Source organism: Botryllus schlosseri, chromosome 3, assembly GCF_051294905.1.
Source record: "Botryllus schlosseri isolate E-star chromosome 3, Bs_hap1, whole genome shotgun sequence".
Classification (NCBI taxonomy): Eukaryota; Metazoa; Chordata; class Ascidiacea; order Stolidobranchia; family Styelidae; genus Botryllus; species Botryllus schlosseri.
The window spans coordinates 35,678,888-35,823,066 of NC_137238.1; the positions used below are offsets into that span (position 1 = coordinate 35,678,888).

Below are 144,179 nucleotides of genomic sequence, written 5' to 3' on the forward strand. Positions count from 1 at the left end.
AAGGTTACTGGACGAAACACATTTCCGAAGTCATGATTACCACACAACATTCTCACCAAGTTGAATGAAATCGGTATGGTCTGAAAATACCAAAGAATCATCTATGAACTGAATAAAATGCATTATATTCTCTGTGATGGTATTTGAACTTTGACGTATTACATTTTGTTATGACGTCATTATGAGTGATACTCGATTACTCGACTAGACTCGAAGCATATTACGTTAGTCAGAATCGAATCACTCAGATTATCGGTTTTGCCCAGGCCTAGTTACAACCCCGGTTATGAACAATTCGTCATTGCATTCTTCTACTAGAGTTGGTTTTGTTTCCTCTCATTTCAGAGTGTGTATGGTAGACTATAACTTGCGGGCATTAGGATGTTATTATTCAAGTTTCCTTGGCTGCGTATAGTCAATTCAATTGGATCATATTCAGCACCGGTCTTCGAGGAGCATTCGTGTGCGTGCGGCCTGTTCTGATCACGATATTCGCGATTGTCGCCTGCGTGAAAAGAGAGCAATTCGCTCCGAATGGCGTGCCTGGTTGCAAGAATGAGACGAACCATCGACCCTGCTTTGACACGATCTTTCTAGACGCAAGCATTCTGGTAATTACCGGTCTGGTGATATATGACCGTATTTATGCTGCTACATTCCGGCATTTCGGGACAGATACTTGGACAACTAGATAATTGCAGTTCTCTAAATAGTGTTGGACTAATAAGAACGAAACGCATGTAACCTAATTTGCGAAAAAATTGTAAACTCTCATGCCGTTCAAGATAGCGTAGTGGGGAAGCGTGCGGCTTCTTGATCGGTAGGTCCTGAGTTCGATCCCCGGCGGGTCAGACCAAAGACCTGATTGGTAACACTGGTAGCCTATCCATGTTTCCCCGCTTGGCGCTCATGCATTACTGGGATACCATGGAGGGTTGGGACAATATTTAAAAAGCCCTACATGGCGTTATCTGCACTTTCCTTGTCCAGCGGCATCATGCAATAATATGCATATGCACAGATCGCGTCTATGTATATTATGAGTCGGTGCATATGCCGCAAAAACATCAAGTACAAAAATAAACGTCCTTTCCTTTCATTTTCATTTTCATTTAATTTTTTGTTTTCCCGTAAGGAGAACTGTATAGCAGGAACGAACCGAGCTCGCTCTTGCTATACAGTCATTTGCCATTCTCATACTAGTGCGAATGAACTATGTTTCGATATGAACTGAGCTTGTTTCGATGTTCAAGTCTTCGCAAATTCAATATTTCTGATACTAATCTAAGTTGGAAAAACTTTATAACTATGATTCTAATTATAATCCAATGCGGAAGAGCTAAAACATTTCTAGTTCTCAAGTCCGTCGCACAGTTGTGGAATTCAATCGATTCAATTTGTCATTTCGCAGCCGCTGGCGACCGTGGCGTTGTTCGTACACTGCGTGATGAATATGCGTCGAGAATACATGGCTGGCTTGCGCTACGCCCTGAAGATCATGGTGACGAAAAAGAGACCGGCCATGACGACACAAGCACGCACTGCCGCATCTTTGAATTTGAATGGTGAGTAAAGGGGACAGTTGCACTTGAAGGCTAAAATCAAATCACCCTCTCCAATTTGTTATATTTTTCAGACTCGAAACCTGCGGTTAAATCACTTGGAAATGATCAGGTGCGTTGCTGTATTACACATTAATATAATATACATATAGGCCTACATACACGGCCGAAACAGCACTTGGTCAGCCCCCCCTCCTACCCCCCAAAAAAACGTTGGTCTTGGGACCCCGTAGGATTGAATCGGCCAATAACATTAAAAATTGTATATATATTTTGTGATAATTCTTTTTAGCCGTAGCCAATTTTACAGATACAGCTGAGTGAGGTATTGCCTTGAAAAAATTAGGGCACGTAATTATTAATTAAATATATTCGGTAGGGCCCGCTAGTCAGATTACTTCGGTACATGTTGATATTTCATGGCCTCCCGTCTGCTATGTCAACAGATATTGAAATCGCCCAGGCGTACTAAAATATAATACGCACACGATGTCAAATTGGTACTTCTTCACTGTCAAATATTGCCTATAGACCAGTGGTTCTCAACCTTTTTTTAGTCACGCCCCCCTTTTTGATAGTGAGAAATTTCGCACCCCCCTTATCGTCATATCACAAAATCCAACCGGGATGCTAGCAACCTCTACAGATTGTTTGATGGCATGGAAGGTTGTGAGTGTTGATTAGAGAATTAAAAATATGAAATGAGGTCTATATATAGAGCAACACGCGTGAAATGGAGGCAAATCGCGCCTAGCGCGAAAATTTTTCCAGTTGACCGCTTCTTCGCGCCCCCTTCAATGCTTTCACGCTCCCAGGTTGAGAACCACTGCTATAGACAATTAGACATGTATAATAAGTATACATATATCGCGGTTTTCGGTCAACATAAGGGCAATACTTTTCGGCCAAGGTTTTCTCGCTGTCAAACTTGTTTCCCTTTCCTTAGTTAATTTGATCTACAGTTGCAATTGCCGTATCTTTTCGGACTCCCGTGTTGGCCTAAGCTTCATCTGTCTTGGTGCGTCGTGGTGTGGTATTGGCTGACGCCGAAATGCCCAATTCTCCATAAGCCATCGATCGCTAAATTTGGAAGCAGTTGCATAAATTTGTAAAAAAAAATACTCTATAATTTGTGTTCATTCACGAAATCATTTTGGGCCCACTTTGAGCTCCCCCAATTAAGAGGATTTGGGATGGAGCTTTTACGGTTCTGCATACATATTATACATAACTATAACCTACTGAGACATGGGATATACGTGACTGCACGGCAGGGTTGTAATGACTCGACTCAACTTAAATAAATTTGTGTATTGACTCGTCTGTATTCGAGACATTGCGCATGACTCGAGTCGGACGGCCAAGACTGGCACATCGTTGTAACGTCGAAGAATAGTAACCTACCTCATTATACGTATTCCACTTGAAAAATAGGACCAGAAACTCTTGACACTTTCAGTTCTAGTTGCGAAGTTTGAAAATCAATTGGTTTGTACAAGTCTGATCCGAGCAATAAAATATTGCAGGTTGAGCTGAAGAATAAGGAAGCAATGCGCCGGTCTCACTTTGATCAGGTAATGCCAAGAAGATCATCCAGTCCAGATAGTCATTTGCAGAGGCAGTCAAAGTAATCAGCCTTGATGCTCAAGTGCCAGTAGCAGTAGCGATTTCTAAGACATTCCCAAGCTACTTCAAGTAAAAGTCGAAAATAAAAGGTATGAAACTTACTGAAGTATAAGTACTGTGCAAAAGAAGATATGACCACATATTTTTAGCAGTACCTTCCGGACGGCAATTAATACTGCAAAGTGCATCTTCACTACACACATAATATAACAACTAACGTGTACGTAGGTAGAATCTTGGGGAAAATGTTCAGTTGCAGTGATACAGGGGCTATTGCATGCTGGTTTTAGGACATTTACACTCGCACTCCCTAGACCAGGGGCCGGGAACCTTGTTCGTCCGAAGAGCCATATAGGCCCTATATTTTCCATTGCAACTCCCGAAGAATAATACAAGTTAATCAACTGGTACGTCACAATTGAAAATCCGTGAAGTCCTTGTAGCACTAATTCGAGGTCCCGTATTTTCAATGTAAAAACTTGTACTAATCATGCTGTTTGCCTTATTTGAGCATGCGAAACTTGAGTTACATATTTTAATTGTATTTCAGTGAGAGCCATTTGTTATGTTTCGAAGGTTAAGACGATTAACTTTATATTTCCGAAAGTTGTAGACAACAGTGAAAGTGTGAACATACTATTCGCGCTCTTTTTGCAGATAATGCGTCTTTTGGTGTTGTGTGGTATTACTGATGGTATTGAAGTCTGGTTGATTGGTATTTTCTATCGATATTCGTGAATGACTGCATTTGAAACGTTTTTGCCCAAAATCTCGCAATTGGCGGGAAAGGAGAGGCAAGGCACAGAGGGGCCAAGTCTGATCTTTGACAACGCAACTCATCGTAAACAGCTTCGAATTTATGACAACCCAACCGTTAATAGTCGCATGTAATTGTGGCACTGATTCCGAAAATCGAAATATTGATCAACTTCTCAGTTCTCTAAGTATGAGGCATAGTAACATAACGTTACGCTTTTTTAACGGCTGTACTAAAATGATAGTTACAAAAAAGACGTGGATAGCAATGGCGTTGTTTATAAATTCAATTTGGAGATGATAATGTCATTTCCGAAGCAGTTCATTCCTCGCTGAAGATCAGAAAGACAATGTTTATTTGAGACAGGCGTCGCCATGTCTGCTCTCTGATTAATCAACATATCGTGTAATCGCAATGATTCCGATGCGCGCGATGTCGAGTAGGCTTACATCGAATTTCCGAGTGATATTGGTCGCCGGCACGATAGCAACTTGAATTTTAGGATTTTCAAGAGATTACGAGCCCTCAACCTTGGATATGCCACTGTCTGGACCTCACAAAGACATGTTCATGCTGCCACGAGAATGTTTATTCGAGGTGCTACAATTTACTGCAATATTGCTAAACTGAGTACAAAATGAATAATGTGTTAAAGAGCCATACCTCATCACCAAAAGAGCCATATATGTCTCGCGAGCCATAGGATACCGACCCCCGCCTAGACTATACATCGTTCTTAACAAAATCAATAGTTTAAAAATGAGTTAGTCTTGCCTTAAAAATCTTTATGTAGTCTGTGCTCCGTATATCAATAATCCAACTCTGAACAAAACACGTTTTTTCAATAAATGCCATGCTCACCTTCACTTATTAGTACAGTGGCTCCCAACCTTTTTGTCTTCATTCCCCACTTCAGATATATTCCGAGTCTTCATTCCCAACTACCCAAAACTGTCGTCGTATTTCCTGTAACTTTTGTCATTACGGAGCAGCAAGTTGCTTGTTTGGGAACACAAGACACACAACCACACCAGTACGCAAGACAATCGCCTATACCTGCAACATTGCGAAATAGATACCGGTAACCCTCAAAATTTAGCGAAATCGTCATTTCACGTCATACTGGTCGTGCTGGATGCGTTTGTAACGCCACGCTGATTGGTTATGCAGAGTTAAAAACTAGTTTTTGTAAAAAACAGTATAATTTTGGATACATACATACACAGAGCAGTTAAGCAGTTAACTGGTAAAGGTAATTGTGCATGCGTCTCCGTATATAATGTTTAAAAAATGCGTATATTCCCCACCCCAAACCATTGAATTCCCCACCAGTTGGGAACCACAGCACTGGGACAATTGAGGCATTTGAAACGCTCGATTGCTCATATCACAGCATACGAAACATGTAAATAACTTTGAGGTCGTGATCAATCCACAGCATTGGATCAAGGTGCAATGGTTGATATAATACTAAAAATCTGTAACGTGAATATAACTGGGGATATTTTACTTTGTGGTCGCATAAAAGTCACATGTGTTAAAGGTCAACTGCATCTTCATGACAACTTTGCGGAATCGTGTTCATAATTTTTTTTTCATAACGAAATTACCGACTTTCCGTGTTTCAACTCGATCAGAAAGTGCCCTAATTTTGATTGAAAGTTCCAATATTGGCATGTTTACAGAAAAAGCAGAATGTGCATTGTGACGTCAAGTGAGTGACACATATTATCAACACCGGTCACAGCGGCTGTTTGTGTTCTCGCAGTTTTTATTCTAGTCAGTTATGGCCGAGGTTTCCATTGTAACGGATTTGCCAAGTGTTATTGAGACTGAGTCCGAGTACTCGCATGTCGAATGTAAGTATCATTTTTGCACGTACTTACAAAATTACCGTTTAAATGCCGGATTGGTTCAGGTGTTGATGCGCTCGATCCCACGTCAGTGGAACCCCTTGCAGCTTCATATGATGGGTCATGATTCATGATCTGCCTAGCTTGCTCAGCGCAAGCCGCTCGTCGAGACTACATGAAATACAGTTGTATCATATAGTCTGTAGTGTAATAGCTCGTTTCAGTCATGTATCTTGATATCTGATATCTTGATAAGTTTGTGTTGTAAGGAGGTTCCGAGAGTTACTGACAGAATTAAAGTGTATCACAGAATTGCCAGGATTCAATTCAGTTGTGTCTGGACGTTGACGTATTGGAGATGTCCTACTATGGATATCAACAGGAATATGGCCGCAGAATAATAACATCGAGATCGATGCATGAATGGGATGAGTCTCTGATTCGGTTGCCAAATACTTTTCTCGCACTAATACACTTGTTTTCACTTTGCAGGAAGTTGAAACATACTGCCTACAGAAAATGTGTTCGCTGGGTATGGCGATTCTGTGGCAAAAACCAGCGGAAAATCCTGCCTGCATGCGTTGTTACTGCTGTCCGAACAAAATTTACGTGAAATTCTTACAAAGGATTCCAGTTCAATAACGCCACATTGTGAATGTACACTGTACAGTTGTATTCCAAATAATAAACGCATATAACTGATCGACCAAAATAACTACTGTGTCAGGCAGAAAAGCATATCGGGTTTCATGTCGGGCAATAGCTTCTTCTCTGCTAATTTTGATTATGCTGCTAGTCAGAGGAGGTGGAACGGTCTCAGCACAATCGCTCAACTCAACAGTTTGTGTGTGCTTGAACTTCTTCGACAAGCTCATTGCAGTAATCTAGAACAGGCATAACAATATGACGAAATCTTATGATGCATTCAGATCAACGGCAGTTACCAAATGTTGAATTTTCAAGTATCTTGTGGGCCGTACATTCCCCATTTTTGTACTTCGGGTATTTGACCGCGGTGCTCCTTCTTTCGACATTTTCTAAGTTTTCGAGCAATTTTCATTGAAATGCAGGATTGCCAACTGCATCCTACAAAAAATGCATAATTGATGAGGCTAGTAATTGTGCCAAAATCTGATATAGGTTGTTTTGAATAGCCAAGACACAGCAAGGTACCTACCTGGCTTTTTGACTGAAATATGGTTGTAGTGATATAACTTTGGGCAGAAATGATTGATGAGGGCATTGAATGATTCACTTCCAGCAGTGTTTCCATTCGGCGATAGATGGCGTGCGGTATGTCATTTTCCATTCGCTTGGAGTAGAGAACATCGCAAATCCTTTCATATGACAATGAATCTGAAAATGGATTGTCATAATGGTAAACAACAGAATCAAAGATGCTATTCATTGTAACTTAAATTTAGGCCTATATGTATCAATTTGTATCATGTATATATGCTGAATGGAGCAGTTTGTTTCTTTTTGATGCGGTCAAGTAGGCTATTCCATCTTTAAAGGATGTACGGTAACGGCATCTACACTACCCGTAAATCAAAATCTGGAGTATGAGCAGTTTGTGCAGTCTTGCTTGGTTCTCAGTGTGCTACCTAAACCAGACTCTTGCACGTCCGACTCTGATTGACACATTGGACAATGTTGAAAAATGCTTCACCAGCTTATTTCTGTCCACAATCACAAAGTGAGTCTTGCTATTCTCCAGACATTCCTCTGAATCTGAATGCCTGCAAATCAATATCTTGGTGGAAGACTTGGTACAAATATGATTACACTGTTCAAGTACTCACTCTGACTCGCCATCTAACTCTGTTGAGTGGTAGCTATCATCACTTGACAGGGATTGGATATCACTTTCACAGTCTTCATAATCCTCCCAGCAATAGGGTTTGGACAGCGATGAGAAGACACTTTGGGTACCGAATATCGCGTATTTGAGCAACCATACGCAACACAAGATGTACCTCCGTGCCTCATCTTCTTCATATCTTCCATATTCACAATCAAATCCACTATCAAAATCAATCCCAACACGAATAACTATATGTTTACCACACTGAGCTATACCAGGACTTTTGTTGTGTCACTCACATGACGTCATTTCATAGCTGAATGATTTCATATCCGTTTTTCAGCTTTTCGATTTATAATTTAAATTACTTGAAAACTATCATGTAAGTTCAATTTTTATTATTTTTTTTCATATTCCTAACCACATAACGTACGAAATAAGGCAAAGTCATTTTTAAGATGCAGTTGACCTTTAACTTTCCACATCAATAACACTGTTATGACGTCATGGTCAGTGATACTAGAAAACCGGACGCGATTCGAAGCCTGATACTCGATTCAGAATCGAATCTCTCTACATTGCCCATGCCTAATTAGCATCAGGCGCCCTTCTCATTGATGCCAAATTATCTCATCAACATGACCGCAGAAATCCCATACCAAACCCCGAACCAGTTCAATTTTCTTTGTAGGCGTTGATGCTCACAATAGTGGAAGGGTTTTCCTGCTTTTGTTATCTCGGACACTCTCCGTTTGACGCTTCGATAGCAAATCTTCCGGAAACGGTCTGCAAAGAAGGCTGTTACCAGGATCCGTTCCTGAATGAAACGATGAAGCCTATCCTATTCAACGTGCTTAGCAGTGAGTGCCCAACAATTTGCCTATCCAAGACATTACACTCATATCATATTGTTGAAGAATAACTTTTTATTTCCAATTTTTGCGGATAATTAAAATTTCACTGTCTACCTACGCCATAAAACTGTCAAGTGATCTAAGAAATGATGCATAACAATTTTGGTTAAATTGCAACTGATAGAACCAGTAGAAGAAATTACGACAGCTCAAAGTTTTGGATTTGAAAATTTTAAATTTGCGGTGGGTAATCTCGGCATTGTTAATGAAACACTAAAATAACTTCGCTTCTGCGGGTTTGTATTGCGAGAAATTTGGTTTGCAACGTTTATGGACACAAATTCACAATTTCAATTGGTTGGCCAGTCAAATTTCAACAAAATTTTTACGATTATTTTTATGAAGAGCTTCTTGGAGGTACAGGACTTCAATATACAATAGAACAGCATATTCATAATGAAATGAACCCGAATATTTTCGGCTGACACTCGTCAGTGGTAATCGTCAGCAACTAGTAGAGAATTGAAAAGAACACTGTATATCAACAATCGTATCACAAAATATGACGTCACCAGCATGAAATTTCGTGAATGAGAGAGCGTTCAATGTACCATCCAAAACTCTGTCAACAAAAGGAGTTCGTGTACCACCTAACAATAATACATTGAACGCTCTCTCATTCGAAATTTCATGCTGATGACGTCATATTTTGTGATATGATTGTGGATATACAACGTTCTTTCCGATTCTCTACTAGTTGCTGACGATTACCCCAGACGAGTGTCAGCCGAAAATATTCTGGTTCATTTCAATATGAATATACTATTCAATTGTATATTGAAGTTCCGTAACTCCAAGAAGCTCTTCGAATATCAATGACGAAATTCAGAAGTGAATCGGAAACAAATTTCGCGCTTGGTGCGACTGTGTACAATTCCGTATCATCCCCACTGACCACTCCCGATTTCGGCGCGTATAGTAACCTTATATCATTACATAGATTAGTCCAGAGTTTACCGAACATGGACATATTGGACATAGTTCATTGCGACTATGCGGCCGTAGACTACACAAGCAGTCGAAATGCGACCGTGAATGGCTTAAAGGTTGGCCACCCCTTGTCTTCAGTTATGACAGTATTGATATGTCGTCTATCACTTCTGGTACTTGAAAAAGAAGGCCAAAACAGTGTAAAATAAAGAAAATTACTATATTATGAATGCGAAGTATTCAATACAACTCAAACAGAGCTGCAAAAAATGAGTTGCGCAGGATTGGGCTGAAAACTGAACCGTGAAAACAATATCTTGGACTCGGACTCGAGTCACAACCCTGACAACAATCTCGAACTACCATCATATTTCATGTCCATTAAATCCAACCGAACATAAATTGTGTGTGTTCCTAGTAAGAGACCGCATAAATCTGTCACGAGCGATAACAATGCGGTGAAATGTAGTGCCAACGAGTCAGCAGTATGTTGTATTAACGCATTCATGTATGTTTCTGCAGTATTTGCAATGATCTTGACGATGCTTGGGAGTGTTGATGGGCTCTACTACTTGACCATGAACTGGCGTCAGACCTTCGAAGACAAGCTTACCGCGACCAACCAGGGGATTGACGCAGACCAGAGAATTGTGTAGCAAGGCTTCAAACATGACTATTGTGATATATAGACTTCAGACTATACCGAGAAATTTGATTGATGAATGGACAGATGAATTAATTAATTAATCATTTCAATGATTTCTTTATTGCTGCCGTGTTTTTACGATATGCACACTGGATAATGCAAATGCACACTCTGCATAATGTACAATGTACACTAGGGTTATGACTAGGAAAACAATTTCAAAATTTTGTGTGTCCTGTAGTCACAAATGATGAATTTTTGTGTCCTGATTTCAAAATTCACAAAAGTTAAGACTGTTTCAAAAGTTAAGACTGTTTCAACTTCAAACAAATACCTCCCGCACAAAATTTTCCAGTTTTCACTGTATGAAGGACAGGCTCTCTTTTGTAGATACAGACTTTATAATTTAGATATCGACTGATTTGATTTTAACTGGCACAATTCCAATTGCAAAGATTTAAATAGTATTTGGGAGATTAAATTTGTAGCAAAGAAATCTTTGAATTTTTTAAATTTTTTTATATTTGAACCAGTGTCGAAAATTGAACTTAGTTTGTTCGGGACATTTTTTTCGATTTGAACAAAATGATTATAATTTTATTAATTTATACCAAAATGTTCATCAATTCCTGCTACAGGCAAATATTTTTTTTTAGTCATAACCCTAATGTACACACTGCAAAAACGTGAATGAATGTGTGTTTCGACTGCAGATGTGAACCATGTGCGTCGCTCTCGGTAAGGGTAGAGAGTATCGCACGGGCGGGAAACTTTTCCAGTCTGCGAGTCTCATATAGGAAAATGAAGAACTTGGCGGGCCGGATTCCTGAATCGACATATTAATCGCATATTTGTCCACCCGCACAAGGAATAAATTGTATTAAATGTAAACTTCAAGTTTAGACGTAGAGACCAAAATCAGTATTCAATGAATTTAGTAACGTAATGTAGGCTACTTCAATAGCTGTTGAAGTCAATGTCACATCTGTAGCCGATCAACGTTGACATTAATAATTTTTTTTATGAACTCTGGCTTCATGTCAGACATAGCTACCCTTTGTAAAGACTGCGCGAACATCAGTTAAAATGGAACGCAGCTTTGGTTTGTTTATGTTCATGGTAGAAAATGTTTGCTCGCAAACGTATCGACCCGAACAGAACGAAGAACTAAGCAATAGCCAACAATCACTATTATTTGTGTCCGTTCCGCCTTTAATAGTTACACCAGTGTTTCTCAACCTTTTTGACTTAGCGGCACCCTTTGAAACTGAAAAATAGTTCGCGGCACACTTGGTTCTCAACTTTTTTGGCTTACGGCACCTGATAACTACCAGAATCCTTAGCGGCAATTTTCTCTCTCATTTTTCACGAGTTTGCGCGCACTCACCAACTCAATTCTCGCCCTTCGACAAGAGTGCATGACGACTAAAAAATAAAAAAATAAATTTAGAAAAGATCATCACTTCGGCTTTTTTGTGTCAGCAGTCAGAACTGCGCAATTGCGCACGCGTGCAGCTTAAAGGGAACAGTGCCTAGCAGCAACCACAGTCGTACAGACTCTGCCGAAGTACTTCTACCTTTTCGGAGCACTCAATTAGGATTTTCGCAGCTTCAAAGAAGAAATTACGGTATCTTCTATATCTGCGGACATGTTATAAACATTGTTTTAAACAAGGGTCTATTTAAAAAAATAGAGTTTTTTAAGTTGTGAAATTATGCCATATTTGTGTAAATACTTTCCAAAAAACATGTTATAAGAGCCTATGGACAATTACTACCCGATAAAGCCGACGTATATCGATATGGAATGGTCGGAACCCGCAAAATAGTCGGCTCAACAGCAATTGTACAAAAGTCCTATATTTACCCTGTATTTTAAATTGTCAAGGTCAATACACCATGACGTCACACTTGAACTTTCGGGACGTCATGGTTAAAAAAAAACATGTTTTGAACAAGGCCTTGTTTTTAACCATGTTTGTTTTATATTGATTTTTGTTTTAAATGCAAGTCTACTCTGCGCCCACATAACTAGCCCGCTGCGATCTCGTTGAAACTTTGGTCTGCGCTTATGTATCATATTTCATTAGATTTGTTTGACAATAAACTCTGCCCACTACCGCATTGTCCGTGCAATTAGAACGATGCCACACGCATTTCCACGCATATCGCATAGCACGCGTGAGGATAGCAATCCCTCAGTAGCTCTACTGGCAAGTGCAGCCCACCCGCAGTTGTTCAACTACAGTTCCAACAAACCGCGATAATAACCGCAGTGGCGGGAAATTTGTTAACTGATGTAATTAGATCGACTTTTCTTCTCAATTCTCAAATTAGTCGCCGGTAACATAACGTTGCGCTCCGAGCCTACATTTTAACTAGGGATGGTGTGAACGTGAGGTTCACGTTCGCGTTCTGTGTGTGAACCTCAGAAATTTAGAGGTTCACGTTCACAAACGAACCTTGGTAGGTTCTGCACTGTGAACCTTTTTCATAGATTACCATTTGCCACGTCACTATAACATCTTTGGTTGAAATTCTTTGCATTTCCACTTCGCACCACTCTATGCATGGCGCTGGCAGCATAAAAAATCAACACCCAACGGACATGCACCTTGCCAATCTCAAAAATTTTACTTGCTTTGTTACAAAAGTTTGCTCGGAATATCTAGCTTTCCGTTTGTGAATATTTAGTGGCTCTCTGCTGTGAGCTTGACCCTCATCCATACAGCATAACACACTACATGTAGGTAGTCAGCAAATGATGCTTATTCAACCAATCAATGAAATTGATATCGCTGTAAAAAATCTAGCCTGCCAATCTTGATTTCATATGTTTATTGTATCATAAAAACCAGTTACTGCTATGTAACTTGTTAATGGGGTAATATCGGTAGCAAGTATAGAAGCCCATTTCACACTCTGCTCAATATCAACGTAGCAATACTCAGACGCCGAATACATTATCATTCTGGCCTAGACCGTCAAGGCGTAAGCTTATATTCCCTTGCAAGTCGTTGTCGAAATTGTTGGCAAAACGACAGAAGATATTGATATTATGGGATTATGATATCATTTTATTGCACCAGTTGATAAATTTGACGACGTTTAAAACGTCAATATATACTTCAGCATTGTGGCATTATTCGGCACGAGTCGTCGCTGGGTATCGTGTGCATTAATATAGGCCATCTCTCCACTGAAATGTAGGATCGGAATTTGCAATATGACGTCACGTGACGTCATGAGGTTCACGTTCGTGTTCACACAGAACCTTCGAAAAAGGTTCGCGTTCACACGAACCTGAACCTTTCAGAGGTTCACACCATCCCTAATTTTAACAGCAGTGCCGACACGCTGCGTAACAATCGCAATGTGGATATCTATTCTTTGTAATTCGAGTTTGTAAACGTGAACATCACTTCCAACGGAATTCATTTCTCGGTGGTGATTAGGAAGACGATGGGGATTGGAAAAGTGCATTGTGCTACAGGCGCCGCCAGATCTCCTCTGCGTTCAATCAACGCAATGTGCAAAACTCAATTCAACCTTCGTGGCAGGCTATATGTCGGGTAAAGCGAATTCGCGGGGAATATTGATGGCAGCCATGACAGCAATTTTGATTTGTCAGATGTACTGTGCAAACTTCTCATCGAGCCCGTTTTTGATTATTGATCGTTCGCTATAGAATATAATTATTTAGCTCATCATTTAAAAAATTTCGAATGAATCTCTCCCGACCCACCGGTTGAGAACCACTGAGTTACACTAATCAGGCAGATTTCACTTTGAATCTTTGATCTATTTCCCGGCTCGTGGCAAGGCGTGAGACACGGAAAGACCGCTTGTTTGCGGAACATAACATGCTTGTCACGTGAATGAAATCCGAAACACAAAATCACAGAATTAGTCACTATAATTTTGACGTACCAAGCAAGTAGTGGGGGATTGAGGCAGACTGTGACCGCTGGCACATGACAGGGTTGTAATGACTCGAGTCATGACTCGACTCGAGTCAGACTCGAGTCACGATTTTATGATGACTCGACTTGACTCGAGTCATTTTCTCAAAATACGGAAATGACTCGACTTGACTCGAGTCAATCTGTGTATTGACTCGACTTGGACTCGAGTCATTGCGCATGACTCGAATCAAGTCATATGACTCGAGACTCAGACGGCCAAGACCGACATTTCATTGTAATTTCGAAGAATAGTAAAGTAACCACAATGTTGGAATTTCGTCTATTGGTACTGGAACTTGAAAATGCGACCAGAAACTGCTAAAAATGAGGAAAATCAGTATATTATGAATGCGAACCATTTGATATCACCAAACAGAGTTATAGGAACAGAAAGCTGTTCAGTCAACACAATGACTTGGACTCGACTCGAGTCATAATACCATGACTCGGACTCGACCCTCTGCTCGCTGACTTGGACTCGGACTTGACTCGGTGGTGAACTGAAAATGACTCGACTTGACTCGAGTCAAAACTATAAAAGTGAGATTGACTTGTGACTCGGAGCCTTGTGACTTGGTTACAACCCTGGCACATGATTAAGTAAGACCGTAAACTGTCTGCGGGACGTCTTTGTTTCAACACTGTTTGAAACAGGGTCGGGCAACTCCTCCAGTCGGCGGGCCGGATGTAGGAAAATTAGGAACTTGGCGGGCCGAATAGCTGAAACGATATAATATTCGCCAATTTATCCACACATAGAAGTAATAAACCGCATGTAATGAATGTATTGTAACGACAGCAATGTCATTTCAAAGCCATGTCTCCCGATAATGACAAAGACAATGCCGATTTGAGAACACCATTGCCACAGGCACCCCCATGTCTGCTGTGTGTGCTCACTGCGCAGCGTGCGAGAGTGGTGATTACGCGAAGAAGCGAGAAGACTGCATCATTGACATTTATGCACTGTAAAAAATAAAGGTGGGTTTTTAGCCAAAATCGAGGTGGAAACCATAATTACCACTTGTACGAGAGGTGGGTACATGCGATACACCTCTGTAGAAGGTATATTAGCATAATCCCTCTTTTTCACGAGAGGTGGGTACATGCCATACACCTCCGAAGAAGGTATAATAATCTTCCCACCTCCAACAATACATCTTCCACCTCCCAAAACCCTCCTATAGAGTGGAGATTTTGTTGCCTCCTCACACCCAAACTCCATGGAGCGGTAACGGTGGACGCTCAAATTTATAAGCCGTGGAATGCATATTTTCAGTTTCCACCTCCATATGAAGATCGTTTTCGATACCAAGCTATCGTTGTTGTTGTGACAGTATATGTCTTCATCATCATTGGTTTATTAGAAATGAGCTATGAGTTCAATACACCACAAAAATGCGATACAATGAAAAGACAGCCGCATAAAGTTTATTCCAAAGTTCTGATATTGTTATGTGGGGTATCGACATAATATTATACTAAATTATGCAATGCTTCAGTTATTTGCGCGGCGATTCCGTGAAGTCAGCTGAGTTTCCGCGGGTACCACATTCTCAAGCGAAACCCCGTTCAACCATCGAGTTTCATAAACACCGATGAGCTTATGGTTCGACTTTCATCTTACTATCCTATTCAGTAAATTTCTAGTCTGTACTCAATAATGATAGTTATAATATTTATTTGGTGTACTAAGTAGTAAGTCGAACAGAAAAAGCGAATAGATTAATATCTCATGCTGACTGATCAGCCATGTCGGTTACGCTTTAATTAATCAGCGGCCGAATCTCGAAGCAGACAGATCGAAGAGAGCGCGTCGGCGTCGCATGTCTTCTCCTCTTGAAGTTCATTGTGAAACGAGTTCTTATGACTTGTACTTATTCTTACTACACAGACAATAGTTGTACGTTTTTTAATATGAACCGTTTCATCCTGTTAAGGAATGCGGTATGAACGCATTCTGTTCTTGCTAGCATAAACCCGTATATATAGTTGCTCAACTGTTCCTGTCGTTGTCGGCTGTCTGACGACCGGCCGCCATATTGGAGAATGGAGATTACATTGCGCCACGTGAAGAAATGGAAGGTGAGACGGTAATGGACTAATAAATGAATTTTGAATGCTTCAAACTTGCCTTTTCAAATTTACATGCTTAAGTCACAGTCAGCTTTGTTCAGTTCAGTGTTTGAAAATTTTAGAAGTAACTGCAATTTATGGTCATTTTCTAATATGAAACCATGCTATATAGTATATCCAGTAGGGAATTGGTGTATACGCAGCACACTTAGGCGACTGGCAGGCTGACTATCACTAGCTGGGGCTGGGCACAATGATTCGAGTACTCGAACCTGAATCGAGTATTAATTCTTATGATTCGAGTCGAGTAGGAAAATACGATATTTTCGAGTACCAGTACTGATATTACGCTTCTCTCCACTGAAAGTTACTTTATACCCGAAAATTATAGTTTTGATACTAATTTTCACAGTTGAAGCCTTGAAACCTTGATTGGCGGTATCGTAGCATACGAAACCTATAGTTTTCAATACATTATCCATTGTAGAATAATATTTATTAGCAAACCTATTTTATGCAGACAAAAAGATTTCCTCTATAACCTACAAATTTCTCATTAGTGCGTGTTCCGTGCGTGTAATTGTTTATTTACAAATTTTGCTGCTACTATAGTACCGTATGTCCGTATACTTCATAGTTTGTTATTGTTGCCATTGGTACAATGCGAATTTCATGGTTTGTGATTTTGATTGTTGCGTCATACTTTGCCTTTTTGTTTTTGCTTTTAAATCTGTTTAAATCCCTTTAGTGTGCCGATAACTCTTGAAAAGAGGCACCCGAAAAGTCTTCGAGTTAATAAATATTATTCTACAATAGATATTGTATTGAAAGCTATAGGTATTCAAGTTCTGTACCACGAACCAGCTATTTATGAAACCTACAGTACAAAAGCTACCAAGGTTACTGTCATGATCATCCAACAGCATTGTCACCAAGTGGGATGAAATCGGTGAAGTCGAAAAAATACCAAAGCATCTTTTATGTGATGGATAAAAGGCATTCAATTCTTGGTGGTGGCATAAACGGTACATATTTCATATATATCTTAAATTCTGTTATGACGTCATAATGAGTGATACTTGATTACTTGACTCGGCTCGAAGCATATTACGTGATTCAGAATTGAATCACTCAGGTACTCGATTTTGCCCAGCCCTACACCCCTACTTGGCATGAAAAGTTCGACCGGCTCACCAAGGCAAAGTAAAGCCTATAAATTCAAATCTGCTCATTTTTGCTACTTCACCTGTTGAAAAAATGATTGAGGTTCGGTTTCACAAATTTAATCTCCTCATGAAATTTTTATTCTGTTTCACTGCATATTTCAAATTTCGGCTGCTTTGCAGAAAACGGTTTCGTCTTCTGTCCCTGAAGACGAGATGAGCATGATTTCGCATGAACGCGGAATTGGTTGAAAATATGATTGATAGGATGAAGCGCAGAAGCTGACATCACTGTCCCGAAAACAAAATGATGGATTGTGATTGGTATGTTTTTCTCTTTCTGCTATTATATCTATTACCTTTGTTGTAATAAAGCTGTTGATTTTTCCATAAGCAGTGAACTCTTCAAATATTTGTATTGAGTAGGTTATTTCCATCTATTAATTGCCTCTCATGATATAGGCCTATATAGCGTTCTTCAGCCATGTTGCAATTGCACGGCATCAATTTTCGCACTGCTTTTAATCTATACTAATACGTCATTACAAAGCGACGCGTTGACGCACTCTACTTTGTTGTCTTGTAATGAGTTAATGTTGACCTGTATGTATTCAGTAATCAACTTAGACTTATAATATATTTTGTTTTGCAGCATCTCAATATCTAGACCGGATTGTTTCTATACCTACAATTTTTCATAAAGGATAAGGCAGCTTCTTCCAGGTTGAACAGGTACGGATTTTTATCAATATTATAAGTACCTGTGGCTGTTTGCTTAAAATTTGGGATGGGAAAAACTATTCCACTACTGGCACAAATCGACCTTCAACTGTAGTTGAGTCGTGGAGATTCGGAGACAATTTTAAATACTGAAAATTACGTTTTATAATATCAATTATTGAATTATAGTATCAATACATATCTCTCAATGTGGTGTATTGAACCTTTTTTAGTGAGGTGCAAACCTAAAACCGGTGTTACAAGCCCATGCTCCCTTTTCAGCTCGGTCCCACAACCCGCAGTTCTAACTTTGGGTCCGTGAAGCACATCTTTATGGTGTTTGCAGACCTCTAAATTTTTAACCTGAATGATAATATAATTTGTGATTTTCTTAGCTCGGGTAAAGCATCACTTCGGATATTTCTAGATTAGTACAGTGTAGAAGTAGTGATTTCAAATCCATGTCAAAGCTACTTCAAGTGGAAGTAGGAAATGAAGGTCTGCAAAGTACTCGAGTAGTTTGAAAAAGTAAATATCAGCAGTTATCCGAGGTTGCTACTTCAAACATGCCAAGACGTACCGTCGCGACTTGCAAAAATGGACTATTGACAAGAGGTGGATGGCCGTTGCACTATTATTGAGCATGATTTGAACTAAAACTTGAGGGTGTCTGGACGGATGCCTTGATGTTTAAAAAAAAGGGGTCCGCGCCGACAAAAAATTGAGAGCCACTCTACTAAAGGTTACTGTTCACATTAGCTGCTGACTCAAAATGGTCATCACTTCCACCTGGCCAAGTCCGCATATACATTGGCCTATTTGCTATTTGATATCATATGTTTACTGAAAATAGGATCCGCAGTGCCCTGCTGCCGGTATATTTCATAAGCTGATTACTGAAAGAACATCAATGTGTGTGTTGTGTGTGTGTGCGTAGGGTATGTTTGACCTGATGCTTCTTTCACATAATAATACATTTCTTTAAGACACCCACATCCGCGTGTCCTACAATTTGCTACGATACAATGAAGAAAGAGTGGACCGTCTGGTTTGATGTTGAAAAGGTGAAGAATATCGAGAGCTTCCATGAGGCATTTGCAGCGATGCTAGAAATTCATTGGATCTTGGAAATGCAGTTTCTGACTGTCATGTCAGTTTTTCTGGCGCGTTTGCCAGGTGTAAAAGACATCAGTACTGCAGCTTATGCCAAACTGGATCACATTCGTGACTAATTTGCAAATAAAGTCATTGGAATGAAGGTGATTTAGTGCTTAAAGTGTGGTTATATGCTGTACCTCGAGGATATCCGGTAAGGATGAAGTGGAGTCCGGATAGGACAAGGTGGAAAGTTGCCCACCTCATGATGAGGTGGGAAAATAACCACCAGGTGAAATAAGGTACAAAATTTCCCTCCTCTTTTTAAGGTTTTTTTTGAAACACCTTAAAAGGTGGGCCCAGTTTTTAGAGTGTGGTTCTATACCAGTACCGATAAAACCATTACCGAGAATATGCATTACCGAGAACGGCAAATGCCAAGAATCTAACTTACTGAGAAGGCGTTGTCGAGTTATTTATATCTGAGAATCGACACCGAATGTGGCAAAGCCGTCATGCACAATTGCACATGCACACGACCTGTATATATGCATAACATGCCTACATTGCATACATTGCATTCTGGGTAATGTACATTCTCGGTGGTGTCCATTATCGGTAATGGTGTTCTCGGTATTGACCGGCGGGCCACATTATCCACTGCAATGGGAAACTGCCCGCGGGCCGTATGTTGCCCGCCCCTGGTTTAAAACATGTTTTATACAAAGTGTCTTAAAACACCGTTTGTTTTAAACGCAACCCTACATATGTCAGTCGTATTCATCGCTAGTCGTTTTGTTACCCCTTAGTTTTTTCCATTCAGTGTGCATGGCCTCTTATTTACATCGCCTATATAGGTCGAGGTCGGTGTATGATTTCAAAGACTACTCCAAGTCGTTTCGACACTTGCCTATCTTTTCATTATATCGCAAGTCTTGTGCTGCTTTGATATGATAAAATGAATAAAAAACTGATACCGAAACTGATACTGCATCTAATCGGAGATGACTACTTTCAAAATCGCTAGATGAATATGTTAATACCAAATTCAGTATCAGTTCTATTTTTAAATTCATTTCAAAACAACACAAGACGGTGATACAGTGAAAGGAAGGTGCCGAAACGACTCGGAGTAGTCTTTGAAATCAGACACCCCCTGTACCTAGGCGATGTAAAGACGCATGTGTAGCCGTCCCCTCGCTTATCTAACACTGTAGCAGAAGAGGATGACTATTCCGTTCAGGTTTTTCCCTGGATACACAGACTGCACCGATTGGAGTGGATATATTATATATTCACCAAAACGCACAGGGCACATGCCCATACAATACACGCGTCACGCTCTCCACAACTCAACTCAGAAGCCATTATTTCCCTTGCTGCATGCCTGAGTGGTCTTGCCGCTCGGAGGTTATAGGTCAGGCGGTCACACATGCACTCTGAAAGAAAAATAAAAGAAGATAATACAAAAGGATAAGCGACAAAACAGAACGTATAATGGGCATTTTATTCCTTGTGGTCGCATGAACGGTACACAACTGAAGTTCCCATATCTGGAATACTGTTGTAATGAGTGACACTCGAATACGCGAATCGACTCGAAGCCTGATACTCGATTCAGAATCGAATCACTCAGCTTCTCGAATATGTTTTTTTGTTTGTTATTCATGGTGTTTGTCAACTACAATGGTCATTTACACTAGGCCGATGATAATGCTTATTTTGGATTCCGTAACTGCCGACGTCTAGCACGGCCCACTTCTAGGCTTTTGTAAGACACCGCTTATGCGTATGAAATGGCGATGAGGAGCCTAGATGAACCTCCTACACCAGGGGAGGGCAACTTTTCCAGTCGGCGGGCCGGATATAGGAAAATTAGGTACTCGGCGGGACGGATTGCTGATTCGATACATTATTCGCCCATTTATCCACATATACAAGGAATAAATCGTATTTAATGAATGTATTTTAACGACAGCAATGTCACTTCAAAGCCATTTCTCGCCGATAATGGCGAAGAAAATGTGGATTTGAGAACAACATTTTCATACAGGCGCCGCCATGTCTGCTTCTCACTGGTCAATCAACACAAGGTGCAATCCCTAATTTAAGATTTCAAGGCGTTCGATAAGCCCGGTAACCCTAATTTACCAAGATATCAATTCATTAGGGTTGAGTAGGTGACGAGATAGCGTTGTTGTTCAGCTGTGTGGCCTTATTAATCTCGATATTGAATTCATGCGGCCCGCGTCCTCTACGAAATTTGAAAAGTGGCCTGCGACCCCTTTTGAGTTGGCGACTGCTGGCATAAGCAGTGCCTTACAAAAGCCTAGAAGTGTGCCGTGCCACAAGTCGGCGGTTACGGTACCAAAAATATGAAATATCAGCCTGGTATAAATGACCATTGTAGTCGACAAAAATCATGATTACCACATACGACATTAGGATTGAGTGCATCGTAAATGCCGATGATGCAAGTCTTCTCGCTTCGACGAACTTATGCGTAAGCTCCACTCTCGCTACGCTGCGCATACACGTATATAAAAACATACAGTCACTAAAATTTGACGTAGTAAGCAAATAGTGGGAATCTCGGCCGACTGGGGCCGCGGGCCACATTATCATGCAAGACGGAAAACTGTCCGCGGGCCGGACAAAATCCCTTTGCGGGCCGGATCCGGCCCGCGGGCCGTATGTTGCCCACCCCTGTCCTACACTTAGGTAGGAATTCTAGAGTCGACCTCGGTCGGACTCGAACACACAGCAAGTTGGTGTTGTAGCTGTGGATTATTCCACTACGCTATCTCGCCACAAGCCCTAATATATAGACCACGAAGATTCGAATTGAGAAGCGATTTCAAAATCACTGTGTATCGCCTACCGTCTTATTATTTGACATGTCTTTGTCACAAAATTGCATATCGATCTGTATGCACTTGCCGGGATACATCGAATCGATTCCTCGGTATGCGCCAAATTACATCCAACGCCCCGAAATTGAACCGGCGATTGATTAGTATTGCAGGCGCAGCATAATTACGCTCGTAAGGCGTTCATTTGAGGTTGCACTCGAGTTGTGAGATATAGCAGGCATCATAGGAGCCGGACGCTAATTATCCGTAGGTTTTCGAGTTCGATGCTGTCACAAAGGGAATAATGTGTAATGAGCGACTCATACGCGCCTGCTTGATAGTGTCATAGTTTCGTCACCATCACAGGAGACTAGATCAAGTAATTGATGATATAAAACTTTATCGTCACCAGTTACTCGGCCCCTTGTATGTGGTGACAAAATTACGCTCCTTTCATGCAGGGTTACCCAGCTTAGAAAAAAGGAGGAAAGATTTTTGTCAATTTTACTGAGCATCCATTTATTAGTGTTATCAAGGACGTGCTTATATTGCCTATGATATACATGGATCAGACAAATTTCCTCGACTTCATGAACTTACTTATATTTGATGTATATAATGCTGGTATATACGCTCCATTTACGCACACATACTGTAACATCTCGAAGAAAAACAATGAAGCAGTTTCAATTAGACTACCAGCGAGATACGATTGTAGCAATATCTCGCACGCATATCAAATGGCAAAATCGTCCCCTTTATGTACAAATGAATTCAAATCTCAGCGGGAGGTCCAGATCGCGTCCCAATCCCTGGGTGTGCAGTGCACCCTGATTCTTGCTCATTGACGGCACATCGTTAAACTATGGATAACTAACCTACTGATTGATGCGCAACACGTGACTGGTGGTCGAGTACCCAGATGCAGTTTGAGATTGCTGGTCCGTTCGTAAACAGATATTCAATGCCAGCGGCCGGATAGCTTTATGTCTTGGTTAAATTCGGCCACTGGAACACCACGTCTGGGTATGCTCGCACTGTGTCCCGCCACTCGGGCATGATATTTAGGATATGTTCCGATTGTGTTTCCGCTCATATATCATGTATTTGGTATTTCCTAACGAGTCGTCTGACTCGAAGATCATGTCTGGGGTGTGTGTCCTACTATGTTCCCGCACGGACAGTATATCTGGGGTAGATGCAGACTGTGCTCCACTTCTGAGACATGTTCGGGCTTTGTTGCCACTCGAACTTCATGTCTTGGGTACGTTCGCACTGACTTTGGCCTCTATTAGTAAATTGTAGGTCTACTTCTCCAATCAGATATGGTGCCGTCCAGTGTTGGGATCAAGTCACTACATTCGAGTCACGAGTCATTAGGAGTCATTGCACATTTTGACTCGAGTCAAGTCAAGTCACTCAATTTTAGGAGGTGACTCGAGTCAATTCGAGTCAAATCAAGTCAAGTCAAGTCACGAGTCAAGTCACAATTCAGTCAAGTTTCCCTTTCGAAGTATGTGGCATGATTACGTCATTGCATTTTGGTAGCTGTATGAAAAACAGATTGAGTGGTCGTTGATTCCGACCGATGAAGGCATATAGAGTTAAATATGTGTGTGGAACAGTATCCCGCCGGCCATCCGACAGTCGACGAGCATGTCCACATTCAAGTCGAAATACAAGCAATTACTACTAAATAAATACAGTCCATCCTCAAGATTACCGGACCACGACTGACCTATCGATCTCGCTTCCCATGACATGCCGCCCTATTTCTTGTCGCATTCTTCTTCTATACTATCTTCTTTACTTTCATTCAGTGTGCATGCCTCCTCTTTACATCGCCTAGGCCAAGGTGGGTGTCCGATTCCATAGACTACTCCTTGTCGCTTCGACATCTTCCTGTCTTTTCATTGTATCGCATTTTTGTGGTGTATTGAACTGATAAAATTGCTAATAAACCAATGATGATGATGATGAAGAAGGCGCTATATCGCTTACATGTACGTAGAACTGTTAAGCTACGTAAGTAGTTGCATATCCTCAGTTTAGTTTATAGTTACTAGCCAGAATAGAGAATAGAGAAACGAATTGATAAGATTCAATATATTACGAATTTACAAATTGATATGATACAATTCGAGCCTGCGCCAATGGTTGAGGACCGTTCAATTTCAATAAAACAAGAGGTTTTGTTAAGGTAGAAGAGCAGGGAACAGAAATTGCTATTTTATTACTTTCCTACTAGTTTACGACAACGCAAGCTGTAAGCTTCGATCACTGCGTTTGCGGTAATTTATTTGTGAGAGAACAATGAAGGCCCAGTGAAACGCACAGCCATGGAATGATTGGTCATTGGCACTCTCACGGGTTACACCAGCGTTTCGCGAACAATCCGAACATATGCAAAATACAGTGATTCTTATCGACACCGATTAATTGATGACTTGAAATTGACTCGTGAATTTTGCTCCGAGTCACGAGCCAATCCACATTTCTGATACGCGCAGTCAAGTCAAGTCATTTTAGCAAAGTGGCTCGAGTCAAGTCAAGTCATACGAAAAAGGGGACTCGAGTCTGACTCGAGTCATCCCGACACTGGTGCTGTCTCATTACAGAGTGTGTTGTATACTGTATAGTGTATAAGGTACTATTACTTACGGGCATGAGGATGTTATCTTTCAAGGTCCCATGGCTGCTCACTGAATACAGCTGGGTGGCTTTCAAAACTCTTCGAGGCGCTGCGGTGCTAGTGCGACCACTTCTGCTCACAATATTCGGCTACGTCGCCGTGGTGAAGCGGGGCCAGTTCGCGGTGAAAGGCGCTAGCTGCAACAACCGGACGATACACCGACCTTGCTTCGACCCGGCCGCTCAAGACGCTGTCATTCTGGTAATTGCGAATACTATCGGACAAAATCGGGTACCTGAGCAATTCGATTCGTAATCGAGTATCAAGACTCCAGTTACTCTCATTACGACCTCATAGAGTCATAACAGTATTAAAAACGTGAAGTTAAAATCTGTAGCCTACCTTTTATGCGACCACAAAGAATGTAATGCCAGTTGCACATCACATTGAAGATATAATTTGGTATTTTTTTCAACCATGCCTATTTCATTAACATTTATGACGATGCTGTGGGTTAGGGTTGTAACAAGGGTTGCATTTAAAATTAAAATCAAATTGAAACAGACATGTTTATAACAAGACCCTTGTTTAAAACATGTTTTTATTTTATTTTTTTAAACCATGACATCACGAATATTCGAGTATGACGTCATAGTCAATTGACATTGATAATTGATAATACAGTGTAAATATACCTTCTTTGACGAAATATCTACGTACTGTAGCTTCTTTAACGACTGTTTTGAGGGTTCCAACCCTCCCATATCGTATACGTCGGCTAAATCGGGTGGTAATCGTCCGTAGCCTACACAATGTTTTTTGGAAAGTATTTAAACAATAATGGCATAATTATACAACTCACCAAAATGTTGTTGTTTTGTAAAAGGCCTTTGTTTAAAACACTATTTAACACATGTTTTAAACAAGAGTTTGAAAAACTCATTTGTTTTAGACGCAGCCCTAGTTGTAACCAAGTCATAAGGTCCGAGTCACAAGTCAATCTCACTTTTATAGTCTTGTCTGGAGTTTTCAATTCACCGCCAAATTAAGTCCGAGTCCAGGTCATCTAGTACAGGGCCAAGTCCGAGTCATGGTGTTTTGACTCGAGTCCTAATTCAACTCGATATGTTCACTGTTAAGTGTTCAGTTCAGTTCAAATCGGCTCAACCCACTTTTTCAACTCTGCTCGAGTGAAAAAGATGACTCGTATTCATAGTATAGTAATTGTCCTAAGTATTAACAGTTTCTGATCCTATATATTCCAGGCATCAGTACTGATAGACGAACTACCAATAATGACGTGACTTTACTATTCTTCAAAGTTACAATGAAAAATCTGTCTTGGCCGTCCTAGTCTCGAGTCCAGGGCCGTAACAGCACTTCGTCAGGCCCCCCCCAAAACTTTGGTCTTGGGCCCCCATTGTGTTATAGACCGAACGTCTGGGGGGCTTCGCCCCCCAGACCCCCCTCTGGCGATACACTGTTTACCACTATTCATCATTTTCATTGGGAGTTTCTTTAGTGAATCAGCTTTAGTTACCTAAGCGCGCGAAGCGCGCAAAATTTCTAGTATTCATGATTTCATCGGTCAGTATGATCGGGAATTGCATACATTGTTATCAATTTTTATCTTCTCTCTGCTCACGTAATCAGATTTGCCGGTAGAGCTGAGTGAGGTGTGTTTGAAAAGGTAGGACCACTCAATAATAATTAAACATCTTCGGGCGTATACCCGTTGGCAGGAACAAAACAGCACCTCGTCAGGCCCCCAAAAACGTGGGTCTTGGGCTCCCATAGGGTGATAAAACGCCCCCCCCATCACGTTGTTCGCGTTTGTCACGAAAATACCCGTACTGTATTGTGAGCCAGCGCGATGCACGAAAATTTTCGATAATTTATGATAAAATCGGTCAATCAGATCGGCGACTGCATATATAATATGCTATCAATATATTGTCCTCTCTACTCACGTAATCAGATTTGCCGGTAGAGCTGAGTGAGGTGTGTTTGAAATTGTAGGACCACTCAATAATAATTAAACATCTTCGGGCGTATACCCGTTGGCAGTAACGAAACAGCACCTCGTCAGGCCCCCAAGCACGTGGGTCTTGGGCTCCCATAGGGTGATAAAACGACCCCCCATCACGTTGTTCACGTTTGTCACGAAATTACCCGTACTGTATTGAGAGCCAGCGCCAAGCGCGAAAATTTTCGATAATTTATGATAAAATCGGTAAATCAGATCGGCGACTGCATATATAATATGCTATCAATTTATTGTCTTCTCTACTCACGTAATTAGATTTACCGGTAGAGCTGAGTGAAGTGTCTTGAAAACGGGAGGGCCCGTAAATAATGATTAAACATCTTCGGGCGGGCGGAACCGTTGATATGACTTCGTTACATGATGTTATTTCGTGACTTCCAGTCTGCTATATCAGAAAATATAGAACCGCCCAAACGTAGGCTTCTAAACTAAGAGAAGCACACGATTTCAAATTGGTATTTCTTCACTGGCATAAAATTTTTCCCAGCGGGATGGTATTTGTCTTGTGAGGTTCAGATTGCAAAGACAGGAACATTCGGCGCCAGTCATTTAGGCGCCTATGGACAATTAAACCTATATGTATTTTGTATATATAGCGAAGTCTTTGATCTGCATAAGGGTATAGACCTGAAGCTTTTCTCGCTGCCAATAGTTCTGGCACACTTCTTGGAGTCGCATGTTATATGGCCTAAAACTTGTTTGTATGTCTTGGTCGGTCGTGGCGCGGTAATGGCCCAATACCCAGTAAGAAAGATAAATGGCTACGTGAATTCGCGCCCAGCGCGAAAAAATTTTGAAAAAATTGCATAAATTTTCAAAAAATACTCTATGATTTATGCTAATTCACGAAATAATTTTGGGCCCCCCATCGAGCTCGGGCCCCCCCAATTGGGGGGTTTGGGGGGCGGCAGTTACGGTGCTGCTCGAGTCATATAACTTGGTTCGATTGATGCGCAACGACTCAAGCGCAAGTCGAGTCAATTTGAAAGTAAGACTCGAGTCAAGTCGATTCACCAAAAAATCGCGACTCGAGTCAGACTCGGGGTATTACAACCCTGCCTCCTGATGACCTCGTGGTAGCGAAATTCAATCCGGACGATTTGTTATTTGTAGCCATTACTTGCCGCGGTTGTGTTCTTATATTGGGGGATGAAGACTAATCGCCAATACCAGCGAAGCTTCCAGTACGTTCTGAAGTTGGTGGTATCAGAAGCAAGCCAGCGACGGGACGTGACGAAACAAGCACGCCCGGCCCCCTCCAATTTGAATAGTGAGATAAAGTGACGATCGTGTATGAAACAGACCTGTACAAACTACTGAATTTTCAAAATGCGCGACTACTAGAATTAGAACTGGAACTACTCACTCTTCAAAACTAGCAACAGAACCAGAACAAAGACGAGTCACTTCCCGAAATTAGCAACTAGAAATAGAGCTGCTCACTTTTTAGAATTCGCAACTAGAGTTGAAACTAGAACTGCTCAATTTTCAAATTTCCCAACTGAAACTAGAACTTACTCTCACTCTGGAAAACTCGCGACTAGAACTAGTCAGTGTTCAAATTTCGAAAACAGAACTATAGCTCTAGAACTACACAATTTTCCAATTTCACAACTAGAACTAGAACTATACTGGCTATTCAAAATTCGCAACTAGAACTACTTACTTTACACGTTGGCAAGTTAGAGCTACAACTACTCAATTTTCAAATTTCATATTTAAAATACAATTATTCACTTTTGAAATTTCGCGTCTATAACTACAACTACTCGTCGTTTTCAAAACGTGCAACTATCACTAAAACTAGCGCTACTCACATTTCCAAATTCGCATCTAGAACTAGAACTACTCCCTATTCAAAATTCGCAACTAGAACTAATTATACTCGCTAGCTTCAAAATCCCCATTTAGAGCTACTCACCGTTATAAATTGTCAACAAGAAATAGAACTACTCAATTTTCAAATTTTACCCCTAAAACTAGAACTGCTGACATTTCAAAACTCGCAACTAGAAGTACTCGCTCTTCAAATTTCGCCGCTACAGCTAGAACTACACTCGTCCTTTTTCAAAACTCGCAACTAGAACTATAACTAGATCTACTCGGTTTTCAAAATTCTAGACTAGAACTAGAACTCTACTCACGTGTTAAACTCGCAACTGGAACTACTTACTTTTGAAGATTCACAACGAGGATAAATGCCCTTTAAAAATCCGAAGCAAACTAAAACACAAAACTAATATGTGGTAATACGAATTCCTGAATTTCAAATGAGCTACGAAATATTTGAGATCCAATCAAAATTTTAAGAGAACGGGGTTTCGAGTTAGAATTAGGGGACACTCGACCTTCAAAATCCACCCTGGCTACGTCACTGTTAGTGACGACTTTTGAAATGGACAACTAGAACTTGAAAACTAGAACTGCTCAAAAACAACAGTAGTTAGATCACCGTCAACTAATTAGATGGTTAGTTTGTACAAGTCTGGTTCTAAGTCCAAGTCTAATTGCATTCCCAAACCCTCATTATCTTTTCAGAAGCGAAAAAGGCGGAGAAACCGAACGTTAAAGACAAGGTATGAACTTTTCATGCTGTCATTTATTTCATGTGAACGTTCAAATCCTGTATGGACACTAGTCGGCGTCGCTACTTGACTAGAAGTAAAAGAGACGACTTAAATTTCTCAATCCCGAGCTGCAGTGACGTTCCCAAGACATCCCTCAACCAAATTTTGGCCACTGGAAAATTTGTAGCTTTTCAAAAGTATGGCAGAATAAGAATTATAGCTACGCACAACGCACCATTTTTCAAATTAGATTAAAATTGAAATTGATGAATCCAAAAATACTTGGAAATTGAAATAAATTCCTAATTAAAAAGAGATGCAACAAAAATCAAGTTCGCTACGCATCAATTCAGATTTCATTCATTCATTCATTCATTCATTCATTCATTCATTCATTCATTCATTCATTCATTCATTCATTCATTCATTCATTCATTCATTCATTCATTCATTCATTCATTCATTCATTCATTCATTCATTCATTCAGTCCGAGAATGGCAAATGTCTGTACAGCAAGCCTGGCTCGTTTCGGACTATACAGTTCCCTTGTAGCATTTGCAGGAAATCCAGTATTGAGATCGGAATTAAAATTAGAGAATAGAAACATTTCGCAAATTAGATTCGAATAATTAGATTAATGACATTTCTCTCTAATTAGTATAGTCAAACAAATACAATAATCTAGTTGTCCAATTGTGGTCAAATGAAATGAAAGCAGAGAATGGCGATTGGAAAAGTACTCCAGTAATTGGTAACAAAATGTAGATTTGTTCGAGGCTTATAGCATACTTCTAATAGTCGATCCTCGCCTTTATTACCGCAAAATGACTAACTTCAATACACATTGGTGCAACGTTCGAAAATAAATTTAGTTGTCATGATATGGGGGCTATTTCACCCATTTGGTATGACTTCGTTACTTCCTGACTGTCGTCCTATACCTGATAGACAGTAAGTACTTGTGCCTGATAACACAAGTTGGTAAGATGTGTTGAGTACTCCTAAAGAGTACATGTATTTTGCCCATACTCTGGTATCGAAGAATCCCAATGGTTATTTTTTCGATTGATTTTATTTGCTTTTATCAGCGTAAGGCAATATTAGAGGCCAAGCTGAAGCAGGACCGTCTAGCAACATTGCAGCGAAATTATATGGATCAGGTAATATCTCCGAGAGCATAACTGAGCAATTAATCGACGATATAGCTACTTTCAAAATGGCAGTATGAAGCTTTGCGACTTACGCAAAATTATTAATCACACTAGAAATAGGCGCAATTTTGGCAAATAAATGCAGCAACCGTGGCACAGAAGCTAATTTTCCTAGTTGGTATTGCAATTTCACACGTAAAAGCGATGTAGAAACCCTAAATCTACTTTATATACCAGAAGTTTCCAACCTATATAGGCCATAAGCCTTTTTCGGGGGAAAAAGAATATATTTCAAGAAGGGTTGTAATGGATCGACTCGAGTCACACTAATGCCCACAAAGGGTCTCTTGTCCCTAGGAAGAAAAATGTTTTAGAGTGAGAAGATTGAGTATATTATGAATCTGAGGACTTCGATATCACCCAAGAATTTTACAGAAGTCGTTGAACCTAACGAGAACTCCATAGTGAACACTGAACGCTATGAGTTGGACTCAACCCGCTGCTCTCTGACTTGGACCACGACTTGACTCCGATGAGAATTGAAAATAACCCGAGTCTATAAAAGTCAAATTAACTCAGTTACAATCTTTCTTTTCAAGAACTTGTGATCTGCAAGTCTACTTCACTACAGCAAAAGTAATAAAGATTGAAATTTAAACCGTAAGAAAAGGTTACAACTCGATTGAGGTCCAAGGAAAATAGTTTGACCACAAATTGAGCAATACGAAGCAAAGCGTACGATACGCTTGATGAGTGTGTCATGCCATAACATACCGTTATTTCGGCAGACAAATCAGCGACCAGGGTATTCAATATGACGCGCGGCTGGCTTATTCCTCCACCCAACATTGTCAGAGCAAAAACAAGCTCAACAATGACACCAACTAAATACGTGACGTCTAGTTAATGTACTATCATGTTTATTTTATGTAATAGTTATATCATTTCTTTTTTATAACTACGGGATAGTATATATAAATCAGTTCTCTAAGTAAAATGACATTGCTTGAAAGATAAAAAAATGAGGGACAATTGATTTCTCAAAATCCTCAAACGGGTGAACAGTTGGCAACCCCTGCTATATACAACGAGCTTTGACTAAAAAACTGTCCAAGGGGAACCCGGGTTGTAACCAAGTCACAAAGTGTCGAGTTACAAATGAATCTTACTTATATAGTTTTAACTCGAGTCAAGTCGAGTCATTTTCAATTCTGAAGCGAGAAAAGTCCGAGCACACGTCATTGTGTTTACTGTTCAGTTTCTAGTTTAAGTCATGTTCAATCAACTTTTTACAACTCTGTTTGGGATATATCGAATGCCTCGCATTGATAATATAGTAATTTCCGTCACTATTACCAGTTTCTGGCCCTAATTCTCAATTACCAGTACCAATAGACGAAATATTAATGATTTAGTCACGTTACTATTCTTTCGAGTTGCAATGAAAGTGCAAGTCGAGTCGAGCCATTTTACTATTTTATGAAAATGACTCAAGTCAAGTTGAGTCACCAAAAAATCATAGTCACTTCAATATGCAGCAGTGCACGTAAGATAATTTACTTGAGTACTCCGAGAAATTAGAAGTCACTTGTTACTGACCGCAGAAATTCAATGATACGCTGCAACCCATTCAGTTTGCATTGTAGGTGAAAGCTGGCACGTTCGTGGAATTGTTGTCCTTCTATTACAATGTCCGATGCTATGCTGCCTTACGAGCCAAGGCGCACCTTCCCGGTGTGGTCTGCAGAGACGCCTGTTACGAGGATCCATTTCTGAATGAGGCGAAGCTCCCCCTGTTCAAAGTACTTTACAGTAAGTCCCCAACAATTTGCGTACATTCATAGCGAAAAGAGTTTGTATTCACACCGTAAATGTGGCTCACGATAATAGTACCTACCGCATAATTCAGAAAAGGGGTGTCAACCGATATTTCACAAGATATGTCAATGAATGAACAACATTCCCTTAATTGTGTGTTTCATTCTGAAGATAATTTGAGCAGATTAGCATTATCAATCAGCGATTTTCTTTCTCTGCATACATTCAGTCGCTAGTTTAGTTCTTCTGGTTACTTCAAGGAAGAGACGGTTGTGATGGATTCATGACTTTGTAACACCTTGGCCTAGGCGATGTAAAGAGGAGACATGCACACTGAATGGAAAGTAAAAGAAGATAGTATAGAAAAAAGCAAGCGACAAAAAAGGGGTGCCATGTCACGGGAGGCGATATCGATAGGTCATTTAGTGGTCAGGTAATCTTGGAGGTGGACTAGTATTTATTTAGTAAAAATTGCTTGTATTTCGACGTTAATGTGGACATCCCCGTCGACTGTCGAATGGCCATCGAGATACTATTCCATACGTCAGGTCCGGCATATTTGATAAAGCATAAGAACTTAATAAGAACTTAATTTAACCGACACAAGTTGTCACATTTTTCTTTGCACTGTTAATGCGATATGTATGCTGTTCACTAGTTGCCGAAGCCGAGGCCTGACTTTTCATTAGCATAGCGGTATCTCATGCTCTGCTTTAAATCGAGGACAATGTTTCGTTTAGAATATACTCATACTACCATCAATAGTGTTCTATGTTCAAACTTTTTGATATAAGGTTCTGAAATTGTCCATTAGTCCAAGCATGGTATTTTCCGAAGCGAATACGTAATACGAATAGTGAAGGTGCGACGGCCAACATGTAGTGCAGAGCAAACGCCTTCTCTTATAGTTGTCGCTAATATGTATTTTTCATACTCACTTCCGACATTGGATGCGTATCTACCTACATTTTTCGTAGTCTGTGTGGGACAAGTGTCATACAGAAACAAATCGACAATTGCAGCAGTTGACATTTTAGGATCTTCGACTCTGATTCTTGTGGAATCAGACTTAAACTGAAAATATGTAGACTAGGGATGGTGCGAACATGAGGTTCACGTTCGCGTTCCTTGTGTGAACCTCATAAACTTAGAGGTTTGCGTTCACAAATGAACCTTGGTACTTGGTAGGTTCTGCTCTGTGAACCTTTTCATGTCATTATAACATCTTAGGTTGGAATTCTTTGCATTTCAACTTCGGATCAATCTCTGCATGGCGCTGGCAGCATAAAAAAAATTCAACGCTAAACGGGCACGCCCCTGGCCCATTTCAAAATTTTTACTTGCTTTGTTACAAAGGATTGCTCGAAATATTCAGATTTCCGTTTGTGAATAGTTAGCGATTCCCTGATGTGAGCTTGGCCTGCAATCACGCGACATCAGGAACGTAATACACTACCTGCAGGTAGTCAGCGGATCGTGCTAATTCAACCAATCAATGAAATAATGAACATAAAGAATGCATCGGTGTTAAATGTAAAAATGCAGCAGGTGTACGGGATGCATCTTGATTTTGCTACTGCATAACTTGATAATGAGGTAATATCGTTAACAAGTATAGAAACCCATTTACACTATGATCAATATCAATGCAGCAATAGTCATACGTCGAATACATTGTCCGGTCTAGCCTACACCGTAAAGGCGTAAGCTTATAATCCCTTCCAAGTGCTCGTCGAAATTGCGACTAAAGGTATTGACCTGGTGGCATTATTATAGCATTTGATTGTTCCAGTTGATAAATCTGGTGATGCTTAAAAAGTCAGCATGTACTTCGGCATTGTGGCATAATGTGGCCTGAATCTCCGTATATCGTGTACATTTAATACATTAATTTACTGGAATGTAGGGTTGGAGTTGGCAATATTACGTCACGTGACGTCATAGGTTCGTGTTCATGTTCAATGTTCACGTCACACAGAACCTTTCAAAAAGGTTCGCGTTCACACCAACCAGAGCCTGTCATCTGTTCACACCATCCCAAATAAACCCTTATCGTGATGCTTATGTCCTGTCCTAAAACTTTACAAAGGTTAAGTGCGTTATGAGTTGTAGCCTACGGCTCGTGACCAATGCTCCCTCTAAGCTGTCCACTTGCGCAAATGCGCAGTTCTGACACGGTCTCTGCGCACGGAAAATCGAAGTTGCACACACAAAATCCGAAGTGATGACCCTTTTTTAGTCGTTACGCACTATTTGCCAAGGGTCTGTACAGTGAGTTAGCGAGTGTGCGCAGACTCGTCAAAAATTATAGGGAACATTGCTCGTGAGTCGTTGCCGCAACTATTCGGTGTTGAATTATTGCACCACACTGGTTAAATTGGGACACGACAAAGCAAGCTATACGCAAAACCACAGTAAAAATTTTCAAACTATAGAAAAAAAACTTCAGTCTTCTTTTCGGTAATAAATTGAATATGGTAACTTATGGCGACACAAGAAAAATGAAGGCGACGACACGTGGGGTCGCGACCCATATAGGTTGCCGATCACTGGTGTAGGCATTGTTATAAATCCTACGTGCATGTGTGCCTACGTTCCTTTGTACTCCATTTGTAATTATTCTAGTTTGTCGAGAATAATTTGGATTTAAATGCATTGATTGATCTAAACCGCGGTGTTATTTTGAGGTTGGTTCTGTTTTCGTGTAGCACATTCAGGGTGTGAACACACACTCTTAGTGAATAGGACCTCAATTGACAATTGACCTCTACAATCAGTCAATCAGTGCGCCAAAAGTCGAGTGTCCGGTTTGCTACATTCATGAAGCTATTCGCGAGAAGATGCACAGACTAAACTCGATGCCTGATATATACTCCATTCAGAATAGAATCACTCATATACTTCATATTGAACAGCATAAGGCATGGCGATGAGCTGTAATGCCGACCAATAACAGTCTACAGCGGATTACCGCATTCATTTATTTCTGCAGTGTACGCACTGGTCTTAACAACAGTCGGGATGCTTGAGATCATTTGCAACTACATGGTGGCATGGCATCAGTACCGCAGCATCACCAAAGCCAAGCGTACTGCCACCAGCCAGAAGATTGAAGCATACAATAACATTGTATAGCAAGGCATCAACATGTCGACTTGAGACTATACTGTGACATTTACTGGATGGATGGATTCGCTAATTATTGTATTGATTTATTGATTGCTGTTGTATTATTACTGCTTACATACTTGCACAGTGGACGTTACACACACTGTAAAGACGTGAATAAATAACTGTTGTGACTTGGTGTGAACCTTTCGCTACTCCCTTGGTATGCATCGTGTAGTGCGGTGTGAGGCAGTGGTTCTCAACCGCTGGTCGGTGGCAAGTTTTCTGCCGGTCCTTCAAATGTATTATAATTTTGTATCTCCAATCCATAATGCAAGAAGTTGGAACACTGTCCATAATTAGAGAAATAAAACATCAAATTTTAAAGTGATTTAGAAGTTTGGAACGTATTTCGCTGCGTGATGTCGTAATAGAGAATACGTGGTCTACTATGGCAGTACGTCGCAATGGTGCAAGTTATTTTACGCAATAGCTCAAAGTATCCCACAGCTCTTTCTGGAAAGTTATATGTGAAAGCGACTGAGAGTTTAAACGAACTTCAATGAATTAGGTCGGTGTAATTAGGCGACACTAGGTAGTATAAAAGAGGCTGTACCAAACAGCGGACTCGCATTTATTTCAAATGATACCGAACAATCTATATCAAATTAATGGCATTTACCATAACTTCACGAGCTTCGCCTTGTAGAAGCTTTAATACAATCACGGATAAATGTCGAATATAAAAGGCAGTGGAAAATGATGTTTCCAATATATTACATTTCGGTTGAATTTATTTACCTTAATTAAATTCAAGGGTAATATTGATTTCACACCATTCACCAGTCCGTAACATTTGTTTTAAAGTTTTATCGGCTAACCTCTGGTGTAAAGTATTATGTGTACTGCTGAACTTAGTAATTTAAATTCAATATCATAGATGGAGTGTCTCCCGATATGGGTGACTTGACCCCTCAACTCTTACTTGTCGTCGCAGCGCTGAACACAATTAGGTCGACGTTCGTACCTTAAGGTCAATACGAAAATAAAAACGAAGTAATGCGTCCGATAAGGGACTTGAACCCTTGGCCGATGGACAACGCTCCACGCAAACAACGCTCTACAAACTGAGCGTGTGAATTAGAACGAACTGGGTTTGACTACATAGGTGTTGCAGGGTAATGATAAATAAAACCAAATGTTATGCGCCCAATAAGCGACTTGGACCGGTGACCGTTGGATTAAAAGCCCAACGGCCAACTGACTTAGCTATGAGTGGGCGTGAATCCATTCGCACCGGGTGTGATTCCATGTAGGTGTGGCAGCGTAATTGGAAATAAAACCAAATATCTCACGCCCGACAAGGGACTTGAACCCGTGACCGTTGGATTAAAGGTCCAACGCTCTACTGACTGTCTTAACCGGGCTACGACCTGCAACACGAGATTGTGGTTACTCTCTTCTGAATATTGCCATTACACGCTTTGTTTATCGTCGAAGTCAACGAAATTCGATCCTACACAACACATGTATTATTACTGATATTACAGTGAAATAAGCATACGTGGTCAAAATAGTCAACCTTGCTACTCAAGCGGATGAGAAAAAGAAAGGTTTGAAGTAGCCTAGTCAAGAACTTCTTTCAAAAAGTAGATTTCGTCAACAGATCGCATACTTTTTGCAGTTAATCCGACCAGGCTATTTCCGAATTATGAATATGTATCTTCGCGACAAACGTAAAATGACTGACGGCACTGAGTAAATAGATAGAATCTTCGGAAATATCTTAAGTTACCATGATAAAGGGGTTGTTCCACGTGGATTTTACGACAATTACCTCGTGAAATCCGTGCAAACAGATCACAGAAACAGGGTTGTATCAAAGTCACGAGGTTCGGAGCTGAAAGTCCCTTTGACTTTTTTGGTCTACAATAGCCTACACCACCAAGGTAACTCCAAGTTCAAGTTATGGAGCAACAGGTGGAGTCAGACTCATAGTGTTAAGACTTGAGTCTGAGTTCGAGTCATAGTGTTAAGACTCGAGTCCTAGTAAAGATCATTGCGGTCAATGTTCAGTATCGAGTTCAAGTCAGGTTCAAGTTACTTTTGTGAAACTCATGGGGGGGGGGGGGATATTGAAGACCTCGGATTCATGATATCCTGTTTTTTTAGTCTGAACGTGTTTACTCAAACAGTATGAAAGTAGAAAAATCCTAGATTTACTTTCTACCATGTGAAATATTAAATGGTAAATACTGTGGTTTTGGACTTTTTTAGGGGTACAAGTGGGCTATCATTTTTTCTAGAGCCAATCAGGCAAAACTAATGATATTCGTAATCAGCAACCTTGAAACCCTCAGAAACGACTCCTAGGTCTAGGTGTTCTGTCAAAAAATCATTTTCTCCAACAGTGTTTTCAGACCTGAAATTAATCAGTCACATGGAATCTGTCGAGTGAACGTAATTATGCCAACGGTACCCATCCCAGATATGATTCGAGCGCCCTCGAAGATGCGATGTAACATGCAATCCATTTGCGTCAGGTTTCCAAGCCGCAATCGCTAGTCGAATTTCCTCGAAATCGTTTCCACGCCGTACGCCAGATGGAATCCACCACCCCGAAATTGATCCAGCGATCGATTACATTGAAGACGTAGCAGAATTTCACTCATACGGCATTCATTTGATGTTGCAGTCTAGGTGCAGCATATAGGAAGCCTGCGTAATACTGCATTTATGCTGTGCAGCATCTGTCAGAAAGTATGCGATGTTGTCTTCGATACTCAGCACCAAGCTATAGTTATAGGTTAACATTTGTTTATTGCTAGATACTGGCCGCTGTGGGCACTCTTCCGTAAACTTCCGTGCTTCTATAAAATTCTAGATGCGGCGCGTAACACTCCATGTCGAGTTGTGTGCATAACATGCAATAATAAGCCACTCAAGCACATCTATATCAAGTTCAGTTCTATATCAAGTGTGAGTCCATCGTCATAAGCACGAGAATGGCGAGTGTTTGTGCAGCAAGCTTGGCTCGTTTCACACTGTACAGTTCCCCTCCAAGAATTTCAGGAAAACCAGAAATTAGGTTATAATTAAAATGAAATCACAGAAACATTTCACAAATCAGATTAGAATCAGAATTAGAGCAAAGAAAGTTGTGACTAGAACCCGCAACCCATCGGTGTTGCAGCTATTGATTATACCACTACGTCTTGTTCGAGATAGAAAGATTGAGATCGGCGTTAGCCCCACGTTTATTAACGGAATTATTTCGGGACATGTTTTCATTACGTTTAGTCCTACTTTTGTTTGTGATATTCATGGTGTTTCTCTATAGATTACTGACCAGTCGATAGTTTATCGACTGCATATTCCTTATTCCGTAACTGCCGACTTGTAGCACGGCCCGCTTCTAGGCTCAAAGTCTGAATATCGGTGTTGTTCCGATCAATCGCTTGACGAAAGTAACCGTTGTCGTGTTCATCGTGTTGCGGTGCTGCCACTGTTGAAACAATGCCGATTCTCAGACTTTGAGGGCTGTTTCGAAATGGCCCCATTTCGCTGACTAGTTTATAATTTGTATTGCCAAGATCAGTGCGACATTGGCTTTCGATTAAGGCCAATTATAATAAATTTAAACGCCTGGTTCGCTCTCTACAGCCCTACCAATTGTGCTACTTTTAGATTGCTCAAAGAGACTTCTTGCCCAAGCGTAACCACCGGGAGTTGCGTATCTATCCGTAGGTTAGTAATCAGTAGTAACAGTCTGCGATCCGTCAACTAGATTTACGTTTCGCAACTATTTACTTGAGCACTTTCATTCCATACTGTACCACTTGAAGTAATTTCGCCATGTTTGGGTAATCGTTACTAGTACTTGCAATTGAATAGAACTTTGTAACGCTAGGGAAATCTATACTTCCTGAAATTGCTTACCTACGTAAGCCTTGTTTCCATACCTTCAGCTCCACTTCTACTTGAACTCGGTATTGGGACCTTTGAGTCACAAGTCATCTCGAGTCAATACACATTGTTGATCGAGTCTAGTCAAGTTAATCGATATTCGAAGGTGATTAGAGTCAAGTCAAGTCCCTCGGTTTTCGGATGTGACTCGAGTCAAGTCAAGCCACGAATCAAGTCGCAATTCAAGTCAAGTTTCATTTTCGGAGTACGAGGCATGATTTCGTCATTGCATTTTACTAGCTGTCTGAAACACAGATTGAGTAGTCATTTATTTTGAATCGAGGAACGAATATAGAGGTAAATAAAGCCTACATGCAAAAAGTCATTGTATCTAGGGTTGGATTTAAAACAAAAATCAATTTAAAACAAACATGTTTCAAATAAGGCCGTATTCATTGTTTTATTTTTCAAGCCATGCGTCACGAATGTTCAATTTTGACGTCATAGTGGATTGACATTGACAATTGTAAATATAGGGTAAATACAGCTCCTTTGACGAAATATATAATATATACGTGCTATAGCTGTTGAACCAACTATTTTGAGGATGCCAACCATCCCATATCGTATACATTGACTATATCGGATGGTAATTGTCCGTAGGCTCATACAACATGTTTTTGGAAGGTATTTGCACAATTATGGCAAAATTATAAAACTTGAAAAAAAAACATTGTTTTAAAGGCCTTTTCTTAAAACACTGTTTCACACCAGTTTTAAACAAAGTGTTTTAAGCAACCATTTGCTCTAAATGCAACCTTAGTTGCATCGCTCACACATACGTAAAACATACGTAATTAATTTCAATGATTCGAGTCGAAAAGCAAATGACGATTTTTTCGAGTACTGAAATTATACGCTCCTCGCCACTGAAAGTTAATTTATCAAGGAGAATTATAGTTGATTGTTCTGACCAGGTGTGACTTTTGATTTGAAGTCAAAAGAGAATATCATCAGCTCGACAACCAAACACGGGCAGTAACCACGCTCTGATAGTACTGGTAACCTTAGCCTCTGAAGGCCTACCCTTTTTAGCTGTACAATTAAGATTCTTCATAATAGGGTATAAGATTCGGATTTTTCGTATTCTGGATGGCATTATTCGGATTCGCATGGCATTTTGGTTGGAATTGTTCGGATTCGGACGGTCAGTTCTTCAAATACTCTTGCTGTCGGACGGATTCGGATTCCTTAAAAACAACATTCTCTCATCACTAGTCGAAATCGAAGAAAGAAGCACTGTACCGCTTTTGAGAGTGAGAGCAGCAAAATTAAATCTTCAAAATATTTATTCATCGTATGATAAAAGAGGATAGTGTTAAGTGTTGTGATCATCAACCTCACATGAACGTTATGTATGACGGTTTGCTTTGTTTGGAATATATACTGTTAAACCTAATAACTATGGGTGCAGTACTAAATGCAATGTGAGCTATGATCTCCACCACTATCTCAGCTGATTTAATAGTCACACAAAGCATCATAACAAAACCCAATACAATCAACTTCCTGGTATTGCCAATAGCAGAGGTGAATTCAGGATGTGTACATCGGGCTCGAACCAGATGATGTGACCCCGTGCCCGATGGTTGTCACAACAACCTTCGTTTGATCCCGAATATAGCACATACAGTTAATATATCTTTAATTAGTGGAGTGGTCCTCGGGCGCGATTCAAGCACTAAACATTTCAGAGTAAAGTCCAAACTCGAGAATACCGACCGGGCTTCGACCTTACTAACTGCTTTACTACAGTTTTTAAAACACGGAGGGCGGCAAACCCTGGCAGTTTTTGAAAAGGGGCGTTGCGGGAAAAATGGTCAAGAACATCTTCTCTAATTATTCCAATTAGACAACTAGAATTATTCAACAGTAATCTATACATCCTAAAGCCGATATTTATTCAAGTTATCCAACAACAAGTTGAAAGGTTATGTTCTGGCGTTGCGCATTGTATCTTGCACTTTTCAATCATACACAGTGCTGTCTTATTTCATAGAAGGTAGCCTACAGCTTGTGAGGTAATAATGTTATCAATTAAGCTACCTTGGCTGCGCAATGAACTCGATTGGATCGTGTTCAAAACCGTTCTTCGGGGAGCTTTCGTAATCGTGCGGTACGTTCTGGTCCTGATATTCGCGTTCTACGCGATGGCAAAAGAGGATCAATTAGCTGTGAAAGGCGTGCCCGGTTGCAAGAATGAGACGAGCCATCGACCCTGCAGCGATGCGGCCTATTCCAACGCGGTCATTATGGTAATTACGAGTACGGCCCGGTCGATTTTGGCACTGCTGGGGAAAATTGATCTATTTCTTATTGCTTACAGTAGCAATGACACAGTAAAAATGTGCGACCCATCAACCAAGTTTACTTTTCGCAATTACTTACTTGAGCACTTTCCTTCTATAATCTATACTATACCACCTGGGGTATATAGTTTCGACGCGTTTCGGAAATGGCTATTTGTGCTAGCAAATAAGTAGAACTTTGTAGGTTAGGCAAAATCTACTTTATGAAACTGCTTACATGCGTAGGCCTACTTTCCAAACCTTCTTTTCCACTTCCACGTGAACTTGTCTTAACGTGCCATTGAAATCGCTGTATCTGCTTGCAAATGAGTGGAAATCCACGGCGTTACTTCTACGTCCAACCTTTGAGGCGCTTCCTAGGTTTACTGCCTCTGTGCCCAAATAGAAATTGCCGAGACCTCTCAAAGCCGTTTGAATTCGAGACTGAAAAGCTCTACAGTTCTACGGGTATTTCGATGTACCTTGGACGAATAGTATGCTAACACATTATTGGTAATCCGTTTATCAGTACTGATGATTGTGAAATAGGACCAGAAACTGTTTAAACTGAGGAAAATTAATATGTTATGAATGTGAGACATTCAATATCACCCAGATACTGTTTTTATAAAGGGAGCTGAAAAGGATTGAACTCGAAAATGAACAGTGAACACAATGGCTCGAACTCGGACTCGATTCATGACACTGTGACTCGAACCCGTACTTGACTCGGCGGTGATAGTTCAATCGCCACGATTTAGACGGCACAGTAGTGCAATCTATTAAAGTTGATTTGAAATTTCACAGCCAGCCCTGATCACGGCGCTGTTCGTCTATTGCGTGTACAAGCTTCATTGCGAATACGCGGCGGGCTTGAAGATGAGAGGGGAGTTGTGGACGGGACGGGAAGTGACGAAACAATATCGTCCTACCGCTTCTTCTAATGTGAATGGTGAGGAAAAAGTGACCATCGTGCATGAACTGAGGTGGTCAGTGACGAAGTATACTTTTTCAGAGTTTAGGTTTAGTTCTAGTTTTCAGTTTTAGTTGCTTATTTTGGAAGGGGAGTAGGCCTAATTCTAGTTGAAGTTGCGTACTTTGAAATGTGAGTAGTTCTAACTGTAATACTCATTCTAGTTACATACTTTTAAAAGTGAGTAGAATTAGATTGCCGGCATTTCATTTTATTTATTCTAATTTGATAACTAGATTTATTTATATTAAGTCTGGTTGAAACTACGTTTTGAGTAACTTTTGGACCTTTCAATTCCTATTTCCAATGGAAGTAGTTATGACATTCCTTGAAAATAGCTAGTGCTATTTTTAATTGACTAAAATTTGGCGGGATTGCTTCCAATGAATCTACTTTTCTTTCAATAACAGCGGTAATTACTCTGAACATCTCTGCAGACAAGTTTGCTATCCAAAATCTATTTGCATTCACTACTGAGTTCTCTTTTTAGACCCGAAAGCTGCGGCTACGGCAAATGTAGACGATCAGGTGTGAACTTTTATTGCCGTGACTTATATATTATGCAAACGGTCACCACGGAACGCTGTGTGCAGACAGTTAATACAGATATTGCGCGCTGCCTTTATTCGTAACAGCAACGAACAGCTCGGTTATGATTTATGTCAGCAGCCGCTGATTTTTAATGCTACAATGTGGAAATCGTAATGTTTCATTTTACGAGTACAAAATTTCCAATCTTAGTCCTTCGGCCTACTCCTTGCCAAGTAGCAACGTTCAAACTGCGTTTAAATAACAGTAATCAAATATCAATACAAATGTTTATATTTGAAACTATAGGCAGACTGGTGATTAGTATGATGGTGTGATGAAGCTGTGTCTGGAGTGTATATACAGTTGGCTCTGACAATCACACTATACTACATGTTCAACAAATATTTATTTAATATACGGATATAATTCGTTACGCAATAACGAGCAAAGCCAATGCTTGTGATGTAATAATGAGCAGTTACGTTTGAATATCAGACGTTTCTGCTATCAATAATAATGATATCGCACTATTACTGGTTTACAAATGTTTAGTTTCTGTCATAGTCATTTTACAGAAAAAGTAATCTTTTTTCACAAAGAAATCGGATAGATATGTCAAATAATCGACTACGTTTACGACTACATCAGATTTTTTTCGAATGTAATCGATTGCGATCAGGATTACTTGAAAAATCTGTAATCGTCTTAATCGATTACGATTACTAATCAAGATCATCCCGTGTCTGGCTTTGTGTAGAGTTGGACAATTATTATATCTTCGCAGTTTTTTCTCAAGTTCGATCAGACTTACTTAATTCATAAAAACTTCGAAATTGAATTGAATTCACAATTCCAAAATCACGGTAACTGAATATATATTCCAAGGCAGCACCTTAGGGTTGCTCAAAGGACTTTTTGTGGGTTCTCAGGGATTCACTGATTAAATGGTAGTATAACTACAAATACGCTGCACACCAAATTTGGCTCGTTTCCAACTGGTAGGTGTGAACGCAGAGTAGTGTGAAAATTTTGAATTATCATACAAAAATGGATTGTTCTATTAAATTTCACTGCGAACCCCATGGAATTGTCAACTTGTCTAAAATAACGATGATTAACTGCTTTTATTTACTTCTAACCTGTAGAAGCGAAGTTATTGCCGTTGTAAATTTGGGATTCGAAAAAATAGCCTGGACGGTGGGTAATCCAGAATTATGAATGAAAAACTCAAATAACTTCGTTCCTACGGGTGGAAATTGTGTTAAATTACTTTTGTGTCGTTTTCGTGGACAACTCCACAATTTCATATCGTACATTTATTGCTGCATCCATGTGCAAGCAACCAGAGAAGACGGAATAGAAAAGGCAGTCAAGCACGAGTGATATGGTGATGCTAAGTAGGGTATGACATGACGTCATGGCTTCCTACTTCACATGGAAGCACCATCATAGTATATAGAGCAGGGCCGGCCAACCCGTGGCCCGCGGGCCACATGTGGCCCGCGAGAAGGTTTTGAGTGGCCCGCGAGGTAATTTCCGAAATTTATAATGTTATCAAAAATGGATTGCACAGATTGTGAACTTGTGAGGCCAACCAAAAATTTGATTAGTCTGGCCGCAACACTTGAGATGAGGTGACTAAAAATATCAGTTCCGACGCATTGGCAGATTCATGAGCCAGTCACATATTGGTAGGTCTTCGTAGACTACAGTAAAGCAGAATAATTTGCGATAGATTTATCAAAAGTAAAAATTTTCTACACGCTTCGCGCAACATGTTGTCACTCGATTTCTTGCTTTTAATATTATTGCCCCTTTGTGAAAATGAAAGAACGCCTAATGCATCAGATTGAATCTAACTATATTCGCGATTACGAGACAGAGTGTCGTTCAACATATGCGACTTTGCGTTTGCACTCGCACAAAGACCGTCGACTATGAAACCTAGGCACAAAATGATTGACGCATGTTGGTCGAAACTTTCGATATAGATATATGTCCAGACGCCAATAGCCCAGTCCTTGCAAACTGAGCCCAGAGATATATAGCAGGCCCGCAATATAGTTTGGTGACAATATTATTGACCCGTGAACTTCAAAACATTTTCGCGCTTAGCGCGGCTAGTGGCCCGCGCAACAGTTCGTCAATCGAATGTGGCCCTTTGGCTGAAAAGGTTGGCCAGCCCTGATATAGAGTAATCCACGTAACATGGTTGACAGTAAAATAAGAATTTTTTCGAATTTTATTTTTTAAATAATAATGTGTCAATCGTGAAGATGCGTCTTACGATTTTGAAATTAGTCACCTCAGATTAACCGCTAAAAGTATTTTAGAAATACTTTGTTGAATACTTCTCATATACGTTGCAGTTTCTACAACCACTGGAGGTGTCTTCGAAACTACGACTTGTAATCTAATAGAAATAAGCGACGTTACTCCGACTTCTACTGGAGTATAAATGCTGAATACGTTGACTAACTCTTGCAAATGTCCTCCTTTTTGTCAGCTTGTCATCCTTTTTAGCCTCAAATACCAAAGTAGAACACGAATTACGCAAAATGCTGGCCGAATTGACTAGAGACGGGTATTTTTGGATTCCAGTTGAAAAAACGACCATTATTTTTAGTCGACTCGTGTAATATAAGTTATAAACGGGTATTGCGGGAGTAAAAGTGACCTCCGTTCTTAGTCAACCTAACGAAAGTATCTGATAAATTTCAAAATCACCCGTTTCTCGTCTGTTTGAGTCACTTCTGCAGCCTGTGAAATGTGTCCTTTTACGGATATCGAAATATGCTAACTCTACCTTAATTCGCTGTTATCAGAACGAGGAAATGTCGATGATCAAGCTGACCAAGAAAGGTGAAGAACCTATTCAGCGACTTTACATGGAGCAGGTATTATCAGATATTGTCACTGGGGTTGTTGAAAAATAACTAGATTCGATTTAGAATTACAGAATTCGCAGTAAACAACTTTGAAATTGAATTCAATTTCGAATCAGATGGAAATGCAACGCGAGTCAAATTCAGTTCATATCTAATCATTGTTCATTCTTATAAAAACGAGAATGGCCATCGGCCAATTATGTACACCGTCTCGCACTAAACAGTTCTCCTGTAGGATTCTCAAGAAACCAGAAATTCACGGATTACCGGCATTTAACTCTGATTAGACATATTAAACAACTAGAATTATATAGTAGCAGTGTTGGGATGACTCGAGTCATGACTTGACTCGAGTCAGACTTGAGTCACTTTTTCGTATGACTTGACTAGACTCGAGTCACTTTGCTAAAATGACTTGACTTGACTTGACTCGGCATATCAGAAATGTGGATTGACTCGTGACACGGAGCAAAAATTCACGAGTCAATTTCAAGTCATCAAGTAATCAGTGTCGATAAAAATCACTGTATCTTGCATATGTTCGTATTGTTCGCGCAACGCTAGTGTAACCCGTGAGAGCTACCGATCATTCAATGATCGTGCGTTTTACTGAGCCTCCAATGTTCTCTCACAAATATATTGATCGCAAACGAAGTGATCGAAGCTTACAGCCTACGCTGTCGTAAACTATAGTATAGTAAGGTAATTTAATAGCAAAATGTCTATTTCTGCTCTGCGTTCTTAACTTGACCAAACCTCTTGTTTTGTTGAAATTGAATTCGAAATACATAGTCCTCAACCATTGGCGCAGGGTCGTATTGTATCATATCAATATGCAAAAGGGTAATGTATTGCATCTTATCAATTCGTTTCTCTATTTTGGCTGGTAACTATAAACTGAGGCTGTGCATGTGTGCAATTACTTACGTAGTTTATTAGTCCTACTTGTATCTGAGCGATACAGCGCCTTACTTGGGTGTATATTTAACTCTATATTCGTTCATCGGTTCAAAATCAATGACCACTCAATCTGTATTTCAGACAGCTAGCAAAATACAATGACGTAATCACGCCTCATACCTCGAAAAGGCAATTTGACTTGAATTGTGACTTGACTCGTGACTAGACTTGACTTGACTCGACTTGACTCGAGTCACCTCCAAGAATCCACTGACTTGACTTGACTCGAGACACCTTCGAAAATCGATTGACTTGACTTGACTCGAGCCAAAATGTGCAATGACTCGAAATGACTCGTGACTCGAAAGTAGTGACTTGATCCCAACACTGTATATTAGTCCAATTATGGCTCACACCATTCATTTTGCAAGGTTTATGTCAGTTTAATACTAATTTCATCGCTTCAAAACACCACCAGATCGCGATAAAATGAAATGACAGGAAGGGGTGAAGAGGCTCGGCTCATCTCGCAGTTGTGCTGCAGGATTTTCACGAAAACCAGAAACTGGATTCGAATTAATATTAGAGCATAAAGAAGCATATCACATTTTAGATAAGAATTTTATTACGAGCATATTTCACTCAGTTGGTCCAAGAACACCAGGGTTGTAACGGAGTCACAACGTTCCGACTCACAAGTCAATTTTACTTTTATAGTTATGACTCGAGTCAAGTCGAGTCATTTTCAATCAACTACCGAGTTAAGTCCGAGCAAATGTACCGCGGGAATTTGATGAGAAGCCGGTTGGTTGCGTGACCATTGCAGTTTTCGTTTTAGGTGGTGATCCTCACAATAGTGGAAGAAATCGCTTGCTACTGTTATATACGTTGCCGTGATTATTCTGGCTTGAAGGCTGATAATCTTCCCGAAGTGGTTTGCAATGTCGGCTGTTACCAGGATCCATTTCTGACTGAAACAAAGCCTATGCTGTTCCACGCACTTTTAGGTGAGAGTTATACATATTGAGAATTGCATATCTGATGAAGGCACGCGCATTCCACATACTGTAAACCGAAAAAAAAAACTTTTCATGATTGACCTGTCAAATTCGCGAGCCGAGACTCATATGTTGGATATGCTATTTCTCGCGGAGAGATTTACGCGCGTATATTTCAACATAAAGGCAGGTTCAACATCGTACCAGAATGAGTGCAGAGGGGGTCGAATTAGTGAGCATTTGCTACTCAAGAAGAAACAAATGGTCAAAATTGTACTGAAAGTATTGCATGATTTTAGCAGTTAATAGCAAATGGCGACTGTGCTAAATTGCGGGATGTATCTTTGCGACTAGATGAACAAAAAACTAATGACATTACGAATTGAAAACATCTTCGAAAAAACAGTTCTTCGCAGAATAATTATGCAGAAAAACTGTGTCCTAGTGGAATTGGAAGTATTTCCAAAACAAAACCACCTTAGTGAGTATTGCAAGTAGTCATAACCTACTTGAGTATTTCGAAACATTAGTAATAGTAGGTTACTGACCACTGCTGGCAATATCTACAGCTATTACAAAACTTTTGCGCCAAATACAAATTTCATGATTGATTTATGGTAATTTTTTGTTGAATAATTGATCTCGAAATAATTACTCTATCACGACAAACCTTTTCAGCAGAAATTAAGTAATTTTGACCAAACACAAAAAGGCGTAAAATATCATCATACCTTATGATAAGTTATTGATCTACCAGGCCGTTTATATTTACCGCGCCTTGCTTGTATACAGTGGAGATGAGTAGGTGTCATTATCGAATTGGAAACCAGAAATTTTCGTTTGTGGTCCAGCCCCAATTACCAATCAATCCAAGTCGAGAGAATCAAAACCACTATAATTAGTTTTCAAGAATCATTTGAAATTCTATCTTTTTATAATCTGATACGGGTTTATGAAAATCTCGAACTGGAATTCTCTTTCATGTCCATAATCCAGTACAGCCAACTGCACGTAAATGGTGAACAGCGACCGTATAAACGTGTCATAGGCAATGTTCCTACCAATTTTTCACGAGTCTGCGCGCGCTCACCAACTCACTGCGCAGTCCCTTGGACAACAGTGCGTAACGACTAAAAAAAGGTCATCAATTCGGTTTTTTTTTGCGCAGCTTAGATTTTTGTGTGCAGAGACCGTGTCAGCACTGCGCAATTGCGCACGTGCGCAGCTTAGAGGTTTCATTGATCACAGGCGATATCAGTGATGATCTGTAATACTGATGATTTAGCAGTATGTAGGAATAATGCATTGTTCTTGTATATCGTTGCAGTGTACGGAGTGATTTTATCGATGATCGGGATTCTTGAGATGTCCCTCTACGCCAGGGCCGGCCAACCCGTGGCCCGCGGGCCACATGTGGCCCGCGAGAAGGTTTTGAGTGGCCCGCGAGGTAATTTCCGAAATTTATAATGTTATCAAAAATGGATTGCACAGATTGTGAACTTGTGAGGCCAACCAAAAATTTGATTAGTCTGGCCGCAACACTTGAGATGAGGTGACTAAAAATATCAGTTCCGACGCATTGGCAGATTCATGAGCCAGTCACATATTGGTAGGTCTTCGTAGACTACAGTAAAGCAGAATAATTTGCGATAGATTTATCAAAAGTAAAAATTTTCTACACGCTTCGCGCAACATGTTGTCACTCGATTTCTTGCTTTTAATATTATTGCCCCTTTGTGAAAATGAAAGAACGCCTAATGCATCAGATTGAATCTAACTATATTCGCGATTACGAGACAGAGTGTCGTTCAACATATGCGACTTTGCGTTTGCACTCGCACAAAGACCGTCGACTATGAAACCTAGGCACAAAATGATTGACGCATGTTGGTCGAAACTTTCGATATAGATATATGTCCAGACGCCAATAGCCCAGTCCTTGCAAACTGAGCCCAGAGATATATAGCAGGCCCGCAATATAGTTTGGTGACAATATTATTGACCCGTGAACTTCAAAACATTTTCGCGCTTAGCGCGGCTAGTGGCCCGCGCAACAGTTCGTCAATCGAATGTGGCCCTTTGGCTGAAAAGGTTGGCCAGCCCTGCTCTACGCCATCATGAGATGGTGTGATGAGTCATGCAGCCGCATCAAAGCCAATATGCCTACTGCCACCAACCAGAAGATTGACGCAGCCCAGAGAATTGTGTAGCAAGGCCTCAATTATAAAAAGTTTGATATATGAACTTCAGACTATATTGAGAGATTTAATGGATGGATGAATTAATTGATTGCTTGCTGCTTCCTTTTACTGCATGTAACTTAAACTACACAATGAGCCACGTAGTTGTGAAGAAGTGAATAAATCTCTGTTGTGAGTGAGTGTGATCCTTTTCCAGTTGTCTCGGTAAGGGTAGAAAGTACAGTGTGTACCTATGAAACAAATACAAATATCACGAATAAAATGCTTGGATGAAAAGTCGAATGCTGTACCGACTGAGCTAACCGTGCTATGCTGAACGCAATTAGATTGGAGCCGTCTGTCCAGTTTTGATTATCTGGGTGCATCCAGCAGCATGATTATGAAATAAAGCTGACTGTTATGCGCCCGTCAGGTCCAACGCACTACCGACTGAGCTAACCTGACTGCGCTGAAAGCCGTGAGATCGTTGTTATAGTTGCGTAGGACCAGTAAATCTGAATATGAAATAAAACCGAAAATTATATGCCTTCACGGTCTCGAACCCTTGCCGGTTCATATCAGTGACCAGCACTCTTATGACGGAAAAAACGTCCATCGCGACATCGTCATCATGGACACTATGACAAGACGTTCGTATTAGTGCAGTATAGGGTAATTATGAATAACAAACACGAAGATTATACGCTCGATAAGGGACTAGAACCCTTGACCGTTGCATTAAAAATCAAATGCTCTACTCACATGTTTAATAGGATCACTATGATCGAAAATTATGCCCCCCGTACGGGACTTGAGCCTTTTACCTCTGGATAAAGAGCTGTGAGGCGCTCAGCGTGTCCGATAACCTGCGATGGCATATACAGCGAGTCCGTGGTCTACGGATCGCGGATTACAATATACTTAACTGGAAGTATAGCTGAGACGAACGTGCTGCGACTGCGAGTGAGTTCTCGAATACGAGTTCAACAGACGACATTTGCCTTTAATTAGGAATTCTGTTGCAGGGGTCATGGCAACCTGCGGCCGTAGAAGGAAATTTGTGCGGTCGTCGATACGTAATTCGATTAGTATGTGTTGGCGGGCAAATTGACAGTGTTGGGATGACTCGAGTCATGACTTGACTCGAGTCAGACTCGAGTCACCTTTTTCGTATGACTTGACTTGACTCGAGTCACTTTGCTAAAATGACTTGACTTGACTTGACTCGGCGTATCAAAAATGTGGATTGACTCGTGACTCGGAGCAAAATTCACGAGTCAATTTCAAGTCATCAAGTAATCGGTGTCGATAAAATTCACTGTATATTGCATATGCTCGGATTGTTCGCAAAACGCTGATGTGACTTGTGAGAGCGAATAATCATTCAATGATCGTGCGTTTACTGACCCTCCATTGTTCTCTCACAAATAAATTGACCGCAAACGAAGTGATCGAAGCTTACAGCTTACGTTGTCGTAATCTAGTATAGTGAAGTAATTTAATAGCAAAATGTCTATTTCTGTTCTGTGTTCTTACCTTAACCAAACCTCTTGTTTTATCGAATTTGAATTCGAATATAGTTTATATACTCCTCAACCATTAGCGCAGGCACAAATTGTATCATATTAATATGTAAATGGATAATGTATTGCATGTTATCGATTCGTTTCTCTATTCTCTATTCTCTAATTTGACTGGTAACTATAAACTGAGTTTTACGTATATGCGAGTGATACAGCGCCTTCTTCCGTATATATATTCAACTCTGTATTCGTTCCTCGGTTCAGAATCAATGACTACTCAATCTGTACTTCAGACAGCTAGTTAAATGTAATGACGTGGTCATGCCTCATACTTCGAAAAGGCAACTTGACTTGAATTGTGACTTGACTCGTGACTTGACTTGACTTGACTCGACTTGACTCGAGTCACCTCCAAATATCGAGTGACTTGACTTGACTCGAGTCACCTTCGAGAATCGGTTGACTTGACTTGACTCGAGTCAAAATGTGCAATGACTCGAAATGACTCGTGACTCGAAGGTAGTGACTTGATCCCAACACTGCAAATTGAATCTAGGAATTGATTCCAGAATTTTTGAGAGATTTCAATTGTTATTTAAATTTTCTTCGCGCAATGCACGATTCAACGCGACTTCACTTTTCGATTTTGCGCCCTTTGCAATCTGATCCCCACAGTACAGATGTGAAAAGCTGAGGAGAATGATGCGAAATTATAGAAATACCAACTTGGAAACATGTGCTCCTCAAAAACGAAATTTGTTTCTGGTACGTTTGATCGATTCCGATATCTTTCTAATACAACGACAATCTTGACGGGCGGCTAAGAAATAACAGCATGCAACAAAGTAACTAACGGCAATTGATCCACCTGAATATGCATCATCATTGCCCAAACTTTCCGAAACATTCCATCCATCAACTCTACCGGAAAATATTATTGAATGCGCTGAGAAAGGATAAATATTTGACAGCAATATGTGAAACTACTGATATTAATGACGAAATTCATTAGCGAACATAACGGATCCCAGTAACGATTTATAACATGATCAGTTACCCCTCGCAATTTCGCGGCGTACAATTATGATATATTATTATTAATATTACAACACACAACAGTGGTGCTTATAGCCGGATTAAGGCTTTGTGCTCCACGACAGCACATTTATCACACAGTTCAATGCATTTCTTCATGTTCAATTGCTCTTGGCACTCCATCAGCAGTCTCTGCATCTTCAAGGATTTCATCGGTTCTTTTGTCGTCGACTTATAGCTCGACCCACTGTCGTTTCTGCACTGTAAAAAATCTGGTAGATTTACTGGGAAATCTCTGTAAATTTTACCACAAATTACCGGTCGCAGCCAATTACTGTGCGTAGCTTGTCATTTTACATTTTAATATGTAATATTACCTTAATATAGCTGTAAAGTAAGTTACCAGAATTTCTTCGCATAATTACTGACAGTTACTCGTTACTGCAGTTTACCGGGCTATTGGCAAAATTGATTAGCTTCAAAATCGCTGCAGCCAATGTATACGTAAAACTGAATGTTACTGATATATCATTCTAGAGGTGACTTGACCTGATTGAACCTCGTTTGCGAGACTGGGGTCTGTCATACCGAAACTGTTGGCCCTAGTATCAATTTAAGCTTAGTAGGGTACAAGAAATAACTGACAATCGTAGCTAATGTGGTACACCGTAGCCATATTATATTATAAGGCAATGGCTGTACGGCCAGTCTCGCTGGTTACATTCGTTGTCACGGATAAGGCTGATAAGTTAGAAAATTAGTTCAGGATGTATAATATTGCTCGGGGAAACTAGAAATATCAGCACCGCATGCTCAGCTGACCATTTGTTAGTGGCGGACAAGGCGAGTTGTAATCGGTTACATTAGGTGACTGCTTTTTCTGAGATTCGAAGTAAACAACCAACGCACAACTGTGCCATCACAAGCAGCGTCTGGTTACGTAAGTACAGTAAGTAGTGAACAACACATGGAATATATATCAATTTATACGAAATTAGATGAAAAAAGGGACTATATGCTATGATAAATGTTTCTGTATAGAAAAAAAGACCCAGATCAAACATTATAACGTGGCCAGTAAATATTATTGGTGTCATGTGTCAGCGGATGAATACCATTTATTTCGAAATCGTTCGAGGGTCGTCTGGCCAGTGGCCATTAGTGAGATTTGAGCAAAGGGTGGGGCGAAGCTTGTTGTGCTTAAAGAAAGTGGACACGATCGTTGAAGATTCCTAGGAATGCTGAATGGAATACGCATCTTAAAAGGTAATACAGTACTACATAGTATTTGTTACCGTGAATATCTGACTCTGCGCACCAGCCCTCGATGACTTAGATTTCATGATTGATATATTTCATTCGCCGCATTCTCTGTTCTATTTTGGGATATTTGTCGACTTATATACATAGTGACCACATACTCCGCTGCGGAGGAGTTGAAACTGTTGGCTTGGTAATGTCATTTTGGGGCCATAGCATAGATATGTTTTCATCCACTGCTGGATTTGTTTGCCACACATGCCACCTTAAATTAGGAACCTTTTGCTTCAATACAGAGATAAAGTCATGAATCTCTGCTATGTCATGTAAAAGGCGGAGCCGTCATCACACAATGTGCCAGTACCGGTACTTCAAAACATGTTATATTTTTGTTAGCCTATTTGTCTTAGTCTTTATAATGTCATGTCCACTGTCCAGGTTAGGAACTTTGCTTTATATAGCGACTTACGCATGAATTATTTTTAGTGGAACTGCAAGATACTACTTACACAGAAGGAATGAGAACGAGAAAAAGAAACAATTGGAAGTTTGGCCGGTGGTGGAATTAATTCACGTTTTCTTGAGACCACTCGTGTTACTGCATGTCTCCTAAAGAAGAATTAGACCTCCAGCAGCAATATTTTTCCATCGATAACCACTTCATCGTGATATCATGAATGAATATACAGTTTGTTCCAATGTCGTTTTGGGGATGTGAAGAAAATGTTGCGATATTTTTGCATCGGGTTGCTTTGCGATAGGTATGGATGTACGTGAATTTACAAGCTGGTATGTAATCCTGATTTACAGGGACAGCATATAGGTAGGTAGGTGCGAGGCTCACTGAAAATGTACATGGATAGTTTAAGATGAATATTTGGCGTCCAGTTAGTTCATTACGACTATGCCCTGAAATGCGGCCGCAGGCTACATAAGTCATCGAAATGTAAAATGAATAGCAAAAAGCTTGGCCACCCGTGTGTTACATATCGCACGAGCGTCAAAATTAAGCGACGTAATCGTTTACTTTCATATTATTCATTTATCTGACGTGAATCCGATAAATTATTTTAAAATTTAGGGCAAATCGATTGCATAAATTATAAAATATGAGGGGGATGCATTGATCAACACCAATAAAGTTACGAGAAGACTTTAACAAATGACAATTCCTCACGTTTTCTGCAATCTTTTTCGCATCAGACAATATTAATAATTATTTATTCCCCTATAGTAAATCGAAATTTTTTCCAGGTCTAAAGTAAAACAGATTCTCGCGAATACGAATAATTGCTATTACATTTGATCGAGTCCTATTGAGGGATATAAAAATTGGTAAAGCATCATACAATCACACATCAATGAGTGGTCTTCCAGATTTTCGACGGCCATATGTATCAAAGAAAGCTACAGAAAGACATTTTAATAAATTTAAAACAACAAAGCCAAATCACTATAAGCAAGCCAGAATGTCCATGCAAAATTAGCGTTAGCGTTATGACGTCACACCCATTTTCAATTCATATATTGGACCCAAAGACATTTACATTCTTGGCAACACCAGGGATATATAACTGATTGTATATCCCTGGGCTACACAGAATATGCAATAATTCATGAATTGACCCATACAATTCGGCAAGCTGTCATATTCGCTTCTGCCATTGGTTCATTTTTGGGACTTGAAAACCGTTCTCAAGCTAGAATCTTCACTCTGCCAGTGATAGAAATGAGCGGCATCAAGGCAGTTTACTTATGGAGTTTGTTCTTCTTCTACATGAGCAAGTGTAGGCGGATAATATTTAATATCACTTGAAATATATAATCTATGAAGCACATCAAAATAACATCTTTATTCAAATGTATTTTTCATGAAAACACTAGATTAGCACAATTTTGAGAAAAAATCCACTAGAACACTAGGTCAAGTCGAAATACATTAGATCCAGTGTAAAACACTAGGAGTGGCACCACTGGCTATGACCAGCATGAGATATATTGTAAACGTCCATGTTTTATGCTCAAAACTGATCGATTTTACATATTTTTGAAAAAATAATTGCTAGAAAATCGGTAAATATTTTTCAGAAGTGGCTAGATTTGTCGCTAGTCGCTATAGTCGCTAGATCGATATGTTTTGTCGGTAAATCGAATGAAAAATCGCTAAATTGGCAACACTGATTACTAACACATGGATAGATGCGCAGCACTTGACTCGCGGTTGAATGCGCAGAGAGGCGTACTGCTTTGCCGGTTAAAAGCAGCACAATTCGTAGTCCTATAGCTGGCAATCCGAGCGTTCAAATCTATTAGGTCTTGTCTTAATCGAAAGCTAGTGTCGCACTGATTTCGGAAATACAAATTTAAATCTCACCAGGGCAATGTAACCACTCCAAAATAGCGGCCAATGGCCGATTGCTCTGAACAATGAGAGTGCCGCAGCACAATGACCAATTGCGTCGAGATATTGTTCAGAACTATGCCAATTTCCAGACTTTGGCGACTATGTTGGAGTGGTTCCAGTACCCTGGTAATATTTTATTTGTATTGTCGGAATCAGTGCGACACTAGCTTTCGCTCAAGACCAGACATATTAAATTTGAAAGCCCGGATTGCCAGCTATAGGACTACCAAATATGCTGCTTTGAGCCTGCTCAGCAGTTAGCCTCTTTCCGCATTCAACCGTGAGTCATGTTTTGTGCATCTATCTATAAACTGAAAACGCCATAAATGACTCGGAATCAGTAATGCAGACGTTTGAGAGGGTCAATTGGGAGCAGGACTGGAAAAAATCCTTTTTTAGTCAACACCACAGCCACCTTAACAGACGGGTAATTCGGAAATCGAGTCGGAATGATGTCGCTAGCTTTTAGCAGTTGGTCTGAGCTAGCTACTTTCGGATGTGCAGGAATGAGGGACGATACTATACAAATCGCAAGAATCTTCGTGAATATATTAAGCTACCGTGATACAGAGGGTATTTCATGCGGTTCTTACTACAATTTTACCCATCAAATGCGTTCAAACAAATCACAGAACAAGGGTCGTGGCCAAGTCACAAGGCTTCAAGTCATTTTCAATTCAACACCGAGTCCAATTCAAAAAGCAACGGTTCCAGTCCAAGACATAGTGTTAAGACTCGAGTCCGAGTCCAAGTCATAGTAGGCCTATTTACTGCTTAGTATCGCGTTCAAGTCAATTCCAACTCACTTCTGTGAAACTCTTGGGTGATGTCGAAGGCCTCGGATTTATAATATACTCATATTTTTACTCTCAATATGTTTCCTAAAACAGGTATCAGACAGTTTTACGGCCTATTTCTCAATTATCGGACCTGAAATACGAGACTGGAATGTCTCGAGTGAATCGAATTATGTCACAAAACGGTACTGTCGCAGATGTGAGCCGGGAAACATCGAAGATGCGATTTGACAAAGAATCAATCTGCACCAGGTTTCAAAATCGCGATCACTGGTGGAACTGCCTTGAAATCGATTCTTCGCCATACGCCAGATGGAATTCACAGCCCCGAAATTGATCGAGCGATCGATTACATTGAAAGCGCAGCGAAATTTCGCTCGTACGGTATTAATTTGAGTTTGTGCTCGAGGTGTAACATAGAGAAAGCCTGCATAAAAATGGACTTTTGATCTACGGAATCAGAAACTATACGATAGAGTCCATACGTTACTCAGCGCCAAGCTATAGTTATACGTTGGCATTCGTTTGAAGTGAGATACTGCCAAATTCTCCTTAGAATTTTGCGTTTCTACATAATTCACAAATAATGGAATGTGTCGCGGAATATAGAGATTAACATCGAAAAAGAACTGTGACAACCGGCACTAGGTGGAAGTGGATGCCAGTTAACAGACCGCAATGTGTCTTATCGCATTGTGCTTTGTGTCTTGATCAGATGAAGGTATAATCTGACGATTTGCGATTATTGTTGATTCTAGATGCGGTGCGGAACACTTCGTGCATATATACGTGTATAAAATGCGATAATAGTGGGGTTACCATATTGTGGGATCCGTAAAGAAGGGGATTTTATACAAATTACAAAAGTTACATTACCGGACTAGAAAACTGTCGATTCCCGAATTTTTACGTGAAACTATGCTGTGTTGACTAAAAGCAGAAACACTTCCTGGCCTACTCTCGAAAAAGCCACCCAATCACACGATCAGCTGATTAGACGTTATTTATGGCATTTTTGCAGTTTCTTACATTTTCGTTATGACGTTTCGAGATACTAATTAGCTTTGTAATTATTGTTCGAATCTTCACAGCAAGCCTCCATTAACTGAATACAGACTATTTCTCCTCTTCTGTTTTAAAAGTTCTATTTGACTGTTCATTTACTTTTTTCTATCCTCGCAATTATAACTCAACGACGTTTTCTTGGCCAAACTCTGTAGTTCTTGCTATAGTCTTTACAATACAAATGAGAAGAGCCGTATTCTTCGTTGGTAGCCCGGAAATGATCGTGACCTACGCTTCGGGGACTAATTATCAAGTTCATTGCTGAACACAATGATGTGTATAATTGATTGAAGTCCAATGGTCACTGCCATGACCAATTACCATTTACCATACACCATTGTTGCGTGAGTAACGTTTATTTGAGCTCGAATCGAGAGTTGCGAAGTTCTGACGCCGTAGTTACGTAAACCATAAGGAAGGAAACAAGCACATATTGTTAATACGTGATAGAATGCACCAATTGATAATCAGTTTAAACCTCAAAATCAGAATGGCAATTATTAAAGAGTCGCAATCAAAGGCTCAGAGAGCCGTAGTTTGCCCACCGTTGGTCTAATTAGACAACCAGGATTATCTAATTAATAGAAGTCTAATTATCTATAAGCTGGTAATTTTCTATTCTTCCAAATCTGCTCAGAGGCTGAAGGGTTGAGTGGGATCCGGCGTTGCGCATTGTATATTGTAGTTCACAATCATACAGTATGCTGTTTCATTTCATAGTGTGAACGCGGTATCCTATATAGCTTGCAGTGATAAGTATGGTATCGATTAGGCTACCTTGGCCGCGCAATGAACTCCATTGGATCGTGTTCAAGACTTATCTTCGAGGAGCTATCGTGATCTTGCGGTTGGTTCTCATCGTGATATACATGCACTTCGCGTTTGGATGGCGGAATGAATTAGCTGTGAAAGGCGTGCCTGGTTGCAAGAACGAGACGAACCATACACCCTGCCACGACACCGCAGCATTTTCCGACACAGTCAATTTGCTGGTAATTACGAGGAGGGCCATTACTTTTACTTACCATATTTCCTCTTCTAAGGGGATTTGTCCTCTTTTTTGACATTTGAAAGTGTCCTCGGAAGACGCCCAAATGTCCTCTTTTTTGAGCATTATTACAATCCTGTGCTTTAGACTCGTTTCACTCCTGATTGAACAGTTTCTATAAAAATAAGTCTATACGTTTTTGTACAAATTCTGTTTCCACCACACAGTATGGAATTCAATCATGTCGATTTGTTATGTTACAGTCATTCATGACCTTTGTTATGACTCTGTACTACATGTGCAAAATTGATCACGTATACAACGCGTGCATGATGAAGAACGGGGAGGGGAGGCCAGGACGGGAAGTAACGAAACAATTGCTCCATACTACTGCTTCTAGTTTGAATGGTGAGGTAAATGCGCCCATCGTACGAAGGTGATCTGTAACGAAGTATACTTTTTAATGGTATTCAATTAAGTTTTGACCGTACTAAACTTGCACCACTTATTCAAGTTATTCTGTTTCTAGAATACTTTCAATCTACTCGCACGGTTTTTTCAGGCGAAACTACTTGATTTTGCACGTCGGATTTCAGTAGTAGAAAGTACTTCCGTGATAAGTTCTAAAGGCATTTTTGAGTGGAAAGTATTTGACCCCTTGAACAAATCCACTTTTGAGACTACCGAAATGGGCACTTTTCAGATCTCTCACTTCCTATTTCCAATTGGAGTAGTTTGGGCATGCCTTGAAAATAGCTACTTATATTTTTAATCGAGTAGAATTTGGCTAATTAGACTTCCAACTCTACTTCTGCTTGAGAAACAATTAAAGCTCAGTACTTTGAACACCTCTACAGTTCAGTTTTACAGCCAAAATCTAATTGCACTACCAATTACATTATTATTTCAGACACGAAAACTGAGGCCAAGCCGAAGAAAAACGCTCAGGTGTGAACTTTCATTGCTGTGATTTATATTATGCAAATGGTAACCACCGAATGCTGCGTGCGCAGTCGATCAACTATAAAAAAAATCAACTTTTCAAATTACATTCGAATGTGAGTTAAATTTCCGCAGTTTGTTTCAAATTACATTGGGATTACAATTACTGAATTCGGAAAAACTTACAAATTGGAAGGAAAAGCAACCAAAATAAAGTTCAGTTCATATTCATATTAGAGCTCATTCTCCTAAGCATGAAAATGGCAAAGTCTGTACACCAGGCTTGGATCGATTCGCACTATACAGTTCTCTTGTATCCGGGGTCGTAACTGCCGCACTCCAAACTCCCTAATTGGGGGCCCTACCTCAAAAGGCCCAAAATTTAACTCGCAAATTAACATTTTGTGTAAAATGTAGGCCTACTACAAATTCAAAATTTTCTTGGCGCCATTCTCGATTTATCCTGCGTAAATGTCCGTCCACTTTTTGATATGGGTACCCTCATCATCTATTTAAAATACGACATTTCAGCGCCGTTCATCACCGCTCCACGACACACCAAGACGTGCGACATGCGACTTCGTGAAGTGTGTTACCAAATAAAATTTAGGAAGAAATTGACTGCCGCGAACCGAAGACCTCAATATATATATATTACCAATTGTCCATTGGCGCGGAATAGTACTGCGTAACCAAATCCTTCAGCTCTGCCGAGCAAGATAGTGTGATGATAATGCGTCCGGCTACTTGATCGGTAGGTCGTGGGTTCGATTCCCGGCCGGGTCAGACCAAAGACTCGATAACTGGTATCCGCCGCTATTCTGCTAGGCTCTCGGCATACACGGTTAGCATGGAGGAGAAAAAAGCGGGGGTGCTGACTAGATGACCTTACGGTCGTATCGCATCTCCGTCGTCAAAAGCATCTCGATAATGCAGACGAAACCGAATACCACCCTTCTCTCGCTCTCTGCCAGTAAATCTTGTCACGTGGACTGAGAGAGGATGAAAAATTATTATCATTATATGCAATTACCAATATTATAGTCAATATTTCATCATGAGTATGAAAATCTTTCACGCTAGGCGCGACTACATACACTGTTACACACTCCTATAATAGTAAAACGTGCCTAACTGATAGTGGTCAAAAGGCCCGTCGTTGTGTACATTATGATAGTCCGCTCCCCCACTCGCGTCGCGAAACACAATGATCTAAAATCCCCGCATCCACTATGTGATTGGGGTTCAGTTTCACTATTGTGGGAATAATATAATCATTCTGCGCCAGCTTCCAACAATGCTTTGGTAACTGGAGTAGTACAGAGAAGTAGAGAGAAGAAATGTTTTTTAATGTGCAAGCTGTACAGCGTACAATGTACATTGTAAGTTTTGTACCTACTGAAATTGCGATGTCAGAACATTCAATCCAATGACACATTAAATTCGTGTGACTCTTACATTACGTACAATGATTTCAATGCCGGGCATTTTAAACCGACTCCCTAGATTAATGTGCTGCGCTAAATCCTAAATCCATTACGATTCGTTGTGGTGATGCCGTATAATTCCACAGGAAGTTGATGATTTATAATGAATTGCAATGATGACTATTTTACATTACAATATCACGTACGACCTGCCGAAGTACCGTAAATCTATATCAATTTCACTTCAGTCCGAGGTTAATGTACATGACGCACCCTTTCCCACGGCATACGACATTGGACCCTACCGGAATACTTGGTTACTTCAGCATTACCTTCTAGTGATTATATAGGTCAAATTATTTTCTTTGCTGCTAGCCGTAGGTTGTATTAGCGGGAAGCCGCCGTTCCTAACTACACCATTTTCAATCCATTCATTTACACCCCATACTAATGGTGGGAATCTTATAAATACAATAATTTTCCACCCATGTGTTACACCATACTTTAAAGTGGAAATCTGGTAGCTACACCAGGCACCCCACGCATTTACAAACAACATTATTCTGGAAATCTGGTAAATACACCTATTTTACCCATATAGTCCTACTTGAACGCATCAAGTTGACCATCTCTGCAGGGTTGGAATGACTCGAGTCATTTTCTCAAAATACGGAACTGACTCGACTAGACTTGAGTCAATCTGTGTAATGACTCGACTTGGACTCGAGTCATTGCGCATGACTCGAACCAAGTCATATGATCGAGAATCAGACGGCAAAGACCGACAGACATTGAAATTTCGAAGAATAGTAAAGTAACCACCATATTGGGATTTCGTCTATTGGTACTGGTACTTCAAAAGGCGACCAGAAACTGCTCAATGTGACGTATATTAGTATATCATAAATGCGAAGCATTCGATATCACCAAACAGAGTTATGAAAGTGAGTTTAATTGACCTTAACTGGAAACTGAGCAGTCAACAAAATGACTTGGACTCGGACTCGAGTCATAACACCATGACTCGGACACGAACCTCTGGTCGATGACTTGGACTCGGACTTGAGTCGGTGGTGAATTGAAAATGACTCGACTTGACTCGAATCAAAACTTCGAAAGTGAGATTGACTTGTGATTCGGAGCCTTGTGACTTGGTTACAGCCCTACATCTCTGCTCGCATCCCGATACACAACAATGCGAAATGCGCTGTCTGCATGTTTTACCGATTGCTATACTTCGCTTTAATCAGAATAATGACATATGGAAGATCAAGCGGACCAGGAAAGGTGAAGAAGCGCTGCGGTGGGTTTACATTGATCAGGTAATACCAAAGGTTAATTGGCGATGCATTTCTTTGAAACCTAGTCGTAGGCAACTAGAACACTTGTGCTAACTAGGTGCCGGGTGCATCTTCTTATCGAGGCCAAAATCGTTGTTTACCGAATGTATAGCGTTGCAGGTGGTGATCCTCACAATAGTGGAAGTATTCATCGGCTTCTGTTATCTACGTTGCCGTTATCATCCTGGCTTGAAGGCAAACAATCTTCCTGAAGTGGTTTGCAAAGTCGGCTGTTACCAGGATCCCTTTCTGACTGAACCAAAGCCTATGCTGTTCAACGGACTTATCAGTGAGTGTTCTACAGTTTGAGAATTACTTATCTGATGAAGGCACTCGCATTGGGGGTAGGGGGGGGGGGCGTTTATCACATACTGTGAACCCAAAGGATCTACCGTGAATGACCTCTCAAATTCGTGAGCCGAAACTCACATATTCGAAATGCAATATTCGTCAAATAATTTACGAGCGCTTATTTCAACATTATGCATTGACACATAGATCATAGGGCGGGCAACTTCTCCATTCGGCGGGACGGATATATGAAAATTGAGTACATGGTGGGTCAGATTGCTGAATCGATACATTATTCGCCCATGGAATAAATAGTATTTATTGAATGTATTTTATCGACAGCAATGTCACTTCGAAGCCATTTCTCGCCGATAATGACGAAGGCAATGTGGATTTGAGAACAGCACTGTTATACAGGCGCCGCCATGTTTGTTTGTTTGTGGTATTCGTGGTGTTTGTCGACTACTATGGTCATTTACACCGATGGCCGATATTGTTCATTATTTTCCGTAACTGCCGACTTATAGCACGGCCCACCTCTAGGCTTTTTTAAAACACCGCTTACGCAGATGAGGTGGCGAGGAGGAGCCTAGGTAAACCTCCAACACTTAGGTATCGGAATTCTGAAGTCGACCTTGGTCGGACTCGAACCCGCACCCATTGGTGTTGAGCCGTCATGTCTGCTTCTCTCTGATCAATTAACACACGGTGCAATCCTTAATTAGAATTTCAAGGCGTTCGATAAGCCCGGTACCCCAAATTTACCATGATATCAATTCATTAGGGTGGATCACATCGTAAATGCCAATAATGCAAGTCTTCTCGCTTCGACGATCTGACGTGTGAACTCTACTCTCGCACGCTGCGCACACACGTATTAATCACATATAGTCAGTAAAATTTGACATTTAATTAAGTAGTGGGGAATCTCGGCAGACTGGAGCCGCTGGCCATATTATCGTGTAACCTGGGAAACTGTCCGCGGGCAGTATGTTGCACGTCCCTGACACAGATGGTCGATAGTCAGCGTTGCTACTCGAGTAGAAACGAATGGTCACGAGGTGGTGCCGACGGTTTGCATGCTTTTATCATAGTCAGAGGTGGCTAATGAGCGCAATTGCAGGATGTATCTTCGAGACTAACGGAAAATAACTAAAGTTGATGACACTACAATCGTAGCTAAAGAGTGTTTATTAACACCAAGGGCCGATAACATAACCAACTCAGAATTAAATCGCGGTCATAAATCCATGTGTGCCTATACTTGCATACCTTCCTATGTATAATTTGGATTAAACTGTTGTACTCGATTCAAACCTCGGTATAAGTCTGGCGTCGATTCTGGTTTCGTACGCCCTGGGTATATGTTCACACCCGTATATCAAGTGCGATGCACGGATGTGAATACACACTCTTTTCGCTAAGACTATTAGTACTCCAGTGGCTCCCAACCGGTGGGGAACACCCACAGGCGGAAAATTTCGGTATTTCTGGTTGGGAATAGACTCACTTTTGAAAAGAATCTTTACAACAATATTATCCTTTATTAAATGTCGTTTCGAAATGCCGATCTTATCTCCAATATTTCTTAGATCATTTGCAATTCAGTGATTCAAATTATCAGTGCCTCCAATTAGCGAGAATCGCCTGGATAGCGACACGCGATCTCCAGCAAATTTTATTATTCATTTGTAGGCTACACCATCATCGGTCACGAAACGTAGTGATAGCAATATTCTGGTTCGTTGTAATAACAGCTCATATTGCTGGACATGTATTCAAGGGAGATCGTGGCCTCGCTAATTGATAGCACATCCGAACTCGTTACAAATGAAATTACATATTTATTTATTTCAGTAGCGTGCGAAAGTGAAGTTTACGGCGGCTTATATATATATATATATATCACGCATATATATATATATATATATCACGCATGAGCTCGTCAACATCAGAAAGTTTATCTGACCTATGTATTATTCGGCATTTACGTAGGTAAATTGATTTTCAAATCCCTCTAATTTTCTGTTGGCTGCGAGCCCGGGTAGATACTTATATTTACGTAGGTGCGTTCATGGTTACCAGTTCACTGCTGATTTAATTTTATTGTGTTCTGATCAATTCCGGGGATCTTAACAATCACCAATGGCACGTATTTACTAAGCAAAGTCTTGCGAAATTTTATTGGAGGTAGCATTTTTAAAGAGTGGATATAGAGTTTTAGGTGGGAAATGAAGGATCAGAATATTCGGAAGTGGGGAATTAAGATAAAAAGGTTGCGAACCACTGTAGTACTCCATTACCGACCTGGATAGACATTGCATTATAAAATAAATTGCCGCAAAAACAGCTCTGATGACTGATTTAGGCTAATGTTGAGTTGACGAATCCAATTTTGAGCTCAGAATAATTGCTATATCACGTCAAATCTTTTTGTCATAGAAATTTGATAAAAATGACCCAAACACAACGGTGTAGCCTAAATATTGCATAGATACTACCTTCCAATATAATATGTGCGGTGTATCTGTCATTGACCCGCTTGGTGATTTACATTCACTCAGATTGCGTGCGGGGAAGATGAGTGCGTGTCCTATTATCAAATTAGAACCTGAAATTTTCGTTTGCAGTCCAGCCCAGTTAATTCAAGTCGGCAGAATGAAAACCGCTAAGATTGGTTCGCAAAAATTAGTTGAAATTCGACATTTTAGAATCAAATCCAAGTTTTTAAAATTCTCGAACTGGAATATTTTTTTCATGTCCATAATTCCGTAGGCCTACATCGAACTGAACATAAATGGCGGAGAATGAATGGTATATAGTGTGGGTTCCAAATAAACAAGCATATATAAACAAGTCACAAGCGACAGCAGTGGTGATCTGTAATACTGAAGATATAGCAGTATATAGAATTAACGCATTCTTGTATATTTTTACAGTTTACGGAATTATCTTAGCCATCACCGGGTTTCTTGAGATATTCCTCAATCTCATCATTAGCATCAGTCCTGAATCCGCACCAAAGCCAATAAAGATTACCGCCACAAACCGGAAGATTGAAGCAGCCCAGAGAATTGTGTAGCAAAGGCATCAAATATGAAAAGTGTGATATACAGACGTCAGACTTTACTGAAAGATGTGATGGAAGGACGAATTTATTGATTTCTTGTTGTTTCATTTTACTGTGTGTAAACTGTACATTGAACAACGCACCCCCTAAACGTGATTATATATCTGTTGTGATTGCGAGTGATCCTTTTCCAGCCCCCTCGGCGAGGTTACAAAGTAGGCCTACTGTGATGTAAGTTTGTAGCTGTGAAATATATCCCAATATTATGAATAAAGTGTTTGGATTTATAGACAAAGTCCTGTAAAGACTGAGCTAACGGTGCTATGCTGAACGCACATAAATTGGGGTGGTTTGTCTAGCTAGGTAGGAGGGATGGTGTGAACGTGAGGTTCACGTTCATGTTTTGTGTGTGAACCTCAAAAATATAGTGGTTCACGTTCACAAACGAACCTTGGTAGGTTCTGCACTGTGAACCTTTTTCATAAAATACATTTTCACGTCATATTAATATTTTTGGTTGGAATTCTTCGCATTTCACCTCCGGGCCACTCTATGCATGGCACTGGCAGCGTAAAAAAATCAACACTAAACGAGTATGCACGGTGCCAATCTCAATAACTTTGCTCGCTTTGTTACAAAAGTTTGCTCGTAATAATCAGCTTTCCGTTGGTGAATATTTAGTGACTCTCTACTGTGAGCTCGACCCCGCAATCACATAACTTCATGAACGAAATACACTACATGTAGGTAGTCAACGATGATGCTTATTACACCAATCAATGAAATTGATATGAAATTCCATCCTTCACTAATGTAAAAAATCTAGCAGTCGTATGGGATCCATCTTGATTTGATATGTATATTGTACCGTAAAACCCAATCCGTGTGATTGTGGTGTAGGCTACTGACCTACTGTATAACTTGTTTACGGCGTGATATCGGTACCAAATATGAAAATCCGTTTTACACTCTGCTCAATATCAATGTAGCTATATGGTTCCAAATAAGCGACCGTATATAAATGTGTCACAAACAATAGCAGCGATGATCTGTAATACTGACGATTTAGCAGAATATAGGATTAACGCTTTCTTGTATATTTCTACAGTTTACGGAATGATCTTAGCGATCACCGGGTTTGTTGAGATATTCCTCAACCTCAACAATGGCATCAGTCCTGCACCCGCACCAAAGCCATCAAAGCTTACCGCCACCAACCGGAAGATTGACGCAGCCCAGAGAATGGTGTAGCAAAGCCATCAAACATGAAATGTGTGATATACGGACGTCAGACTTTACTCAAAGATTTGATGGATGGGTGAATAAATTAATTGATTGCTTGCTGTCTCCTTTTTACTGTATATAAACTTTACGATGAACAACGCACCGATTGTAAAGACGTGAATAAATCTCTGTTGCAAGTGAGTGTTATCCTTTTCCAGCTCCCTCGGTAATGGTTGAAAGTAGGCTACGGTGGCGTAGGTATGTAGCTATGAAATATATCCCAATATTATGATTGAAGTGCTTGAATTAAACGTCAAGTGCTGTACCGACCGAGCTAGCAGTGCCCTGCTGAACGCACTTAAATTGGGGCCATTTGTCCAGTGCCGTTTATCTTGGTGTATCTATTTATCTAGGGGTAAAGAGTTTAAGTCCCGCGCGTCACGTAATTGTCGATGGTATTTCATAATGACCTCACTACACCCAATCAAAGAACCTCTATCTCATCCCGTTCAGCGCGGCCAGTTAGCTTAGCCGGTAGGGCGTTGGACATATGTTCTAACGGTCAAAGGTTCAAGTCCCTTGGTGGGCGTGTGATCTTCGGCTGTTATTTATTATTATCCTACTGCATCAACAAGAACCGCTCTCTCACCGCGGTCAGGACTCCCTCGTCTTCTTTCCAGGCATAAAAGTGCGGGTCTCTGAATCCAATAAAGGGCGAGAGACCATAAAGGCATACATGGCATATATTTTTCGGTTATATTTCATAATCACATTACTAGGCATATCAAACTACACCAACAATTCCTCTGTGCTCAGTGCAACCAGGTTAGCTTAGTTAGACGGTAGAGCGTTGTACTTAACGGACACGTAACATTCAGTTTTATTTCAAAATTACGCTGTTCCCACAGGCTACACCAGCGTTTCGCAAACCATCCGAACATAAGCAACAGCGATTTTTTTTTTGGCATCGATCACTTTATTGACTTTAAATTGACTCGAAAATTTTGCTCCTAGTCACGAGTCAATCTACATTTCTGATACGCCGAGTCACGTCAAGTCAAGACATTTTTGTAAAGTGACTCGAATCTAAGGCTGGGCACAATGATTCGAGGACTCGAATCTGAATCGAGTATTAATTGTGATGATTCGAGTCGAGTAGTAAATTTCCATTTTTTCGAGAACTGAAATTATACGCTTCTTCCCACTGAAAGTTAATTTATCATTGGAAATTATAGTTCCTACGGTAATTTTCACTGTTGAAGTCTTGAAACGTTGATTGACGGTATCGTGGCATTTGATTTAAACTTCAAAATTTTCTTCGCGCTCGGCGCGATCTATACTTTCAGTGGTTTTTTAATAGTTGATTGCCCGCCTCTTGATAAATAAAAATAGGCCCGAATAAAAATACGCATGATATACAGAATTGAATCTATGACTGTGTCCGTGTTTGCTACGAGCGGTTGCAGGACTATTGGGCATCACCTTTTCGGCGCCCAAAACTAATACCAAAGCAGATATGTTTCAGCCAACACAAAGGGTGATCCCAGAAAGATCGCTGGCGTTCGAACCTTGGTCAAAGATCGCGCGGGATGGCCCAGTTAATGAAGTCTGGGTCCTACGGTACAAATGCAGGGAGCAGAGGTAATAAATTTTGTGCCCCATGAATAAATGTAAATTGGGAATCGTGCGCATCCCACCAAAGACCAAATTTCCCTTTCAATTAGTTGTGGTACGTGTGAACGATCTTCTGAGTGGCGACAACTTTTTCGGGAGGTTAAGAAAAAACAGCATGCTTCAACCAAGTAAGAGGCCCGCCCGACGCTCACCCTCCAGAAACTCATGAATAGTTTTACCGTATGGTATGGTATGGACATAATAGCTTAAGATGAATAGTTGCGTGCCTATACTAAATCTTAGAAGTCCCCACAACAGAACCCTAATTGGGGGAGTGATCTCGAATGGGGGCCCAAAATTGTTTCGTTGGAATAATTAAACATGAATGTTTTTTCGCGGTTGGCGCGATTTTATGTCGCGCTGCGTTCATGACTTGATTTAATATGAGAGTAGTTATATAGATCGCTCGTGATTTGCCTGGGGCTCTTATGGGTGCACCCGACCGGTGCCGCGAAACTCGTCCTGAACCGGTGACCCTTTCAGACCCCCCTTCCACCCGACCGGTGCCTTATGAGTATAGGGATCTCTCGACCGGTGCCGCGAAAACTCGTCTTGAACCGGTGACCCTTTTCGGTATAGGGATCACTCGACCGGTGCCTCGAAACTCGTCTTGAACCGGTGACCCTTTTCGGTATATGCATCTCTCGACCGGTGTTGAATATGTATCAAGTAAATAGTCATGTGAATGAATCTTTGTTAATGTGTATATCGTGAAAACTCGTGGTCGTGACTCGCCTTTTTTGCTATAGGCGGTGGCGGCGATTCGCCTGTCGTGTATTCTTACGGGTTCTGTGGTGATTCACCATGTGTTCTTATGGGCGCGGTCGTGATTCGTACTTTCAGGTATCTCTCGCGTGGTGTTGAATATGTACGAGTCGCCAACAATAACCGCACAAACGGAAACGTGGCTTGTTGTGAGGATTTACGCAGTGCGTGCGACAGACGGCGATTCGAATATCAACAATAGTCGCGTTCGCAAACTAACACTTCAAAAAGATGTGAAATATTTGTAAAATCCTACGATCGCTCACAAGATACCACTTCCGGCAAATCGATCTATCGCTCAATACACAACCGAAGTTGAATTGTAATTGAATGCGTAAATTTATCACCTCGACATCAAAATTCGAAAACAACAACTTGACGCTTTATGTTCTCACTCTAATTTCATGATAAGTGTAATAAGTGCCGAATAACAGATACATCACCGGCGAGACTTGAATACCAACAAATTGTCACTTATTTCTATTCTAGCCGTAATCCTTTGTGAAGTTAACGCTTATTCAAAAAGGTGTGAAATAGTTTGCAAAACCCCGCGATCACTGACAAGATAATGTCTCGGACATACCCATCTTTCACGACTTGGTGTCATAGCCATACCGATCGCTCACGCGGTGAAATTTTAGTAATCAGTTTGTCACAGAACTAGATTTCACTGGTAAGATTTAATAAATACCGACTATCAGAACCATCAGTGTGGGTAACTTGAATAGCAACAAATTGTCACTTATTTCCGACGAGAAATTCACTAAACCGCAGTACATTGTGTGATTTTGAAAAACAGATGTTTGCGCTTGCGTTTTGATATGTGCGACCCACTAACTACATCCGTTTTGCGAACACGGCTTGTTGTGAGGATTACGCGCGCGCCCTATATTTCGAATGACCTGCGCGCTGAAGTGCGAAATAGTTTGCTAAATCTAGTAATCAGTCGCAAGGTGTTACTTTAGTAATTAGTTTACCATAGAACCGGCGTAGCCGGTGATTCGAATACCGACAAATTTTCACTTATTTCTGACCCAACCCTAATCCTCTGTGAAGTTGACGCTTATTCAAAAAGGTGTGAAATAATTGTAAAATCCTAATCCGAAACCGATTATTTTGACTTTGGCGTAGTGTGCATTGAAATAGGATTGACAAACATGACTAGCAACTTCCCCACAGTCCCGTTTCGATATTATACACACATTGATTTGAAACAAGTAATGTAACATTACAACTCTATTCCCGATCCAGCTTTCCGTTTGTCAAAGAGACATTTTAACATCTTACCATACTCAAAAGAATTATTCACAACATTAACAAGTGTTTAAAATCTAGTTTTCACTTACTTGGCTCTATCAGTACAACTCGCAAACTTGAATTAATTCATCTGGTTGTATTCATAGGACCGATAATTTTTATCCAACTGTAAAGGTCGTTATACTATTCTGTAAGACAGAGTATTTACTAATCGGTGCATATACGATTTGACTTGGGCATATTATATTTTGAGTATACGAGATTTGAGTGTCAGAACAATAACTGAGAATTAAATTATCACAATTGAATCCATATACGACAGCGTGAATTAAATTATCACAATTGAATCCATATACGACAGCGTAAAAGATATTGGAATGTCAGCATCTCTTTACGGTTATAGTTACAACCACATTACCTAATTTACCCGACCAACTCGCCATGATCATTCCCGAAATCAACACAAACATGACTACTGACTTGAGTCAACCACAAAACAGCATCAAGTTTTAAATCCACTTGTAGCTTACGGCTTATTTGAATGCGGGTTATGTTTTGTTGTAATTGAGTGTACGGAAATAGTATTACGTCTCGACATCTCACCATCTTACCATACTCAAAGAGTCAACCACGAAAACATTGTCAAGTAAATCCGTTTGTAACTTACCCAACCAACTCAAACAGTATCAGTATGAAAAACAGCCAAACATACACGAATCCATACAATCACTAAAACCTAAAATCCATAACAAGCTTGGTTGTATTCATATCCCTACACATCTTTTTTTATTCAGCTTGAAAAGTCGTTACTATTCTGTAAGATAGAGGAATTACTACGTGGTATATTCTGCAAGACAAACTAATTACTACTCGGTATATTTTGTAAGACAAAAGTAATTACTTCTCAGTGTCGGCGACTTGAGATTAACATAATATGTTTGAGTATACGAGATTTGAAAGTCCGACCAACGTAGTTGAGAATTCATTTCTTACAATCGAACAATGGTGTTATATTCAAAGTTATCATGCTGTGAACATAAGATTGACACATTGATTTGACATATGAGATTTGTAATAGTTGATTATTACTTTATTATTAAATTATTTGCGTTAATTAGACCCGGCGTTATGGTAAATGTTATGACAGCAACAAACTTTTCAGTACCAATGTTATTAACACATTAAGCTGTAAAACTATGTATGTCTGAAATGTTCTTGATAGGAAAATTACTCCACCTTGGTAAAAATCACTCTGCGTATTGCGGATATCAGAAAATATTTCCAGTACCCAAGACTAAAGATGAAACGACAATTTCGTTTGCTGATTAACAACCGGTACAATACTTTATCATCATAATCCGCGGTGAGAATTGAAACACTTTCGCGCATTACCCGGTGTCAAGATGTCACACTAGGTGAATTGACATACCGCCGCTTGAATAATGCCTAATCCGTTCGCACCATTTCACATACTTTGATCATTACAAAAGTAAATTGTGATATGTTTGTTAGATGCATTCAATTCAACTAGAAGTGTCTGGTACACAACAATCGTAATATCGAAAAAGTACTTGCTACACTGTAATTCACTTAACGTGTTTTGCATTGTTGTCCATTTGTAGTATTGATTGTTTTTGAACCCCCAAATAATAATTCCCCGACATGAAACCAAACCACTGAAAGTCGTTACCATCACAACGAAACAATTTGTACGATGTTTGCCAAATGTATCCTATAGTTAGGTTTACTAGAATTATTTGTCTAACACATACACCGACAATACAATCGAAAATTTTTCCGTTGTCATTCGCTAGAGTAAATGTCATCACAATACTCTGTCACTAAAAGACGTTACTTGTATGTGATTGAATCCCTAACAATTATCTCACTAAACCGAACTCCAAAGAAATTTTACTCACTCGACGGATATGAAACAGCGTCGCTTAATAGGTCTATATCGTTTTTTCTAAAGGTAAATCATATCCATGCAATAGAAAACAATTTTCACTAGCTTGGTAATGAAACCGAAGTCTTCATTCGATATTTTGTTTGTGTCAAATACTTTGTAATAAACACATTTGAGTGGTTGAGCTTTACATCATCAAGCTGTCATCTGTAAATCGAGATCACATCCGACTTGTAACTGTATCGTTTACCTAACCGAGTTGTATGCACATTGCACAGTTTCATATTTTTATCATTTAGTGATTGCTGAACATACCAAACGATACACATTCACTTCCGAAATACTGCGTTGATCTCAATTCCCTTTGTCGTGATAACCGAAGTACATTTGTTTCGAATTCGTAACAGCCGACTTTTCTATGACACGATAAATTTTGACAAGTTATGCTTAGAAGATTGGTTGCATATCGCGAAAAATAACATACTGCTCATATTGATACTGTTAATCGGTATTTTCACGCGAGTCGATTTTCAAATGAGTAAAATTTATTACATGAGTTTCTCCGCTTAATGTAAATGAAAACTCAGTCGTCTTTTAACATCACAAAGACATTGATAAAAAGTAAGCAATCAAACACAACACTTTGTACGACACTAATTATTGTTCCACACATCTCATTTCATACTAAGTGTATACGAAAGATATTCATGTTACACGAAAATATTCGCTCATGCTACAAACCTGTACAATGATTGGTGGTGTAAGTCCAGCACAATTGTGGTATCCATACGAGTTTAGTTAACACAATTTACGACACCGAGGTCGCCTCATCTTTCGTAAGACAACAAACCAAGGCTTCAGGATATGTCCATGTCATAACAATAAATCAGCTACTCCAACAACAGAGTACATATGTTTTCTAGCACGGTGCTTACATCTTACACACAAATCAACCTACTTTGCTAACGAAAAGTGCTGAGTCATCACATGGTTGTCCTCACAACAATACAACTAAAACATACTATCATACAAAATGGCCGTTATAGTTTGCACACCAACGATACATCGTACAAGTAGCAAGTCTCGAGAATCCAGTTATTCAAAAAACGTGAAAGTGTTTCTACGCCAAGTCGGTATGTTGACGAAAGCATATATTGTAATATCATGATCGATTTACATTCGTTGGTCACAAAATGTCACTACTCTAAATAATTATTTTTCACTCAAAGCCTACTTGTCACCATTCGTTTCATCAAGCACGAGTTCACGAAACCTGCTACGACATGAATTGTTATTTTTATGTTGTGTAAATAGGTAATAATTAATTTTAGTAACACTATATCAACATCATCGAGTTGTGCGAATAGATTTACATGTGGTCTTGTGGTTTTAGTCGAAGTATACAGCACGGTCTAATGTAGAGTCATCTCTACTGTACAGCAACTCGGTAATCGAAATGCATTAAAATGTAAACAACGATCTTGTTTCGTCGCACCAAAAATATGTTTACTATCGCGATACTCTACACAGGCCGTGTAAATCCTTTTCACACTCGTAATAGTATACCAACAGCTACCGGCGACAACGTTTAACAATACCAACAACACTAAACATACGATACCTACCCAAGTAAAATTACCATTTTCACCTAGAGGTCGGTCGTTACCCGAGTAGAAATACCATTATCCTTTGGAGATTTGTCGTTTACCCAGTGTAACAAACCCCTTTTCCTTTGGTAATCTATTTTTTCTCTGGGTAACAATCCTTTTTCACTTGGAAATATATTTTTTCTCTGGTTAACAAACCTTTTTTCACTTGGAAATATATTTTTTCTCTGGGTAACAATCCTTTTTCACTTGGAAATATATTTTTTCTCTGGTTAACAAACCTTTTTCACTTGGAAATATATTTTTTCTCTGGTTAACAAACCTTTTTTCACTTGGAAATGTATTTTTTCTCTGGTTAACAAACCTTTTTCACTTGGAAATATATTTTTTCCCCGGGTAACAAACCTTTTTCCCTGAGCAACAAACCATTTTCACTTGGTGGTCCGTCGTTTACCCGAGTAAAAATATCATTTTCTTTTGGAGATCCGGCGTTTACCCAGTGTAACAATACATTTTCACTTGGAAAAATACTTTTACCTAGAGTAACTAATCATTTTCTCCTGCGTAACAAACCCTTTTCGTCTGGAAACTATCATTTACCTGAGTACCAATACCGTTTTCACTTGGAAATCTATCTTTTCCCCGGGTAACAATACCATTTTCGTTTTGAAAACTGACAACCACACCGGTCAATTTGATATTTTTTGTATATTGTTACAACAGACAGCGACAAAATATACACCAACAACGACTCCGATACATTTGTCTAATCAAATCTTCACTTGCTCTGATGCATCCCATCAAAATCATTGGTTACTCACATACAATAACAATGTGCTGTTGTACATCGACATGTATGTTTTCGGAATTGGTGAATAAAGGGGTTTCCGATATGTCCGTGATGTCCGGTTTCGTGCTTTGGATTTTCCAGAGTCAAAATGTCTGAATAAAACACCTCCTCGACTTTGGTAACTGGTTGATACACGGATAATGGTGTTTGGAAAACGGATGAATTTATGTTCCCCATCGCGCTAACAACTCCGGGTTTCCTCAGGCCTGTTTACTATATTGTGTCTTTACTGATCAATACATGTCGCTCTAGTCAGCTGAAGCCGGATCACTAATATGAAAAAGTGTGTGGAGGCCGGATCCGGATATTCACTCATGACCCAACGACCGATATTCAAGTAAACATGTTACAGACCGTGTTTTGTCTCCATGAAAAATACCTATGCATACACCATCACATCAAGTACGTCACGATTGTTCACAAGTATTTGCGTAAACGAGGTGTATGTACAATGTGTCGATGCACAAACATCATGGGACACAAATTCACGTTCTCAAGTCTTATCATGCGACGACTCTGTACATTCAATGTGGGCATAGATGACTTGGAGACAAGCAAGCAGCCATATTTGGACGTAACATGGTCTTAGTATGAACCAGCCTCCACCCAACTTACGAAAAATGAATCTCACACGAGTACAACCCTTTCACGGATTCACACCTTGATTTTACAAGATTGTTCGGATTCTTAGGTAGACTTGCATCGTGATCCAGACCTCGACATAATCGGGTTGCGTAACTCACTCAATCCCTGCGTATTGTTAGTCATAACCTGCGAACTTTTTCGCTGAGACCGCAGTGTTTCACTCGGTTTAATGTATTTGGCGATCACCGTCGTTATCAATCTTTCCCGCGATGAGTATGTCGGATATCGCTACTCCCACATAACGACTACAGATAAACATCGTGAGCAGTGAATCCGGATTGAAATCGTAAACAGGGACTCTGTGTGTGTGAATCTCGAGTTCGATTACGATTTTGATAATGCAATCCAGGGTGTGTCTCTGCGAGTTGAAGGCAGATTTCGTGTTAATCACACCACAAGAGGGTGCTATCTCATAACTCTACAGGTCAACATAAACCGGGACTGGAAACTTTTGGTCTATTTGATCCAGCTACCTGTTGAAACGGTGTACCCACCAGTGATGAGCGGAGAGTGCTTTTCGAGACTCCGAATCCCTCCGACAGCTTTAGTGTCTGAGGAAAACTCCCTCCGACTCCGAATAGCTCAATCCCAGACTCCGAGATACTCCGCTGAATCTCGTCAAGTATCCGAAACAGTGGCAAAGCATGGTACACTTGATAATGTGTTTTACTAAATAAATGTGATAATATGGTCGGACTCATAGTATTGTCTACTTTACAGCCCCTAATTGCGGTGCAGATGGCTGATTTTTATGCACTTGGCAATTATTTTTGCATGTTACCCGTCATATTACAACTTTACAAGGTGTCAAGTGTCTATGTTTTGGTTTGTAATCATAATCAATAGTGTATTCTTGTCAGAGCTATCCAGAGATGTCGGATACAAAAGTTACAATACTCCGAAATTCTCCGAAAAATATCTGTAGTAAACTCCGACTCCGTTCCGACTGTCACAAAATCGGCAAAACTCCGCTCCGAATCCACTCCGACTCCGCTCCGATGCTCATCACTGGTACCCACACAGAGCATTGAGAAAACGTCGCTACCTGACCGTATCCACGAGTATGGATGGAGTACGCGTAACCGTTCATAGATTCCTCTGGCCCCACACCGTGGTTTTACGACACAGACAAGATGCAGCGGTGGAAATATTGAAAATGAAAAACGATACCTTGGTGACATTTGATTTGGATTTTACACCTGATGAACCATACACTCGATTGGTACATTGGGATGACAACTCTATCGTCAAGGTCGAGGGAAAAGAAATGTACAGATTTGTTGGTGTTGTGGATATTCAGCGAAAATCGGGGTATATGGTTGTGTATGGTTCGCATATTTGACTGAGAATATATCGGTGTGCTTAATGCACTGTCCATTGTATCATACCGTGTGTCATCTATGCCCACATTGAATGTACAGAGTCGTCGCATGATAAGACTTGAGAACGTGAATTTGTGTCCCATGATGTTTGTGCATCGACACATTGTACATACACCTCGTTTACGCAAATACTTGTGAACAATCGTGACGTACTTGATGTGATGGTGTATGCATAGGTATTTTTCATGGAGACAAAACACGGTCTGTAACATGTTTACTTGAATATCGGTCGTTGGGTCATGAGTGAATATCCGGATCCGGCCCCCACACACTTTTTCATATTAGTGATCCGGCTTCAGCTGACTAGAGCGACATGTATTGATCAGTAACGACACAATATAGTAAACAGGCCTGAGGAAACCCGGAGTTGTTAGCGCGATGGGGAACATAAATTCATCCGTTTTCCAAACACCATTATCCGTGTATCAACCAGTTACCAAAGTCGAGGAGGTGTTTTATTCAGACATTTTGACTCTGGAAAATCCAAAGCACGAAACCGGACATCACGGACATATCGGAAACCCCTTTATTCACCAATTCCGAAAACATACATGTCGATGTACAACAGCACATTGTTATTGTATGTGAGTAACCAATGATTTTGATGGGATGCATCAGAGCAAGTGAAGATTTGATTAGACAAATGTATCGGAGTCGTTGTTGGTGTATATTTTGTCGCTGTCTGTTGTAACAATATACAAAAAATATCAAATTGACCGGTGTGGTTGTCAGTTTTCAAAACGAAAATGGTATTGTTACCCGGGGAAAAGATAGATTTCCAAGTGAAAACGGTATTGGTACTCAGGTAAATGATAGTTTCCAGACGAAAAGGGTTTGTTACGCAGGAGAAAATGATTAGTTACTCTAGGTAAAAGTATTTTTCCAAGTGAAAATGTATTGTTACACTGGGTAAACGCCGGATCTCCAAAAGAAAATGATATTTTTACTCGGGTAAACGACGGACCACCAAGTGAAAATGGTTTGTTGCTCAGGGAAAAAGGTTTGTTACCCGGGGAAAAAATATATTTCCAAGTGAAAAAGGTTTGTTAACCAGAGAAAAAATACATTTCCAAGTGAAAAAAGGTTTGTTAACCAGAGAAAAAATATATTTCCAAGTGAAAAAGGTTTGTTAACCAGAGAAAAAATATATTTCCAAGTGAAAAAGGATTGTTACCCAGAGAAAAAATATATTTCCAAGTGAAAAAAGGTTTGTTAACCAGAGAAAAAATATATTTCCAAGTGAAAAAGGATTGTTATCCAGAGAAAAAATAGATTACCAAAGGAAAAGGGGTTTGTTACACTGGGTAAACGACAAATCTCCAAAGGATAATGGTATTTCTACTCGGGTAACGACCGACCTCTAGGTGAAAATGGTAATTTTACTTGGGTAGGTATCGTATGTTTAGTGTTGTTGGTATTGTTAAACGTTGTCGCCGGTAGCTGTTGGTATACTATTACGAGTGTGAAAAGGATTTACACGGCCTGTGTAGAGTATCGCGATAGTAAACATATTTTTGGTGCGACGAAACAAGATCGTTGTTTACATTTTAATGCATTTCGATTACCGAGTTGCTGTACAGTAGAGATGACTCTACATTAGACCGTGCTGTATACTTCGACTAAAACCACAAGACCACATGTAAATCTATTCGCACAACTCGATGATGTTGATATAGTGTTACTAAAATTAATTATTACCTATTTACACAACATAAAAATAACAATTCATGTCGTAGCAGGTTTCGTGAACTCGTGCTTGATGAAACGAATGGTGACAAGTAGGCTTTGAGTGAAAAATAATTATTTAGAGTAGTGACATTTTGTGACCAACGAATGTAAATCGATCATGATATTACAATATATGCTTTCGTCAACATACCGACTTGGCGTAGAAACACTTTCACGTTTTTTGAATAACTGGATTCTCGAGACTTGCTACTTGTACGATGTATCGTTGGTGTGCAAACTATAACGGCCATTTTGTATGATAGTATGTTTTAGTTGTATTGTTGTGAGGACAACCATGTGATGACTCAGCACTTTTCGTTAGCAAAGTAGGTTGATTTGTGTGTAAGATGTAAGCACCGTGCTAGAAAACATATGTACTCTGTTGTTGGAGTAGCTGATTTATTGTTATGACATGGACATATCCTGAAGCCTTGGTTTGTTGTCTTACGAAAGATGAGGCGACCTCGGTGTCGTAAATTGTGTTAACTAAACTCGTATGGATACCACAATTGTGCTGGACTTACACCACCAATCATTGTACAGGTTTGTAGCATGAGCGAATATTTTCGTGTAACATGAATATCTTTCGTATACACTTAGTATGAAATGAGATGTGTGGAACAATAATTAGTGTCGTACAAAGTGTTGTGTTTGATTGCTTACTTTTTATCAATGTCTTTGTGATGTTAAAAGACGACTGAGTTTTCATTTACATTAAGCGGAGAAACTCATGTAATAAATTTTACTCATTTGAAAATCGACTCGCGTGAAAATACCGATTAACAGTATCAATATGAGCAGTATGTTATTTTTCGCGATATGCAACCAATCTTCTAAGCATAACTTGTCAAAATTTATCGTGTCATAGAAAAGTCGGCTGTTACGAATTCGAAACAAATGTACTTCGGTTATCACGACAAAGGGAATTGAGATCAACGCAGTATTTCGGAAGTGAATGTGTATCGTTTGGTATGTTCAGCAATCACTAAATGATAAAAATATGAAACTGTGCAATGTGCATACAACTCGGTTAGGTAAACGATACAGTTACAAGTCGGATGTGATCTCGATTTACAGATGACAGCTTGATGATGTAAAGCTCAACCACTCAAATGTGTTTATTACAAAGTATTTGACACAAACAAAATATCGAATGAAGACTTCGGTTTCATTACCAAGCTAGTGAAAATTGTTTTCTATTGCATGGATATGATTTACCTTTAGAAAAAACGATATAGACCTATTAAGCGACGCTGTTTCATATCCGTCGAGTGAGTAAAATTTCTTTGGAGTTCGGTTTAGTGAGATAATTGTTAGGGATTCAATCACATACAAGTAACGTCTTTTAGTGACAGAGTATTGTGATGACATTTACTCTAGCGAATGACAACGGAAAAATTTTCGATTGTATTGTCGGTGTATGTGTTAGACAAATAATTCTAGTAAACCTAACTATAGGATACATTTGGCAAACATCGTACAAATTGTTTCGTTGTGATGGTAACGACTTTCAGTGGTTTGGTTTCATGTCGGGGAATTATTATTTGGGGGTTCAAAAACAATCAATACTACAAATGGACAACAATGCAAAACACGTTAAGTGAATTACAGTGTAGCAAGTACTTTTTCGATATTACGATTGTTGTGTACCAGACACTTCTAGTTGAATTGAATGCATCTAACAAACATATCACAATTTACTTTTGTAATGATCAAAGTATGTGAAATGGTGCGAACGGATTAGGCATTATTCAAGCGGCGGTATGTCAATTCACCTAGTGTGACATCTTGACACCGGGTAATGCGCGAAAGTGTTTCAATTCTCACCGCGGATTATGATGATAAAGTATTGTACCGGTTGTTAATCAGCAAACGAAATTGTCGTTTCATCTTTAGTCTTGGGTACTGGAAATATTTTCTGATATCCGCAATACGCAGAGTGATTTTTACCAAGGTGGAGTAATTTTCCTATCAAGAACATTTCAGACATACATAGTTTTACAGCTTAATGTGTTAATAACATTGGTACTGAAAAGTTTGTTGCTGTCATAACATTTACCATAACGCCGGGTCTAATTAACGCAAATAATTTAATAATAAAGTAATAATCAACTATTACAAATCTCATATGTCAAATCAATGTGTCAATCTTATGTTCACAGCATGATAACTTTGAATATAACACCATTGTTCGATTGTAAGAAATGAATTCTCAACTACGTTGGTCGGACTTTCAAATCTCGTATACTCAAACATATTATGTTAATCTCAAGTCGCCGACACTGAGAAGTAATTACTTTTGTCTTACAAAATATACCGAGTAGTAATTAGTTTGTCTTGCAGAATATACCACGTAGTAATTCCTCTATCTTACAGAATAGTAACGACTTTTCAAGCTGAATAAAAAAAGATGTGTAGGGATATGAATACAACCAAGCTTGTTATGGATTTTAGGTTTTAGTGATTGTATGGATTCGTGTATGTTTGGCTGTTTTTCATACTGATACTGTTTGAGTTGGTTGGGTAAGTTACAAACGGATTTACTTGACAATGTTTTCGTGGTTGACTCTTTGAGTATGGTAAGATGGTGAGATGTCGAGACGTAATACTATTTCCGTACACTCAATTACAACAAAACATAACCCGCATTCAAATAAGCCGTAAGCTACAAGTGGATTTAAAACTTGATGCTGTTTTGTGGTTGACTCAAGTCAGTAGTCATGTTTGTGTTGATTTCGGGAATGATCATGGCGAGTTGGTCGGGTAAATTAGGTAATGTGGTTGTAACTATAACCGTAAAGAGATGCTGACATTCCAATATCTTTTACGCTGTCGTATATGGATTCAATTGTGATAATTTAATTCACGCTGTCGTATATGGATTCAATTGTGATAATTTAATTCTCAGTTATTGTTCTGACACTCAAATCTCGTATACTCAAAATATAATATGCCCAAGTCAAATCGTATATGCACCGATTAGTAAATACTCTGTCTTACAGAATAGTATAACGACCTTTACAGTTGGATAAAAATTATCGGTCCTATGAATACAACCAGATGAATTAATTCAAGTTTGCGAGTTGTACTGATAGAGCCAAGTAAGTGAAAACTAGATTTTAAACACTTGTTAATGTTGTGAATAATTCTTTTGAGTATGGTAAGATGTTAAAATGTCTCTTTGACAAACGGAAAGCTGGATCGGGAATAGAGTTGTAATGTTACATTACTTGTTTCAAATCAATGTGTGTATAATATCGAAACGGGACTGTGGGGAAGTTGCTAGTCATGTTTGTCAATCCTATTTCAATGCACACTACGCCAAAGTCAAAATAATCGGTTTCGGATTAGGATTTTACAATTATTTCACACCTTTTTGAATAAGCGTCAACTTCACAGAGGATTAGGGTTGGGTCAGAAATAAGTGAAAATTTGTCGGTATTCGAATCACCGGCTACGCCGGTTCTATGGTAAACTAATTACTAAAGTAACACCTTGCGACTGATTACTAGATTTAGCAAACTATTTCGCACTTCAGCGCGCAGGTCATTCGAAATATAGGGCGCGCGCGTAATCCTCACAACAAGCCGTGTTCGCAAAACGGATGTAGTTAGTGGGTCGCACATATCAAAACGCAAGCGCAAACATCTGTTTTTCAAAATCACACAATGTACTGCGGTTTAGTGAATTTCTCGTCGGAAATAAGTGACAATTTGTTGCTATTCAAGTTACCCACACTGATGGTTCTGATAGTCGGTATTTATTAAATCTTACCAGTGAAATCTAGTTCTGTGACAAACTGATTACTAAAATTTCACCGCGTGAGCGATCGGTATGGCTATGACACCAAGTCGTGAAAGATGGGTATGTCCGAGACATTATCTTGTCAGTGATCGCGGGGTTTTGCAAACTATTTCACACCTTTTTGAATAAGCGTTAACTTCACAAAGGATTACGGCTAGAATAGAAATAAGTGACAATTTGTTGGTATTCAAGTCTCGCCGGTGATGTATCTGTTATTCGGCACTTATTACACTTATCATGAAATTAGAGTGAGAACATAAAGCGTCAAGTTGTTGTTTTCGAATTTTGATGTCGAGGTGATAAATTTACGCATTCAATTACAATTCAACTTCGGTTGTGTATTGAGCGATAGATCGATTTGCCGGAAGTGGTATCTTGTGAGCGATCGTAGGATTTTACAAATATTTCACATCTTTTTGAAGTGTTAGTTTGCGAACGCGACTATTGTTGATATTCGAATCGCCGTCTGTCGCACGCACTGCGTAAATCCTCACAACAAGCCACGTTTCCGTTTGTGCGGTTATTGTTGGCGACTCGTACATATTCAACACCACGCGAGAGATACCTGAAAGTACGAATCACGACCGCGCCCATAAGAACACATGGTGAATCACCACAGAACCCGTAAGAATACACGACAGGCGAATCGCCGCCACCGCCTATAGCAAAAAAGGCGAGTCACGACCACGAGTTTTCACGATATACACATTAACAAAGATTCATTCACATGACTATTTACTTGATACATATTCAACACCGGTCGAGAGATGCATATACCGAAAAGGGTCACCGGTTCAAGACGAGTTTCGAGGCACCGGTCGAGTGATCCCTATACCGAAAAGGGTCACCGGTTCAAGACGAGTTTTCGCGGCACCGGTCGAGAGATCCCTATACTCATAAGGCACCGGTCGGGTGGAAGGGGGTCTGAAAGGGTCACCGGTTCAGGACGAGTTTCGCGGCACCGGTCGGGTGCACCCATAAGAGCCCCAGGCAAATCACGAGCGATCTATATAACTACTTATGAGCACCCCATCTCTTACAAAAGAAATTGATCAAGTTTAATATATAGAAATAGGCATTCCGGCGCCGTTGATATAGTTATGACCAATTTTCAGTAGTTTATTTACGCGCCTAGATAGTCGGTACCGAATAGTCCTGTCTTGTCAAACTAAGAAAATGCAGCAAGCCTAGATGAAATGTCACATTGGAATCGTGCGAGTCTCACGAAAGAGGTATCTCTTTTTATTTAGTCTGGTGCATTTGTGCGATTCCAATATCTTGCACCCATATAACAGCCCTGAGGTCTCGAAATAACAATATGCAACGGATTAATTATTACCACCTACACCCCACGAATAAGTATAATTAATAAATTGTATATCATTACCGTGCCCGAAACTCTCGAAGATACCATCTCCCTTACCTCTTCCGGTCAATCTGATCTCGTGGGAAATTGTATGCTATGCAATTACTAATATTATTTAGAAAAAATAGTCTTGAATTAGTAAATTTATTCGCGCTTCGCACCTTAAGAGATACACCCTGTACCTATGACACTGAAGTCGGACTTTCGAATAGCCGCGACATGGGAGGTCTAAGGGACGAAGCCCTCACAAAATTCGGTTGATTGCTCTATATGGGGTGCACAAGGCAATTGCGAGAAACAATACTATTGACCAAATTCATCCATTTACTTTGGAAATTTTCTCGCTTCGCGCGGATCTGCTGGATCCCTAGATTTCCATAACGTTATGCATGTGGGTGAAAGATCACCCTAAAAGTTATGTTAATCACCCATTAAGGGCCCAAGACCCTCGTTTTTCTATTTACTATATTTTTTCAGATTTTTGAAAGGGGGTATTTTACCTCATTAAATGTTGCCCCCCACCCAGAAAAAAAGAGTATTTTTCCTGTCAACACCCTTGCACGATATTTGAATTGAACCCATACAGGAATAGTGACTTCATTTAGTTACTTGGGAATATCGCGGAATCATACAATCAACATAACTGTCATAATGGAAACATCTGATAATGCGCGTGTAATGGTTTCAGCGAGCCGCACGATTTTTTTAGTTTCCAACTGTGTGTAAAAGAAAATTAGAGTGAAATTTGAGCGGAACTAAGTCTGAAGAGATTCTTGGAGTTACACAACTTCAATGTACATTTGAGTAATATATTTATAATGAAATAAACCCAAATATTTGCAGCTGGAGTAATCGTCAGTAACTAGTAAAGATTTGAAAATAACATGATATTGCTGGCATTGTATATCATTGTTGACCATTAGCATTGACGAGTGTCAGCCGAGAATATTTTGATGTGTATTCTTCTCCTTAGAATCTTCTGCGAAATTTCATCTCCGTGTAGCGCAGGAGTCTGATAGTGCCATCATACCACAACATTGCCTGCCAGTCTGTTTTGTCGACGTTTCCATTCAGATGGCTGCGTACGCAGTTGAGATACCACCAGGCTGCCCGTTCGGAAATCGCGCAATTACCGTTCCAAGCATCGTGATCGGCGTCTTTCGTTGTGAATTGCTGATTGTTGTGAAATGCGAGACCATCGTAGGTTGCATTCCCGGAGAATCCGGAAATGGTCAGTCTGTAGAAATCGGAACCGGGTCCGATTCGAAAATTGCTGCATAATGAAAATATTAGCCAATGTTGAACAAAGTCAATTGTGAAGAAAATTGGGTTTCAGAACAAAATTGGAATATGATGTGGATTTTGATTTGTACAGATGGAAAAGTCAAGAAACCGGATTTTTAGAGCCTATGACCGGATTTCACGACATCGCTCTGATAAAACACCGTTAGACGGTTGGTAGTAATATACTTTGAACCTAAATACCGAGTTCCCGCTCTGCTACTCTGGTTCAGAATCATTCATGCGTGGCAAATATTGAAATCGCGTAATCGAGCAAGCTAGAGGTGTCAAATGGAAGCTGAAAAAAGCATAATGCTTTTGATTTAGCGTCAAACGGAATAGTATTTAAATATTGATAAATATATGTCTGAGCTCATGATGAAATAGCACCATACATATTTCTATGGGACGTATCATAAGTTTACTCTAACAAAGACTATCTGCATTTCTTTGCCCAATACGATTTATACGTACCTGTACTTAGCAACCAAATAAATTCCATCTTTCGTTATCATGCTGATTTTCAACTCCATGTTATCATCCTTTGTCATTTGATGTACTGCTTCCAAGCCTGAATTTAAATAGATTGTAAGTTTTCGGAACTTATCATGGGATTCCGCTTCATTTAAATTTAAATTTACATCGGTACGTCGCTAAATTATGAGTTGAGACCTAAACATTGTCGCAAAGGGTATAATTTTGGGTCACGACGATACCAGATCTATCTTTTAATATGGATGTAAAATTTGTTGAATTTCTCGCACCAAAAAAAGCTATTCGCGCTTGGCGCGATTATTTGTGGTTATTTTTCTATCATATACGAGGTCCCTGTGTTGGGTACATAGCCAAAAAGTGAGACATGTTAAATTGTCGTTACCACAATATGATTTGATCATTGAAATGTGCCGACATTTGTAATGCACGAACTGGTTTCAATTCATGATGAGATTTGTATGACATTGGCTTCTCTGAAAAACACCGTCGGAGACGGTTAGGATGCTTCAGTGTAAGGTGTGCAATAGGGGTATGATTTGAAAAAAGTTGCATGTAGCAGGAATTAATGAACATTATTGGATAAATTGGAAAAATTATATTTATTTTATTCAAATCGTAAAAGATGTCCCGCACCAACTAACTTCAATTTTCAACATTGGTCCAACTGTAAAAAAATACAATCCAAAAGTTATTCTTTGCTACATATTCAATCTTCAAATATTTGTACTTTTGCATTTCTGGTTAAGTTCTTCCATCATTTTGACTTCCCATTCTGCGATGTTAGTGCCAGGGACAGCTGCAACGGAGTTACCGGAATTTCAATGGATTTTAAAGCACTTTATCGCTGCAGGACATTCGAGCTCAAATATAGCATCCAATAATCTTTGGTGTATTCCATCTTCAGACCTCTGGTTAGAAAGTCAGACTTCCTGACACGCATTTGCGATGAATGATCATGATATCCCCAGAGTCACTCTCCATTCAGGGATTAGGAAGTACGCAGCCATGGCCCTTGAGCTCCATCTCGCATTGCGTAGAAGCAGGGGCTGTTCGTCATATATAGGGTTAGTATACGTCCTGTTTTAAGAGGATTTGTCCTCTTTTTGACTTTTATAGCAGTGGCCTCGGAGGACGCCCTTTTGTCCTCTTTTTTTGAGATTTTGTCTTCTTTTTTAAGAATTTTGGTCATATTCATAGAAATTCGACTGAGATGCCGTAAATCAGCACCTAAGTGACGCTCCGGCGGGGATTTCGGGAGCTGAGCGGAAAGTTGACCATTTTTTTAGGCAACCACCCGACAACGTGAAGGAAGAAACAGTACTTTGGGCACCGAGCAGGAAAGTCGACTTTTTTTTAGTCAACCGACCACAAAGTGGGGGAAATTTGTCATTTTTTGAGAATTCACCTCCGGTTTTGCAAGTCTGAAAATTCTGAAAAAGTGTCCTCTTTTCAAATTTCCAAAATATGGTGACCCTAGTCCTATAGGGCTACTGGGGCATTGCCACACCTAAAATCTGTTTCATAACAATGATTTATATATATTCCGAAATCACTGCGAAAATCGCATTCTTCTTTTATATCGCTTGTAAAGGCCTATATATAGCGAAGTCTCTGGGAAAATTGATTTATCTTCCATGTTTTCGCTTTGTAAATGCCTAGCCGGGGCATGCCAGCCGGGGCATACCAGCGCTCATAACTGGCTTTCTCTGTTGGTTCTCTCAAAGCCGTTCACAATAAAGAATTACTCTTTCTATTCATAATATTACCGAGGAAACGGGGCAACTTTGCGGGTTGCCCCCCCCCCTCAGAGTGATATAATAAAGGTATCTATATCTGAACTCTGTTTCCGTCCTAGGCGTTGAGTCGACCGTTGCTGCCAGTGTTTCGCATCACTAAAATTCTTGAAACTTGGTATGTTATGTCGCGATGGGGGTATTAAACACTGCTCCAGGTTTCAGGGTTGCTGCTCAAGGATTAGGTTAGTAATTTCGTTGCCGAAGTTGAGTGTGTGCTGATCCGTCATGAATCGCAAACAGATTTTACCCCAAAGCCGGTATAAGTCTCCATTGATTTTGACGATGTTCCATACCGAGATCGGTCATGAGATTTGACACGGTGTGCCCTAATTTCATTATCGAACGCTGTGCCTGTACTGATTTTGATGGTGTTCCATACTTTAGTCCAGGGGTGGCCAATGTGCGGCAGTAGAAGGAAATTATCCGGCCGTCGACACTTGAGTCGTTTGGGATGTGTTGGCGGTCGTCAATACGCAAATTGAATTTACGAATTGACTCCCTAATTATTGAGATATAATCGCATAATCTCTCTATCTCTGCCTCCCTCCCTTTCCCTCTTTCTCTCTTTGCGAATCACCATCTTAACGCTGATGGAAACCAGAACAAAATCCATTACATCGCAATGAGAAGAATAACTGCTTTTTCCACGACGTATACAGACGACGTGCTCTACAGTATGTGATATTGAACCAGCCCAATGACGCATAACGGTATAAGGATTTAATTGCCGATAGCTCGATACATATTCGTTTTAATGAGGGGTCGAAATCAATGTCACAAAAATATAGTCCGTGTTTTAATACTGTACGCCATGATGGGTGTCTAGGCGCAATTTAATAAAAGAGCAGGCAACAAAAGTTATATACACAGCGGTCATACCTAACCAAAAATCTCCCTGCAAATCGCCAAATCCCTTCGTGTAATCATTCCAACCTCTGTAGAAATCAACGTCCAAATTCATTCTTCTCTGGAAAACCTTTTTCGGAAACAATAATAAATCATACTAGCCTACAAATCTCGTGCATTCAACGTACGGTCCAGTTTCCACCTTCGTCAGCTACGTCACAGAATACGTCCCTGAATCCAACTGCGGGAATAAACATTCTGAATACACCACCAGAGTCATTACGTGATGATGCTGATTCCAATTTAGAGTCTTCACAACTCCCAGCGTTGAGCATTTGAAGAGCTAAAAGTCGCAACATGGTTTCATATATGTCATGCTTCATAAACGATGGGAAACTCACCTTCCTTGAATTTTCTATCTATGCTTTGCTCGATCAGAGTCATGTTAACGACGCCTTGGGGGCCGGCAGGCCCAACAGGCCCATCTTTACCACGTGGTCCAACGTCACCAGGTCTACCTACCGGTCCCCGTGGCCCACGGACACCACGAGCTCCGCGTGGGCAAGCCTCACACAACCTAATGCTTCCCGTTGTTGCCAAATCCGCGTTCTCACACCATTGCTGGCACTGGTTGCAGACAATTTCTTTAAAAGGCGAGGGTCGAACGTCTGTGGCCAACGACGATGTATTGAAGCCAAATAGAAGCAGCAGTAAATGAAACAGCAATTCCATCTGTTAGAAACGACGTAAATTGATCTGGCAGCGTATATTCATTCCATGACCAGGACCGCAGCCGAACCCCCTTCCCCCAATTGGGGGGTGAGCGCGAAGAGGGACCGATGCCATTTCGTGAATTAACATAAATCATAGAGTTTTATTTATAGAAATTTATGCAACTTTTTCAATTTTTTATCTCGCTACGCGCGATTTCATGTTGTCAAATATCTTGATTATTGGCAACGCTCCCCCCCCCCAACAAAAAATATGCATGATTTATAGAAATGGGAACTTCGGCGTCGGCCATTACCGCGCCACGGGACACCAAGACATATGAAGTTATAAGTCATGTAACATGAGACTCCGAGAAGTGTGCCAGAACGATCAGCAGCGAGAAGCCCTGGGCCGAAATGAACTGCCCTTGTGCTGACCGAAAACTTGGATATATATACATATATGTTTAATTGTCCATAGGCGCCTAAATGGCTGGCGCCTAATGTGCCTGTCCTGGCAATCTGAGCCCCAACAAGACAAATGGCATCTCGAGGGAACATTATTTGTCAGTAAAGAAATACCAATTTGAAATCGCCAACGTCTTTTAGTTTAGTACGTTTGGGCGATTTCAATATCTTGTGACATAGCAGATTGGAGGTCACGAAATAGCATCATGTAACGAAGACAATATACCAACGGGTACGCCCGAAGATGCCTAATTAATATTTTGGGGTCCTACTTTTTTAAACACACCTCACTTGATCAGCTTTGTCGGTAAGTCTGATTGCGTGAGCATAGAGATGACAAAAATTGACAGCAATATATATGCAATTCTCGATCATATTGACTTATTCAATCATGAATTATAGAAATCTTTCGCGCCTCGCACGAATAGGCGATACCAGCTCACTCATTAAACGGACACCAAATGTAGATGATAAGTAGCGGCAGAATGCGTATAGCGTGAGGGGATCTGGGGGGCGAAGCTCCCCATAAGTTCGATTTATCACCCTATGGAGGGTCCAAGATCAACGTTAGAAAAGAAATTGCGGGGAAATTTGGTTAATGGTCTAGAATCAGTCAGGCGTTACACGATTTAGACGACAGATTGCTCAAAACCATATTAATATATTTTGACAAATAGGATCTTAAATGAAACTTTGCTTCAAGGAGAATTCGTTCATAGCTGTTTGATTTTGGTTTTGAGACTGTAAAGTGATAAAATTGTAGTTTCAAGAGCACACTTCATATGTACATGGAAATGCAGTAGTAGTAGGGCGTGTTCGGACATCGAGTCTGGGGTGTGCGCGGACATCATGTCTCGACTGTGTTCGGAATGTATTTCCATTCGGACATCGTGTCTACGGCATGTTCGGACATCATGTCTGGGGTGTGTTATGTGTTGACACTCGGACATCGTGTCTAGGGCGTATTCGGACATCATGTCTGGGTGTGTAAGGACTGTGTTGCCAGTCAGACATCGTGTCTGGGACGTGCTCGGACATCATGTCTGGGGTGTGTTAGGACTGTGTTGCCACTAGGACTTCGAGTATATGTTTGTGCTGCGCCAGACATGTCTCAGACCTGATGTCTGCGCACTATTTTTATCCAGACATGCTCCGGAGCTGATACCCTCGCACCAAATGCCCCCAGGTATGGTCCGGACCTGGGATCTGCGCGCTGAAGGGACAGAGACATGCTTCAGACGTGATACATGCGTCCTAAACGACGCATGATCTATATAGGCTATGACCTCCATGTCTGCGGCTTTTGCTGATATCTGCGATAGCTGGTTATATCCACACTACACAGTAGTGATAGCTGAGTATGTATATACGACCGTGTGGTCACTTTGTCTGCACCAATGTTCCCTCTAAGCTGCGCACGTGCGCAAATGCGCAGTGCTGACACGGTCTATGCGCACAGAAAATCTAAGTTGCGCACGAAAAATCTGAAGTGATGACCAGGGCTGTGGAGTCGGAGTCGGAGTCGGTGGAGTCGGAGTCGGAGTCTGGATAATTTTCGCTTGATGGAGTCGGAGTCGGAGTCGTGAAAACTATAATAGCTGGAGTCGGAGTCGGAGTCGGAGTCGTGGGGAATATACTGACTGGAGTCGGAGTCGTAGTTTGTGAGAATGCGCCTGACTTCGACTCCGACTCCAACTTCTCTATCATGAAAACATTTGCTTTCAAAGAATTTTCAATATTATTTTTATGTACCACCAATAACTGTCATTAATAACCATACAGATCAGGTGCGGCCAGCCCGTGGCACGCAGGCTAAATTTGGCACACGAAAAGGTTAGGTGTGGCCTGCGCGGTAATTCTCGAAATTATTAATGACATCAGGTAAAATTGCAAGGCCAGCCAAAGTTTGATTAGCATGACCGCGAAATTTGATGATGACTAAAACAACAGTTCTGACGCATTGACGTATCCAGGGGCCAGCCACATTTATCCCAGATCTTCGTATATGACCATAAAGTAGAATATTTCATAGCAGATTTATTTGACTTGAAATATTTCTCGGTACTTCGCATGATTCATTGTCACTAGATTTCTTGCATTCAGTATTTGAGCCCCCTTCTGAAAATTTTAAATACATATTATTCACAGAATTGAGTCGCAATTAGGAGATAACTTGACGTCCAACATGCGGCTTCGCTTCGCTTGCTTTGCGGTTGGTTGACTAAAAAAAGGTCAACGTGTCGGCTCATCTCCCGAAATAGCCACCGGAGCGTTACTTCAGTGCTGATTTACTGTACCTCAGTCGAATTTTGCCCTATATTTTACCAAAATTCTCAAAAAAGAGGACATTTGGGCGTCCTTCGAGGACACTTTCAAAAAGTCAAAAAAGAGGACAAATCTTCTTGAAAGAGGACGTAGGTTAGCCCAACTTAAATACTTTTGACATGCCTTAGAAATCGCTACTTGAATTGGACTTAAGTAGAAATTAACTGCGTCACTTCTACTTCTGCATTGACCATCTCTGTTCACCATACTGAAGAAAATGAGAGTTTGTTTGGTTGCTTTGGGGTATTGATGGTGTTTGTCGACTACTATGGTCATTTACACCAGGCCGATATTCTTCTTATTTCTCCGTAACTGCCGACTTATAGCACGGCCCACCTCTAGGCTTTTGTAAGACGCCGCTGACGCGGATGAGGTGGCGAGGAGGAGCCTAGTGAGAGATTTGAGAAGCTATTTTTACCACAGCTAGCACGCTGTTCATTGCAAAATGCACACTGAATGCATAGAATGGACTTTTTATGTGTGAGGCCGGAAGAAGCTATATAGGAGTGCGATCGCAGGTATTTACGTTATGTCATTTGAACACTAAGTACCTTACATGCAGCGGTATCGCGATGGCATTTTGGCCCATACGAATAGCTACCATTTCGCCTATTTTCCAAAAACCTTCAAACCGAGTGAAAACTTTTTAATCTCCTGGGAATTTGGTGTCGATGACACAGATATGTATTTGTTATTATAAATTTAAAATTTGGATAGAAATGATATGGATATAATACTGGCATTTTCCCATTCAGACAACAATGCTTGGCGGGCCGTATGACAAAATCATGTCAAATCATGCAAGAGGATCGACTAAGGTGGGCACTGCGCGATGTAAGCACTGAGCCGTCTAAGAAACAGAGATACGTTTGCTATTAGATTATACTACTGATAGCGCATCAACGTAAGCTGTCATCAGTTATTTGTGATGTAACAAGGGGGGGCAGTGAAAGGTACAATCAGTGAATGACTGGTTGCTCTCACAAGTCACACAAGCGTATCGCGAATAATCCGAACATAAAATAGATACAGAGATTTAATCGACACCGTTTACTTGATGACTTGTAATTGACTCGTAAATTTTGCTCCGAGTCACGAGTCAATCCACATTTCTGAAGCGCCGAGTCAAGTCAAGTCATACGAAAAAGTTGATTCAAGTCATCGCAACACTGGTACTTGCATTGAACATAATTAGCAATAATATACGCTCGCATGTTCATTCACGAAATTGAGCGACCGATGCATCGCTAGCATAATGTGGCGTTGTGGTGTTTTCGAAAGGATGAAACTATTAACAATAAACCAAATTGGACTGCATGGATGTGCAGTATTTCGCATGACATTGCTCTACTCTCTGTGACTCCAAATTTGGAAAGCCCTGCGTTTTACAACCCTGGCTCAATCAGCACTCAATGCTTCCGAATGACCGATTCTACCTCGCTGATAAAGCAATTTACGACAAGTTTGGTTGTCATCATGCCTTTATATAAGCAGTCTTCTTTTTTCCTCGCTCTATGATGTATATTTGCAGGAACGCAGCAAATGACTCTCGCCGAAATTGACGGAACATGTGACGAAATATGAAGACTGCTATTTTTTTAATACGTTTATAGCAAATACAATTTCAACTTAAGATATACTTCTTTCAAGACTATATTCATAAAAGGATCCAGATAATAATTTTATTACTTGGAAGACTGTTCTACGTCTCTTATCATTAGATAACGGCGCTATCGAAATCATATTTAACAGCAGAGGTGGTCTGCTATTTTTCGAAGTACTCAAGTAGTTCTCTTCTACTTGCAATACTTACTCATGTAAGTATAATTTTCCACTACCTCTAGATATACTTCATACTTTTATTAGATTTACCTACTTCATTTTCGCTATTTGTGGTTTGTCGAGTAGAAGTTTTATATTCTTCCAATGAGAGACAGGCAGAGAAAGAATGAGACGGAGAAATTCAGGGGCTGTTTTCGCAGAGAACCAACAAGAATTTGATTTTTACAAAACTTGAGTAATGTCCACAATTTCCGCCGTGATAAATAAGTTTTCACGAAAGTCGCTCCTGTTTTGCGGATGTAAAATTCAATGGTAATAATAATTTCACGATCTACCAAATTTTTAGTTAATGTGCTAATAACACACGGCGTGCAGTTTTCGATATAACTTCTCCGTATTGCACTCCTTCCCTATACGGGCCTTATAAAACGGGGTAGATTATTTACATCCCTTCATGCGGTCGAATTTGTGTGCTGTGCAAAATTGATACCTCATGGGACGAAGCATCGAAAACTCAGCTCTCTAGACCTTCCGCAGAGCTAAGTTTCCAACTTGCGACAGTACATAAGAGCGTATTTATGACTCCCTTTGACAACTACATACTTGCGTAAGTTGATTTAAAGCTATACACTTCTACTTGGAGTAGTTTTGGTTGCTTTTAAAAGCACTACTTCTACCGCACTCGAGAGGATTTTTTGTCGCTACTTCTACTTCTACTTGAATAGCTCTGCTTACTACTCGGACTACTTCTGATAAACAGAAAGTCAGATGAAAACCTATTTGGCAAAGTATGATGTAACCATGCAATTTTTAAAAAAAGCAGATGAAGACAGCTGTACCAATAAGTTAACTATGCGATAGTTATTAATTTCTGCCCACCGCTGGACTGGATGACTTCCAATTCCTCCACCAGACTTTGCAGATGCTAGTGGGTCGATGTCTATAGCATTTCACCATACCAGAAATTCGCTAGACAACAGTCGGTGGTTTGCTACTTCGAAACGTAACGTAACTTTTTAGCCGAATAACAAAGATAACGAGTGAAAACCAAAATTAACCAAGACACAGAGACGTTAAACGAACATATAGCAGCATATACTAATGAACAAAAAATTCAAGATCGTATAAATGAATCACTTCTGTTGACATAAATCCGGATTCAATACAGTTACATACGCCAACACAGATTAATGAACTGCAGACTAGCCCTTATCAATCATAATGAACATGGCGTCATTACAATCACTGGCGAAAACTGGATTATTCGTAAGATGCTTGCCAATTGAAGAATTAAATGCTGTGACCTGGTTATAGGAAAAGTACATCTTTATATGCGTGAAATCAACATCAATCATGACACCCTTACGGCGAAATAACAAGAAACCGTACTCTGTTATCGTGACTGGAATGCCGACTTTGCGTGCGAAGAGTAAAGATGCGACTATCTCGCCGTCATGAATATAATATGTCGCGACTATCTCGCCGTCATGAAGATATTTTGTTACGACTATCACGCCGTCATGAAGATATTACGTTTCGACTGCAATGCCGATTTCGCGTGTGAGCAACAAAGAGCGCTGTTGAAAAATATTCGATCAATACCACGGAACATATTTTTGCGCGTATGACACTTGAAAATCAACTCTTCGAAATGCAGCTCTGGCTTAAGAGGACAATTCGTCCATACCACTTCATGGATGCAATCGACATAATGGTGACGAAATGCATAAAGCCGCGCTCTTGAATCCCAGTGCGTGACTATCTGAATTCATTATCGTGACAGATAGCTATACGCTCACAGGCGCACCAAAAGCCTTTTAGCAACCTTCAGAATACGGACTGTGTTCTCCTGCGTTTACCGTACCTGTGTAAGTACACACGTGCGTACAATATCTATAAACGTGGATGTATTTTCATCACAGTATGATCATTTATGAGTACAAATATTACTGCGACAGTCGGTACGTGGGACGCGCAGTGTTGGGATCAAGTCACTACCTTCGAGTCACGAGTCATTTCGAGTCATTGCACATTTTGACTCGAGTCAAGTCAAGTCAATCGATTTTCGAAGGTGACTCGAGTCAAGTCAAGTCACTCGATTTTTGGAGGTGACTCGAGTCAAGTCGAGTCAAGTCAAGTCAAGTCACGAGTCAAGTCACAATTCAAGTCAAGTTGCCTTTTCGAAGTATGAGGCATGATTACGTCATTGCATTTTGCTAGCTGTCTGAAATACATATTAAGTGGTCATTGATTCTCAACCGCTAAACGAATATAGAGTTTAATATACACGCAGGAAGGCGCTGTATCACTCACAAGTATGTAGAACTGATAAACTGCGTAAGTAATTACATAGCCTCAGTTGATAGTTACCAGCCAAAACAGAGAATAGAGAATTGATTGAGAACGAATTGATAAGACGCAATACATTACCCATGATACAATTTGAGCCTGCACCAATGGTTGGGGACTATATAAACATATTCGAATTCAATTTCAATAAAACAAGAGGTTTGGTTAAGGTGAGAATAGAAAAATACATTTTGCCATTCAATTACTTGTACTACTAGTTTACGACAACGTAAGCCATAAGCTTCGATTCCTTCGTTTGCGGTCAATTTATTTGTAAGAGAACAATTGAGGCTCAGTAAAACGCACGATCATTGAATGTGGTCGCAGTCTCATGGGTTACACCAGCGTTTCGCGAAAATCCAAACATATTACAGATACAGATTTTTATCGGCACCGATTACTTGATGACTTGAAATTGACTCTTGAATTTAGCTCCGAGTCACGAGTCAATCCACATTTCTGATACGCCGAGTCAAGTCAAGTCAAGTCATTTTAGCAAAGTGACTCGAGTCAAGTCAAGTCATACGAAAAAGGTGACTCGAGTCATCCCAACACTAGGGACGCGCATCGCAACGTTTGTTGGAACGCATCAAGCAGTACGTTCCCAGGGTGATGAGATCAACATCACAGCCGCTCGATTTGGAAAACTTGGCGCGGCAATGTAAAAGGTGTGAAAACGGCATATCATAACCAAGTGACGGCGCGCAATTCGTCAATTGGTCGACATTTGATTAATAACCCGGTTTGCGACCAAAACTATTCCAGCGATGTGTTTTCCGTTCTATTCAAGGGCAAATCGACATTCCGCTTGCGAAAATACTAATTAAAATTTTATCAGGACGATGGAACTTGTGTCCACACCATTGAAGGACACTATAGTGTGAAAACTGTATCATTGCTAAAGCCTCACGGGGACCTGGACGTGCAACTGATAAATCGCTACTCAAAAGATTTGTTGTTCTAAACATAGAAGATATGAGGAAACTAGAAATTGCCAAGTTGATGGGTTCCAACCCATTGTGCTGTATTCAAGTTGAGGAATTACTGATTAGAGGCGCCGGCGGGGCCTACAATATTCGTATCGTAGGCCTCAGATGCGTGCTTTCTCGTTTGCTATCATCTGTAGGCTACTAATTTTTATCTGCTTTATACACTCGTATTCCCGCGATGTCACTTGTCGGTGTTTGATTCGTTGACAACACTGCGCATTGTGCAGTGCATGGAGTTGAATTACGTTGTCAAATAGTGATGCAACACGAGGTTTTCTGTGGCGTGAATTCTGAATTTATTCGAATAGTTTGAACGGGAACCTTCTATTTTCCAATACAATAAACTTCATTGCTGGACGGACTCGAGCTCAACCACATCGCGGATCGAATTTCAAACCATTAGGTTTGTATTTCTGTTGATGAGGTCGCGGTATGCGGCCATATTGCTCTTGCTGCAATAACACATGGATAATTATAATCGAACCATTTCACCATCGAATTTGACTGGCTGATAGGGGCCTACGCTACGTATGCTCTGGACTGATAATAAACAGTGTGTCGTTGGTATTAAAATGAAACCCTACGCGCATAGCCATGGAGTTCCCCACTTAAAACTCGAAATACCGTCCAATTGATAATTTGTATCATCGGTGCTACGTACTGCAAATTAGCGAGAATCATTTGTGTGCAATATTGGGTCATTGACATCTGATATGAGCTATCGTCGCTGGTTAGGTTTAGCGCGTCCGCATGCACGCCTGCACGCTATAATCGCTGGCATGAAATATCACGTGCGCCAGGCTATGCCTGATATCGTTACCACCTGAACTATCGAGTCTACAGCAGGACTGGCGCATGTGATAACATTGCTGGCCTAAACTATATCGTCTGCTAAAGGCATCATATGATTTGCCTGCTACCTCTACTTATTTGATTGTTATGTTATACTGGCTTAAGACTGACAGCGTCAAATTGAATAACCCTGAATCTGCGCAATTAGCCACGAAAAGACGCGGACGAACGTAATTGATTAGCGCTAACACTAAAACATCAGAAGATTCATGTACCTAACCGTAATAAATGATGCTAACTTGGTAAATTTGAAGAAATTTCAAACCCCTCCCTTGTTTCATCTGGTCACCCTATGAAGGCCTATCACCAAGTAATGGTAAGTTTATCGCATATGATCAATCCAGCTTTCTTAAATTCAAATAATTTTTTAGCTGCTCCATGTTCTTCATCAACTCCAACATCTGCACACCAGTGTTGGGATGACTCGAGTCGGACTCGAGTCAACTTTTTCGTATGACTTGACTTGACCCGAGGCACTTTGGAAAAATGACTTGACTTGACTTGACTCGGAGCTTTAAAAATGTGCATTGACTCGTGACTCGAAGCAAAATTTACGAGTCAATTTCAAGTCATTAAGTAAGCGGTGTCGAATAAATCACTGTATCTTGTGTATGTTCGGATTATTCGAGATACGTCGGTGTCACTTGCGAGAACAACCAGTCATTCACTGATTGTACGTTACAAGGTTCCTCAATTGTTAGATCACAAATACATTGACCGCAAAGTAGAAAATTAATCTAAATAGCAATGTGTCTCTGTTTCGTAGACGGCTCAATGCTTACGTTGCCCAGTGCTCACATTCACCAATTCTCTTGTATGATTTAAATCGAAGGAATAAATTGTGTGCGTTTATATTCTCACGGATGTGTAGATGGGTAGTGTAAGCTATTGTACCATATCAATTTGTTTCAACTTCTCGAAGCTTCGTATTATAGGTCCTATATTGATAAGAACTGACTGTAGTATGTAGATGTACAGTTACTCATATACTTTACTAGCAGTTCTACGTGTGCGTGAGGGATAGGCTACACCGTCTTTTTGCATGTATATTTATCTAGATATTCGATATTTGATTAAGATAAATGATTAATTCATCTGTCTTTCACTCAGCTAGCAAAATGTAATGACTTTGAATCATCACTCATACTTCGAAAATTCAATTTGACTTGAATTGTGACTTGACTCATGACTTGACTTGACTTGACTCGAATTGACTCGAGTCACTTCTAAACAACCAGTGACTTGGCTTGACTCGAGTCACCTTTGAAAATCGATTGACTTGACTTGACTCGAGTCAAAATCTGCAATGACTCGAGATGACTCGTGACTCGAAGGTAGTGACTTGATCCCAACACTGCTGCACACAGCGACCACTCTATTTCTTTGATGCGTAAAGACATCAAGTTGCAGATGAACAACATGATGGATCTCAGCTCCAAGCAGATGAGCCAGATGATGGATCTAATTAAAGGTCACATCATCAACGACTCAAAAAAGAAACACAGTACAACAACCCCAATCTTGCTTGAAGATCTTATTGAAAACCCCTGTCAAACCGTATCTCAGCTGGAACTACTGGAAAAGAACTTGACTGACGGCGATTGCAAGAAATCTGAACTGGTATGATTTTATCGATTAGAGCAGAGGTCTCAAACTCAAATGTGCTCGCGGGCCAGTTTTTCAGTTTTGACGACGTCGCGGGCCGCATCATTTATAGGGGTATTCTATGTCTTTCCATGTAGGCCTTATTTGGCGGAAATGAATTGTCCTATTGAAAGTGAGCCGATCCAGCAGACTGACACACATCGTCAAAATGTGATTTACTCTTGTATCAATTTAGGCCTGACACGAAAATAATCATCACATTTATAACTATTTGAATAGAATTGTTGTTCTACTCAACTCAACGAATAAACATAATATATAATAATTATAAGATATAGACACCATATGGACGGACAACGTATGATGCCATCATAAAAGCTATCGGGTTATAATTTTGCAGCTACTATGAATATTTTGAATTTAACAGATTGATAATAGAGACTGATCCGATATCCAAACATTTTTAGGTTGAGCATTGTAATTCCAATCCAAGATTCGGATATACTTCTGATAAGTGGGCTATTAATCTCATGGCCAAATATCTTCAATAATAGGAGCAGAAAAAATATAAATATAATATAAATATATTGATGAATGTGTCCTAGTGATTGAAATGTCGGAACGCCGAACGGCCCATTGTTGTTACATCGTTGGAGCATACCACTACGGTACTATCGGTACTTTTGAGTGGCCCTAATAACATGTTTTAGCGACCAAAGATGTAACTAACAGATTGCCAATGGTTGCCAAAACTGCTTTGCCTAGTTAGCGAAATACCAAGCTGCGACCTTCTGATCCATTACTATCCCCCTTGTACGCGACTAGTTTGTTGCGTCCATGGTTCTAACAAATTCACGGTATTCCGAGTCCACTCGAGTCATTTTCATTTTGTCATCGAGTTAGCCCGAGTCTGAGTAATTCTACAAAGGGTCGCGTACAAGTCCAACTCACAAATTTCAGTTACGAATAGTCTAAGGGTCAGGTTTTGTCATCATATGAATTGGAAATGTGGCGAAATAGTGAATCTTCCACTGCAGCAACGTTTGCAATTGATGTGATACTGAAGTTTGATGAATAGTTTCAGGCTTTCGGGGCAATTTAATAGAGAATATTCACTTTATAACCTGAAACGATATATGTGACACTTATATAAAAATCTAAAGTGTCGTCGCGGGCCGCACAAAATGCTCTGGCGGGCCGCGTGTTTGAGACCTCTGGATTAGAGCAAACTTAGCCGGACTAACTTCTCGTCAAGATCAACGTTCCATCAAGTTATTTGATGTCTATGCAGTGTCGGTGCCGATAAGTGTATGCTGATTAGCGATTGTGATTAAAGAGTGATTTCGCGAAACTGAATGACATCGAATGTCCACAAACATGTGCGACGCGCGTGTACATTCGGGATTGATTTCCGCTATTACTTGAACTAACCATAGGAAGATGTGCGTGAAGGTTTGAGTTGTAAAAGAGGACAGGTTTGAAGCACCTGAAATCGGCGTCATTATAGCATATATTCCATAGAAACTCGGACATTTTTACTTGCGCAAATCTTCGCCGAGGCTACGTAAGATGCGTTGATAAGCGCGCACGGTATTTAGTTGTTCGACGCGTTGATATGCGATGGTATTTATTTGTTCACGACAGATCAGGGAGTCGCTAATTAACAGCACTTCCGGACTCGTCGTCAAGCTTATCGTGCGCGTATAATCGTCAACACGAGGAGATCGTATAATCGTCATTTACGCATGTACTTGACCATAATGAATTGATGCTATATTAGTGAATTCGAAAAATATTGAAACCCCGCCCTATTATTTCAAAACCGCCTACTTATTTTTCGACTAATCCAGTTATTTTCCATTCTGGCACACACCAGTAGTTATATAGATCGGTCGTGATGTGGCAGGGGCTCTTATGGCGGGGGTCGTGAGCGGCTGGAAACCCGGGGGTGGTGAGCGGCTCTTATTTCTTATGGCGGAGGTGGTGAGCGGCTATTGCGTCTTATGGCGGGGGTGGTGAGCGGCTCTTATTTCTTATGGCGGGGGTCGTGAGCGGCTGGAAAACCGGGGGTGGTGAGCGGCTCTTATTTCTTATGGCGGGGGTGGTGAGCGGCTATTGTGTCTTGTGGTCGCACTGGCGAGCGGCTCTTATTTCTTATGGGCGCGGCGGCGAGCGGCTATTGCGTCTTATGGCGGGGCGGCATGCGGCTATTCTGTCTTGTGGGTGCGGTCGTGATTCGCCCTTTCGGGTATAGGCATCTCTCGCATATCGTATTGAAAACTCGGGGTCGTGACTCGCCTTTTTTGCTATAGGGGGTGGCGGTGATTCGCCTGTCGTGTATTCTTACGGGATCTGTGGTGACTCGCCATGTATTCTTATGGGTGCGGTCGCATGCGGCTATTGCGTCTTATGGCGGGGGTGACGAGCGGCTCTTATTTCTTACGGTGGGGGTCGCATGCGGCTATTGCGTCTTATGGGTGCGGTCGTGATTCGTACTTTCGGTATAGACTGCGGGCGGCATGTCGTACTTTCAGCAAAAAAGGTGTGAAATAGTTTGCTAAGTCTAGGAATCACTTGCAAGGTAATATTTTGGTATTTAGTTTGCCACAGAGCCGGCGTAGACGGTGATTCGAATATCAACAATAACAACGGTCACAAATTAACACTTCAAATAGCTGTGAAATAGTTTGCAAAACCCCGCGATCGCTGACAAGATAATGTCTCGGTCATAACCATCTTTCACGACTTGGTGTCATAACCATACCGATCACTCACGCGGTGAAATTTTCGTAATCAGTTTGACACAGAACTTGATTTCGCTGGTAAGATTTAACAAGTAACGAATAACAGACCGCCAGTGTCGGTAACTTAAATAGCGACAAATTGTCACTTATTTCCGCTCTAACCCTAATCCTCTGTGAAGTGAGCGCTTATTCAAAAGGGTGTGATATAATTTTAAAATCCGACGACCACTCACCGGATAATGCTTCAGACATAGCAATCCCTCATGCCCGCTCACAAGGTAATATTTCGGTAATTAGTTTGTCCCAGAACCGTCGCAGACGGTGATTCGAAAACCAACAATTTGTCATTTGCCCGCGATCGCTATATGTTTCACGCCTCCGGAATAGTGGCTGACTTTAGTTGCGTGATAAGATCCATGAAAATATTCAATCAATGTGTTAGTTTATCAACTTGAAATGAAACTCACTACACAAATCAAGTTGATTCGTATCTGAATGTTTTAAATCGGTACAACTCTAATCCTTTGACAAATCCCTTTAACGCGTTTTTGTTGAATCGAACGTAACCTGAATATTACTGACGCCAACATTCAGCCGCATCGGATTATTCGCACATTCCGCGCCGCTGTTTCACACCTATAGAATCAATACCAACTAGCTCAATGAGAATCAAGAATCACAAGTATGCACATACAATAATTATATTCAATACTGAGAAATCAAACACTTAACAAAAACACGCAACTAATCATTTGCCAACTCTAGCATTACCAAAAAATTCAGGTATTGTTGATTGAAAATCGTTGAGTCATTATTATCAAAAATGTTATAGTACCGCATCGGAATCCATTCGCAGGATGTACTAAAGTTAAATCCAGATAATCCAAAATGAAATATAAGGACTTTGACATTGTCTGAATTGAAATAGATTGACAAACATGACTACCAACTTTCACCCAGTCACATTTCGAGATTATACGCACATTGATTTGAAACAAGTAATGAAACATTACAACTCTATTCGCGACCTGTCTTTACGTTTATCAAAGAGAGTTTCAGAAATACTATCACTATGACATCTCAACATTTTAACATCTTGCCATACACAAAAGAGTAAAATACAAAAATCTTGTCAAGTCAATCCGTTTGTAACTTACCCAACCAACTCAACAGTATCCTTATGAAAAGTAGACAAGACTACGCGAGTAATCACTACAATCCGAAATCCATAGCAAGTTCGGTTGTATTCATAGTCCGCCAACTCGTATTTTTTTATTCAACTGTAAAAGTCGTTACTATTCTGTAACCTGAAGTAATTACTACTCGGTGCGCGCAACTTGAGATTAACATATGTTTTGAGTATACGAGATTTCAAAGTCCGAGCAACGTAGTTAAGAATTCACTTCTTACACGATCAAACGCCGGTGTTACATTGAAAGTTATCGTGCTGTAAACATAAGGATTGACACATTGATTTGACATACGAGATTTTGTAATAGTCGATCGCGACTTGATTATTAAATTATGACGTAATTAGACCGGGGTTGTGTTAAAAGTTAAGATATCAACAAACTTTTCAGAAACATTGTTATTAACATATTGATTTGCAAAACTAGATTAGCGCGCCTGAAATGTTCTTGATTTGAAAGATATTCCGTGTTGGTACAAATCCCTCTGCGTATTACGGATATCAGAAAATATTTTTAGAAATGTAATTGTTTCCAGTAACCAAGACTAAAGATCAAACAACAATTCCGTTATTCAAACATTGAACACCCGATGCAAAATGCTTTATTGGTCGAATTCGTGACGGCTAATTGAAACGACTACGTATAGAGTCAGTAGTATATCACAATTTCATGTCGTTACTATTGAATCCAGCAATTGATACAATTTGTTGTCGGAGTTGTGACAGGAATTGAAACATATGCACTTTACAGAGTGTTAAAATATCAGTTTTGGATATCGAGCGTCGTTCGAAGCGTGCGACCAATACTCAATTACATCCACACTCTCTATCGTAGGTGCTAAATGTAAAAACATTGTGAAGTCTACAGATTTACACTTCAAGGCTTTGATCAGCACAGAAGCGATCTGGAATATCTTCACTTGGGTAATATACAAAATTCATAGCGGTATTAAAATCGAAATATGCCCTACACTGAAATCTACAAAAATCTGTTTGTATTGTCGTTCATAGTAGTGATACCAATTTGAACCACCTAAAATAATTGTCATCATCTAACCAGACTACTGAAAGTCGTTGTCATCACGAAAACAATTTGCATGACGTTTGCTAAATGTGTCCTATAGTTAGGCGTACTAGAATTATTTGTAAAACACACACACGATCAGGGAAATTGAAAATCTTCCTATTGTCATTCGTCAAAGTAAATATCATCACAATACTCAGTCACTAAAAGAGCTTACTTGTATGTGATTGAATCACCGACAATTAACTCGATAAATCAAACCCCTAAGAAATTTCACTCACTCATTAGATATGAAACAGTGTCGCCTAATCGGCGTGGGTCGCTTTTCATAACTACAAATCGTACCTGACCATCGCTGATAATTAACTCGGTAAATCAAAACCCTAAGAAATTTCACTCACTCGCTGGATATTAAACAGTGTCACCTAATCGGTGTAGATCGTTTTTCTAAATGTAAATCATATAGGTCCAACAGAAAAAATGTTCACCCACTCGGAAATGAAACCAATGTGTTGGTCTCCATTCGATATTTTGTTTGGGTCAAATACTTTGCAATGAACACATTTGAGTGGTTGAGCTTTACATCATCAAGCTGTCGTTTGTAAATCAAGATTTCGGTAAACTTGTAAATGTATCGTTTAACTAACCGACATTTAGTGATTGGTGAACATACCAAACGATACACATCCACCTCGAAATACTCCGTTGATCGTAATTTCCATCATCGTAATAATCGAAGTACATTTGTGTCGAATTCGTAACAACCGACTTTTCTATGGCATGATAGATTTTTGACAAGTTATACTTAGAAGGTTGGTACATATCGCAAAAAATAATATACCATTCATATTGATACTGTTACTCCGTTGATCGATATTTTCAAACGAGCCGATTTTCAAACGAGTAAAATTTATTACTTGAGTTGTTCCGCTTACTATATTTAAATGTTAACTCATCCATCTTTCAAAACCACAACGAACAACGATAAAAAGTATGCAATCAAACACAACATGTTTTACTTTAGTAGGACACTAATTATTATCTCATTTCATACTAAGTGTATAAGAAAGATATTCATGACACACGAAAATATTCGATATTCCCATGCTACGAACCTGTACAATGATTGGTGGCGCTTCCAAACTGTTTCGATGTAACAAGAACTTTATTGTCTGAATGGTTGTTCATGTATCTTAATAATCAAATAGTTCAACACAGAACTAGTACGAACAGAAACATCAGAGTTGTTTACACAAAAGTTTGTATGCGTGCAGTATGCGAATACCATGTGTAAGTCGAGCACAATTGCGGTATCCATCCAAGTTTAGTTGACACAAATTCATTACAACGGAGCCGTGTAAACTTTCGTGAAAGAAAAGCATACTCACTTCCAGAGGGTTATGTCAATGCCATAGCAGTAAATCAGCTACTCCAACAACAAAGTACACATTTTTTCTAGTCACGGTCCTTACATCTTTCACATAGATCAATCTACTTTGCTACCGAAAAGCGCCGAGTCATCGCATGATTGCCCTCACAACAAAACAGCTAGAAGATATTATCATACAAAAATATTCCTAACCCTTTGCGCACCAGTGACAAATCATACAACAAACATTTTTTGTGAGTCGAATTGTTGTTCAGTGTCAAGTCTACCTGTTGAAACGTACATTAAAACAACACAGTCACAATTCAATTAAAACCACGAATCTATTTTCATTTCCTCACAAACTGCCACATACAGAAAAATAAATTTTATTTTCCCAAAACATACTTGTAACCAATCGCTTTCATTAAACACACAACACCATAATAGTATTTACTTTCTACAACATAGACATTCCGATGTAGTCAAGAAATATTTTTATTAATCAAAATCATCGACTTCTGTTTACGGTGTTAGTGTGTGCATGTCATACATGTGGGGTCCGTATTAAAATGCAAACGACACGACTGAATGTAAGGAGATAGAAGTCTATCGCATAGATTTACATGTGGTCTTCGCTACGGTTTCAAAAAACGAATCATCTCTTTGCATTGATCGAGACCGAGCAAGTTAGTTAATGGCCATGATTGTGTTTGTCATATGCGAATAATAGGGTTACTGTCAAATCTACATACAACAACCTTCTGACACTCATAATAGCAATTTCATTCTCTCCCTTCGTAATTGTATACTCACGACAAGTATATTGTACAACTCGACAGCTACGTTTAACAAGACCAACGACACTGAGCCCACGACGTTTACCTATGTAAAATTACCACTTTCACTTGACAGTTCATCGTTTACCTGACTAAACATATCATTTTCCTTTGGACATCTGACGTTTACCCAGAGTAAGAAACCATTTTCACTTGGAAATATATTTTTTCCCCGGGTAACAAACCTTTTTCACTTGGAAATATATTTTTTCCCTGAGCAACAAACCATTTTCACTTGGCGGGTCGTCGTTTACCTGAGTAAAAATATCATTTTCCTTTGGAGATCTGGCGTTTACCCAGTGTAACAATACATTTTCTCTTGGTCATCTAGCTTTTCCTAGAGTAACAAAACCATTTTCTCCTGGGTAACAAACCTTTTTCGTCTGGAAACTATAATTTACCTGAGTACCAATACCGTTTTCACTTGGAAATCTATCTTCTCCCTGGGTAGCAATATCATTTTCGTTTTGAAAACTGACAACCACACCGGACAATTTGATATTTTTGTATATTGTTACAACGGGCAGTGACAAAATATATACCAACAACGACTCCGATACATTTGTCTAATCAAATATTCACTTGCTCTGATGCATCCCATCAAAATCATTGGTTACTCACATACAATAACAGTGAGCTGTTGTACATCGACATGTATGTTTTCGGAATTGGCGAATAAAGGGGTTTCTGATATGTCCGTGATGTCCGGGTTCGTGCTTTGGATTTTCCAGAGTCAAAATGTCTGTATAAAACACCTCCTCGACTTTGGTAACTGGTTGATACACGGATAATGGTGTTCGGAAAACGGATGAATTTATGTTCCCCATCGCGCTAACAACTCCGGGTTACTTGTGAGTTTCCTCAGGTCTGTTTACTATATTGTGTCTTTACTGCTCAATACATGTCGCTCCAGTCAGCTGAAACCGGATCACTAATATGAGAAAGTGTGTGGGGGCCTGATCCGGATATTCACTCATGAACCAACGACCAACATTCAAGTAAACATGTTACAGACCGTGTTTTGTCTCCATGAAAAATACCAATGCATACACCATCACATACAAGTAACGTCACGATTGTTCACATGTATTCGCGTAAACGAGGTGTACATACAATGTGTCGGTGTACAAACATCATGGAAAACAAATTCATGTTCTCAAGTATCATCATGCGACGACTCTGTACATTCAATATGGGCATAGATGACACATGACACGATACAATGGACAGTGCATTATACATACCGATATATTCTCAGTCAAATATGCGAACCTATGTCTGTTATTCGTTACTTGTTAAATCTTACCAGCGAAATCAAGTTCTGTGTCAAACTGATTACGAAAATTTCACCACGTGAGTGATCGGTATGGTTATGACACCAAGTCGTGAAAGATGGTTATGACCGAGACATTATCTTGTCAGCGATCGCGGGGTTTTGCAAACTATTTCACAGCTATTTGAAGTGTTAATTTGTGACCGTTGTTATTGTTGATATTCAAATCACCGTCTACGCCGGCTCTGTGGCAAACTAAATACCAAAATATTACCTTGCAAGTGATTCCTAGACTTAGCAAACTATTTCACACCTTTTTTGCTGAAAGTACGACATGCCGCCCGCAGTCTATACCGAAAGTACGAATCACGACCGCACCCATAAGACGCAATAGCCGCATGCGACCCCCACCGTAAGAAATAAGAGCCGCTCGTCACCCCCGCCATAAGACGCAATAGCCGCATGCGACCGCACCCATAAGAATACATGGCGAGTCACCACAGATCCCGTAAGAATACACGACAGGCGAATCACCGCCCCCCCCTATAGCAAAAAAGGCGAGTCACGACCCCGAGTTTTCAATACGATATGCGAGAGATGCCTATACCCGAAAGGGCGAATCACGACCGCACCCACAAGACAGAATAGCCGCATGCCGCCCCGCCATAAGACGCAATAGCCGCTCGCCGCCGCGCCCATAAGAAATAAGAGCCGCTCGCCAGTGCGACCACAAGACACAATAGCCGCTCACCACCCCCGCCATAAGAAATAAGAGCCGCTCACCACCCCCGGTTTTCCAGCCGCTCACGACCCCCGCCATAAGAAATAAGAGCCGCTCACCACCCCCGCCATAAGACGCAATAGCCGCTCACCACCTCCGCCATAAGAAATAAGAGCCGCTCACCACCCCCGGTTTTCCAGCCGCTCACGACCCCCGCCATAAGAAATAAGAGCCGCTCACCACCCCCGCCATAAGACACAATAGCCGCTCACCACCCCCGCCATAAGAAATAAGAGCCGCTCACCACCCCCGGTTTTCCAGCCGCTCACGACCCCCGCCATAAGAGCCCCTGCCACATCACGACCGATCTATATAACTACTCACACCACTATCATAAGGCAGCGCCATTTGTATTTTGTACTACAGGTATCTGCTTTGAATGGACTTCGGGGTGAACAACTGGCCTCAACGGTCAGAAATATCATGACAAGCATAGCTGCAAAGGATGTACGGCAATTGTTCAGCATAAATGGTCAAAGAAGCAAAAATGGACAAAAAAGAAGTTTTCAAAATTTTACTCTTTACAAGACTATTAAACGTAAGTTGTTACTAATATTACAATCGCGATTACAAAACCCTCGATAACGATGTCTTCGAGATCATTTTTACAGAGTTAGAGTATTTTGATTTCCCTTCTTGTGAAAGATCATGGCAGCTAAATTGCAAATCGTTGCTGACCACACAGCCTTATAAGTTAGGCTTACCATACGTCCTCTTTTAAGAGGATTTGCCCTCTTTTTTGACTTTTTCGAAAGTGTCCTCGGAGGACGCCCTTTTGTCCTCTTTTCTGAGATTTTGTCCTCTTTTTTAAGATTTAGAGCAGATTTATAGCAAATTGCGTGTGATATGCCACATATTAGCACAGACGTGAAGCTCCGACGGGTGAAAAACGGTGATTTTAGCTCTAAGCGAAAAGATGACCTTTTTTTTTTTTTTTTTTTTCAGTCATCCACCTGGCAATGTGGGGAGAAAAACGGTATTTTGAGTTCTGAGCGGAAGAGATGACCTTTTTTTTTTTTTTTTTTTTTTTCTTTTTTAGTCAACCGATCACAAAGTGGGAAAAATTAACCGATTTTTGAGAATTTCACTCCGGATCTGCAAGTTGCAAATTTCTGAAAAAGTGTCCTCTTTTTTGATTTCCAAAATATGGTAAGCCTATTATAAGTCCTCGTTTGAAGTCATCTTTTACTGATATTGCCGACATGGCGAAATCACAATAAGTGCGTTGATTGCGCAACTCCGTGTTGAGTCTGGAATGTTTTGAAATGCCAATTTTGACACTATGTGATGATCACATTCGAGAGAGATTGTTACCGCTGGCGGAGATTCCGATTTGCCGCATTGTTGTGAAATGCCGACCCTGATCTACTGATCTCCCTGATCTATTCTTTTTGAAGGAGCATGTAAAGTGGCTCATCCTACGGCCGAGATTCCAACAATTACAAGTAAAGTGGGACGATTTCTAACTGTCATTGGAGCTTGCAGGGTAATTTTGTTAATGAATCTGACGTCTGTGCGACAGCTGCGTTCTTCATCATATTATTTGACAGTAAGTGAATCGTTATTGCTACCTCCAGGGCCGCTACCATTCATCTTCAGAACACTATACCAGTGGTTCCCAAAATTTGACGTAATGTAATTTTTTTTAAATTTATAGTAATTATTTAATTTTGTCAATATTGTCGGTCTAGCTTGCATAAATTTTTGATCCTCTCGTTACACTTGCTCAGCTTTAGCGGTGGAACCAATGTCCCCAAAACTTTTGTGCCAATAATCCATCACTCATTTCAAACATCTTTCCATTCACATTTCTACACGGGAAGCATGTTTATCCTCAACTGGTCGCATTTGCACTGCGTGGGGGGCTCATATTGCTATTGTCTGACCCATGTTCCCTCTAAGCTGCACACGTGCGCAATTGCGCAGTGCTAAATTGGTGTCTGCGCACAGAAAAAATCTGAAATGATGTCATTTTTTTAGTCGTTACGCACTGCTGTCTAAGGGACCGCGCAGTGAGTTGGTGAGTGTGTGCAGACTCGTCAAAATTAGAGGGAACATTGGGCCGGCTGTTGCGGTGGCGAACAAGATGCATGGCAAATATGGCTCAATTCCAACGTGTAGAAGTCAAATTATTGAGATACAAAATTAGGGATTTGAAACTTCGCTGGTATATATGTTAGGTACATTGTACAGCTAGCTATAGTATCACGTTCACCAACGAAATGTTTGAAGCTGGCCCAGAACGACACCGATGAGTTATACGATCTTCCAGGGCCGTAACTGTCACACTCCAAACACCCAATTAGGGGGAGCTCGACTGGACCCAAAACTACTTTGTTGGTCGTTTGTTGAAGTAGATGTAATCAAATTGAAAATTTTTGTCGTGCTTTGCGCGATTTCTTGTCCCTGTAGGTCTGCATTTAAATATGATTAGTAAGGTAAAAGGTGCTTATGTTAGAGAAATATGCAAATCGGCGGTGGCGATTACCACACATTGAAAAGGACTACGACTCTACTCTGTGCTAAGAGGTGAGCCTCAGAACATTTTCAAACCCGACAATGGGCCACGGCCAAAAGATGGCTGAGAACCCTGGCTTAGCTTCTATATGTTGGAATTGAGCCAAATTTGACGCGCAGAGTTTAATCGATAATTTGGTCGAAGTAGATGGTAAAGTTTGACTTGGCTGTCACACACCACCAAGTTCGTCGTGATTTACAAAAGACGGTTCGGAATCCTTGGATGCTGAATGTGACTTGACATGACTATCCCACGCAGGGCTTTGAAACCGGAGCCGTGCAATTTTACCGGAGCCGGAGCTCTACATAAAATTTAGCTGGAGCCGGAGCTGGAGCCAGTTATCTGAGGGGTAGCTCCGGCTCTGACGTATTTCATAAGATGCAATTATATATGCAACAACCATATCTGCTTAGTTCACATAATTCAACAGCATCAGGCCTTCGCGAAATTAAGAATCTTTTCCTCTTTGGCGCTACCTTTTCCGACAAACCATGTTCCTTGGAATTTAACAGCAGAGCTGTCATATGTTCAATTTTCATACATGAGTGCCGAACCTCGGTATGCTAAATATGCCTGTGAATATTGTGGGTATTCGGCATACCCGCAATTTCTTCATTAGCACAACCTTGTTGGCGAATTGTACGGTTCGAAAATAGTGATCACAATGTATTACGCGAAATTGAAGAGAGGATAAAAACGTGATTTCGCTGCACATGTCGATATGACGAGTACGAGCCGAAAAATTCCATCTCATCGTTTCTATGAATCGGATGAGCAAATACTCGCTCTTTCGTGATAGTTCTTTAAACGGGCCGCCAAATTGGACAGTGTTATTGTGTGTGCAATTATATGCATGCGAATTGGAATTCATTACTGCGCATGATCGTCATTCACTCCAGTGAGGATTTTCGAGCGTAAATAGGGGATGGCAGAAGAGTAGCCCAAAACGCCGTTACACTCAGCAAACATTTGTCGCGGTGCGAGCTACTCAATGCGATGTCAGGACCCCAAGGTATTTTATGTTGGAAACAAATTACTGATTTGATACGCGATTTCCAATTTGTAATCATCTGTTTCGTAAATTAATTCTTGATGTCTGCTTGATACACTAGTATTCCCGGATTATCGCGCACTGTGACTTGTAAATGTGCAATGTGCATTGTGCATACCGCATAGTTTCATCCGTTATGGGCATGGCGCAATGTGTATGGCACGTTGATTAATTCGATTCGTTTAAACGGGAAAATAATATATTCCGATAAACTTGATCGACACCGGATGGACTTCGAACGAGTGCACCAATACCGAACGTCAAACCATTGGCCATTTGGTACAAATCGAATTTCTATTGATCAGGCGTGATATCCGCCCATATTGCTCTTACTACAGTTACAGTTGAAAAATAATCGCGCATTTAAAGATTGAATTGAGCTGTATGGCTTAATGTTAACGAGTACAGTGCCAGTGTTAAAACGCCGCATCAGAATTTTAATGCTGTACGCAGAACTGGCATGGAGTAGAGTGCGTTCTAGTGCAACTATGATGTTATAGATATAGACAATAGTAGTTATATAGATCGCTCGTGACGGGCTATGGGCTCTTATGGGCGGGGTGGTGACTCGTATTAAAAACCGGGGGTGGTGACTCGTACTTTCAGACCCCCCTCTCGGCCGTGATTCGTAATGGGTTCTTACGGGTGCGGCCGTGATTCGTACTTTCGGGTATAGGCGGCGGCGGTGACTCGTATTGAAAACTCGGGGTCGTGACTCGTACTTTCAGGTATAGGCTGCGGCGGTGAATCGTAATGAGAACTCGTGGTCGTGATTCGCACTTTCAGGCATCTCTCGCACGGCGTTGAATATGTATCAAGTAAATAGTCATGTGAATGAACCTTTGTTAATGTGTATATCGTAAATTATTATATATGATGTAGTTTAGTCGTGACAAATAACCGATCTAAGTCTTTCCTCGCTATTGATTGCTAGCTGAATAATACTTCAGATCGGATTATTCGCACCTTCCGTACCGCTGTTTCGCACCTACAGAATAGTCTGCTGTTCACAGTCGCAACAAGACTCACAAGTATACACATTATACATTCGTTGAATTTATTACTCTGAAATCAAACTCTTCACAAAAGCACGCACAATCGTATCATTCACTTTTTTATCATCCCCAAAATTATTCAAGTATTCCTTGGCTGAAAATCCTTGTGCTCTTTTTATCAAGAATGCAATAGCATGATCTCCACACACATCCGAAGTTTTACTCTGTAGCTGGGTGTATTCGTATGATCGGTCGTTTTTATTCGATTGTAAAGGTCGTTACTATTCTGAAGACAAAGTATTTACTAATCGGTACGTATACGATTTGACTTGGACATATTATATTTTGAGTATACGAGATTTGAATGTCCGAACAATAACTGAGAATTAATTTATCACAATTAAATCCGTATATTACAGCGTAAAAGATATTGGGGTGTCAGCAACTCTGTACGGTCGTAGTTACAACCACATTAACTAATCTACCCAGGCAACTCGTCATGATCATTCCTGAAATCAACACAAACACGACCACTGACTTGAGTTAACCGCGAAACAGCATCAAGTTTTAAATCCGCTTGCAGCTGACGGATTATTCGAATGCATCGATGGAGAATATTATTGAACTTGTCGGTATTGTTACTTCAACAAATTACACCGACTGCGAAAGTTAATATCGAATGATAAGACTTGATCACATATTTGTTGATCACAGACATGACAAAAAAACATTACCGAGATTTTATAAACTAGTCATATTACTCTACACATCTATCAATATCAAAATGCGAGTCATCCAATTTTTCTACTAAAGTAACATTGCACTTTCGGATTCGGATTCGGTATAGTCATACAAATTGTATTAAATCCAACATCAAAACAAAAGGAATTTTTTTTTAGTTTATTGAAATCAAATCATTCGTCTTCGACTTGTGCTTTTCTAGATTGCGCGCAACAATTCGTTACGAATGAGCTGTAACCAAAGTTTACAATTCTTTGTGTCCACAGATATAGAAGATGAAAATAGCTAACACCAATCACGAATCGACGTTTCAGAGTATTTCACGGATGTAATAAACTTGTTAGTGTCGCCTATCTAAAAGTATGCATGCGTTCGATTTCCATACCGACTGTTGCGATGTTTAGGATTCGCTTACAATGACCAAGAGTGAGGATTTAACATCAATGTCGTTACTGGAGGTATTCACAACAGAGAATCGAAACATTACACAGTGTGAAAATATATCTTTGATATCAAAGCACTATCCCAAGTACACGATTAATACTCAACTCCGTTCACACTTTCTATAGAACGTGCTAAATGTAAAATATCACGAGGTTGCACTCTAAGACTTTGATCATTACAAAAGTAAATTGAATATGTTTGCTCGACGCATTCAATTCAACTAGAAATGTCTAGTGCACAACAATCGTAATATTAAGGAAGTACTTGCTACACTGTAATTCACTAAACGTGTTTTGCATTGTTGTTCATTTGTAGCATTGATTGAAATTGTTTTTTGAACCCTCAAATAATAATTCCCGACATGAAACCAAACCGCTGAAAGTCGTTACCAACACAAAGAAACACTTTGTACGATGTTTGCCAAATGTACCCTATGGTTAGGTGTACTAGAATTATTTGTGTAACACATACACCGACAATGTAATCGAAAATTTTTCCGTTGTCATTCGCTAAAGTAAATGTCATCACAATACTCTGTCACTAAAGATCTTACTTGTATCTGATTGAATCACCGATAATTAACTCGCTAAATCAAACCATAAGGAAATTTCACTCACTCATCAGATATGAAACAGCGTCGCTTAATCGGTGTAAATCGTTTTTCTAAATGCAAATCATACCTGACCAACAGAAAAACAATTTTCACTCACCTTGTAATGAAACCAAGTGTAGTGGACCTTCGTTCAATATTTTGTTTGTGTCAAATACTTTGCGATAAACACACTGGAGTGGTCGAGCTTTACATCAGCAGACTGTAATCTGTAAATCAAGCTTACATCCGACTTGTAACTGTATCGTTTACCTAACCGAGTTGTATGCACAGTTTGATATTTTTTGTTATTTGGTAATTGCTGAATATACTACTTCGAAATACTCCCTTGAACGTAATTTCCATCATCGTAATAATCGAAGTACATTTGTGTCGAATTCGTAACAGCCGACTATGACATGATAAATTTTTGACAAGTTATGCTTGGAAGATTGGTTGTATATCACGAAAAATAATTACCGCTCATATTCATACGGTTATCCATTGTTCGGTATTTTCAAACGAGTAAAATTTATTACTTGAGTTACTCCGCTTAATGCAAATGTAAACACAACCGTCTTTCAACATCGCAAAGACATCGATACAAAGTATACAATCAAACGCAACAAGTTTTACTTTTGTAGGTTGTGTATGGTTATCCTGCATAACTCATTTCTTACCAAAGCCATATGAAATATATTCATGTTACACGAAAATATTCACTCATGCTACAAACCTGTACAATGATTGGTGGTGCTTTCAAACTGTTTCGATACCTCAAGAACTTTATTGTCTGAATGGTTGTTCATGTATCATAATAATCAAGTAATTCAACACAGAACTAGTATTAACAGAAACACCAAAGTTGTTTACACAAAAGTTTGTATGTGTACAGTATACGAATACCATGTGTAAGTCCAGCACAATTGTGGACGAGTTTAGTTAACACAATTTACGACACCGAGGTCGCGTCATCTTTCGTAAGACAACAAACCAAGGCTTCAGGATATGTCCATGTCATAGCAATGAATCAGCTACTCCAACAACAGAGTGCATATGTTTTCTAGTTACGGTGCTTACATCTTACACACAAATCAATCTACTTTGCTAACGAAAAGTGGTGAGTCATCATATGGTTATCCTCACTAGTAAAACATACTATCATACAAAATGGTCGTTATAGTTTGCACACCAACGGTACATCGTACAAGTAACAAGTCTCGAGAATCCAGTTATTCAAAAAACGTGAAAGTATTTCTACACCAAGTCGTTATGTTGACGAAAGCGTATATTGTAATATCATGATCGATTTGCATTCGTTGGTCACAAACTGTCACTACTCTAAATAATTCTTTTTCACTCAAACACAAAAGCATACTTGTCGCCAATCGTTTTCATCAAGTACGAGTTCAAGAAACTTACTACGACATGAATTTTTATTTTTATGTTGTGTAAATAGGTAATAATTAATTCAAGTAACACTATATCAACATCATCGAGTTGTGCTAATAGATTTACATGCGGTCTTGTGGTTTTCATCGGGACATACAGCACGAACTAACTGTAGACTCCTCTCTGTTGTACAGCTACTCGGTAATCGAAATGCATTAACATGTAAACAACGATCTTGTTTCGTCACACCAAAATATGTTCACTGTCGCGATACTCCGCACAAGACGTACATAGCCTTTGCACACTCGTAATAGTATACCAACGTCAAGCGATAACGTTTAACAAGACCAACGACACTGAACCCACGACGTTTACCTGTGTAAAATTATCATTTTCACTTGGAGGTCAACCGTTACCTGACTAAAATACCATTATCCTTTGGAGATCTGACGTTTACCCAGAGTAAGAAACCATTTTCACTTGTAAATATATTTTTTCCTTGGCTAACAAACCTTTTTTCACTTGGAAATATATTTTTTCCTTGGCCAACAAACCTTTTTTCACTTGGAAATATATTTTTTCTCTGGTTAACAAACCTTTTTCACTTGGGAATATATTTTTTCTCTGGGTAACAAACCTTTTTCACTTGGAAATATATTTTTCCCTGGGTAACAAACCTTTTTTCCCTGAGCAACAAACCATTCTCACTTGGTGGTCGACCGTTACCTGACTAAAATACCATTTTCCTTTGGAGATCCGGCGTTTACCCAGTGTAACAATACATTTTCACTTGGAAAAATACTTTTACCTAGAGTAACTAATCATTTTCTCCTGGGTAACAATCCCTTTTCGTCTGGAAACTATCATTTAACTGAGTACCAATACCGTTTTCACTTGGAAATACATTTTTTCCCTGGGTAACAATACCATTTTCGTTTTGAAAACTGACAACCACACCGGTCAATTTGATATTTTTGTATATTGTTACAACAAACAGTGACGGAAATATACACAGACAACCGGTTTCAGTGTATACCCCATCGGTCGTATCACATCAATATCATCGGTTAACCACATACAATATGCTCTTGTACACCGAAATGCATGTTTTGGAAAATTGGACAATAGGCCTCGATAGTTCTGTGATGTCCGGGTTCGTGCTTTGGATTTTCCAGAGTCAAAATGTCTGAATAAAACACCTCCTCGACGACGGTTGGTATGTGGATAACGGTGTTCGGAAAACGGTTGGATTTATGTCACCCATCACGATAACAACTCCAGGTCGAGTTTTCCTCCCGCATGTTTACTATATTGTGTCTTTATTGGTCAATGTATGTCTCGACATTCAGTTTGAAATCGGAAATGATAAAGTATGTAACCGGATCCGGATATCAACTCTGAATCGATAAACCAATGAACAAAGTAAACATGTCACACCCTGTGTTTCCACGAAAAAATACCATCCAGACATACATCGCGCTTGTTTGCCCACACCAGTATACGCGCAAATGGAGGTGTGTGACATTGCATGCAATGTGTTGGTATACAAACATCGATCCACAGACATTATCATAGCTGGTAGTTTTGATGTAGATCGAATGTCACCCGATAACAATACCAATAAGCCACATTGCAATGACTCTGAGTCAATCTGAAGCATGACATACAGACACACAAACATGGAACCGTAACATGGGTTATTCGCACGGCGGTGAAAGTGAACTGTACAGTACATACCAATATTATGATCACAGTCAAATATGCAAACCGTGTACAATCATATAACCAGGTTTTTGTCGGATATGTACAAATCCAATAAATCGATACATTTCTTTTCCCTGGACATCAATAATACAATCACCATTCAAATGCATCACTCGAATGTGAGGTTCGTCCGGTGTAAAATCCATATCAAATAACACCAAAGTGTGCCTTCCGTGTTTTATCATTTCCACCGACGCTTCTTGTCTGTGTCGTAACACTATGGTGCTGGGACTTGAAAAACGACGGATTGTGAGACGGATTGACATGATCTTCGATATGACCAACAGAATCGACGTCAATAGCCTTGTGACGATGTCGTTTCAAAATGTTACCGATATGACGAGCGCAACCTCGATCTCTTGCGGTGATGACCGTTTCGAAATGTGGCTGGACGAATGGGACCCTCAAGATGGCGTGTTTTATGATTGTGTGTGAAATCACGAGGTAGTGTTCTATTTGTGGTGTACGATTGCAGTCTTCACAGAAACACACCTTATTGGATCACAGTATCAGTCCGAGATTTGCAGAATCACTGTTCGCGATATTTATCTGGAGTCGTTATGTGGGAGTAGCGACATCCATGCATCGTGATTTAGCGAAAGACTGATCGCAATCATTTCGAGCACCGTACTTCGATAGTTCACATTGGTCAAACGCTGTAGCCTCAGCAGAAACCTTCGGTCTCGACAACACGCTGGATATTGACCGATGTATCCAATTGATCTGGGTGGTCTGTCTGGAGATAGGGTCATGACTATCTTGTAATGTTACAACGCGATAAAACCATCGACTAAACCAGTGAACGGTGTCGAAATATCGATGTAATAGCGCGAACTCAGAGTCATTGCAATGTGGCTTATTGGTATTGTTATCGGGTGACATTCGATCTACATCAAAACTACCAGCTATGATAATGTCTGTGGATCGATGTTTGTATACCAACACATTGCATGCAATGTCACACACCTCCATTTGCGCGTATACTGGTGTGGGCAAACAAGCGCGATGTATGTCTGGATGGTATTTTTTCGTGGAAACACAGGGTGTGACATGTTTACTTTGTTCATTGGTTTATCGATTCAGAGTTGATATCCGGATCCGGTTACATACTTTATCATTTCCGATTTCAAACTGAATGTCGAGACATACATTGACCAATAAAGACACAATATAGTAAACATGCGGGAGGAAAACTCGACCTGGAGTTGTTATCGTGATGGGTGACATAAATCCAACCGTTTTCCGAACACCGTTATCCACATACCAACCGTCGTCGAGGAGGTGTTTTATTCAGACATTTTGACTCTGGAAAATCCAAAGCACGAACCCGGACATCACAGAACTATCGAGGCCTATTGTCCAATTTTCCAAAACATGCATTTCGGTGTACAAGAGCATATTGTATGTGGTTAACCGATGATATTGATGTGATACGACCGATGGGGTATACTCTGAAACCGGTTGTCTGTGTATATTTCCGTCACTGTTTGTTGTAACAATATACAAAAATATCAAATTGACCGGTGTGGTTGTCAGTTTTCAAAACGAAAATGGTATTGTTACCCAGGGAAAAAATGTATTTCCAAGTGAAAACGGTATTGGTACTCAGTTAAATGATAGTTTCCAGACGAAAAGGGATTGTTACCCAGGAGAAAATGATTAGTTACTCTAGGTAAAAGTATTTTTCCAAGTGAAAATGTATTGTTACACTGGGTAAACGCCGGATCTCCAAAGGAAAATGGTATTTTAGTCAGGTAACGGTCGACCACCAAGTGAGAATGGTTTGTTGCTCAGGGAAAAAAGGTTTGTTACCCAGGGAAAAATATATTTCCAAGTGAAAAAGGTTTGTTACCCAGAGAAAAAATATATTCCCAAGTGAAAAAGGTTTGTTAACCAGAGAAAAAATATATTTCCAAGTGAAAAAAGGTTTGTTGGCCAAGGAAAAAATATATTTCCAAGTGAAAAAAGGTTTGTTAGCCAAGGAAAAAATATATTTACAAGTGAAAATGGTTTCTTACTCTGGGTAAACGTCAGATCTCCAAAGGATAATGGTATTTTAGTCAGGTAACGGTTGACCTCCAAGTGAAAATGATAATTTTACACAGGTAAACGTCGTGGGTTCAGTGTCGTTGGTCTTGTTAAACGTTATCGCTTGACGTTGGTATACTATTACGAGTGTGCAAAGGCTATGTACGTCTTGTGCGGAGTATCGCGACAGTGAACATATTTTTGGTGTGACGAAACAAGATCGTTGTTTACATGTTAATGCATTTCGATTACCGAGTAGCTGTACAACAGGGAGGAGTCTACAGTTAGTTCGTGCTGTATGTCCCGATGAAAACCACAAGACCGCATGTAAATCTATTAGCACAACTCGATGATGCTGATATAGTGTTACTTGAATTAATTATTACCTATTTACACAACATAAAAATAAAAATTCATGTCGTAGTAAGTTTCTTGAACTCGTACTTGATGAAAACGATTGGCGACAAGTATGCTTTTGTGTTTGAGTGAAAAAGAATTATTTAGAGTAGTGACAGTTTGTGACCAACGAATGCAAATCGATCATGATATTACAATATACGCTTTCGTCAACATAACGACTTGGTGTAGAAATACTTTCACGTTTTTTGAATAACTGGATTCTCGAGACTTGTTACTTGTACGATGTACCGTTGGTGTGCAAACTATAACGACCATTTTGTATGATAGTATGTTTTACTAGTGAGGATAACCATATGATGACTCACCACTTTTCGTTAGCAAAGTAGATTGATTTGTGTGTAAGATGTAAGCACCGTAACTAGAAAACATATGCACTCTGTTGTTGGAGTAGCTGATTCATTGCTATGACATGGACATATCCTGAAGCCTTGGTTTGTTGTCTTACGAAAGATGACGCGACCTCGGTGTCGTAAATTGTGTTAACTAAACTCGTCCACAATTGTGCTGGACTTACACATGGTATTCGTATACTGTACACATACAAACTTTTGTGTAAACAACTTTGGTGTTTCTGTTAATACTAGTTCTGTGTTGAATTACTTGATTATTATGATACATGGACAACCATTCAGACAATAAAGTTCTTGAGGTATCGAAACAGTTTGAAAGCACCACCAATCATTGTACAGGTTTGTAGCATGAGTGAATATTTTCGTGTAACATGAATATATTTCATATGGCTTTGGTAAGAAATGAGTTATGCAGGATAACCATACACAACCTACAAAAGTAAAACTTGTTGCGTTTGATTGTATACTTTGTATCGATGTCTTTGCGATGTTGAAAGACGGTTGTGTTTACATTTGCATTAAGCGGAGTAACTCAAGTAATAAATTTTACTCGTTTGAAAATACCGAACAATGGATAACCGTATGAATATGAGCGGTAATTATTTTTCGTGATATACAACCAATCTTCCAAGCATAACTTGTCAAAAATTTATCATGTCATAGTCGGCTGTTACGAATTCGACACAAATGTACTTCGATTATTACGATGATGGAAATTACGTTCAAGGGAGTATTTCGAAGTAGTATATTCAGCAATTACCAAATAACAAAAAATATCAAACTGTGCATACAACTCGGTTAGGTAAACGATACAGTTACAAGTCGGATGTAAGCTTGATTTACAGATTACAGTCTGCTGATGTAAAGCTCGACCACTCCAGTGTGTTTATCGCAAAGTATTTGACACAAACAAAATATTGAACGAAGGTCCACTACACTTGGTTTCATTACAAGGTGAGTGAAAATTGTTTTTCTGTTGGTCAGGTATGATTTGCATTTAGAAAAACGATTTACACCGATTAAGCGACGCTGTTTCATATCTGATGAGTGAGTGAAATTTCCTTATGGTTTGATTTAGCGAGTTAATTATCGGTGATTCAATCAGATACAAGTAAGATCTTTAGTGACAGAGTATTGTGATGACATTTACTTTAGCGAATGACAACGGAAAAATTTTCGATTACATTGTCGGTGTATGTGTTACACAAATAATTCTAGTACACCTAACCATAGGGTACATTTGGCAAACATCGTACAAAGTGTTTCTTTGTGTTGGTAACGACTTTCAGCGGTTTGGTTTCATGTCGGGAATTATTATTTGAGGGTTCAAAAAACAATTTCAATCAATGCTACAAATGAACAACAATGCAAAACACGTTTAGTGAATTACAGTGTAGCAAGTACTTCCTTAATATTACGATTGTTGTGCACTAGACATTTCTAGTTGAATTGAATGCGTCGAGCAAACATATTCAATTTACTTTTGTAATGATCAAAGTCTTAGAGTGCAACCTCGTGATATTTTACATTTAGCACGTTCTATAGAAAGTGTGAACGGAGTTGAGTATTAATCGTGTACTTGGGATAGTGCTTTGATATCAAAGATATATTTTCACACTGTGTAATGTTTCGATTCTCTGTTGTGAATACCTCCAGTAACGACATTGATGTTAAATCCTCACTCTTGGTCATTGTAAGCGAATCCTAAACATCGCAACAGTCGGTATGGAAATCGAACGCATGCATACTTTTAGATAGGCGACACTAACAAGTTTATTACATCCGTGAAATACTCTGAAACGTCGATTCGTGATTGGTGTTAGCTATTTTCATCTTCTATATCTGTGGACACAAAGAATTGTAAACTTTGGTTACAGCTCATCCGTAACGAATTGTTGCGCGCAATCTAGAAAAGCACAAGTCGAAGACGAATGATTTGATTTCAATAAACTAAAAAAAAATTCCTTTTGTTTTGATGTTGGATTTAATACAATTTGTATGACTATACCGAATCCGAATCCGAAAGTGCAATGTTACTTTAGTAGAAAAATTGGATGACTCGCATTTTGATATTGATAGATGTGTAGAGTAATATGACTAGTTTATAAAATCTCGGTAATGTTTTTTTGTCATGTCTGTGATCAACAAATATGTGATCAAGTCTTATCATTCGATATTAACTTTCGCAGTCGGTGTAATTTGTTGAAGTAACAATACCGACAAGTTCAATAATATTCTCCATCGATGCATTCGAATAATCCGTCAGCTGCAAGCGGATTTAAAACTTGATGCTGTTTCGCGGTTAACTCAAGTCAGTGGTCGTGTTTGTGTTGATTTCAGGAATGATCATGACGAGTTGCCTGGGTAGATTAGTTAATGTGGTTGTAACTACGACCGTACAGAGTTGCTGACACCCCAATATATTTTACGCTGTAATATACGGATTTAATTGTGATAAATTAATTCTCAGTTATTGTTCGGACATTCAAATCTCGTATACTCAAAATATAATATGTCCAAGTCAAATCGTATACGTACCGATTAGTAAATACTTTGTCTTCAGAATAGTAACGACCTTTACAATCGAATAAAAACGACCGATCATACGAATACACCCAGGATGAATTAAAATTTGTGAGTTGTAGTGATATAATCAAGTAAGTGAAAACTAGATTTTTAACAATTGTTAATGTTGTGAAGAATTCTTTTGAGTATGGTAAGATGTTAAAATATCTCTTTGACAAACGGAAAGCGGGATCGCGAATAGAGTTGCAATGTTTCATTACTTGTTTCAAATCAATGTGCATATAATATCGAAATGGGACTGCGGGGAAGTTGGTAATCATGTTTGTCAATCTATTTCAATTCAGACTATGTCAAAGTCCAAATATTTCATTTTGGATTATTTGGATTCACCTTTAGTACATCCGCGAATGGATTTAAAGTTGGTAAATTACCAAAATGATTGAATATTATCGGGTTAGAGATAGTTGGTATTGATTCTATAACTGTTAAAACAGCGGCGTGGAATGTGTGAATAATTCAATGTGACTGAAAGTCGGTGTCAGCAATATTCAGGTTACGGTCGAATCAAAAGATCACGCTAAAAAGATTTCTCAAATTAATTAGAATTGTACCGAATTAACACATTCAGACACGAATCAACTTGAGCTGTGTAGTAAGTTTCATTTCAGTCAATTGATACATTGCTTGAATATTCGCATGATTCTTATCATACAACTAAAGTCAACCACGTTCCAAAGTGTCAAAAACATATAGCGACCATACCAGAAAGTGTCAAATTGTTGGTTTACGAATCACCGTCTACGACGACTCTGTGACAAACTAATTACGGAAATATTACCTTGTGAGCGGGTATGAGGGATCGCTTTGTCTGAAGCATTACCCTGTGAGTGTCGTAGGATTTTAAAATTATTTCACACCTATTTGAATAAGCGTTCACTTCACAAAGGATTAGGGTTAGAGCGGAAATAAGTGACAATTTGTCGCTATTCAAGTTACCGACACTGACGGTCTAATATTCGTTACTTATTAAATCTTACGAGTAAAATCAAGTTCTGTGACAAACTGCTTACGAAAATTTCAACGCTTGAGCGATCGATGCCTGTAGCGCCAAGTCGCAAAAGATGGCTATGACCGAGACATTATGTTGTCAGCGATTGCGGGGTTTTGCAAACTATTTCACACCTATTTGGAGTGTTAGCATGTTGTTGGTATTGGGATCACCGTCTACGCCGGCTCTGTCTGAGATTAATGATATTCTCTATAACCACCCTGACACACAAAGTCTATATCTATAGGGACTTATCCGATAGACCAGTTACCAAATAAACCATAATTAGCGGAAAATTCGCTATCACCATTAATTACGACGAGTCGAGTTTGCCTGGGTCTCACTGGGTGTACAGAGATGACGATACTCATTTTCATGATTCACTAGGTTTCGGACCACTAAAACCTCAGATAATCGAATTCCTGGAGCCGGATGAATTTTCCGTGACTGGGAAACAGCTACAGAGTAAAACTTCGGATGTGTGTGGAGATCATGCTATTGCATTCTTGATAAAAAGAGCACAAGGATTTTCAGCCAAGGAATACTTGAATAATTTTGGGGATGATAAAAAAGTGAATGATACGATTGTGCGTGCTTTTGTGAAGAGTTTGATTTCAGAGTAATAAATTCAACGAATGTATAATGTGTATACTTGTGAGTCTTGTTGCGACTGTGAACAGCAGACTATTCTGTAGGTGCGAAACAGCGGTACGGAAGGTGCGAATAATCCGATCTGAAGTATTATTCAGCTAGCAATCAATAGCGAGGAAAGACTTAGATCGGTTATTTGTCACGACTAAACTACATCATATATAATAATTTACGATATACACATTAACAAAGGTTCATTCACATGACTATTTACTTGATACATATTCAACGCCGTGCGAGAGATGCCTGAAAGTGCGAATCACGACCACGAGTTCTCATTACGATTCACCGCCGCAGCCTATACCTGAAAGTACGAGTCACGACCCCGAGTTTTCAATACGAGTCACCGCCGCCGCCTATACCCGAAAGTACGAATCACGGCCGCACCCGTAAGAACCCATTACGAATCACGGCCGAGAGGGGGGTCTGAAAGTACGAGTCACCACCCCCGGTTTTTAATACGAGTCACCACCCCGCCCATAAGAGCCCATAGCCCGTCACGAGCGATCTATATAACTACTGACAATTGTCAAGTATTCATTATAACGTCACAAATCAGCACGGCGACACCTATGTCTTCGTTGCTGCACCCGATGTTACTGACGGCTGACAGACTCCAGATTACCATAAATAACTAACCTACGAGTAAATTAGTAATCTATATAGACCAGGGCGGCCAACCTTTTCGGCTAAAGGGCCATATGAAATTGACGAACGAGTGCGCTGCCCACTAGGCGCGCCAGGGGCGTAAAATTTTCAAAGTTTATATTATTATTACTTGGGTATATTGCGGGTCGACTGTATACCGCCAACTGGGCTCAGTTTGCAAGGACATGACTATTCGGCATCTGGACATATCGATATCGAAGATTTCCGCTAATATACGACAATCATTTTGTGCCTACATTTCATCGTCGACGACCTTTCTGCGAGTGCAAACGCGAAAAGACTTTCACTCGTAATTGCGAATATATAGTTAGACTCAAGCGGCTAAATCAGGCGTTTTTTCATTTTCAGGAGGGAGTAGGCTACAAAGCAAGAAATCGTGTGACAATTAAAGACGCGAAGCGTGAAGAAAAATTTTACTAGTTTTTTAGTTTATGTAATGTACGACGATTTACTAAAATGTGACTGAACCCTGGATCTGCCAATGCGTCGGAACTGATATTGTCATCAACATCCCAATTGGCGCAGAGGTGGCTGGAATAGAACCACATGGCGCTCAACAATAGAGACCGAGCTAGCGCAACGCGGGCTATCGCTCGAAGACGCCCACGACCGCTCAGGCTGGAGGCGCTTGATAAGGGCCCAAAACTGCTATCTTGATGTTCCTTTGTTTCCTGTTTTCTTTTGCCCTTTTATTTAATTGAAAGCCGATATATATATATATATATAATTGTCGTCGCCAGACTAATCATATTTTTGATTGGCCTTGCAAGTTCACAATCTGAGCAATTCAATTTCGATAATATAACAGGATTTCGATAATATAATGGGAAATTAGCTCGCGGGCTACTCAAAACCTTCTCGCGGGCCACATATGGCCCGGAGGCCACGGGTTTCCCACCCCTGATATAGACAGACACCTTCGATAGTTTTCAGAGCTGGAGCAGTGGTAATAATCCGGCTCCGGAGCTGGAGCGATGCAAATTTACGGCTGCTCCAAAGCCCTGGTCCCACGGTACTCACAAGGCACAACCAAACACATATAATTACTTTTGCTCTACTGCTATAATCAATCAAAGTAATCAATTCATTCATGTTATAGGATGACGATAAAGGAGAAAACAGGAGCAAGACTTTTATCGATGAGGCTGAAGATTCCGATACCGATAACATGGACTAATGCTAATGCAGAAATATTTGCTGAAGTGATTGCACAGTTCTGTATCAAGGCCCATTTCTTGCTGCCGTATTTTCTTCATCCAAGTTTTTTTTGTGTGTGTGTTTTGTACTGATTTCATACAGAACAGAAAGCAATATGCATGATTTTTAAAATTGGCGTTTTCATTCTGAATCAAGGCCTACTTCTTGCTAACGTATGTTGTGTGTTGTGTCACCGACTGTTATTTTAACTTCATTCTACATCATTCTTTGTTCCAATTTTCCGTCGAGGTCTAGTCCAGTGCATTTTTTTTGTATTTTGAACTCGTATAATACAGAACAAAAAGCCATACATGATATGTAAAACTGACGATTCGCATTCGTTCATATGTGAAGTGCAGCATATAGCAGGTTTAACCAACCAGGGTTCAGGGTCACACAGGGTCGAGTTATACAAAAAATGTCTTCTAGGATATCTTTGAGGATGTTTATCAGGATATCTTTGAGGATGTCCATCAGGATATATTTGAGGATGTTTATCATGATATATTTGAGGATGTCCATCAGGATATCTTTAAGGATGTCCTTCGGGACATCTTATATATATCCATTCTGTCAACAAATGTATATATTTCGCACATAATTGTAGGACATCTTTTGAACTCATGGAAGATGTTATAAAAATATCTTTAATAAGTTTTGTGTTTGCTGGGTAGAAATAAAAGTCGGCGCCTATGGGTACGGTTACGCAATATAACCATTATCCCGTCTGCGCAATATATTTAGACAATCAATATTGCATCTACCTCGTATTGCTGATTTCTGTTTTTGGATGGTGCATGGCTCAACACAGATCTGACTGCAATCTCGTAGTCCTTTTCCGGAACAGTCGTAGGAATATTGCAACAAGCACCTAAACAGGAAGATTATAGTAAACAATTTATAGAGACGACAAACTAGTTGAACCTACGATATACGACCTTGTATAAACTCAGTGAACACAGAGCTTCCTTCCCAGTTCTGCCCAACTTTATCAGTTGCCACTCTATTGGGAAAGTCCGCACTAATCAAATAAATATACTATATACTCACCATTTCCAGTAGGAAATTTCCAGCAGAATGAGCATAGACGACTCTCTCTAGGAAGGGCTACTTGCTGAGACAACGTATCTGAACAGATAAATAACAGTCAGTGGCACCTCAAACACACAATGACAGGCATGCGTTGATTAAACGCAGTCAACTAATGGTAATCTTATAGCGGGCGAACAGAGCGCAAAATTTAATAAAACAGGTCTCAATATAAAGCTACTTTCGCACTGATTCAGAAAATATAAATTAAAATCTGGTCCGGGCACTAAAATCCCCCGAAAATTGCCTTCAAAGTCCGAAATCGGCATTGTTTCCAACAAAGGTAGCGGCAGTAGATAATGACAAATCAAATGTCTCGAACTGATTGTGACATCATTGAGCGCCTCGGCGAAGTCGTGCTGAATATATATTACAATGAAATTCATGAACCGCTGTGCCGAATGGAACAAACTGTGTTGTAGATCGGCCTGTTGCGTACTAAGAAATACGCGTTGATAGTAAATTCTACGATATATGTGTAGGCTTTTGTGCTATAATTTGTATTTATCCAAATTTTTGAATGCGCGACGACGCAAAATACACAAACTATTCACATTACGACTTATTCGCGTGTTATCCGAGTGCGAGAGGTTAGGAGATGGACACTACAACGCAATGTGTGGATAATTTTGTCTGCCTTTTTTATTGTTATTATTGATGAAAAGTTGAGTGACGCTTTTCGCCTGTGAGGCCAGGTGCGTCACGGACTAGGATGAGCGATCGATGTACCAAAATGTGTCTGCCTTGTGAATACGACTAGGGTAGGATTATCCGGATATCGGTTAACCGGTTAACCGCAGGTTTTTTTTAATTATCCGATATCCGGATATAAATCTGCCGGTTAACCGGATAAAATAGTATCGTTAATATTGCGTTTTACACTTTTAGGAAGCTTCAATAAGTCGTATTATCAGTGTTGCGGCCTCGGCTATCGTTGCTGGCCTGATTTTTCGAGTCTTAAACAAGCCTATAGTTCCGCTGGCAGAATCACATCTGCAATAGGCTCTGTGGACTTTATACCATCACTGGTCCACATAATCGCATCTGCATTGGCTTGGTGCTCACGATATTATCGCTGGCCTACACAATCGCATCTGCAATAGGCATGGTACGGACGATATCATCGCTGGTGTAACCATCGAGTCTCGGGCCTGGCATGCGTTGGCTCCTATCTTTTGGTGGCTTGGAGACATTATGTCGAAAGACTATTATGATCAGCGATTGTGATTAATGAGTGACGTCGCGAAACTGAATGACATCGAATGTTCGCATTTCGCAAACATGTTCGTGCGTGCAAGCGTAATTGATTTCCGCTGATACTAAATTCGAAAAAAACTCGAAACCCCCTCCTTTTATTTAAAACATCCCCCCTTATTTTTCGGCTGGCTACGGGCCTGATCATGTGAATTTCCCGTGGAGGAATTAGGAATTAGATCGAGCTATCATGTCGGTATCCAGTATCAGCTACTCGTCCTTCCAGTACTGGACACCTAAACAAAAGAATGGGCAAAAAGGAAGCGCTGCTTACTATATTCAGCCCATTTTGTGGAAGCAGAAAGGGCATTTAATACGTGTGGACTCTTTGTAACAAAACTCCGGTCCCGGCTACAGGATACCACTATTGATGTAGTGTACTTTATAAGGAGGGAGTTGCAGAAGCAGTGAACATTAAATTTGCGTGATTTTTCTAGTATTCACTCGTACTGCGCGTGTACGTATAAATCTACCATAACGCCGTGTACTGATTTTGCGATCCATTTTTCATGCAGACCTCGTGAAATCGATTATCTCACTTAGCATTCATTATCCGGTTAACCGGTTAGCTAAATTCCAAATATACGGATATATCCGTTATTCGGATATTGAAAATTATTGATATCCGAACTAAGCCTAAATACGACAACCAAGTTCAGCTGCAACCGTCATTTTAAGCCATATTGCATTACAAATAATATTGCTTCACTTGCACTAGCTGGAAAAAGATATGCTGCTACTGCAAAACTGGAGATATTCTTATGCCGGAGAAACAGCAACGCTCAAAGCAACGAAATTCGTCAGCAGGGAAGCTTATCAAGGCGACAAGAAAACAACAGCAATGATAAATCTGATACGGGCATTTTGCCATTTTTAAATAGGCTTGAAACATACTAGTGTTCAAATGCCATGGTACGTGATGCTTCATTTCCCTCCGATGCTCAACGTAATGTAAAATCGCTGCTTCACCATCCAACTGCAGTCCTGTTATTGTCCTTAAGAGAGAATAGGAACGCTCGGAAAAATAACATTTGAGAATATATATTTTTGTTACTTGACAAGAAACATTGACGTTATCAACCATTAGGCACAGTTATTTGATTGTTCATAATAGCACAGAACAGCAGTGTTGGGATCAAGTCACTACCTTCGAGTCACGAGTCATTTCGAGTCATTGCACATTTTGACTCGAGTCAAGTCAAGTCAATCGATTTTCGAAGGTGACTCGAGTCAAGTCAAGTCACTCGATTTTTGGAGGTGACTCGAGTCAAGTCGAGTCACGTCAAGTCAAGTCACGAGTCAAGTCACATTTCAAGTCAAGTTGCCTTTTCGAAGTATGAGGTATATGCTACGTCATGCCATCTGAAATACAGATTGAGTGGTCATTGATTTTGAACCGATGAACGAATATAGAGTTAAATATACACGCAAGAAGGCGCTGTATCGCTCACATATGATTAGAACTGCTAAACTACGTATGCATAATTGCATAGCCTCAGTTTGTAGTCACCAGCCAAAATAGACAATGAGAAACGAATTGATTAGATGCAATACATTACCCATTTACAAATTGATATGATACAATTCGAGCCTGCACCAACGGTTGAGGACGATATAAACTATATTCGATTTCAATAAAACAAGAAGTTTGGAGGTAAGAACGGAGAACAGAAATATACATTTTGCTATAAAATTACTTTACTATACTACTCTACGACAACGAAAGCTGTAAGCTTCGATCACTTCGCTTGCGATCAATATATGTGTGAGAGAACAATGGAGTCTCAGTAAAACGCACGATCATTGAATGATTGGTCGCTCTCACGGGTTACAACAGCGTTTCACGAACAATCCAAACGAATGCAAGATAAAGTGATCTTTATCGAAACCGATTATACTTGCTGACTTGAAATTGACTCGTGAATTTTGCTTCGAGTCACAAGTCAATCCACATTTCTGATGCGCCGAGTCAAGTCAAGTCATTTTAGCAAAGTGACTCGAGTCAAGTCAAGTCATACGAAAAAGGTGACTCGAGTCAAGTCATGACTCGAGTCATCCCAACACTGCAGAACAGTTTCATTAATTGCAACAAAAATAGATGCAGACAGTACATTTATCGAATGGCTTAAAATTAGGTATATCTGAGATTGGAATTCGCATAAACATTAAAATAGTTTTGGCTACATATTGAATTGACTTAAATGCTTTCCGTTAACTAGGATTTTGGTTCTTGTTATTCTAAATTTTGATGACAACAATTCTGACAAAATAACAAAAGATGTTTAAGCAGTTTTTAAGTGTTATAGTAAATGAGATATCTATACCCTGCATAAACTTCTCAATGATAATATGGTGTTGGAGTATTTGGTTGTTATAAGGTTGTATTAAGAACATAGAAACATAGAAACTAATTAACTATTAGAAACTAACTGTACTTTGTGATGGAGAACCCTGAACAACGTGACTGGACATCCAGAATAGACTCCATGGAAAAAAGAATAACAAAAAATCTTGAAAGCATGCTGCAATCCATCATCGAAATGACCTTTTAAAACTCGATGGCAGAATTTCAAAAATCGATCAACGATGGAATCACCAAGCTATCTACTCGTATCGACAAGCTATTTACCAGATCTGACTTGATGGCAAAAGAGATGAAATCCCTTCATGACTCCATGGAGAATATCTCATCTGAAATGGCAACATTGAAGACGCAAAACTCAATGCTGGATAAGAAAATTGAAGATATTGAGCAAAGTCAAGTTTTTATTTGCAAGGAATATGAAGACCAGAAACAAAACATGAATAAACTTGAAGGATTACTAAAAGATCTCGAAACATGGAAAACATCCGTTGAGGAAGATGTGAGACAACTAAAACAGACCAGTGAAGAAAATTCATGTAGTACCGATGAAATTGACTTGCATATGAGGCGAAACAATCTTGAATTCCATGGGATACCTTTCACAAAAGAAGAAAACACTGACAATCTAATCATTCGTGCTGTCGCAGTTCTTGGGATAGATGTCACAGCCAACGACATATCCATTTCTCCCCGCTTGCCTTCTAAACACCAGAGCCTACCGCCGCCAATACTCGTCCGCTCTACTTCATTGAAAATGAGGAATCTCATCCTGAAAGCACGAATCAAACTATCGAAAATTAAAGATTTTGGGATCCCAAAAATGACTTCACTGTTTATCAATGAAAATTTGACCAAGAATGCTCGTGACCTGCTCGCCGCTGCCAAAACTTTCAAAAAGAAACACGACTATGATTATTTATGGATAAACAATGGCCGCATATTCCTAAGAAGAGCTCCTGGTGAGGAAAAAATTCATCTTCGTTGTCAAAATGACCTTGACCAGCTGCAATAATTCCTCGCTATCATCTACTCGCAGTCTTCTCACATCACTGCCAATATGGCGAGACGACGCTGCAAAGCTTGCTTTGAATATTGCGAATCTGATGACCCAACCCTTAAATGTGTTATCTGTAATTGCTGGTTACACCAGAGATGTGTGAGTGCTTCTAATTTTCATCCTAATAACACTACTGCCACACAGCATTATTGTAATGTTTGCCTAAACAATAATCTTGCTCTTGGTCATTCTTATGAAACATTGTGCCAAACCACTACTTCCCCTGCAGAGATCACTGATAGTAACAAATTATCAACTAAACAAGTAGAGCTTAACAACCTAAATGCATGTAAATGTATTGATTTTACAGCTGATTCTGTTCAAATACCCAAGACCAACCATTTTGCTATTGGTCATGTAAACATTGTATCTTTGCAGAAAAACTTCGACAAGCTTCATGAATTTCTATGCTCACTGGATATCCCAGTTACATTACTTGCAGTCTCTGAGACCAGACTTCAGAGTGACCCAATTAGTAACATAAATATTGATGGCTATTCTTTTATTCATAGCCCAACCAAATCCAAGGCGGGTGGAGTGGGTTTGTATATATATGATGACATAACTTACCAAGAGAATCATGAATTTGAAATAAAAGGCTGTCAATGTGAACAGCTATGGATTGAAATTTCTGGTATACCATCCTTCCCAGACTCCATTATTGTTGGATCAATCTATAGACACTCAAGGGATAATGTTTCCAATTTCATGGAACAATTTTCCTCGACCTTTGAGTTATTGAACAGTAAAGATAAAAAATTCATTATCACCGGTGACTTCAACATCAACCTATTAGATGCATCACCCATGGTCCGAGAATATCTAGACATGATATCAAGTCACGGCACTGCTCAAATTATAACCCATCCGACAAGAGTCACAAGAACATCTAAAACACTCTTGGATCATACCTATACAAATATTGCTGATCAATCAATATCCCCTTTTGTTGTGGAATGTAACTTGAGTGATCACTATCCAATATTATGTCAATTTGGATCTCGTCTTAAACGCGTGAGACCAAAGTACATGCGCAGAAATCTGCACAAAATTGACCTGACCTCCTTCTACTATGACCTTGACTGCCTGGCAGATAAAACCGATGCTGTGATCCTCCATGATAACAACTTTAATGAAACATTTGATTACTTCATGAAAGAAATCTCTTGTATTGTAAACAAACATGCACCTTTAAAAACTGTATCAAAGCGTCAACAAAGATTATCAAATAAACCTTGGTTATCTCTTGGCATACTGGTATCTATTAAGCACAGAAACAGACTCTACAGATCACTGAAAAATAAATGGTCAGAATCTAGACAATTGCAATTCAAAAAATATGCCAACTTACTCTCTCAAATCAAAACGAAAGCAAAGGAACTATATTTTAAGAAACACTTTTCTAAACATCAAAATAATCCACGTGAAACATGGAGATCCGTAAATCGTATTATCAACAGAAAATCCAACTCTCAGGCACCTAACAAAATAAAAGATTTTGATTCTGATCAAATGGTCTCTGATCAGTCCCGGATGACTGAGATCTTTAATAGTTTCTTTTCTACCATCGGCACAAAACTCTCGGAATGTTGCTCGAATGAAGATGTCGATCACCATCATATTTTTGGAAAACGCCCAAGTTCATCATTCTATCTTCAACCAACGTCACCAAATGAAGTCATAAGTGTTCTATCTATACTGAAAAACAATAAAGCTCAAGGTCACGATCAACTACCTGTCATTATTGTCAAACACATAGGCATTCACCTAGCAGATACCATCGCTAAATTATTCAATTTCTCATTTTCTTCAGGGATATTTCCTGATTACATGAAGATTGCACGTGTGATACCTGTATTTAAATGTGGGGACAAAACCAACGCAAGCAACTATCGACCCATTTCGATATTGTCACCGTTTGCCACTCTGCTTGAGAAAATATTATTTGAGAGACTTAACAGTTATCTCAATAAAATGAATCTCTTAAACTCAAATCAATATGGTTTTAGAAATAACCACACGACCTCTCAAGCTATATTACAGGTTACCTCAAGGATATATGAGCTCATTGACTCTAAAAATGTTGCCACTGGTGTGTTTTTAGATCTGAAAAAGGCATTCGACTGTGTCAATCATTCCAAACTAGTTGATAAACTTGAATTCTATGGTATACGTGGACTTGCAAAAATGTATTTCGAATCTTACTTAAATAATAGGAAACAATTTGTTCATATTGGAACAACGCGTTCACAATTACTACCCATACAGACTGGTGTACCTCAGGGATCAGTTCTCGGGCCCCTGCTGTTCATAATTTACATCAATGATATTGGTCATTTATTTGACAATGACATCACACTGTTTGCTGATGACACCAGCCTAGTTATACCCGGTAAAAATATATCTGATGCATTTGACAACATTAACACTAAGCTATCGACAGTGTCAAAATGGATGGCATCTAACCAACTTCAGCTCAATGCCTCCAAAACCAAAACCCTCGTGTTTCATACACAAGTCAATCGCAGTGGAATTATAGTAAATAACGCACATCTTGATACACATAAAACTGTTAGATATCTTGGCATTATCATTGATGATAAACTTGGATGGTCTGATCATATCAACAATATAAAAACTAAAATCTCGCGTGGTGTCGGGGCTCTCTATCGCCTTAAAAATTTAATTCCTCATCAAACTCTCAGATCAGTCTACTATGCCTTAATTCACTGCTATCTTATTTATGGGATCCTAGTTTGGGGACCTGCTGCGAAAAAACATCTGCAGAAATTGCAAGTCTTGCAAAACCGAGCCATACGAATTCTCTGTCGGAAATCTAGATATGAGAATTGTAATAGCATGTATCGTAGCGTTAGAATATTGAAAGTGGAAGACGTTTTCAAATTTGAGGTAATGAAATTCATGCATAGTTATCATCAGGGTGAACTGCCACTATATTTTGATAATCTGTTCAAAATACCTTCAGATACCCACCAGCATCATACCAGATTTTCTTCTAACTTGTCTCTGTCTGTGCAACACCATTCTACCAGTCTAGTACAAAATTCAATCAGTTTTATTGGTGTCAATGTTTGGAATAAGCTGCCACCTAATCTCCGCAATTTAGACTCTTGTGCTTTTAAAAAACAATGTTTTCATTCTCTTATCTCTAACTACCGCTAAATTGTATTTGTGTTGTATTACAAATTGGTCCGTGATACTGTGTCTTATTTTTCCTATCGTTCGTTGGATTATTTTAATTTAATTTTATTTCATTTTATATTTTTTCATTAGTTATCGACTGTGAAAATTGCTCCTGTCCCGGGTGGCTCGGCTCTGAAGACTATGTCATATCGAGCCTCCCGTCTACCTTGCATGTCGCATTTCATTGTTACATTTTTTGTAGTGTTATGTTGATATGTAATGTATACGAATAAAGATTCTCTCTCTCTCTCTTTCTGTTGGTATCCACATTGAAATGTTGTCACGACTAGTATCAGCACATTTTATAGTCCATGAAGAGGTGAGGTACTTGAGCTCTTCAAAATCCAGCTTCTGTAATACAATCCGATGACACATTGTTATGACGGTCGGGTTTGATCAACTTCTTCCACGATCACCTCGACTGTTGAAGGAATAGATGGTAATGTGTAAGTCTGGATATTTGTTGAGTGAAAGAGATTGTTGGACTGTCCTATTCCGTCCACTTCTTCGAAGTCACCATCTTGCAAGAGAGAGAGTCTTTATTTTCATCGAACCAAAATACATAACAAACGGCAGTGATGGTGGTACAGAAAACATGCGTGCACAGTATTCGGTATTAGATAGGAATGATCGATAAGACCGTGAAGGTCATCTAGTCTGATCACACCAGCATCAAACAGGTACACTTGACTCTGAACAGTCTAGCTGTAAAAAGATGTTTAGTTAAAAAAGGAAAATAGAAAAAAAAATTAAACAATGGTAGCAAATGATCAATGAAGCAATGTCTGCAAGCAAGTTAACTCTGATTGTAAGAGTTGACAAACTGGACGACATTACAATTAAATTGCTAGGCAAAGTATACGCTGTGAACGATCATTTATATATCATTGGCTGTCCACAAGTTTATCAAACCTGAAATGGACAGAGCTTTCTACTTATTGTGGGTCGCTCTTGCGCACACATACACTTATAAGATATACCATCACATCATGATAAATTGTACCCATAAAGTAGTTTAAAAAGTAGGTGACGACCAGACTTTGCAGACGTTTGTTAGTCAATTGAATATTAAAATCCACTTGATGAAGCAGAAAATGAACGGTATGAAAAGAACTCAGGTAGAATGAAGAAATATGTTTGATCAGACTTTGTATTCATTTGTTAGTAAATTGTATACTGTATCTACAAGCTGCTGACGAATATCAAACGAAAATATTCAGATTTATCCAATTGTATATATAGGAGCATTCGAATCACAAGATGAATCTCTGCAACAAAGTAATAATGACTATTACCGGTATTACTTCAAATACGTGATGCTTTTTGCGGTTTTGCTCACTTTCACTACTTCAGAGTCAGTTTTAGAACTTGCCTGAATTGACTTGAAAAATTTAGAAATGACTTCTTGACTTGATTAAAAATTTGCAATGACTCGAAGATAGTGACATATGAGCTAGGTATTCACCGTTATTTGCCACTGCGAGACAACCTCCGATCACAATGCTCATCACGTAGGCACACTGGTACATCAGTATCGTCTGAATATTAAGCCATGCTACCGGTAGTGGCCAAAACCTGTACAGTATGCACATATTTCACCCTCAACAGAGGTATCAATAAAAATATTTCACTACGTTAACGCTGGTGAAGCGTGACTCGCGACGCGCTCAAACGCAGAGCTCACTGGAGTTTCCAATCATTGTATATATATCATTGAACAAGACCTACCGAATTATGCTGCTATGTGGAGGACCTCCTAATATAGTCCATGTAAAGAGATTCACGATCTTTTTTAGACAGCTTTATTTCTGTGCCCTCACGGGAGACTCGAGTCACCTCCAAAAATTGAGTGACTTGACTTGACTCGAGTCACCTTTGAAAATCAAGTGACTTGACTTGACTCCAGTCAAAATGTACATTGACTCGAAATGACTCGTGACTCGAAGGTAGTGACTTGAACCCAACACTGCTGGGTTCACTATCGAGTTAACATTCTACACCAGAACGAGTAAGTAGTATTGCTTTTTGAAGCCGTTCAAATCTACTACTACGACTACTGCTACTACTTGGTGTGAGAAAACTGACGTTGGCCCGATATGAAAAGGATTTAGGATTTCATTTCTTTACAATATAGCAGAGTCACCCTCATAGGGGGATAAACCGAACTTCTGGGGGAATTGCATATATATGGCTGCCCATTTTTTGTCCTCTCTCTGCTCATGTTATCAGAATTACCGCTAGAGCTGAGTGAGGTGTCTTGAAAATGTAGGACCCGTAAGTCATAATTAAACATATTCGGGTAAACCCGTTTGTATAATGACTTCACTACGTGATGGTTGTTGTTGTTTTTATTAACGCATATAATTGGCGCTTGCAACATCGTGGTTATTTGCGCCCACACAGTAAATTTCATAATCGCATAATGGCATGTCTTCTTGAACTTGAGTCTTTTTTTCGGCTCATTTGCGGCCTCCTTTCACGAGTTCGGCTCTCTCTTCGTCTGGGCTTTTCAATGCGCTGTATTACAGCGGGATCGGCGATGAGGAGCCCAGATAAACCTCAGACACATAGAAACATGGCAGAGCCGAGACTCGAACCATCAACGTCGTGACTACAGTGTTTAACCAACTGCGCCACTCGCTTCCCTACTACGTGATGGTATTTCGTGGACTGTATGTGCTCAACTATTACATTATCGGCGTGACTATAGATACTTAGATAGCTGCAAATATGTACCTATACCGTTTGAAATTGCGTTTGCGCTATATCTCATTATTTATGCCACGTTCGGATATTTTGCAGCCATCAGTGTATAACTGTAGCCTATATTCACGGATACAAATCGGTTCCGTGTATTACGCGATGATACTCTATTATATTAAAGTAACGCAGTTCACCAAAATAGCGGGCAGTCAGTGTTACATTACCATTACATTAGCCTACCTTTACATCAGGGTTGTAACCAAGTCACATTGTTCCGAGTCACGAGTCAATCTTACTTTTGTGGTTTTGACTCGAGTCAAGTCGAGTCATTTTCAATTCATCACCGAGTCGAGTCCGAGTCCAAGTCACCGTTTAAAGGCTCAAGTCCGAGTCATGGTGTTATGACTCGAGTCGAGTCCAAGTCACAGTATTGAAGTCATGTTCAACTCATGTTTTCAATCCTGAATTAGCTTATAGCTCATAGAGAATTAACGAATTCATTCTACATCTACATGCTACCTGATATAGAACCAACGAATTCACGTCTAGATACCAGCTGATAGAGAATCAACAGATGCATGTTTATGTAGACGTACAGTTTTTCTTTCACATTGTTAGGTGGTTGACTGAAAAAAGGTCAGCTTTCCTGCTCAGCCCCCGAAATAGCCGCCGGAGCGTTACTAATATGAGAGGAAATTTTGGATTAACTACAAATAGAGATTTTCGAATTTTATCGGCCACCTCATGATATTGTTATATTGTGTAAAAATATGATTCATAGCAAATTTGGCTCAATTCCAACTAGAAAAAGCGAATTTATTAGAGTGGAATATTTCGGATATGAAAAAATAGTCGGCTTTACTATTAGCATCTAATTATATTATATGAAATAATTTCTCACCAAAAACACTCCCTTTATTTTCAAATATAGAATTTTCTCCTTTCACATCATTGATTCTACTTTTTAAAATTAAGCCAGATTCAGCGTTTTTTTTATGCAACATAACAATTTTACCAAGTAGCCACCCAGTAAAATAAATAAGAAGTTATTTTTGAACAACCCTATTGTACAAAAATCACACAACATTAGCCATTCATTATTACTCCCGTGCACAATGCACATACCTAACAAAACCTCAAATGGAAGGAGTGTATTGTGTGTTTTCACTGACGGCAGATCAAATCAATGATGAGTTACAATTCAAAAATACTAAAGTGGAAAGGAGATCCTCATATATGTTATAGCGGCATGACCTTAGAATAAATCCACATCTACTGAAACACGTTCCGCTGGTGCACTAGATACAGGAATTGACAAGCATTTTTGAACCACATTGAAGAGCACTGGATACTCATTATTTCTGGTCGCCCAATAATGCAAAGAATCATCGGTTTCAAATCTACACATGAGCTTATCAGTCTCTTCCAAGTACTTGACCGCCTGAGTCATTTCATTGCCGCTAATTGAACTTTGCTTCGATTGCTCGCTTGTATAATTGAAAAGTATCGAGTACTTTTATTGCGGAGGATCTATTACCTCTTCATCACAGGATAATTTTGTAGAATGCTTTGCTCCTATATGTGCCATTGTCTGTTTATTTTACGGCGGCATATCTGATATCAGACGAGTGCAACGAAAGCAGTGGCGTCAAATAGCGATATTGGCAGAATTCGTCATATGCGTTGATCTAGCCAGTGGCGTAGCAGCCACTTGGCGGTTCTGGCTCTGCGCCAGGGGCGGCAGGCTCCAAGGAGCGGCAAAATGAGGCTGCACAGTGTGAGAGAGAGAGAGATGGTATTCTTTTTCGCCTGCACAACCGAGATGCTAAGACGACGGAGATGCGATATGGACTCCATAGTAAGGTCATCTAGTCTGCACCCCCGTTTTTTCTCCTCCGTGGTTGCTGAGCGCCTAGAGAGGGATAACCGTGGATACCAGTTTTCGAGTCTTTGGTCTGACCCGGCCGGGGATCGAACCCACGACCTACCGATCAAGAAGCCGGACGCATCACGATTACACTATCTCGCTCGGCACTGTGTACACAGCCGGCTAAAAGAAGCATAATTGGTAGTTCTATTGCTGGCGTCTCGTGAGCCAAAATTTAATCAAACAGGTCTCAATCGAAATCTAGTGTCGCGCTGATTCCGAAAACACGAATTAATATGTTAACATGGCAGTGGAACCACTCCGAAATAGCCGTCAAGGCCGATTGTTCGGAGAGTACGCGGAAAAAGGAGTACGCCTGAGAGAGAAAGAGAGATATGATATTCTTTTCCGCCTGCACCATCGAGATGCTTTGACGACGGAGTTGCGCCCCCGTTTTTTTCTCCTCCATGCTATCCGTGATTGCTGAGCGCCTAGCAGGATAGCTGCGGATACCAATTTTCGAATCTTTCGCCGGGGACATGCATGCTTCAAGCTTTGGACAGATTCAAGCTTGAAGCTGAAACTAGGTTTACCGGCATTCACCACTTAGATCGGGGGCGGGCAACTTCTCCAGTCGGCGGGCCGGATATAGGAAAATTAAGTAAATTAAGCGGGCCGGATTGCTGAATCGATACATTATTCACCCATTTATCCACATATACAAGGAATAACTCGTATTTCATGAATGCATTTTAACGACAGCAATGTCACTTCAAATCCATTTCTCGCCGATAATGCCGAATACCATGTGGATTTGAGAATAGCGTCATACATGCGCCGCCATGTCTGGTTCTCTCTGATCAGTCAACACACTGTGCAATCCTTAATTAGGATTTCAAGGCGTTCGATATGTCCAGTATCCCAGGTTTACAAAGATATCAATTCATTAGGATTGAGTAGGGGACGAGATAGCGTCGTTGTTCAACTGTGTGGCCTAATTGATCGCGATATTGAATTCATGCGGCCTGCATGAATTCCTCCACTCACAACTGACAACTACAACTGCCATTTTGAAAAATTTATTGAGGAACTGCGGGCAGCCCTCGACACATCTTTCCCAATTAGGAAAGTCAACCGCAATGCAAGGCGCTTGAAATCGAAACCCTGGATTGGTCATGACATACTAGTTGCAATCAAAACAAGGGATTGGATGCATAAGCACTACTATCTGCAAGGCACCATCGAAGGCAAAAAAGTGTACAAAAAATATGCAAACCAAGTGACGCATATGAAAGGAAATGCCAAAAAAGCATACTTCCAAAAAAGATTCGAAGAGTGCTCCAAAGATCCCAAGAACACATGGAAAACCATTGGAGAAATTATCAACCTAACTAAAGGTAATGCTCCCAAGAGTACTGATGACATCGAGCTACTCGAGAATGGAAGCATCATCAAAGACCAGCTTGCAGTAGCAGAAAAGTTCAATCAGTATTTTTGCAACATTGGTCCGGATCTTGCAGCTTCAATACCAAACTCCTCCGATGACTTTCTCTCGTACTTGAGTCCTGGCCCTCAGAAATCCATTTTTCTTGAGCCGACAAGTAAAGGAGAAGTTGCGATCGTATTATCTGAAATGAAAAGTAACAAAGCAGTAGGACCCGAACTCATCCCAACTCACTTTCTGAAGCTAGTCTTTAATATTATTGGTGATGTTATATGCATTTTCTTTAATGAGTCGATACGTCTAGGCATTTTCCCAGATGCACTGAAAACTGCCAGAGTAATGCCAGTGTTTAAGAAAGGCTGTAAAAAGCTAATTTCTAACTACCGACCAATATCTGTTTTGCCAAATCTTGCCACGGTTTTTGAGAAACTGATTGACTGCCGACTTAAGAACTTTTTTGAATTGAATGCAGTACTGTCTCCGACCCAGCATGGATTCAGATCCAACCACAACACCAACCATGCAATACTATCAATTGTAACGGACTATTACAAAACCATCAAGCAAAAAGAAAGTGGCTGCAGCATTTTTATCGATCTCCGCAAAGCTTTCGACACAGTTAACCACAGAATCTTAAGATACAAGCTAGAACACTATGGAATCAGGGGTATTGCAGCAACTCTAGTTGAAAGCTACCTGGCAAACCGCAATCAATTTGTTAAACTTGGGACATTAAGAACGACTACCAGAGATATTACTTGTGGAGTGCCACAAGGCTCAGTCCTTGGACCGACTTTTTTCCTCATTTATATTAACGACATTGTTAATGCATCTTTATTCCGCACAACGCTATTTGCTGATGATACTCACCTCTTCATAACCTCCAACACTGTCGATGATTTGCATGCATCTGTGAATAGGGAACTCCCGAAAGTGTCGAGATGGCTGCAAGCAAACAAACTAAGTTTGAATGCAGATAAAACCGAGATGCTCGTTTTAAATAATGCCAGTCATAATTTCACTGTGAACATCAATCATAAACAAATCTCAATATGTGACTCAGCAAAATATCTCGGCGTCACCATTGATTCCAAATTGTCTTGGAAGCAGCATATTGAATGCACAATATCAAAACTAGCTCGGTGTGTGGGAATAATGACCCGTCTCCAATCTTTGGTTTCCAGATCAGTACTACGAACCATCTACTTCTCTCTTTTCCACTCGCATCTGCAATATGGAATCGTAGTATGGGGAAATGCATGTACAACATTTTTGTGCAGAATTCGAACCCTGCAAAACCGTGCGATACGGCTGATCTCATCTGTACCTTTACGTACCAATTTATCGCCTTACTACCGTAAGCATCGAATTTTGCGAGTTGATGAACTGTATCGCTTCGAAGTATCAAAAGTTGTTCACAAATATTTTTCCAATAGTCTCCCTCCTGTGTTTGATGACTTTTTCATACCTGCTAAACATGTCCATTCCCATTACACGAGATCTTCGTCTAAAGGAAACGTCTACTTACCCCAACCCAATAGCAACCTAACTAAGAGATCTATCGACTACTCGGGACCTATCATCTGGAATGCATTACCATCACATATCCGTGAATTGCCTTATAATAGATTCAAAAAAGCCCTACTTGATCGCCTCTTGTCGTTACACTAACACTGTTGACCTACCTCGCCCAGACATTGCTTCATTGATCATTTGCTACCATTGTTTAATTTTT

The 144,179-nt window shown here is 39.9% G+C and overlaps 5 protein-coding genes and 3 long non-coding RNA genes across 12 annotated transcripts; 6 read left to right on the plus strand and 2 right to left on the minus strand.

Annotated features, from left to right (window-relative positions):
* Positions 1–306: 306 nt before the first annotated feature.
* On the plus strand, positions 307–11,548 carry LOC145436416 (uncharacterized). 2 transcript variants are annotated; one of them, XM_080313765.1, is made up of 6 exons: positions 307–611; positions 1,412–1,565; positions 1,637–1,674; positions 3,089–3,136; positions 8,297–8,465; positions 9,972–11,548. In XM_080313765.1, the coding sequence occupies exons 2-6, from the start codon at positions 1,448–1,450 to the stop codon at positions 10,103–10,105; spliced, it is 507 nt and encodes a 168-aa protein (XP_080169891.1). In that variant the 5' UTR covers positions 307–611; positions 1,412–1,447; the 3' UTR covers positions 10,106–11,548. The 2 variants fall into 2 exon arrangements, with proteins under 2 accessions (XP_080169891.1, XP_080169892.1); XM_080313766.1 differs by lacking the exon at positions 307–611 and having other exon boundaries at positions 979–1,565.
* On the minus strand, positions 6,448–8,281 carry LOC145436417 (uncharacterized). Of its 3 annotated transcripts, none has more exons than XR_013914308.1 (3): positions 7,471–8,094; positions 6,976–7,154; positions 6,448–6,884 (listed from the first exon to the last, which is right to left on the minus strand). It is a non-coding gene; the product is annotated as an uncharacterized LOC145436417 (long non-coding RNA). The 3 variants fall into 3 exon arrangements; XR_013914307.1 differs by having other exon boundaries at positions 6,448–6,682; positions 6,743–6,884; positions 6,976–8,091; XR_013914306.1 differs by having other exon boundaries at positions 6,976–8,281.
* A 5,632-nt stretch (positions 11,549–17,180) lies between the features above and the next one.
* LOC145435336 (uncharacterized) lies at positions 17,181–19,282 on the plus strand. The gene is made up of 3 exons (XR_013913815.1): positions 17,181–17,623; positions 17,952–18,031; positions 19,006–19,282. It is a non-coding gene; the product is annotated as an uncharacterized LOC145435336 (long non-coding RNA).
* Positions 19,283–24,198: 4,916 nt separating this feature from the next.
* LOC145436419 (uncharacterized) lies at positions 24,199–35,493 on the plus strand. The gene is made up of 6 exons (XM_080313768.1): positions 24,199–24,859; positions 27,759–27,915; positions 29,184–29,221; positions 30,302–30,373; positions 32,011–32,176; positions 35,175–35,493. The coding sequence occupies exons 1-6, from the start codon at positions 24,632–24,634 to the stop codon at positions 35,315–35,317; spliced, it is 804 nt and encodes a 267-aa protein (XP_080169894.1). The 5' UTR covers positions 24,199–24,631; the 3' UTR covers positions 35,318–35,493.
* A 6,782-nt stretch (positions 35,494–42,275) lies between these two features.
* LOC145435425 (uncharacterized) lies at positions 42,276–50,473 on the plus strand. The gene is made up of 6 exons (XM_080312702.1): positions 42,276–42,496; positions 43,008–43,045; positions 45,874–45,945; positions 47,675–47,843; positions 49,162–49,281; positions 50,448–50,473. Exons 1-6 carry the CDS (start codon positions 42,424–42,426, stop codon positions 50,471–50,473), a joined length of 498 nt encoding a protein of 165 aa, XP_080168828.1. The 5' UTR covers positions 42,276–42,423.
* Positions 50,474–52,823: 2,350 nt separating this feature from the next.
* Positions 52,824–54,566, plus strand: LOC145436420 (uncharacterized). The gene is made up of 2 exons (XR_013914309.1): positions 52,824–53,838; positions 54,319–54,566. It is a non-coding gene; the product is annotated as an uncharacterized LOC145436420 (long non-coding RNA).
* Positions 54,567–62,095: 7,529 nt separating this feature from the next.
* Positions 62,096–67,579, plus strand: LOC145435337 (uncharacterized). 2 transcript variants are annotated; one of them, XM_080312625.1, is made up of 3 exons: positions 62,096–62,777; positions 62,916–63,084; positions 67,265–67,579. In XM_080312625.1, the coding sequence occupies exons 1-3, from the start codon at positions 62,658–62,660 to the stop codon at positions 67,405–67,407; spliced, it is 432 nt and encodes a 143-aa protein (XP_080168751.1). In that variant the 5' UTR covers positions 62,096–62,657; the 3' UTR covers positions 67,408–67,579. The 2 variants fall into 2 exon arrangements, with proteins under 2 accessions (XP_080168751.1, XP_080168750.1); XM_080312624.1 differs by lacking the exon at positions 67,265–67,579 and adding an exon at positions 66,026–66,549 and having other exon boundaries at positions 62,238–62,777.
* A 17,401-nt stretch (positions 67,580–84,980) lies between these two features.
* On the minus strand, positions 84,981–95,452 carry LOC145436421 (microfibril-associated glycoprotein 4-like). The gene is made up of 6 exons (XM_080313769.1): positions 95,314–95,452; positions 89,184–89,514; positions 88,971–89,125; positions 88,816–88,912; positions 86,120–86,216; positions 84,981–85,637 (listed from the first exon to the last, which is right to left on the minus strand). The coding sequence occupies exons 2-6, from the start codon at positions 89,512–89,514 to the stop codon at positions 85,334–85,336; spliced, it is 984 nt and encodes a 327-aa protein (XP_080169895.1). The 5' UTR covers positions 95,314–95,452; the 3' UTR covers positions 84,981–85,333.
* Between the last annotated feature and the right edge of the window lie 48,727 nt (positions 95,453–144,179).

Bases quoted from the DNA above. Each gene is read 5' to 3' on its own strand.
- LOC145436416 (XM_080313765.1), top strand. From the start codon at position 1,448: ATGAATATGCGTCGAGAATACATGGCTGGCTTGCGCTACGCCCTGAAG. The intron at 1,566-1,636 runs GTGAGTAAAGGG...TATATTTTTCAG, and splicing joins CGCATCTTTGAATTTGAATG to ACTCGAAACCTGCGGTTAAA. The intron at 3,137-8,296 runs GTAATGCCAAGA...TTTTCTTTGTAG, and splicing joins GCCGGTCTCACTTTGATCAG to GCGTTGATGCTCACAATAGT.
- LOC145436419 (XM_080313768.1), top strand. From the start codon at position 24,632: ATGAGGATGTTATCTTTCAAGGTCCCATGGCTGCTCACTGAATACAGC. The intron at 24,860-27,758 runs GTAATTGCGAAT...TGTTATTTGTAG, and splicing joins CTCAAGACGCTGTCATTCTG to CCATTACTTGCCGCGGTTGT. The intron at 30,374-32,010 runs GTAATATCTCCG...TTTGCATTGTAG, and splicing joins AGCGAAATTATATGGATCAG to GTGAAAGCTGGCACGTTCGT.
- LOC145435425 (XM_080312702.1), top strand. From the start codon at position 42,424: ATGAGAGGGGAGTTGTGGACGGGACGGGAAGTGACGAAACAATATCGT. The intron at 42,497-43,007 runs GTGAGGAAAAAG...TTCTCTTTTTAG, and splicing joins CGCTTCTTCTAATGTGAATG to ACCCGAAAGCTGCGGCTACG. The intron at 47,844-49,161 runs GTGAGAGTTATA...ATATCGTTGCAG, and splicing joins GCTGTTCCACGCACTTTTAG to TGTACGGAGTGATTTTATCG.
- LOC145435337 (XM_080312625.1), top strand. From the start codon at position 62,658: ATGCGCTGTCTGCATGTTTTACCGATTGCTATACTTCGCTTTAATCAG. The intron at 62,778-62,915 runs GTAATACCAAAG...ATAGCGTTGCAG, and splicing joins GGTGGGTTTACATTGATCAG to GTGGTGATCCTCACAATAGT. The intron at 63,085-67,264 runs GTGAGTGTTCTA...ATATTTCTACAG, and splicing joins GCTGTTCAACGGACTTATCA to TTTACGGAATGATCTTAGCG.
- LOC145436421 (XM_080313769.1), bottom strand. From the start codon at position 89,514: ATGGAATTGCTGTTTCATTTACTGCTGCTTCTATTTGGCTTCAATACA. The intron at 89,126-89,183 runs GTGAGTTTCCCA...TGCGACTTTTAG, and splicing joins AGATAGAAAATTCAAGGAAG to CTCTTCAAATGCTCAACGCT. The intron at 85,638-86,119 runs GTACGTATAAAT...TTCATTATGCAG, and splicing joins TATTTGGTTGCTAAGTACAG to CAATTTTCGAATCGGACCCG.